Source organism: Phyllostomus discolor, chromosome 11 (assembly GCF_004126475.2).
Source record: "Phyllostomus discolor isolate MPI-MPIP mPhyDis1 chromosome 11, mPhyDis1.pri.v3, whole genome shotgun sequence".
NCBI classification, from domain to species: domain Eukaryota; kingdom Metazoa; phylum Chordata; class Mammalia; order Chiroptera; family Phyllostomidae; genus Phyllostomus; species Phyllostomus discolor.
Window position 1 is genome coordinate 76,049,522 of NC_040913.2, and position 143,450 is coordinate 76,192,971.

The 143,450-nt window shown below is 43.8% G+C and overlaps 3 protein-coding genes and 1 non-coding gene across 7 annotated transcripts; 2 read left to right on the plus strand and 2 right to left on the minus strand.

Moving 5' to 3' along the window:
• Window positions 1–8,034: 8,034 nt before the first annotated feature.
• On the minus strand, window positions 8,035–8,138 carry LOC114509021. The gene has a single exon (XR_003685589.1). It is a non-coding gene; the product is annotated as a small nucleolar RNA U13 (small nucleolar RNA).
• Window positions 8,139–8,454: 316 nt separating this feature from the next.
• On the plus strand, window positions 8,455–16,468 carry TTI2 (TELO2 interacting protein 2). 3 transcript variants are annotated; one of them, XM_028526911.2, is made up of 7 exons: window positions 8,458–9,490; window positions 11,060–11,246; window positions 11,803–11,895; window positions 13,264–13,451; window positions 13,549–13,692; window positions 15,123–15,285; window positions 16,181–16,468. In XM_028526911.2, the coding sequence occupies exons 1-7, from the start codon at window positions 8,844–8,846 to the stop codon at window positions 16,283–16,285; spliced, it is 1,527 nt and encodes a 508-aa protein (XP_028382712.1). In that variant the 5' UTR covers window positions 8,458–8,843; the 3' UTR covers window positions 16,286–16,468. The 3 variants fall into 3 exon arrangements, with proteins under 3 accessions (XP_035867515.1, XP_028382712.1, XP_035867514.1); XM_036011621.1 differs by lacking the exon at window positions 16,181–16,468 and adding an exon at window positions 15,952–16,147 and having other exon boundaries at window positions 8,460–9,490; XM_036011622.1 differs by lacking the exon at window positions 16,181–16,468 and having other exon boundaries at window positions 8,455–9,490; window positions 13,549–13,717; window positions 15,123–15,263.
• Window positions 16,469–16,766: 298 nt separating this feature from the next.
• MAK16 (MAK16 homolog) lies at window positions 16,767–26,199 on the minus strand. The gene is made up of 10 exons (XM_028526910.2): window positions 26,109–26,199; window positions 23,825–23,874; window positions 23,625–23,734; window positions 23,459–23,523; window positions 23,124–23,275; window positions 22,367–22,421; window positions 18,838–18,912; window positions 18,045–18,158; window positions 17,337–17,402; window positions 16,767–17,197 (listed from the first exon to the last, which is right to left on the minus strand). The coding sequence occupies exons 1-10, from the start codon at window positions 26,121–26,123 to the stop codon at window positions 17,006–17,008; spliced, it is 894 nt and encodes a 297-aa protein (XP_028382711.1). The 5' UTR covers window positions 26,124–26,199; the 3' UTR covers window positions 16,767–17,005.
• Window positions 26,200–31,835: 5,636 nt separating this feature from the next.
• FUT10 (fucosyltransferase 10) lies at window positions 31,836–95,162 on the plus strand. Of its 2 annotated transcripts, none has more exons than XM_028526558.2 (5): window positions 31,836–32,065; window positions 38,289–38,640; window positions 41,784–42,078; window positions 82,997–83,832; window positions 94,616–95,162. In XM_028526558.2, exons 2-5 carry the CDS (start codon window positions 38,560–38,562, stop codon window positions 94,838–94,840), a joined length of 1,437 nt encoding a protein of 478 aa, XP_028382359.1. In that variant the 5' UTR covers window positions 31,836–32,065; window positions 38,289–38,559; the 3' UTR covers window positions 94,841–95,162. The 2 variants fall into 2 exon arrangements, with proteins under 2 accessions (XP_028382359.1, XP_035867516.1); XM_036011623.1 differs by lacking the exon at window positions 31,836–32,065 and adding an exon at window positions 37,637–38,187.
• The last annotated feature ends 48,288 nt before the right edge of the window (window positions 95,163–143,450 follow it).

Below are 143,450 nucleotides of genomic sequence, written 5' to 3' on the forward strand. Positions count from 1 at the left end.
AAAATGCTGATGGATAGTGCACGTTTGGGAGAATCTTTTGTTTGTAGCTCTTTACATTGTGTCGAATGCTTTTGGCTCATGAAGGACCACGTGGTGCTTCTTCTACACATCTTATAAACGTGTGACCCTTCACAATAATTCGTAGTCTCTTTAGCCCAAGCCAGTCTTCATAATAAATGTTTAAAATGGTGTTGTTTTGTCTGTAAGTGAATGTAGTGGTGGCCTCATTCTCCACAGGCATTCCAGGGTTGTAAATATTGTACTATTATTTTTCCATTTGGCCCATAGTCAGAAAAGTAGCTCTGTTGCAAGCACTAATTATCTCACAGAGTGTTTCAAAATCCTGTTATTAACCGCATTTAGACCATATGAACCTTGAAAGACTAGTTGGCAAACTGTCATGCTGTAATCACACCAGTTGTTACTCTCATTAGGGGGAAGGACAGCAAACACTTCTTTATGACTTCCCCTCACTTTCGCTTTTCCTTGTGAGGAGGTTCTTAACCCCATTTGTTAATCCCATGGTCTTTGGAAAACTGAGAGCCATGGCTAAATGCTTAGCCACAAAATCTCTGGAATTTATTGCATTCTTCCATTTCTCCTAAAGGAAATGCTTTACAGTTTAATCTCATTATGCATAACCACACTCATACATGATTTTACGTAGGTACATATATATGGTCATATATATGTTTTGTAAAAAGGCGTGACCATTTTTTTCTTTCCATTCTTTTTGTTTTTCTTGGCTCCTCCATCTTCCTCTCTTTCTTTTCCCCACATCAGCACCCGGGGTCATTCTCATAAGAACTTGGGACAACCTCCCATATTCTCCCCTTACTTAAGTATTTTGAGACCTACACATATGTATGTATTTACATATATAGGCATTCGTTTTTTAAAACATTGTCTTATAAACAGGGCATTGTAGCATCGCTTGTATCTCACATTCATAGGGAACAGCACCTTGTGGAAACCCCTCCTGTCCTCCGATTTAGCTCCACTTCCTTTAGTAAATGGCTGGAGCATCCTCCAGTGTGGATGTGCCATCAATGAGCTCTCAGTTTGTTTAGGTTTTTGCCGAATGAACAGTCACACAGCAAACCTCCTTGTTTATCCTGGTGGTCTTGAACCCATACCTTTACATGTGGTTATTCATATTTGATAAATTCCTCAGGAGTAGAGCCGCCACTAAATTCATTTACTCTGCTGATAGATGTCAGGGTGCTTTCCCAAAACTGGAGGAAGATGCCCTGTTGGGGTGGCTCAGCTGGCTGGAGTGTTATCCTGTACACCAAGAGGTTGCGGGTTTGATTCCCAGTCAGGGCACATACCTAGGTTGAGGGTTCAATCCCCTGTCAGGGCATGTAGGGGAGGCAACAGATCAATGTTTCTCTCCCCCTCTCCCTTCTTGTCTATTTAAAATCAATACACATATCCTTGAATAAGGATTAAAAAAACAATCTAGAGGAGGACAAAGTCAAGAAGAGAAAGATGAACGTGAATAAAAGGCTTCCTCCCTGAATTCAAAGTGTGTGGGTTGAATGAGGGGACAGTGTAGTATAAAGACCAACCCCACTGACATTATTATGAGTTCTTCTCCTAAAGACTCCCTGGGTCAGTGCCCAGGCCACTATGGAGCGGGGCATTCATGAGGTAAACACTGAATGACATTACAGGACTGTGCACCTGGCCAGATTAGAAAGGAAGGGTAAGGCTGTGAAGAGCACCAGTTTTGAGAGTCAAAGGGACCTAGCATTACCACTTTCTGCTGTGACACCTTAGGCAGGTTACTCAACTTTCCACAACCCAGTTTCCTCATCTGCAGTATGGAGATAAGGACGCCAGCCTGCGAGAGTGGTTGTGAGCAGAGCGCCAGGCACTCGCTTAGAAGGGACAGATAGTTTCTCAGATGCCTGCATTAGAACTCTTTCCCACATCTGCCTGTCACCGTGTCCCCCCAGCAGATGCAAACCTGTTGAGGGCGAGAACTGTATCAAATCCATCTTTGCATCATTAGATACCAAACTCTAATATGGTTTCACCTCCTGCCTTCTCAGGGTCTTTTGCTCAGTTACACCAACACTGATTAAACATAAGAGCAATAACAAGAATTTGTTATTATGGAAAGTTTCGGGCTTAAACAAAAATACAGGAATACCACAGAGAACAACCATGGTCCACTATTGAGATTCACCATGGTCAAGAGTGGATCATCTTTTTCACCCATTTCACAATCACTCCTTTGTACCACCCCTCCCATGGAGTATTTTACAGTGAATCCCAGATATTATTAATATTCATGCATTTCTTTAAAAAATATTTTATTTACTTTGAGACAGAGGGGAAGGGAGGGAGGAGAGGTAGAGAAATATTGATGCACAGGAGAAATATCAATTGGTTACCTCTTGCATGCCCCTAACCAGGGACCTGGCCCACAACCCAGACATGTGCTCTGACTAGGAATCGAACCAGTGACCCTTTGGTTCACAGGCTGGCACTCCGTCCACTGAGCTACCCGAGCCAGGGCAATATTTGTGTATTTCTAGTAGCAGCTCGCAAAGTGTGAGCTGGAGATTCCTGACAGCTTCCAAGACTCTACCAGGAGGTCTGCCAAGTCAAAACTATTTTTATAATAATAGTAATATGTTGCTTGTCTTTTTCACTCTCATTCTCTTATGAATGCACAGAGCAGTTTTTCAACACAGACTGAAAGGCTACAGCAGATTCAAGAGTCCAGCTGTCTCCTACGAAAGCAGATATGAAAGAGGGTTGCAAATTTTTACAAGTCTGTTTACAAAAGTGTAAAACAATGCCACTCTTCTGGGGTTTTTTTGTTTGAATATAGTTACTTTTTCTAAAAATAAGTGCTTAACATATAATCGGTTTATTGTTCCTATTTTAAAAATAATTAAATGGATATTTTTAAAGTTTTTCAGTTTTAATTTCTAATGTAGGAAAAAATCTCTCACAGGAAGCAGAGCTCTTTGAGGCCCTCAATACTTTCTTAAGCTAGTTTTTAAGTTGAGATTTCATTCACATATCATAGGATGCGTTATTTGAAAGCATATAATTCAGCAGGTTTTAGTATATTTATGAGGCTGGGTAACCATCACCACCAGCTAACACCAGAACATCCTCATCACCCCAAGTGGAAAGCCCAGATCTGCTAGCTGCCATTTCCAATCCTCCTTCGCCCCATTCCTGGGTGACAACCCACCTACTTTCCGACTCTCATTGGTCTATTTTGGACATTTCATATAAACGGGATCTTTTGTGTCTGGCTTATTTCATTTACCATAATGCCTTTCAAGTTCATCCATCTTATAACATGTAGGAGAACCGCATTCCTTTTCATGGATAAATAGTAGTCCATTGCAGCCAGATACCCCATTCTGTTTATCCATTCATCCGCTGGTAGACTTTTCCGTTATTCCCACTTTGGGCTATTATGAATAATGATGCCGTGAACCTTTGTGTCCAAGTTTTTGTATGAATGAATATGTGCTTTTAATTTTCTTGGCCATATCCCTAGGAGCAGAATTGCTGGTTCATATGTTTAACTCTATGTTCCTCTATGTTTAACTTTCAGACAAACTGTCACACTCTTCCACAGCAGCTGCACCCTTTTACATTTGAGTTGCCGATGTATAAGCACTCCAATTTCTCCACATCCCTGCCCAAATTTGTTTTCAGTGTTCTTGATTCTAGCCATCTTTGTGAAATGTGATTCGGTAATTTTGAAGAGTGTAAAAGATTCTGAGACTAAAATGATTGAGAGTTGTTTTTCTAACCAACAGCTTTAAAAACATTTGTCAAAAAAATCCAAGTTCATAGATACAGAGGACAGATTGGTGGCTGCCAGAGGTGGGGGGTGGGGAGGCGGGTAAAATAGGTGAAGGCAATGAAAAGGAACAAATGCCCAGTTATAAAACAAATATGTTAGGGGGATATAATGCACAGCATGGTATATAGCTAATAACACTGTATTGTATATTTAAAAGTTGCCTAAAGAGTAGATCTTAAAAGGTTATATCATAAGAGAAAAATTGTAACCGTGGGTGGTAGATATCAACTAGACTTATTGTGATGATCATTTCGCGGTGTATACATGTATTGTATCATTATGTTGTACACTTGAAACTAATATAATATAAAAAGCCATAAACATAATAACATTCACAGTAATTCCACAAAGTTGTATAATACCAGGTAATCAAGTTTATCTGGGACAGACCCAATTGACACCTCTGTACCGGCGTAACTATTCATAACATGTCCTTTAACTCTCAACACGTCCTGTGTAGATAGCAAATTATATAAACACCCCAGTTATGAATCTATATTCAAATTTCCCCAATTGAATTATATACTTTTACAATTTATTGAAAATAAGATCCAACATTGCATTTGAGGTGTCTTAAAATACTTTTACTTGATATCAGTTCTTCTCTCTCTACTCCATTTCTTTCGTACTAGTTATTTATTGAAGAAACTTGGTAATTTGTGGAATTTCCCACATTCTTAGCTTGGTTGATTACACTGTTTTGGAATCATTTAATCTGTATCCTTTTTCTCCATTTCTTCCCATTTGGTAATTAGATTTAGACATTTGATTAGATTTAGGTTCTAATTTTGTGTGAGAATATTTCACAGATGGTGTGTACTTCCCATTGCACTCCATCAGGAGGCACATGGTACCTGGCCGTCTCGCTTCTAGTGATGTTAAGGTAATCAGTGTATTCCATTTTGTTAGGTCAATACAGCCAGTGTGAAGTTTTCCATCAACATCCTATCCCACAATTTTAACAGAGCCATAGATGATTGTTGCCTAATCTCAGTGCTTAATTAGGAATTGTGAATGCTGACTTTCAAATTCCACCAGTTCTGTGGCGTTTATCCTTACAGATTATCTGGGCACCCCAAAATATATAGCAGAATAAATACTTGATTTTTCCTTCTAATTTACCAATTTTGTAAATAAAGAGTTGGTTACTTAACTAAATGATGAGGGATTTTAAAAAAATATTACTGTGAATTCATGGATTTGTATATATTTGATATATTTCTACCCACTAGTCATTATTCTTTTTTTTAAACCCAAATTGTTCCATCTTTGGCCAAATGGTGCCCCTTCGTCTTTGATCTTGGGTCTTTTTGAAATAACCTCAGTAGTATTTGATAGCTACCTTGCTTTCTGGCATAATAGCATTACATGCAGACAGCCCAGTTCTAGAATCAGTCATCTCCTAAAGAAGCCCCAGCTCCTCTTAGTGGTTAATGGCATTCAGGTCATGAATTTGAACCCACAACCATTGGATTGCCAGTGCTTCTTGTCACTTAAAATTTCCTACTACAGAAGTTATACCTAACTTCACTGATTTCACACTTCTATCTCTTTTGTCTTTTACTGAAGACCTTGGTTTCTAACAATATTAAGATACTTATTTTCCTGGCTGGTATGGCTCAGTGGATTGAGCACTGGCCTGCGAACCAAAGGGTCACAGGTTTGATTCCCAGTCAGGACACATGCCTGGGTTTCAGGCTAGGTCCCCAGGAGAAGACTGGGGCCCTGCATGAGAGGCAACCACACATTGATGTTTCTCTCCTCTTTCTCCCTCCCTTCCCCTCTCTAAAAATAAATAAAACCTTTAAAAAATAAAAAAGATACTTATTTGCTATTTTATATCCATATATGTAAAACATATATATATATATATAAATAAATATATATACACAATCACATTTAAATAGCAATACCAGCATTATTGCTAACAAATACTATACCTACATGCAGATTGGTCTCTTTGCCATTTCTTTTTGTCCTTAGGATGTGTCACAGTAAGAATGCAGAGTGAGAATAACAAGTTAAAGTCAGATTCTTACTATTCCATGGGATATAGGAGTAACTCCACATATACTTCAATGGCTTTTTTTTTTCTTATAGAAAATGCTTTGTTATTTTCTTTTAAAATGATGTAAAACATGCACAGGATTCCAAAGATAAACAATAAAACACAGTATATGAAGCCAACCATTTTTACTAACTTGTAATTTATGCTTCCATTGCTTCTTTAAAATGTAAGCAAATGCATAGGTCTTTCTAAAAAGAAAGGCAACATATCCACGGTCTCCACCCTGCTTTTTATTACTTAATACGTACCAGAGTTCCATGGCCTTCCACAGAGATGGTCTTCATTCCTTTGTGCAGCTGCACAGAACTGCATTGTGTGGATGCACCCTGGTTTATTCAACCAATCCTCTGTGTATGGACATGTGGGGTTCAGCGAACATTCATTGCGTGACTTAAATTGTGCCAGGCACTGAGGATAAGTACATGGTCTCAGGCCCCAGGAAACTGTGCGTAGCGGGGGAGACCTCTGCAAGACAAGTAAGTACTTTGCTCATGAGGGAATGAGAGCCTCTGGAACAGGGAAGACAGGCTCCCACATGGCAGGAATACAATAACTCTCTGTGGATTGGCGTCCTGCTGGGCACACGGACCTTAGCATGGGAGAATCCACTTGGGAGAAAATGATTTGTAATCTGTCTGAAATTGCTTAGAAAATCATGAGTGCCTCCCATTGGTCAGAAAAGGCAAGGCCAAATGAGAGAGGAAGAGTCCAAACCACAAAAATCCCCCCAAAAGAGGAAAAGTAAGTTAAAAATACAGAAGCGGTGGTTTAACAAGCGCTAACACTCTTATAGACCTCACCACTGCACAGAGTGCTCTAAGCTACTTACATATATTTTTAACTTCTTTATTTGTCATAACAAATCTAAGAAGTAGGAACTATTACTACCCACATTTTACAACTAGAGAAATTAGGGCACGGAGAGGTCACACAGTGAGGGAGAAGGGGAGCAAGGAAATAATCACAGGTAGGAAACTTGCAGGCCGTGTCCTCTCCAGGGCGGACCTGGAGTCCGGTGTCTCGGAACTGCAACCACTCCTTGGGGAGAACCTACTCCTGACACTTCCCTCCCTACACATCCCGCACTCCACAGCCCGCGGGGCTTTCTCTGGATTCTTGGGGGCTCAGAGATTGCACAGAACTACGTTGTGTGGATGTACCGTGATTTATTCAGCCAATCCTCTGTGAATATTTATTGCATGACTTAACTTGTGCCAGGCACTGAGGATAAATACATGGTCTCGGGCCCCAGGAAACTCTGAGCGCAGCGGGGGAGACCTCTGCAAGACAAGTACTTTGCTCATGGGTGGAATCGCAAAGCCAGGAGGCGACCCGCTCAGAGCGTGGCGTTGGCTAAGCCTGCCCGCCCACCCACCAGCGAATCTAAGCGGCCGCTGACTTTTCAAACCCTACTCTCAACTCCCCGCGGCTACCAAGCCGGCTCCCCGACCCCGCCCGGTGTCCGACGCCTAACTCTCAGTGCTCCTGCCCACGCCTAGACTCCTTTGCTACCCCAGGAAATAGGAAGCTATGTAAAATCACGGACGAACTTCCAAGGTTGACCAGGAACTGTGACCGGCCCTTGGGTCAATTGGATACAATTTTATCCTCAGAAAACCCACAGCAGGGGTTTGCCAACTCAGTACGAGACCCACTGGGGCAAAGGAGTCGCACTCCATAGCTCCCTCCCCTATTCAAAACGAACCGAAGGCTTGCTTTGGGGCAAAGCTGCTCTCCGGCTCTCTAGCTGGCTCCAAGCGCCGCCTGCCGTCCAGACAGAGCACGACGCGCAGCTGCCCGCCAGCACGTGGCAACCACCCCCCGCGGAGCCGCGGGGAGACAGACTTCCCAACCCTGGCCGCCAGCCCCGATTCCCGGAGGGCCGCGCGGGGGTCAGATCGTGGTACTCGCCCTCCCTAAGCCAAGAGCCTTTCACTCTAAAAAAACCTAATCGCACAGAACAGAGATAACTTTCCGTAGGACTAGGCGTCCTCACGGGAGATATCCCAGCTCAAAGCTGATTCATAGAGTAGACAGCTTAGAGTAGCATTCAGACAGCTTTGTTAAGGAAAACTGCAAAAATGCCCCTAAAATTGAAGTTTAAATGGATCCTCAGAGTTCACGTCAGACGGGTAATGTGCCGATGTCGTAACAAGGTTTGTGGGAGGCACATGTCACACAAGAGCGTGAACACCCAATCATCACGCTTATGAACTACAAAAGGATCGGAAACAAGAAAAAGTTAAGGATTCTCGAATATGATGCACTAACTTCAAAGAAAGGGTGACATAGTCCGTATGTATCAGTATTGACACGCAAAATCCTGTATGTTTTTAAACACCACCGACAGGTTTGAATTTTTCTCTTGCTTCTGCTAGGTAAGTGAAAACAGAAACAAAATTAGTGAGCGGATTATTCTCTATGCAAATTTTTCCCAGGGTTCCACCCTTTAATAAAACCTGAATCTTGATTGCTTTACGACAGTAGGTCGTGAAATGGCGAAGAGTTGACGCTGTATTGGCGGAAGCTAGCCTTCTGCTTTGCGGCAACGACGTTAGCTAGGTGCGACTCCTGATAGGCTCGGAGTGTGCAGGAAGGGCTGCAGGTACCTGGAGTCGTGTTAGTACCTTGTTTTAGGGTTCGTTCCTGAAACTTTTTGTTTTGCTTTGAGTCTTCAGATAGGCGGGAGTAATTTCTATGCACTCTTGGGAGGTTGTGTTACTACTCCCGAAGAGATCCCTTTCCCTTTTCTGCATCTTTTCCTTTGTGCACACTTGACTCTTATGCTGGTTAGACTCGCCCTCCTTTCGCCTGGATGTGTCGCCGTTCGATTTGGCTTTAGCTCTGTTCTTCGGGAGAAGCCCAGCTTCCGGTGATCCTTCCTGCCCCCTTTAGCGGATCCCCTCCCGCCGTGACCTGCAGCAGTCAGGAATGGAGCCTGACAGCTCTCGGGAATCCCCACCGCGGGAGGGCTCTTCCTTGCCCGGAGAGTGCCCTTCTTCCGCCCTCGGACAGTCCTTCTCCCAGATTTTGCACCATCTTACCGGCCAGGAGCCCCGACGGAGCAAGACCAGAAATGCAGCTCTTCAAGACCTCGATGCTCTCCTAGAAGCCACAGAGTGTGATAAGTTATTTGAGGGGAGCGGGACATCGCCCGGTGGAATGCCTGAGATGCTGGGGAAGGTGGCCAGAGCCCTGGAGAAGTATGCAGCCCCAACCCAGGAGCAGGAAGGTAGAGAGGATGGTTTCTCAGCAGTGGCCGAGAGAGCGTCGGCCGTTGGGTTACTGTTTATCAAGCTCTTGAGGAAAGTTGAGTCTGCCAAGAATTCCTTGGTTTGCCCCGCACGGAAGACGGTCCTGCGTCACTTAGCAGGACCCATCTATGTTTATGCCGTCACACACAGCCTGGAGCAACCGTGGACCAGGCCGACGTCTCAGGACGTTGCTGGAGAGGTGCTCGCCTTGTTGCTTCAAGTTACTGAGTGTGGTTCTGTGGCAGGATTCCTCCACGGAGAAAATGAAGACGAGAAAGGGAGATTTACTTTGGTACTGGGGCTTCTCAAGCCCAACTTGAATAAGTGAGTAACCCTGCAGAAAGGGCCGGCGAATTGAGCTTCAGCCTGTCTCCGAGTGCCGGAGCTCAAAGGGGCCTTGGGTTCTTCAGCAGTAAGATGAAAGCGTTGTAGTAGCAGATCTCCTAAGGCCCAGAAAGGTTGTGATTTGCTATAAACGACTTAACTAGATACCGGTGAAGCTGACAGTAGCACCCAGGTCTAACGACTCCGTTTCCTTGTGATTTTTCCGGTCTCCAGGTCCTGGAAATTGGAAGTGCTATCTTATTTATTTAGACTTAAATTCTTGAGTTAGGTGGGCGTGGGAGTTTGGAGAGGATTTAAATCTACGGTTTGAACTTAAATTCAGGGATCTTGAAACTCATCGCTAGTAGATATGGATAGTTATTAGATATGGAAGCAGCGTTTGGGATGAAAATAAAAGCTTTAGACTGTTATTAGATAAAGTATTTGAGTTTCCACTTGCTTCTTTGTATGTTAGTATTTGTGTTTGGGGACTTTTGTTGTCCAAAACTACCATGGGGTCATTTGATTCATTCAGCCAAAACGTCCTTGAAATCTGGTCCTGTCCAAAACCCCCACAAAGACATTTGGTTGTGCTAACCCATCCACCCAACCCCATGTGCCATGACCAAGCGAGACCATCCAGTGGAGAAGGGTTATTATTGGCAGTACAGTCACAGCATAATTATTATACCAATAAAGTGCAATAGTATTTTATGTGTTAATCCTGTAAACCGGCAGTATAAATAAATGTTATGGGCTCTATGAACCAGGGCCATTCCGAGGCGTGGACGTTGTTGACAAGATCCAACGTCAAGGACCATTTGTTGGGATCAAGTACGCTTATGGATGTGTTGGACGGGACCACATTTCAGGGACCTTTTGGTGCGGACGGATTGTCTCCATGGGTGTTTTCTGGCAGGACCAAATGCCCTGCAAGGGTCTCTGTAACACTAGTAATACAAAAAAACGTGCACATAATTGTCGTTTTACTAGGGACTTGGAGCTAAAAGGCTTAGTTGTGAGGCGGATGGTGCCTCCTTTTGTTGATTCTGAGTAGGACCGGGTTAGATCCTCTCTCTGAACCTCAATGTTATACTTTGTAATATAAGGATAGTACTACGTATTACAGTTATTTTGAAGATTAGTTGAGTAATACGTGTAAACTCATAAACCACAAATACCGTTCAAATATTGATTCATTTGTTCCTTTATAGCAATGGTAATCTGAAGACATTTCTATTACTCATCTGTCCCTTCTTGACATGCCTTCACTGTAACCACCTCCACCATCGCCACAGATGCTTTGCATGGCTGCGGTTGTGGATGACTGCTGCTCACTGGATGAGCTTGAGAGCCAGAGCTCTGGGGGAATGTTAAATGCATTTAGTGTCAGTTCTGTCAGTTATTTTGGTCAGATCTTAAAATGTATGTTATAGCATCAGGAGTTACCTGACAGGGGATGTTTTTGTTTTTGTTTCCCAAAGACAAGGAACATTGTATTTAGCTTAATTTTCCTTGCTAGCTACTACCATGTCACTTTACTGAATTTGGCTTCACATTCCGGTTTAGGGAATCCTGGAAGAAGAACCCTGCCACCAAACACGTTTTCTCGTGGACTCTGCAGCAGGTCACTCGGCCCTGGCTGAACCAGCACCTAGAGAGGATCCTCCCCCCGTCACTGCTCATCTCAGATGACTACCAAACGGAGAACAAAGTCCTGGGTGTGCGCTGCCTCCACCACATTGTGCTCAACGTGGTAAGCGGCCCCTGCCCTGTCATCTGTGGTGATGGGAGAGGCGGAGTCACACGGCTGTACCCCGTTGTCGATGTCACTGCTGTACTGCTGCCTGTGTTTATATATGTTTTATTGGCTGGCTTTCTACTGATGCTGTTAGGTGACTGAATTCACATATTGTATTTTTTCTCTTTATAGTCATTCCATCTGCCAACCTAGTAGAAGGTATATTTGATAGGTTATATGTATATATAAATATGTAACATGGACTATTATTATGCACATAAAACATAGGCCATTGTCAAACTGAATAGCCAGACTTTGAGTAATTAACAGTTGACTTCCAAGGAGCAAAAAAATCAAACTGAGAGGAATAATACCAAAATGTGCAATCTATTACTCAAGGAAGTTTGCTTGTTTCTTTCTTAACTATGTATCATGGAACTTTAAAAATATACAGAGAGGTAGAGAGGGGTATAATGGATCTCATACACCCATAATTCAGTTTTTAAAATTACCGACATTTTGCCAGCATTGGCTGACTTTCCTTTTCATTGGGTGGTTTGTCTGGTTGCAGCCCGCTGCCGATTTGCTGCAGTACAACAGGGCCCAGGTCCTGTACCACGCCCTTGTCAGCCACCTGTACACGCCGGAGCACCTCCTCGTTCAGGTAACTGCGAGGTTTGCAGGTGACTGTGAGCCTCCGTCTTCAGATCTGAGTGGAAGGTGGCGTCACGGGAATAAGAATAGTTGAGACACTGTCTCCTCTTGGAAGGTGAGGGTGGTGACTAAGAGGCACTGCCAAGCTGAAATGGGGGCAGTGGTGACCAGTGAGAACGTCTCGGCGCCAGGCGAGCACCTGCGTTCTCGGGGCCACAGAGAGCCGGTGCTTGTCTTTGTTTGCGTCAGTTATGTGTCGCCTGGGGACAGATTTATGTCGGAAAAAAGTTCTACCTTTACTAATTTAAGTGCCCTTCCTTCTGTGTTGCTTCATTATCAACACACATTAAGGCCTCGTGGGTTGGGTTTGTTAGTGACATTTATTCTTTCATCCAGTAGACACAGTACCTACTGTGTGCCAGTAACTACTGTCGGTTCCAAGTTCCAAGAGTGAATGAATCAGACAAGGTTTCTGGCTTTAAGAAACCCTTTGGGAGATATTTATGTAAATATATAGGTGTTTATACATAGGTCCACAATACACAGTGATACATTTGTTAAAAGAGGTTTCTGTACAGTGCAGTGGGTGTCCAGCAGGGTGGCCAGGCAACCAACCAGGTTTGGTGGTCTTGGGTGGTTTTAGGGGGAATCCAGAGTAGGCGGCATTTACTTACGAAGGATAAATAGGAGTTTGTTAGGAGGGGGAACAGTATTCTCAAGACGGAAGAAACAAGGTATATAAAGTTAGAGGTAGAAATAACCAGGTTTCTTATTTTATGCCTACCCATCCTTAACCCTTCACCTTGTTACCTTTTTTAAAGTATTATTTTAGGCATTGAGAATCCAGGTGCTAACAGTCAGAGGGGTTAGGACTCTTCAGATGGTGTTTAAGAATTAAAATAAACCCTCCCCCAAAACCTGAGGAAACCAAAGAGCCTAGGAGAGCTAGAAGGGATCGCCGGGACACACTGGAAGTTCAGGTAGGGCGGTGCAGCTGGACACAGGTTCTCCTTAGATTCTCTCTAGGAGCAGTTCTACTGTAAGTGCACGTACGTGTTGCTTGGATTTAGTGATTTCATTACAGCAGACTCCGACTCCTAAAATTTGGGTTCAAGTCCCAGCTCTGTCTTTCTTCCCACTTTGCAGCTTAGCACAGCACAGTGAGGAGAAGATATTAACTTATTTGAGACTTTCAGATGGAGATAATGTAAAAAGAAAAAAAAAAGTTAGGAAAAACAAAGTAATATACACTCACTTACTAGTGTGTTGTAGAATTCCGTGACATGGACCCCAAGAATAGAGGCATGAAGTTGCTCAGAAACCTCAGTGCACATGGCGAGTGCAGTCGGATGACCAGTTCTTTCCATTCGTTCTCCAGGCCGTGCTGCTGTGTCTGCTGGACTTATTTCCGGTCCTAGAGAAAGCCCTGCACTGGAAGGGAGGCGCCGCTCGCCCCACCACACACTGTGACGAGGTGCTGCAGCTGATCCTGACCCACATGGAGCCGGAGCACCGCATCCTCTTACGCAGGACCTATGCGAGAAACCTGCCAGCTTTTGTGCAGAGGCGAGTGCCTGGGCTGCTGGGCTGCTGGGCTGTTGGGCTGCTGGCCCGCCGACTCCGGCTTCAGGTTTTTGGTGTCACGTTGCTCTTTCGTTTGAAGGTTGGGGATCCTAAGTGTCCGGCACATGAGGAGGCTGGAGCGAGTCATCCTCGGTTATCTGGAGGTTTATGATGGACCAGAGGAGGAGGCGAGACTGAAGATGCTGGAAACCCTGAAACTTCTCATGCAGTGCATTTGGCCAAGGTATAACAGCCCGCAGAGAAGTGTGGTAAGCAGGGTGGAACCCAGACTTTCCCTTCAGAACCTGTGCAGGTGTACATGCTGCACTCAGTATTAAGGCCATGCCATGTATTTGAATGTTCCCAGTTTTACACACCTGTTGAAGTTTGCACTGAGAAAATAGCCTTTGAAAGATAAAAGACACCCATTGTTGTTTCAGGTGTCTATCTCTTTAGATTAATAGTGCACATTAAAGTTTAAAAGGCCATTTAGAAGTGCTGTATGTAATAAAGACATGCCTAACTTTGTTCCTCCTAGTTTTTTAAATCCAGTTGAGACCAAAACACTTCATACCATGTGCCTGAACAGTGATTAGGAGAATACTAATTCAGGATATGATAGCTTAGAAAGCATTCCAACTCTGAAGAGTGTACTAAAATAGAATGAATGGATGCATAAATGAAGCTGAATCAAATTAATATGCCAGGCCTTTAAAGAGCAGAGACCAAGATTCCAGGAAGAGACCGGCAAGCAGATGTCAGGGTCAGAAGGGTAGAAACCGACTGTGACTCGCCGTGGAGGGTGGGGCTTGGGGGACAGCGGGCTGAATACTGGCTGATGACACGTGGGAGGCTAAGCAGTAGGGTGTAGGAAAGCACTTAATGTTTTTCAGGTCAAGGTAGCGGATGCAAACTTTCCCCAGTTATATTTCTGTCCAGAAATATGATTCATTTTGCATATTTTCACACTACAAGTTAAAATTACTCTCCAGCTTCCATTACTTTAGTACTTCCAGCTTCCATGGCTTTAGTTTTTATTGTGATAAAAAAAATTTACTATTTTAAAATAAACAGGTCAGTGGCATTAAGTACATTCCAGATTTTGTGCAACCATCACCACTGTCCATTTTCAGAACTTCTTTTCTTGTATCAAGAATCTTTTAGAAGGGCTAGTAATAGATTGGGCTGAACTGTTGGTAAGCTGGGATCTGGAGTTAAGTGACTGAAAATGCAAATTGACACTTAAGTCCCAGAAGCCAAGCGAATGTCCCTCATCTTGTTTGGACTTCTGGCCTGAGATTGCTTCAAAGGTAAAGGACTGTGGGCCGGCTCCTGTGCTCTGGCCACAGGTACAGGGGGAATCCCAGGCTGCCCCGTTCGGTAGGGGCTCCTTCCTTCCAGAGTGGAGCCAGGCTTCTGGGGGAAACTCGTTTTCCGTGGGCCAGCCAGTGTGTGTGTGTGTACAGGGGCAGGATGCTGGAGAAAAATAATTGGGCTTGAAGTTCAGACATCTGGAGCCTGGTCTCTAGTTCTGCTTCCGGCTCTGTGGTCTAACACATTTGACTTCAGTTCCTTCACTTAGAAGTGAGGGCTTTATATCCTAGATGGTCTTCAAAGTCTCCAGTCTAACACCCAGGTGTAGAGTATGAACATGGTTTTTCCTCTGGATTCCAGGGTTCCCTGTAGACTCGTGGTCTTGCTGAAGGCTCTCTTGAAACTGGTGTGCGATGTGGCGAGGGACCGCAGCCTTACACCCGAGCCTGTGAAGAGTGCCCTGTTGGAGGAGGCCACGGCCTGCCTGGTTCTCCTGGACCACTGCTCTCAGGGGCGAGTGAAGGTAAGGGGTGGCCTGCAGCTGGCTCTCAGTTGGGCCTCCCTGTCCTTGAGTGGTTCCCACAGTTGGTTGTAACGCGTTCCTCACGGGCCTGTCCAAGCCTGTACGTGAACGTGGCGGCGGCAGGTCTCCATCTCTGGAACCTGCTGGCCTTCGACAGAGTGGGAACAAAGGTATTTAGAACTGTTCAGTCCAAAAGGCAGGAGGATTAGAAACTATCTCTGGGGCTAAGACAAAGAACGGGCAAAAGGACCGTGATCAAGAGTTTGTAAAATTTAAGCTCTGTTCCTGTCATTGAATTGGAAAAAAAATATAAAAGGTGAAGTAATGGGCTGTAAGCCACCCAGAAATAGTAATATAGGTAGAGAAGTTCGGATCCCAGAAATGCTCCCCACTTTTCAGGGCAGCTGTGCTTTTCCGCATTCTTGTTTATCCACGTGGGAATTCTTGCATATGCCACAAAAGCTAACTTCTCAAAGCCATAGCATGTAATAGCTATGTGCGTATTTATATATTTAATAAACTATTGCCTCACTTCTTATCCCATTTAGAATCTTGAATTGAAATGATGTAGGCAGCATGAAAGATTCATCCCCTGACAATATTTAGAAGTAGTCTAGTTTTATTAGTCTATTCAGACTGAACTTCACCTTGGCTCTTTGACCTCAGGCAGTTGTCAGGCCCTAGATCCAGTCTAGTTTGCTCTGGCTGGCGTTCAGCTGCTGCTTCGTGAGCCAGCAGGACATTTCCAAGTGTGCTTACAGCTACACGTGTTCTGCGAACTGCCCCCTAGTGTCACCCGTCCTTTCCTCCTCCTTTGAGCCTGGTGCCCAGAAAGAGGAGCCCAGGTGAGAGGGAAGAAGTAACAAACCAAAGTCTGTTCGGTTTCACGTTTCAGGGTCTCCTGGCCACCAGTCTCCGAAGCTGCAAGGACAGCCAGGTGGCGAGCTGCCTCCGGAGAGTGCAGCAGGGCTCCGGAGGCGCCCCCCTCAGCGGGACTTAGGGTTTGTCTCGTTTCTCTGAAGAGGAGAGGGCTTTCTCTTTGTGTAAATGCAGTTACTTACAGAAAAAGGTATTTTTATACTAGACATTGTAATTTATGTCATCCTTTTCTTTCCTTTTACTCCAATGGAAGTATGGGAAGAATAAGAAAAACTGAAGTCTGGACATTTCTCTCTTTCTTTTTTAAAGGTGTTATTTATTTTTAGGGAGAGGGGAAGGGAAAGAGAGAGAGAGAGAAACAAGGATGCGTGAAAGGTACATCAATCCGTTGCCTCTTGCACGCCCCCAACTGGGGAGCTGGCCCACAAACCAGGCGTGTGCCCTGACTGGGAATTCAAACTGGTGACCTGTAGGTTTACAGGGGGCACTTAATCCACTGAGCCACACCAGCGAGGGCAGGAGTCTGGACATTTCTGAATTAAAGTTGGGGACAGTAACCAAGGGTGGGCATTTAAAATTTAGAAATATTTACAGCCACAAACTCATCTGTTAGGCTTCTTGAACACAAAGTGTTACTTCAACACATGCCAAAGCTATAAAAATACTCTGTTTACAACTTTTCCACCAGTCCCCCCCACACTTCTTGCCCCACTGAAGTGGCATAAATATCAAAAACACAAATATTGTGTTGAATACAACATCAGGAGTAAAAGCTGGAGGTGCGACGTGAAGAGGAGAAAGTTCACCATGCTCAGTCCTGTTACAGATGTCCGGGTGGAGGTCACGTGGCTTTGGCCTTGGCCACCGGCTCTGTCTCCTGCTCGTACTCTATTTCCACGTACGCGCGTTTCCTCCGCCAGGGGCCTTTCAGGGGTGTTTTGCCTTTGTGTTGGGCATCAAAGGCCTTTTCTTCCTCCTCACTGGAGGACTTCTCCTGCTCTTCATCACTGCTGGCATCCAGTTTATCCATTTCCTAACACGGGGAGGGAAAAGGTAAGAGAAGACGCTGGATTTAGTCCCCAGACTCTGTTGTCGTCTCAACTTAGAACCAACTGGAGAGCTGGTCTACCCGTGTGTGGTTGGAAAGCCTTTCTCTTACTCACAAGTCTCACCTCAAAGTCACTTATGTCACTCTCATCCACCTCATCATCTTCCACAAATTCTCTTTTTCCCACATCCTAAAAATAAAGCATAACTGTCAGGTTCAAAATACATCAGGAAAATTTAACTTAGACACCTAGTTTATTTTTTGGTAAATGCATGCATAAAATAACAATCACAATCTACTTAACTAGGCAACTAAAATCTACCTATATCCAAGTTTAATATTTCTGAAATCAGTATGTAATATTTACAAACAATTCTTTCTATATTCAACTAAATTAATTTCAAATAATCAAACAGTAGTTTTAGGACAAGTATGCCTCTGTACCTACGGAAGTATACTGTGTGGCTAAACACCTACTTGCTAAGTGTGCCCTTTTCCTAAAAATACTACCACTTAAGTACCTCTCCTAGGTTAATAGTAAGATTAAATCCTTGTAAAAATTTCTGTAGGTTCCTGACGAGGCTTCTTCATTTGCCATCTTGCAGGAAAAAGTGTTAGCGTGCTCGTCAGTAAGGCTGCAACTGTCAGGGCAGAGACCCTGGAGACCGCCACAGCCACCGCTGAACCCGGGTTAGTCTCGTGACGGAAAATGGGATCAAGGGTTACTTTTGGTTAGGGGCCTGAAGAGGGCATCCTGTCTCTTAATTACATTAAAGTAAATGTAGTCCTACAGATTACTGCCTGACAGAGCGAAAATACAAACACGGCTTACTTCCTCATCATCGTCATCTTCCTTTTCCTCCGCATCAGAAGAGTCGCTCTCCGCCTCCTGCTGCTCCAGGGCCTTGTCGAAGGCGTGGATGGGGAAGTTGTAGATGTCGCCGTACTGCGGAACACGAACGGATCGGCTTTAACTGTATTTGCATCTCACACCTCAAGTCCACTGTCTGACAAACTGGTTATTTCGTCCCTCAGTGAAAGGAGAACACTCAATTCGAGGAGTAATATTTCTCTATTATTTTCAAGGCTAGAGCTGGCAGTGTCTTTAAAAAGCCCATTTTAACATAAAAATCATCCAACTGGTCAATTCAATGAAGGATGGAAGCAGACCACTGCAAACTCAGCGGTCTACAAAACCCATGTTTAGAACAAGTGTGCCTTTCATGATAAAGGGGGAAATAACAAGGAAAAAAATTTTATTCATGTTTCTATGACATTTTAAGAAGAGAATAAAAGCTAACCTTGAAGAACCTGAAAAGAGGATAACAGGCAGGAGGATCAAAACTGTGTGGCTTTTCTACGGAGCCCTGGGGCTGCGGTCTGGGACCAGGAGCTGGGAGTGGTGGTGAGAGGGAAAGGGCCCTCGTGCTAAAGGGAGTACCAAGGACAACCAACGCATTTGTGTGCTTGCGTCAGTGAACTCCAGTGGAGAAGCCAGCATCTGTATCAGTCCAGGAATAAAATCAAGGTGAACATCTAGCATGTTCAAAAATAAAACCCATTTTCCACATTTTCTAGTCCCACCTAAAACATGAAATTTGTACCCTGAGTTCTAGCCTACTCACCGTGTCTTGTTTAAGTCTCTCCAGCAATTCCTTCTCGATGGCGTTGTCCAGCTGAGCAGCTATCAATGCCTTTTCCTGTGAGAGAAGGAGCAAACCCCATTTACTTCGTTAGTACTCATTTTTCAGCCTGTGGAAGAAACTAGGAAACTTTTGTCACAAAGATGTAATCACTTCTCCCACTTGTTATTATAGGGCTCCTTTTAAAAAAAAAGATTTTATTTATTTTTAGAAAGAGGGGCAGGGAGGGACAAAGAGAAGGAGAAACATTGACTGGTTGCCTCTAGCATGCCTCCAATCGGGTATGCGGCCCACAACCCAGGCATGTGCCCTGACCGGGAATCTAACCTGCGACCTTCTGGCTCAGGGCACCCAACCCACTGAGCCGCACCAGTCAGGGCGTTAATGGGGGCTTCTGCCTCTCCAACCAGACATATTTCTTCTTTACCTCTCAAATCTTGGGAACCTTTCAATTACAAAAATTTCTAGAGTTTTTATAAATAATACTCAAATTCTAACAAAGCTTTTGATAGATATGAAAAGCATGTAGGTCCACATACATTTAAGTGTCTTAGAAAATTAGCAACCTGAGGCAGACTTCAAGAAGTGTTGCAGGTTCGATTCCCAGTCAGGGTACATGCCTGGGTTGCAGGCCATGACCCATAGCAACCGCACATTGATGTCTCTCTCTCTCTCTCCCTCCCTTCCCTCTCTAAAAATAAATAAATAAAATCTTAAAAAAAAAAAAAAGGGAATGGAGAGCCTCACTCCCAGTTCCTAAAACCATGTTAGATCCCACATGATGGAAAAACAAATTTTAAAAACTCTCTTCCTTCAGTGATCCGTCATAGGAAATAATATGTGGCATCAACCTGTACCACCCACAATCAAAACAAATATTAACCTCAATCTACCTTTCTAGCCTAAGACTGTATTAATTTGACAGTACAGTCACAGAAGATTTCAAAGCATTATATACCAAAGCTGTGTTAGAATGATAAACAGTGTGTGATAAATCACAATGCAGGGAGACTGGGCACAGGGATCAGTTAAGACTATTGTGATGTCCTACTTGACTCTCGAGAGAGGGTGCTTACACCTCAAGAGTGAGTCACTGAGATGTAGGGAGAAAATATTCAAAACATGTTACTTTTTATGTGCACTGACATTGGTACATCGAACTCTGTCCATAAAAAAAATAGCTGTGTGTCAAATACAGTGAACGAGACATTCCAAGGGGAGAATACTGCACAGAGTTTGAAAGTGGTGGCCTCACTCCTTTATTCTGATTGGGTAAGTGGATTTGTAGATGAATTGTTCGTAGTAAGATAGGGAGCAGTTTTAAGGGTACGCTGATTATTTAATGGTTTGGTCCCTAAAAATAGTTGTAGAGCCCTAGCCAGGTAGCACTGTCCTGATACACAAGGTTACAGGTTCAATCCCTGGTTAGGGCACATACATGAATCAACCAACGAATGCATAAAGCAGTGGAAGAACAAATTGATGTTTCTCTCATAAGTTGTAGAACTTAAAGATGGGTGTCAGTAATATGTAATGTAGCAGGAGTTTTAAAAAGTAAATAAACTACTAAAATAAATTTAAAAAATAGATAAATATACTCATCTGTTTTTAAAACAGAAAGGGAATATTTTACCAGTGATTTGAAAAGAAAAAAAAAAGTCTGCAAATGGAACATCTTAAAAAGAAAAGGATTATATCTATGTGTGACAGTGCTAAGATGTCTTCTCTAAATATTTTAATCACACATTTAAAAAATTTGAAGATACAACCCTGTCTGGTGTGGCTCAGAAGACTGAACGCCCAGCTGCAAACCAAAGGGTTGTAGGTTCGATTCCCAGTCAGGGCACATGCCTGGGTTTCGGGGCCAGGTCCCCAGTAGGGGGCGTATGAGAGGCAACCACACATTAATGTCTCTCCCTCTCTCTAAATAAATCTAAAAAAAATTTTAAAGATGTAATTTTCCAAACTATTTAATTATCTTCTAAATCCACATTTTCCAGAGGGCTTTAAAATTATTTGGCAGAAATAGAAAAGTTTAACTTTTTAACCTGTTTAACAACTGGTGGTGGAGAATGAAAAATAAAGAGCAAGTACTTAACACAAACAATCCACCATGCACTTCTCTAAGTACTGCTGACATATCTATGAAGGGCTTACAAGAGCCCTTAAAGACAAAGTTATACTCAGCTAAGAACTGAACTCATCCGTTCTTATGAGAGAAAGGTAGTATTTTACCAGTGATTTGAAAAGAAAAAAAAATGTTCTGTGGATAGAACAATTGTTTGTGGACAGCACAAACAATTACTTATACCTGCTGTACATAACATTTGTAAGTGATATACTGGGGAGCATATGTTCTGAATTTTATTGATGGGGTGAGTGATCAAAAACTTTGAAGACCAGTGATAAAACAGATTTGAGATATAGAAGATATCTATACCAGTGATAAAACAGATTTGAGATATATGAGATTAATGGAAGCAAATGCATCATGATTACCATATTTTGCTGTGTATAATGGATACTTCTTTTGCCCAAATCTTTGAGGGAGAAATAAGGATGCACATTATATACATGGGCATAATGAGCACATACCATGCGTATAGTAATCCCATGTATAATGTGCCCAAAAACGTGGGTGCACATTATACATGACAAAATACAGCACTGAAGTTTTTCTTGACGGTATCACAAATGATCAGGTAAATGTCTACTGCTAGAAGGGAGGTAAGCAGACCAAATACCTAGAATGAATGAATGTTTGCATTTGCCAGGAAAAGCTAATTCCTGGGTCTTGAAAACCATGAGAAAATTCGGCTTGAGCGACGTATCAGTGAGATGGAGAGGCAGGCTGCTCTCTGCAACTGAGGCTGGAGTTTCTGGACTAGATTTTCCATGAATTGCAGACCATTAACATTGCTATTCATTACTCTGGTCATAAAGTTGCTTAGTTTACTTCAAAGAAACAAATAATCCCAATCAATTCCTACTAACACTTTCAAAACAAAACAAACCCCCCACCTCAATTTCGTGGCCTAAGATGACCCGAACTAATGTGAGTCTACTTAAAAAAAGATTTAAAAAATTCAATCTAGTGTGAATGAACATTCTTATATTTCACTGCAAAACTACTAGTGTATTTGATTAGAATGCTCAAACCCTGCTGAGGGTAAGATATAAGATGAGCAATATACCAAAATTCTGACTTCTGAAACATTTGACCTCAAGAATTTCAGACAAGGAATTGTGGATCTCTATTTAAGGTTTTCTATTTGTTCCCCGTTAATACACCCTTAAAGCACTCCCACTTCACCTTGCCCTGAAAATCACGATCTCAAAATGTGGAATATCAGCTATCTTATGCACCTAACATGTCACACATCAGTGAACCATTCTCCAGGGCCTGAACAGTTCGTGGACAATGGTGACTCAATCTTTTTCGTAGGCCCACCTCCACAGCCCTACCCTCAGTGAAAATAAAGATGCTATGAATATCAGAGCAGTAAGTTACCTCTCTTCTTTTTTCCCTCCGCTCCACTTTTTTGCTCAAAGGAACAAGCTTCTTCCTAGGGGAAACAAAGCATATAATCAGAAAGCCCAAGTACATGTGCTAAAAAAAAAAATGAAAAGGAAAAAAAGACTGGTATTCATTTGCAGGGTTCACCTCAGCTCAGCAAATTTTCTAGATAAATGTAATGCAATAAAAAAATCGGACATTTTTACATATATTTTAATGTGGCTGCTTTTGTTTGCTTTAGGCATTCTGAGACTTCTGAGGACTGAGGATGTTCTCTACACTAACAATGCTTCAGTGAACTAAGAAAAGGGAATTTTCTGTAGAAGACTGACATCTTTTGTATCTTATGCAAGTCACAACTCAATTAAGTGTGGATTTCATATTCCTTTTAAAAATTAGTTTTCATTGAACACAGAGTAAAGTCCTTACATTTCTGTTTATTCACAGTTTTTAGGTCATTTTTAAGTCCTTAATTTTAAGATTCCCTCAGGGAGTTGTAAACGATATTTTCTGAAGCTGCCTTTCAGACAGGGAGGGAATAATCAAGTTGTACTGTACTATTTTTAAAATCCTGCAAAACCAAAGGGCCCGCCTTTAATCTGAGATAAAGTCTCTTTTTAGCATATCACAAAAGGGTACCGAAAGCTGAATTTTATAGAAAGCATTACTAGGGATTTCATCATCTCTCAGTTTCATTACACGATTCATGAGAAAATAGATTCAGAAATAAACAAACGACCTGAATACTCACTGTCGCTTTAGTGTAAGTTTTCGAATTCTAATTAGGTACTGGGTGATCTTGGTGAATCTCTGCTTACACTTGTGTCGAATGAAACGAGGCCAGTAAATGAGATTTTCATCAATTTGTTCCAGGGCCTTCTCATAGTTTTTATGAAGACGGACCTATCACACAGAAAAAGGTTGAAGGGCAAGGGTACACGATTAGGTCTCTCCTGGTAACACCACCCACAGGAACTAATGGGGACAGCTCGAAAGGTTTAACCTAGATACGGTCAAGGAAGAGGGGAAAACTTGGCGTTTTGCTCTAGATCAATGGGTATTGTAATTTTGTGTTCCAAGTCTTACCCGTTCCCAGAGACGTCTAGGAAAGGCTGCTCTCTCTATAACCTTCATGTACAAGTAGCACTGTCCTGCAGGATAAAGGGAATGCCTTCATATTATTCAGAGGGACCCAAAGGCATGCTTTGAGAGCTGTTGAGTAGTTCCCACGGAATCTGAAACTGGGGGTTACCTTTCTCTTCTTTGATCGTGGCATACTGACTGTTGGCCAGGGGACAAGACGACCGGTTACACAGTCCAGTCAGGCTGTATTCGTTTCTGCAGAAGCCCTGTGTCTTCGTTCTAGAATGGGAGGAATGGCAAGCATTTTAAGATCGGTTACCAAAAGCGCAACTAAAGGAATCTTTGCCCAAGTTGTGAATCTCGACTCACCTTATTTTGAAGGAACAAAATTGCCTGTTTCCCAGTGTGTCCCAGATAACCTGCGGGAGAAAGTATAAACGTGTTTCAGTTGCTCAGACCCAGGAGATGGCACATGAATCCCAGAAACAACGCCCTGGGGCGTGCCCCGCTTTCCTGAGGAAAGGGGTCTTTAACAAATGGGAGGAGGAGAGAGTGCTTTGTAAAACATTCTGACCTTTCATTACACAAATGACATTTCCTATAGAAAAAGTAAGTACAAACTAGCAATAGCCATAACCTCATTACCCAGAAATACAATTTCATTAGTATTTGTAAATATTTTCAGGTTTTACTATATGTGTATACATGTCAAGAACTAGTATGCCTACATCTATGTTTTCAACAAAATTAGATTATATTATGTACTTTGTAACCTTCCTTTTCTACTTAAAATGTTCACTGTCCCTGGTAAAAAGATGCACAGTACTGGGCATTTGGACATATGCACCATAATTTTATCTCATTGTGGGCGAGGGAAATCATCTACGCCATCCTGCACTAATGTGTCCTTTCCTTGTTCACCTTCATCGCACACTTAGGTAAGGCACTGGCACACAGAAGGCACTCCAGTTCCTGTCAGTGTGGGAAGGCGGAGTCCTCAGAGTGTTCTCCATCCAGGCGGGGGAACAGACAGACACCCAGCATCACAAAGCAGCTGTCTAAGGACAAAGAGGTGTGTGCGAGTATGACAGCTTCTGGGTGTGCTGCCTGGGGGAACTGGGAAAGGCTTAAGACAGTTAAAGGGAAAGCATAAATGTAAAAGAATGGAACAACATTTTTGCAATTTTATAGGCTGTGTCTGGCAGGGGATGTTAGGAAACAGGTCAGAGGAAATGAAACTGGAAAAGGAGCTCCATCTGGCTGCTGGATTTATATATCACCTCTACTTGCTGACTCCTACATTGTTATTTTACCCAATAACAATTTAGTTCACTCAGGTGGTCACACTTCTCACCTGAGCACCAGACTTGTGTATACAACCCAGCTGCCTACGGGCACTTCCACGTGGCTGTCTAAAGGCATCACAGACACCAACATGTCCAAATGGAGCTCTCGATCCCACACCTCTCAAAGGAGCACCGTGCTCCTTCTCCAGTCCCCCATCTCCAGAATACAACCACTGACCTAGTTGTTCAAATCCCCAAACCCTCCATCTGTCCCTTTATTTACCAAGTCATCAATAAAACTGATAAATCATCTCAAATTTATCCATTTCCTTTCACATCCACCGTAACTACTTTAGTTGAAGTTACTTTCATTATATTCTAGTCTCCTTGCTTTCACTCCTTCAAAAACATTTCACACTAGAGAATTTTTCACACACGGAAATCGTGTCATTTCCCACCGAAACGACTAAAACCCTTACAGGACTTCACAGGACCTCGGTGTCCTAGAATTTATTCCTCCTCTCTAACCTCCAGATCTTTGTACCTTCCTGTTCCTGCTGCCTGGATGGACTGCTTTCCCCTCCTCTCCTCGGTGGCGGTTCTTTCTCATCCTTTAGATCTCAGCTCAATTGTCTCCCATTCAGAGAAACCTTTCCTGACCAGGCCCCTCTGAAGTGGTCTCCCCTAATTACTCTCTACTCCATCACCTCTGGTCTGTTTTTCTAGTACTGTTACTCAGTGCCACTGTTCACTTCCTCACTATCTGTCTCTCCCACCAGTGTTCAGGAAAGCAGAGGTCTTCTGTCTGGCTTATTAACCACCAAATCTCCAGTAACTGCCGCAGTATGCCCGGTACGCAGTAAACACTTAAATGTTTCCCCTACAGATTACTAATGCAGGAATGTGGGATGCTTCCAAAATCATGACTTGGACACTTAGTGGGACAAATACAAAGAAAAACCTAAACACTGGAACAGCTGATTGAAAGTAACGTGCACATGGATGAAAAGGACCCTTAAAGTTGTCTAAATTCGGCCGTATCGTCCCCACTCCCCCAGGCCCCCTGCCCAGCTCTAAGTCCCCCAGGACCACACGCAGAGTCCGTCAGGGTTTGTCACCAGGGTCTAGAGAAGCCGACCCTCTAGAACGACGAGGTGGGTTTCAGGCTCCTTAATCCCGGTGGGGCAGCAGGCTGGAGGCCCAGGGTAGACACGTGACAGCCCACGCACGAAAGCCGGGGCTGTGAAAGCCTCTTTCCCGGAGCCACGTGAGGCAAGTGAGCCGGCTGAGTGTGTCGCTCGGAGTCGCCCGAGAAGGTAAGAGAACCTGCGTAAACCCTGGGTGGCAGAGCAACGGGGAAGACTCACATCATCGGACTGCATGGTGTCGGCAATCCAGCGTGGGAACCCAGACCCCGGAAGCAGCCATGCCGCTTCCGACAGATCACTTCCGGAACGCTTGGTCTCACCTACCGCGAGAGCTCTGATCTCTCAGACTCGCGCGCAGCGCCGCCTGGCGGTCTAACTCGCGCACGCCTTGAATCCCGCGCGGCTCGCTCGCGTTGTGTAGTGTAGGTCCCGCCCCTGGCTCACCGAGAAACTGTAGACGCGAGCTAGCGGGGCTCAGTGCAATGCCCCGCGGCAGTCGGCAGTCTCCGTGGAGCGCAGGTGGAGAGCGTCCGACTCTCCCTCGTCCAGCGCGCAGTGTATGACCTCGACCAGCAGCCCACCAGGCTTTCCGTCTGCCGAACACTGCGCTCGGCAAAGGCGCGGGCCGCCGTGGTGCTCGCGGTCAGGCTTGCATTGTTTTTACTTCTTGATCTAACACGAGGATCTCAAACCCCGTCTGTTTAAACTAGAGACCCTCGCTCGCGCGTGCACCCCTTTCTCCCTCACCCCGCGGGCACTCTTGATTGGGGCGACTTCGGGTCCTGACTTAGCAGTTCATGGATCAGATGATATTTCGATTTTTTTTTAAGGAATAAATTTCAGCTTTTTATTTTGGCAGGGGAAAAGAAACTCTTTACGAGCTCATACCGTTTTTCAAAAGAAAGGCCGTTTAATTCCAAGAGTAAGAAAGGCACAATCTTAAAATAAGAAGGAGCCCTTACTTTGCAAACCACCTAAAATAAGTCATTGTATCATATAAATAATGTAATTTTGCTGCATGCAGGAGAAAACTGAATTAGAACCACCCTAATCAAAATACTGTTTTATCACTGGTTTTTGGAGCCAAACATATTTAAAAACACAACAACCAATTGCCATTTGCTAAATATCTTTGGGCGTGTCACTTAACCTTTATCAAAATTTTTCACTCGATTAATGGGGGTATGTGAGGGCTAGCGGTATGCTAAATGCATAGCTTACATTGCTTCATAAAAAATCGTGATCATTCTCACTAGCCCAGGGCCGTAGACAAGGCTGGTTCGGAGACCTAAAGTCATGCACCCTCAAGCCTTCTATGTTAGAAAAACCAAATTTGAAACAATGTGGGAGAAAGAGAAAGCTGGACAAATGCACCACCTGCGCTACACCACGTTCCCTGAATAGTTTCAAGGAGGGGAAGTGGTGTCGTGTTTCAGTCTGATGTGGGATAATACCTCTTTCCCTGCTCACCACCAACAGGTGAGTCCTGTGAGCAATCTCTTTTTTTAATTTTTGAGGCATAACTGACATACAGCAGGGGTGTCCAAACCACTGCATAGTCCAGGGTGGCCATGAATGTGGCCCAACACAAATTCATAAATTAAAACATTATGAGATTTTTCTGTGATTATGTGTCACAATGCATTTAATGTGTGGCCCAGAGACGCCAAAAGGTTGAACGTACAACTTTATATTAGATTCAGGTATACAGCATGAGTCAACATTTGTGTTATCACAAAGGGTTTACCACAATAAGTCTAGCTAACTATGTACATTGCTGTAGACAGTTATTTATAATTTTCTTGTGATGAGAACTTTTAAGATTTACTCTTAGCAACTTTGAAATATGCAATACAATATTAACTATAGTCCCCATGCTGTATATTATATGTCCATGATTTATTTTTCTATAACTAGAAATTTGTACCTTTCAACCCCTTCATCCATTTTGTGCTTGCTCCCTCCCCCCAAATCTCTTCTCTGTATCTTGGGTCATTGTTTTTTGTTGTTATTGTTTGTTTTTTAGGTTCCACATGTAACTGAGATCATATGGTATTTGTCTCTCTCTGTCTTATGCTGTGCAACTTACTTCACTTAGCATAATGCCCCCAAGCTCCATCCATGTTGTTACAGATGGCAAGATGTCATTATTTTTTTATGGCTGAGTGATACTCCATTTGCTTTCTTCATTCATTCAAAGAAGCCTGGGGCTAAGAAGCATTTTTGCAATTAGAACAATTTTAGTTCTCTCTAGTTTAAGTGGGGAGGACTTTCAACATGTACAATTTTAAAACCTTTGTGATCTATGTGGAATCTAAATTCACTCCATTGGACAAACATATATATATATATATATATATATATATATATATATATTTTTTTTTTTTTTTTTTTTTTTTTTTCCAGAAAAACCTCTCTTCAGCCTCGATTGTGGCTACTTTGGGTGTATCGTGCTGCTTGCTGTGGAAAGACATTTTTATGATTACTCCTGGCTCTTTCCTCTGGCTGAAAAGATTTACTAGGTCACATCTTAACTCTTTTAGAGGTCTTAACCTAAAGATCATCCAGCCTCACCTTGAGGATGTTTTGCTGGTTGGGGAGACTAGAGGTGAGAGCCAGTTTTGTTTTCCAGTCTGGGAAATTTGGACTCCTTTATATTCCCCCTAATTCCTGCCTAAGAAGTGGTCTTTTCCCCCCTTTTAACTGACTTCTTTCTCGCAGTACCTTTTAATATGAGCTTAAAGACGCAAACTGACACTTTCGGCTTTCTGCCTAGAAATTATTTTATCCAGATACACGAATTAATGAGTTATGTTTTACATCCTATGACCATAGGTGACACTTTAATGAAATATTTGACTACATAAAATGTGTCATCTTTTTTTCTAGTTTGCTGTAGTGGCTCTCATTGCTTTTTCAGTCTTTGCTCACCACCTGGTCACAAGGCCAATGTCATGTGTTTCAGGTTTTTTGTTTTTTTTTTTACAGCAGCAGCCCAGTTCCAGATATTAATTTCTGTGTCAGTTAGCTATTGCTGTGTAACACACCTCTGTGAGACTCACTGGTTAAAAAGCAAGCATCTATAATTGTTCATGTGTCTACAAGTCAGATGGGCAGTTCTGCTGACCCGGACTAGACTAGGCTGATATGACCCGGGCTTGCTCACCTGTCTGCCATCGGCTGGTGGATTGGCTTGTGGCTGACTTTTCTAGAGTGGCTTTACATATTTTACAATTGAGTGGCTATTAGCTGGAGCAATAGGAGTGTCTGTTCAGGTGTTTAGCTCATTATCTGTCTTGAGATTGCTCTGTTGTTGCCTGGCAGGATTCCAATAAAAGTTGTGGAAGCTCACAAGGCGGAGAGACGCAGGCTCAGGACTCCCCCACCCCTGTCTCTCTGGCCACACTCTGCGGCCAGAGCAAGCCACAAAGCCAGCCTGGATTCAGGGGGAGGCAAACAAACTCCACTTCTTAATGGGAGCTTCAAAGACACATTGCCAAGGGAGTGGATACAGAGGCGGATGGAAAATTAGCACCATTTCTATAATCAATGTATATAATTCGAGCAACCAATTGTGTGTTTAACTAAGTCCCTTTGTTGAATCATAGATGATCAGTTGGAGGGCACTTAGGAATGTGCAGCCCTGTCTGACCTTGTGCATTAAGGATTTTTGCAACATCCACAATAAGTAGCCATTCAGCTTCTGATAAAAAAAATCTAGTGTCAAAGAAACTGTTATTCTTGCTTTCTGTTTTCACTCACACGTGTAATCAGCCAAATATACATCTACTCATGGAGCGATTCCCTGTGAGAGAAGCCCAGAAAGTGTCAAATGCCTTCCAGAGTGCTGTACAGTTTGCGTTGCCACCCGCAGTGACTGGGAGCCTCCGTCACCCCACATCCTCATCAGCTCTTGGGGTTGTCTTGTTCCGCGTTTTGGCCCCTCTGGTAGGTGTGTGGCGGCGTCTCAGGGTTGTTTTATTATTTTTTTTTCAGGCTGTTTTAATTTGCATCTTTTCATGTTGTTTATTTGCCATCTTTATATCTTTGGTGAAGTGTCTGTTGAGGTCTTTTGCTCGTTTTTTAAAATTGGGTCGTTTGCTTTCTTATTGTTGAGTTTTGAGAGTTCTTTGTATATTTTGGATAATAGGCCTTTATCCCATGTTTCTTTTGCAAGTATTTTGTGCCTGTCTGTGGCTTGTAGTCTCATTTCTTTGACCTTTATTATTCTTTTAATGTCCAGGGATCAGTAGTGATCCCCCCTCTTTCATTTCTGATGTTAGTAATTTATGTCTTCTCACTTTTTATTGATTAGCCTAGGTAAGGGTTTATCAATTTTATTAATTTTTTCAAAGAACCAGCTTTTGGTTTAATTGATTTTCTATAATTGCCTGCTTTCAATTTTATTGATTGCCGCTCTAATTTTTATTATTTCTTCTCTTCTGTTTGCTTTTGATTTAATTTGGTCCTTTTTCTCTAGTTTCCTACAGTGGAAGCTTAGATTACTGATTTTTAGATCTGTCTTGTTTTCTAACATTCAGTGCTCTAATTTTCCCTCTAAGCTCTGTTTTACTGCATCCCACGAATCTTGATAGGTTGTGTTTTCATTTTATTTCATTTAAAATATATTTTTATTTCTTTTGAGCATTCCTCTCTGACCTATGTGCTATTTAGAGGTGTGCTGTTTAATCTCCAAATATTTTGGAATATTCTAAAATATCCTCAAATATTTTGGGATAGTTCTGTTATTGATTGACTTAGTTTAATTCCATTGTGGTCTGAGCATATTTTGGATGATGTCTGTTCTTTTAAGTTTGTTAAGGTGTGTATCATGGTCTAGTATACCTGCCTTATGATGTACATATGCATGTGTGCTCATTAGGCACACACCCAGGAGTGGGATTTGTGGGTCATTAAGCGTGCATCTATTCAGCTCTATGAGGTACTGATTGACAGCTGGGCAAAGTGGCTTGTAGCAATTACGCTCCCACCAACAGCAGGAGTTCGTATTGTAAATTTTAAAGTTTGTAGCCATTTTGATGGGTGCTTAGTAGCATATTGTTGTCTTGTTAATTTGCATTTCCCTGGTGACTAAAGAAATTAAGCATCTTTTCACATACTCATTGGCTCTTCAGATTCCTTCTTGGTGAAATACTATGTAAGTCTTTGGCCCCTTCCTTCCTGCTTTTTCTTGGATTCTTTCGTTACTGCATTGTAGAACTTATTGAGATATTCTAGATACGAATTCTTTGTTAGAGAAATCAATTGCAAATATCTTCTGTTACTTGGTGGACTGCTTTTCATTCCCTTAAATCATGCTTTTGAGGAACAGAATGCACTTTTAACGATATCCAATTTATCAGTGTTTTCCTTTGTATGTAGGGTTTTCTAGAAGTTGTTACCATTTTCATCAGCCCATTTTTACAGAGAGGATAGTTGAGGTCCTGGGAAGTGGAGCTCTGCAGGTTGGGCTAGAGCGAGGCAGGCCTAGGCAGCAGCCACGCTCAGGTCTGCAGGTGCGCCCAGCACTTGCATGACTCTTGGAGTCAGGGCCTCCTTAGATGTTGAGCCCTAGACGCTCCACTTGCCCTGGGTCTAGTCCCTGCCCTCCCAGGGTCTTGAATTCTTCCCTAGTTTTATCACCTCCTGTCTAGACTAGTGCAAAATAATTTTAAGCAGGTCACCTGCATATGGAACTCAGTTTGAAGTCGTTAGTTTAACTTCACCAGTAAATAAAACCCAAAGATCATCATGCTCAGTCCACCAAACACTGGTAGCAGGTGAAAGGCACCCAGGCCTCTGCTTGGCTTGGGAGGTTCCCAATTCTCCTCAGCAGGTGACTGACTGAACATGCCCAGTCGGACTTGAGTTTAAGAAACAGAAAGTGCCCTGTGACTTCCTTTAGAATAGGGTCTCAGGAGCCTCCCAGGAACTTTCAAGGAGGTTTGTGCTGAGTGGCAGGCCAGGGAGTCCCTGGAACCAAGGTCCCACTTGCTTTGAAATAAGTGGCATCAGTGAAAACCCGGACCCAGGATTACTGGGCCTGGATGCACCGAGAGTTATCCTGCCTTTCCCAAATCTCCTTTCCGAGTCTTCGCCCGAGCTGCGGGGTTGCGAACTGAAAGTGGAAAACCGGGGCTGCAGTGGGCTGAGTGGGCCTCCTCTCCCGTGAAGAGGTGAGTGTGTGTGCCCCACTGGGTCGTGCTGGAGTGCTGGCTTGGTGGGGGCAGGGTCTTGGTGCCGAGAAGCAGAGAGACTTTTCCGGTGCCCGTGGAAGGAGGGACGCTGCCCGCGGGACTCGCAGCAGAAGGAAACCTCGTTGTGCCCAGAGGGATTGTGTGGAAGAGAAAGGCGGAGTTGGGTGCTGAAAAACAAACCAAGTCTGTTTTGGGAAACCTTGGGCAGCACTTCCCAGAGACCCTGCCTGAGGCTTAAACCTTTTTGGCTGCTGAAAAAGCCCGGTGGGAGGCAGGTGAGGAGCAGGAACCCCCGCTGGAGGCCAGGGGGGCCCAGTTCCGACTCCTGGGAGGGAAGGTTTTCTGGTACCTCCAGTGTGCACGCACGATCTTCCCAGCCACATCATCATGCACTGTGAATTGCTTCCCGCTTCCCCTCACATCTTCACTGAGAATCACTTGTTGCTAGAATTGTGTGAAGGAGTGATTCTGACTGTCCAGGTGTGCAGAGCACTGTGCATTTAATGGAGAAAATGCGCAGGGAGAGCCCCCAGAACAGCAGGCTCTGGTTATCTGTATGCGAGTCATTTCCTGGGTATTTTGTGTGCAGTTAGTGCCTCAGGGTAGACCTCATTTTGTGAAAGTCACATTGGCGTGATTTTAAGACACTTTCTGGGGATCTTTTAATGATTCTTTGATATGCAGCAAATATCACGCAAAATGACTTTGTCTTAACAACACAGCTTCAACAGCCTGCTCCCTACTCCCTGCCACGGCTCTCTGAAGCAGAGTGGGACTCCTCTCCTCTAGGTAGTGTGTGATGTAAGTCGTGACTTGCACTGTGAATTTCGTTTGTGGAATGCATTAAATACACCTTGGCTGGGCTCAGTTTCAAATGTGACACGTTGGTCTTTAGGACCTCATTCCCCTTATACCTCCTTCCTTCTTTCAAGGTGAGACACCCTGAAGCTCATGACCCATCCTGGGCTTGCTAGTGATGTCTCACTACATAGGATGAGGGCATTGTTCCTCCAAGGCACTCTGTGGTTTCTCAGACAAGGGCTCTCACCTGGGGCCCAGCCCTCCACACTGAATAAGCCGCCCAGGTATTTGCACACTGAAGTGGCAGAGCCACCCACCTGGACAGCACCCTAGCCTCAGCTCCAGAACTTTCCCCCTCTGTCTGCAAGCCGGAGGCCATAGCATCAGAGCATCATCGAGGTCTGGTTCTTTTAAAATCGCTGTAGTCACTCTTCATTTGCTGCTTCCTGCTGGACGGTGGCGTCTGATAGTGAATTAAATGCACAGTCTCAGCTGTTATTCTTATGGCTCGTCTTTTATTCGTCAATTTAAAGCAAGTAATACATTTTCAAGTTTTGTCTTACTAACAGCATGTTTGAAAAAAATTCAAATTACGGTTAAATTTAGAAAATAACAAAAACAGTTCGGACAAACACAATAATGTTTTGATATATGTGTAAGCATTGTTCACTACACAGACATTTTCAACACATATTTCAGTGCTTTCTAAATTTGAAATGTAAGGGGTGGATTTCAGTGAGAAATGTGATACCTAATTTGATTACCAACATTGTAAAATAAACACCAGGTAACTTCCTGAACATGGGTTTTTAAAAATTTAAAAAACCTAGCTTTTTATTTGCAATGTGTTTCAGATATTTATTTCTTTGAGAATAAAATTTGAGTTTTCAAGAGTGAATGTTGAATTATTAAAAAAAGGAGAATAAACATCAAGTAATCCTAAACTTGCTATATAGAAATATTGTTTTATATTTCCAGATTTATGTTGACATGAGTCATTTTGATTAGTGTCTCTTTACTTGCTCAGTCTTCCTTCTGGGGAGAGTTTGCTCCTGGACACTGTTTGTGGGATCAGGGAGCTTGAATTCGGGGTGAAGCCTCAGAAGACCCTCTGGTCCAGCCCATTGTCTCTAGGCATGTCAGGTGTCAGCCACCTTTGTCAGCGATATTTCACCATTCATGATCCTCCTTCATGATCACATAAATGATCAAAGCAGACGAGAGATTTTAATTTAGATCTGTCAGGTAGGAAACTTGGTGCAGGGTAACCAATAAGCCTGCATTGGAGAGAGAACAGTCATTAAGAGACCCTACGAGGAAAGAGGTGAGAAAGTACTGTTCCTGAGGAGCTGGCTCGGGTTTTCTGGTGATACAGAATCTTCTGTCTCGTGCCCTCACCTCATCCAAAAAACCTATTCCTTTTAAATACTTCTGTTTGGGGCTTTATGTCATCTCCTTTCTTTGTATGGGTGTATATTTTTATTTAGTTTCTATATTAAATAGATCCACTAAATGTGATTGTATTAGTAATGCATAACTTGAGTGTTTTGCTCCGTGTCTAGAGTTGAAGAATGGCGTCACGTTCTTCCATTCTGTGATAGAAATGTGAAGGTGTTTGGGCTGCACCTTCTGTTCCCCCATTAATCCCCTGTCCACCAGTATTCTTTTCTCTCTCATCGGTCTCTATTTGTCTTGCCTGAAATGTGTACCTGCCGGAATAGGACCACCTTCCCAGACAGAAATCTGCAATCCAGAGTACTCTTTATATAAAAATAAATGCTCAGCAAAATGTGAAGTCCATTAAAAAAGTGTGAGGAACACATGCACACAACTAAATGTGAATCAAGAAAATTGGGTGAACGTGGAAATTTTGGAATCATCACACATGTCAGGTACCCAAGGGACAGTTCCTTGTAGCACCAAGGAAGTTGGCAAATGAACAGAATGGGTCAGTTTCCGGATGTTCAACATTGTTTTATATGCACCCAATCAAGCAGCTTTAGAAAGTGTCCTGAGATCCCCCAGCTGCCGCTCTGTCTGCTGCTGTAATGGAAACAGGCACACAGCGATCCGGATCTCCTGGACTGGCACTGGGGAGGAGGAAGGCCGCCGGAAGAGGGCAGCCTTGAAAGTCTTGGGGCTCGGGTAGGAGAGTGAGAGAAGTGTGGGTGTTGTAGGCAGGGACCAGAGCCCAGAAACCGGAAGCTACATTCTGAGAATAGCAGGAATATCTCTCTCTCTGGTGGAGAAAGAGATAAGAAAGCTGGAGATGGAGGGTTGGTTCAGGTAGTGTTGTTTTTAAGCCAGTGAGATTTGTCTGTTTCTTGAAATCTTGGGGAAACCTTTGAAGGACTTTAATCAGAGGAGAGCTAGCCAATCTGCGTTCCGGAAACAACTCCACAGCTAAGTGGAGAGTGCAAGGGCTCAGACTGGTGGGAACCTAAGTGATCAGCCTTTCGGAGCGGGAGCGACCGCCGTAGGAACAAATGAGGAGTGTGGGTGAGGGCAGGGAGGACTGAAGGGCGGGAGTTAACGAGTGCCCGGAGAGTTGTCCAAAGACCTTGCCATAGAGCCCAGCACATCATCTGTCTTCCCGACAGCCGCCATTTGAATGGTGTTCTGAGGATTTATACTTGGTAACATGAAAACATATTTGGGGGATCAAACCTACTTAAGAAATTAAATTATTCAGACTTTAGTTTGAATAATTTAAGTTTAGTAGTCAGATACATTTCTTTTAAAGACTCCCTGGGAGAACCTTAAGCTCAGTTAAGACAGTAGCTTATTAACCCAATCGACTCAGCAGTTACTAGAGGAGAGAGATCAAAGGAGTCTTCTCTGAGCTCCGTGCCTCCTGCCCACCTCTTTGACCCACAGACTGTCACAGTAGGAGACCCCTCACATTAGCTAGGGTTGGTTTCTCATTTTACACTAGACGTGCAGGGCAGGAATCATCTCTTAGTCCCGTTCTGGGACCCTCCACCCACACCTTGGACTGGTCCCACGTGGCTGCCATTTGAAGCTGGCTGTCCTCAGGCTGCTCTTTTGCTTTAAAATATTCCGTCTCTTCTGTCCATTTGACTTCAAAATAAAGTGGAGAGATCTGAGGTTATTTTCGGGTGAAAGTGTTGCTGGTTTGGAAGAAATAGCACTTGTAGGAGTGTGAGGTGGTCACGCTCAGCTCCAGGTCCCTGTCTGGGCAGCAGATGGCCCGCCCCGGGCCTGGCACACCAGCTGCACAACGCATGTTAGGAGATCGGCTTGAGGGTCAAGAGGGTTGGTTCGTGAGAATCCATTTCACATGCCCTCTACATGGTTGAACACACACGCACTGCTCCATCCTGGGAAGGAGTGTTCTGGGGCAGCCTCTTGGAGGACTCGGAGATTCACCCCACAGGCAGTGATGAAACAGAAGGGAGCTTTCCTCTGGGCGTCCCGTTGCATTGGTGCTTGTTTTGGCCCTCACGGTGTTCTCTGCAAACCCATCTGTCCCACCAGTTGGGGGGCCGCTGACTTGATGACAAGCTCCTGGGTAACTCATAAGCGTATATTAGATTGAGATGCCCCAAGGCCTGGGTCATGGCTGCACGCTGTCAGTCGTAACACCATCTACACTAGCTGGCTCGATAGTAGTGGGTATTGAACCACAGGTTGTCCCCTGAGACCCTAGGCTTCGGGAATATGACCTCAGCTGAGATTCTTTGGATGGAAGGGAATTTCTAACTTGACATTCTTCTGTCGTAGTTTGTACAGCCATGTAAAGACTTTAAAAGCGCCTAGGATAGGCGTGAGCTATGTGGTAACGGTAAAAATACCCCAACCTTTGTCCTGACAGTTGCTCTCCACCTTTTGTTTTCCTGTATTCCTGACTCTTGTACAGCCCTAACAAGCTGACGGTGTTTTTCCTGCTTCTTTCTTCTCCACTGATCTTGCAGTCAGATGAGCTGATTTCTGCTCAAATCACTCAAACTTGCTGAGGCCTGGTTTCCTCGTTTGTGGGAACTGAGAATAATACCTACCTCGCCTGCTTCGCGATGTGACTATCAGTAAACTTGAGGGGAGTGACATACCTAAAAATCTGTTAAAATCATATAGTTTTATACCCACTTAAGGTGGTAAAAGTATCTCATTACCTAATCTGGGTTACATTAATTGTAGCTATAATAAATTGCTTTTGGATATAAAATGATAACTTGATCTTTCTGTTTTGTTTTTTTTTAAAGACAGGTTTTTTAAAAGATTTTATTTATTTATTTTTAGAGAGGGAAGGGAGGGAGAGAGAGAGAGAGAGAAACATCAATGTGTGGTTACTGGGGGTCATGGCCTGCAACCCAGGCATGTGCCCCGACAGGGAATCGAACCTGCGACACCCTGGTTCACAGCCCGCACTCAATCCACTGAGCTACGCCAGCCAGGGTTCTTTCTGGGTTTTTAAAAAAGTTTTATTTATTTATTTTTAGAGACAGGGGAAGGGAGGTAGAACGAGAGGGAGAGAAACATCCGTGTGTGGTTACCTCTCACACGGCCCCTACTGGGGACCTGGCCCAAAACCCAGGTGTGTGCCCTGACTGGGAATTGAACCGGTGACCATTTGGTCCACAGCCCATGCTCAGTCCACTGAGCTACACCAGCCAGGGCTGATCTTTCTGTTATGCAAAAGAAATAATGCTACTTAGAGGCCATGCTAATCTCTATATTTGTTCACTTTTAGAATATATGCTGCCAAAGTGAGCACAAAGTAATGATTGTCAACATTTATTGTTTGCTACGAAGAAATAGGGGCTTAGGAAGACATGATAAATTGTCCAGATTTATGCTTCGTAAAACCACAAAGCCAGGACTGGAGCCCCAAGAACTATCTCCACATTTTATGCAGTTAATAGCTCCTGGGGCTTACTGAATAGGAGAGGTGCTTTTTAGTTTTTACAGATTTTTATTACTTTTTTCCCTGGTATACCAGCTGACAGAACTACTCTAAACCATCTTTGATCAAAGTCTTTTATTTGTTTATTTTTTCCTAGTTGTTACAGGAGTAGGTGGATAGTCCTTAGTCCCGGTAACTCCTACTCCACTTCTCCATTCCTTTGAGAGCTAGACAGAAGAAATGACTACATGTACATGACTCCTGGAATTCAGTCTTCTGGGGGCAGAGAAAACTGAGGGGAAACAGAATTTTAGACTCCGGGCCTGATTGTGGGCCTGCCACTCTGCTCCAGTGGGCTGTGTGACCTTGGGCAGGTCACTTTGCCTTTCTGGACTTGGCTTCCCTATCTGTGAGTAAGGATAACATGATCTCCAAGGTTCCTTTCAGTTTTAAAGTTTTGAATTGGTACATGAAAAGTCTGGAAGACTACATTTATTAAATCTGCACTATGGCTAAAAGATTTCTTATTTACTACAGAGTTTTTCGATGCCTTCTGGTCCGAAGAGTCTCCAGCTGCCCCGATGACAGCCTGAGAAGACTGCGTGCTGCTTCCTCTCCATGCCGGGCCAGGCCCGCTCGGTCCCTCGCAGCTCCGTCCTTCATGGAGACCGGGTCTCAGCAGGGATGGCAGGGGAGGAAATTGGCATCCAGATGGTTCCTCCCCGTGAAATTGTCTCGGGCGATGGGCCGCCTCGACAACACCTGGTAGCCAGGCTCGCCCTCTGTCCGCCACCCAGGGGAGGGCAGCATGGTGCGGATTCAGAGGCGGAGGCTTTTGGCATCTTGCCTGTGCGTCACAGCCACCGTCTTCCTGCTTGGCACACTCCAGGTACCGAGAATTTGGGCAGCGCGTTTCGATTCCCGGGCCTTCGCATCATTCCTGTCCCACCCTGTGCTCTTCAAGTACTTTCATTTTTGCTTTATCTCTCAGAATCAGGGATTTCCTAAGGCACCGGAAATTCTTTTTTTAACAGAATGCAAGTGGGGTTTGTCAAGTAGAAACAAAATCAGTGACTAGGGGGTCAGTTTGTGACTCTCTGGAGGGTCTTGGTTTGAGAGGAAAGGAGAGCTCAGTCTGCCTTATGGGGCAGAACTGGGTGGCTTGCTCCAAGTCCCCTGTTGTGGCCCGTCTGCAAGATGGCGTTCTGGAGAAGCAGTGGCTGTTTTGGGAACAAGGTAGTCTGTGCTGCAGAACACGGGCATCTGCCTCGATGAGTTTGTCATTCCTGACATATGCCACTAGCCCAGCGATTTCCAACCTTTTCATCTCATGGCACACATAAACTAATTACTAAAGTTACCTGGCACACCAAAAAATAGATATATTTTGCTGATTGGACAAAAAATAGGTATAATTCTGATTGATTTACGAAAATATAATAATAGTAATTACCTACTCTTTTTGCTTCCAAGTGTCTTTTTTAAAAAATCAGGTGCCTTCAATACCATATGATCTCACCTTTAACAGGAACCTAATCAACAAAACAAAGAAACAAGCAAAATATAATCAAAGACACTGAAATAGAGGACAGGCTGACAGTGACCAGAGGGGAGAGAAGAGGGAATTTCAGGGGAAAAGGGGAAGGGTTTACAGGAACAAATATGAAGGACACATGGACAAAAACTAAGGGGAGCATAGAAATGGGAGGGACGTGGGGAGGGCTGGGTGGGTGGGCTGGAATGGGAGTAAAAGGGAGAAAACTGTACTTGAACAGTGATTAAAATAAAATAAAAAATAATCAGGTGTCTATACTTGTATATAAGGATTTCTGGTACCAGGTATTAGCCAATCAGATGCAACTCTATTTATGGTTCAAGACAGGACATTCACATCTATGGCTAGTGTTGGTTGTTTTTTTTTTTAAGTTTTTATTTATTTACTTTTAGAGAGAGGGGAAAAAAGGGAGAGAAGGAGAGAAACATCGATGTTCAAGAGGTACATTGATTGTTTGCCTCTCGCACGTCCCTAACCAGGGACCCAGCCACAACCCAGGCATGTGCCCTGACTGGGAACTGAACCAGCAACTCTTTGGTTCTCAGGCCAGCATTCAATCCATGGAGCCACACCAGCCAGGGCTGTAATATTTTTTTCTGTTTGACAATCTAAGGGAAAAGATTTAGTGCCCCTGACTAAACCGTGAGGTATTGCACGTTTTAAAAATTCTTGCAGCACACTGGTTGAAAATTGCTGTATTAGGCCAAGGACTCTATCAAGGAAGACGATCTAAAAGATTTCTTTAGTCTTCCCATTTATTTCTTTTAGCTATATACCTTGATCTTTGTTTGCTGCTTTCAATTCAAAGTAAAAATTGCACAATGTATTAAAAGTATAGATATGGAGGCATACATATTTAGCACCCAATCACGTGCATTTCCTAATCTAATGGAGTTTTAAAGATTGTTTGTGGATGTGAGTAGTTCGGGTGTGGGGCTGATGGAAACGAAGTTACTCTCTGGGCTTCCTCACTGGGCTTTTTAGCGGGTCTGCCTCCCTTCTTGATTGGGACTCAATGGGAGGATGCTCGTAAGAGACAGTCTGACTCTTTGCTTCTGCCTCCTGCTGCTGCTGGATCTGGGTTCTGGTCCGAGCAAACACTCGACTCCCTTCTCGTCTCTCCTGGAGGGACGAGGTAGGGCCTGCTTGAGCGGAAGGGGCTGGAGTTTTCTGCTCTTTTCTACGGGAAGTTATGAAAGAGCTTTATCTTATCAGACACTAACTTCAGTACTTTTTGAAGTTATAAGGAATGCCTGTGTCTAAGCTGAGAGCTTTCCTTTTGATGTTGGAATAAATTGACATGTATTTTCATATCATTGCATATGCTATGAATATCATTTCTTATGCATATTGTTGGTATGCATATCATGTCTAAGCTTCTGGAATATGAGAGCAGGTGTGGTTACTAGATCTAAACCTTCATCTGGATCTTGGTTTCAGTTTGTCACCGACAGGATGGTTTGGGCTGTTTCTCAGTCTGCACTGATACACTGACCATGTCAGTGTGCAGAGATGCAGGAATACTATTTTTTTTTAAACACTGAAAATGAAAACGTATGATCGTGTGAGTTCTTTATATATTTTAGAGATTAAACCCTTGTCTGAGGTATCATTGGCAAATATGTTTTCCCATACTGTTGGTTCTCTTTTTATTTTAAGACTGTTTTCTTTAGCCGTGCAGAAGCTTTTTATTTTGATGAGGTCCTATTAGTTTATTCTTTCCTTTATGTCCCTTGCTCTAGGGGACATATCAGTGAAAATACTGCTGTGTGGAATGTCTGAGATTTTCCTGCCTGTGTTCTTCTCTAGGACCTTAATGGTGTCACAGTTTATATTTAAATCTTTTATCCACCTTGAACTTACTTTTGTGTATGGTGTAAGCTTGTGATCAAGACCAGAGGGGAGAGGGGAGGAATTTCAGGAGGAAAAGGTGAAGGGTTTGCAGAAACCGTTATAAAGGACACACGGACAAGAACAGGGGGTGGTGGAAATGGGAGGGAGGTGGAGAGGGCTGGGGTGTTGGGCTAGAGTGGAGGGAAAAGGCAAAAAACTATACTTGAATAACAATTTAAAAAAAAAGAAAATATATGATCAAGGTCTGTCCAGAAAAAGTTCAGCCATTGTTAATATAACGAGAACAGTTTGCGTGACATTGATGCGACCTGGCAGCCAAGGATAGTGGACTGGAATGTGTACGTGTGAACAATGGTGGCTTCACTGTACTAGTCAGGAGGCGGTAGATGCCATTGAGTGAGCATGTGTACTGTGTGGCTGTCACATTCAAAATGACTGAGCGAGTAGACTGAGCTCCAGAACTATGGGATAATTCATGTGTATTGTTTTAAATTGCTAAGTTCGTGGTAATATGTTACAGCAGCAACAGAAGCCTAGTAAGAGACCTGAAACCCATCAAGATGAATGGGAGGTGTGCGAAAGGAAATTAAACTAACTCTGGTAATAATTGTCTTCTCTTTCAGGTAGTGGTTGAGCTGGGAAAATTTGAAAGGAAGAAGTTTAAAAATTCCAATTTGCGAGATGGGCACGCAAAAATGGGGGAAGAGCCCACACACCTGTACTCATTCCCTAAGAAGGAAGCTCTGACCTTGACCAGGAAAGAAAAACTGGAAACCGACAGCTACCCCATCATGCTCTGGTGGTCCCCGCTGACTGGGGAAACAGGAAGGCTGGGCCAGTGTGGAGCAGACGCTTGTTTCTTCACCATCAACCGGACCTACCTGCACCATCCCATGACCAGAGCCTTCCTCTTCTATGGTAGGTGGGGCTTCTGCCTTTCTCCCTGCGTTTGCTGGCATCCTTCTCTAAAGCTGCATTACTGCTTACTTACCGAGGAGGAGATGGTGGACTCCCCACAGAAACACGTCAGCATACCTGATTTCCTTGGCATTCACTCTGCGGAAGGCCTGAGCATTTCGCAAATATGAAAAATAAATAACCTTTACCAGCATAGAGGTAGTTGGCTGGGCCACTGGTATTTATCAAGGAGAAGAGATGTTTCTTCTCACCTTTTCACAGTTGGGTTCTGTGCTTACAGAATTTAGTATTCAGGGAATTAGGTTGCTGATGTTGCTGATACTAATTCAGAATGCCATGTGATAATTGCCAGGAGATTTTGATTACCATAACAGATGGTTAATTGGAGATAAACTAAACACAATTTAAAAAAATGTCATTAGTCAGATTAATCAGAAATAAAAACAAAAAGATTGCCCAGCATTAGCTTTCAAGAGTAACTTGGTATTCATCCCTTCTTGAGGCTGATGATGTGTCATGCTGGGATCCAAGGGCCCCCAAGCCCAGCTAGGTGGAGTTACTAAAATTCCAGCAGCTGTTAGAAATACAGAGCTCTACCCTGGCTGGTGTGGCTCAGTGGATTGAGCACCAGCCTGTGAACCAAAGGGTCGCTGGTTAGATTCCAAGTCAGGGCACATGACTGGGTTGCGGGTCAGGTCCCCAGTAGGGGGTGCTTGAGAGGCAACCACACATTGATGTTTATCTCCCTCTCTTTCTTCCTCCCTTCCCCTCTCTCTAAAAATAAATAAGTAAAATCTTAAAAAAATAAAAATACAGAGCTCCTTGGTGATGCGTGGTAGGCAGAAGGGGGATGAATGCACATTAGCGGACTCGAGCAAGTGCAGGCAAGCTTCATCAGTTACGTCAGGAAGTCATTGGAAGGAAATCTGCTCTATACTGTTGTGTGTGTGTAAGTGTGTGTGTATTATGTGTGTAAGTGTGTAAGTGTTGGCCTTGGAGAGGCAGGACTGAGACCGGGATGTAGAGCTGACTCATTCTTGGTGTTCTACTTAACAACCACTTAAATAAGGCAGAAAACGGGTTCAGTAGGAGCCAGAAATAAGGTGGGATATAGGAGTATGCCCTGCAGTTGGTCAGGGTTACAGAGCAAGGGGCAGCAGTGCCCTGGGGTGTAGGTAAGGAGCCAGGGAAATTCCAGGTACTTACAAATGCAGACGTAATGGGCTACAGGTCCTCCTGAAGGTCAGCTAATGTCCTGTCCACTTCCTCTCCACCTCTACCCTTAAAAGGGAATCAGCATAGTTTGGAGGAGTTGAGGGCTATTTACAGAGGGCCAGGCTGATGGCTAATTTGTCCCGAGGGTAGGACAACTACCTGTGTCAAATGCTTTATTTTGAACATCATTTGATTACAGGTCCCATGAAAGGTGTAATGTGTAATGTAATATATGGAATTGTATCATGATACCTTTCTAAAACCTAAGGAATTCTGAATTCTGAAACATAAAGCTATGAGAATTTGCATAAGGGATTATGGTTCTCTAGCTGTGTTTTGAGAGGAAGCCAGATTAAATGTATGACTTGAGTTTCTCAAACTTTAGCAGAAGCCCCTAGAGGCATTTTAGTTACACACAAAACAGTGTAGATAATATAATGGGTGCTTATGTACCCTATGACATAGCTTAAGAAATAAAATAGTACAAGTAGAATTGAAACGCTCTATGAGCCCCTTGCTGACCCCATCCCATTTCCTCCCCCTACCCCAGAGGGAATCACGATCCTGAAGTCGGTGTGTGTGCGCATGTGTGTAGACATACACAATCAAATGAACTACGTATAATTTTTCTAAAAATATGTAAGTGTTGGGTTGGTCAAAAAGTTTGTTTAGTTTTTTTCTGTAAAATAAAAGATACATTTCTCATTTTCACCAACAACTTTATTGACTTGGATATTTTGAGTATGTCGGCTTTCTCCCTCGTGGTATACCATTGATTGTTCTCAGTTAATGTCTCAATTTGATCAGTGCCAACTTCAACTGGTCTGCCGACCGTGGAGTCCAGCGAGAAATCTCCAGCATGAAACTTTATAAACCATTTTTGACACATTTGATCAGTCACAGCACCTTCTCCATACACAGCAGAAATCTTTTTGTGTGTGTGTTCCAGTTTCAACTTTACCTTTCTTGAAATAATAAAGCATAACATGCTAAAACATTTTATATTTTCTTCCATCTTTAATATTAAAATAGCTGTACAAAAATTCACCAATTTTGATAGGTTTTAAAAAAATGCACACTGATGTGACAGCTGTCACAATACAATCTAACAAAATTATTTCAAATGAAGTTCAAGAGAACTCAGCACTACTAGAGTCATCTTATGGGAAAAAACCAAATGAACTTCTTGGCCAACCCAACGGTATAATATGTTGACTTTCTGTCACTTTTTTTTCCTCTTACATGGTTTTTAAGATTTATTGGTGTTGATTGCTTACAATTCCAGTGCATCCATTTCACTGCTGTATAGTGTCCATTGTATTCATATATCACATTCCATTAAATCATTTCCTTGTTGGACACGGGCTATTTTACAAGCCTCGAGTATGACAAACCACGCTGCAATAAACAATCCACGTACGTGTGTGGATTTTGTGAGTTTTGTACCCAGCAGTGGAATTTATGTTTATTAGCTATTGCCAAATGAATATCCAGAGTGGTTATATCACTGTCACTATCTTTTAAACATTTAAAACTTTTTAAACATGCACATAAAGCCCCTATATTAACAAATAATGTACATAGGTTGTTACTTCTTGATTTTTCAGTTTTAGACATTATATACTGATTCTAACTTTCTACATGGGTGTTTATGTTTCCTTCCTCACCCTGCTCCCCAACTCATGCTCAGTTTCTCATCTCCATATCCTTTCCAAAAAGTCATACATTTTAGATGGATCACTATTCGCGTTTTCATCATGATGTCGTCACAGTGAACCAGACGACCCGTAGTGTACTCAGATTGCCGTTCCTGCACAAGTCGTTTGCCTGGGAGTAGCACAAGATATTCCTAAAGAAATGCCTCCCCAAGCCCCCTGGCCTGGTCCAGGCTAGAGCCCTGGCCCTTCTCGTCGGGTGCACGGCTGCTGCCTGGCTGCCCGTCGTCCTGGGTTTCCCTGCGCCTCCCTCTTGTGTTGGCTTGTCTGTTGCTTTGATGCCTTGTCTTCCTCTTTCTCGGTGTATGTCTTCATTTCTGTGTGCTGTGAGAAAGGTTCAGGGAAGGTAAGTTTTTGGAGGCTTTGTACTTGTGACAAAGTGTTCATTTTACTATTACTTTCTTTGATGGTTTGGCTCAGCATAGAATTCTAGGTTGGAAGTTCTTTTCTAACTTTTAAAGATATTTTCCCACTGTCTTCTAGCTTTCAGTGTTAGTGCTGAGGAATCCGGAGCTGTTTTGATTTCCCATCCTTTGTGTGGTGTGCTTTTTTGTTCCCCGCTTTCTCTGGAAACATACAGAATTTGCTCTTTTTCACCAGTGTGGAAATTTAGTAATGATGGCTTTGCTGTGTGTCTGTTTCCCTTTATTAAGGTAAGCACTTGAGTATCTGGTTGCCAGGAAGTCTACAAAGCAGTATTTAGCTTAGTGGCTTTTCCAGGGCTCACAGATCTACAGGTTTACGCACTTAATTTTATTAGCACAGTAAGATTCAGTCCTCTGAGGGAGGGACTAGCCTCCAACCAAATCCTCAGAAGACTAATGTGTTAACCAGATTGCTTCTGGTTCTACTTTCATAGCTCGGCTTGTGTTACTCTCTGCTCCTTCACCACTGACAACTCTCCCTGGGAACTGAACATGTGCCATTTTTATTGCGCTGGCTGTCAAGGCCATGTGCAGTCTGACTCAGCCACCTCCTTGACTGAGTCCCGTTAATTCTGTCCACTAAAACCTGTGTTCAAAAGTCACAGTGGAATAGTCACCAAGTTAGGCGTCAGCCACAAGTGTTCCTGCCTTAGCACCACTGCCCATTCCATTTCTGTGTCCTCTTTAGATTTGTCCCGTCAAAATAATCTATTAATAAATACCCACCACACATTTGCCAATGTGGATGAATAATCCAGCGTCTGATGTCACAGGTTAGTATCTTGAGACAAAGATATTATCCAACCGTAATGCAGGGCTAAGTGGCACGAGTGCCACGAGAGAGATGCCAGCAGATCTTGTGGGGTTTCAAAGAAGGGAGAGAGCCCATGTGGTTGCAGGGGTCTGGAACGGCTTCCGGAGACCTCCTTCACGAGAAAGGAGGAATTTGCAGTGGGCCTTGAGGGATCATGGAATTGGATCATGCTGGGACTGGAGAAGATTTTAGTATGAAGAACAGCATAAATGGGGCCTTGGAGGTAGACATTTATGTGTGTTACCTGAGGTCTGGTAAGGCTAGAGCACAGTTTTGTGTAAGGGAGAGACAAAGATTGAAGGATGCACTGGGACCACAGCATGGAGAGCGCTGAACTCTGATGAATGGTTGGCTTAAGATTTTGTATCAAGTTAGGGGATGGTATCAGGGAGCTGCTGAAAGTTGAATGGACTTTTAAAAGCCTAGTCATAAACAAGAAGAAAATTTTACCCTTGGTGACAGCATAGATGTGGACCTGGAGAGCATTATACTAAGTGAAATGAGCTAGTCAGAGACAGACAGATACCATAGGATTTCACTCATATGTGGAATCTAATAAACAAACCAAACTAACAAGCAAAACAGAGACAGACTCATAGAGAGCAGAATGACAGCTCTGCAGTGGGTGGAGGGGTTGGGGAGTGGAGGGATCAAACAAAAAGAAAAGGAACTCATGGTCACAGACAACAGTACGGTGACTGTGAAGGAGGTGGGTGGAGGTTGAAGAGAGTATAGGGGAGGGGTGTCAAACTCATTTTCACCAGGGGCCACATCAGCCTCGAGGTTGCCTTTAAGGTCCGACTGTGATTTTAGGACTGATACATGTAACTACTCCTTAGCAGTTAAGCGAGAGCTCGGAGCTGCCACTGGGTAGAAACAGGTTTCCAGGCCGGATAAAACAAGGTGGAGGGCCGGATTCAGCCCTCGGGCCTTGTGTTTGCCACCTGTGGTATAGGGGGATAAATGAGAATGGAAAAACAATAAAAAATGAACCACTTAAAAAAATAAATGAATTTCATGAAAATAAATAAGTAAATAAATACCCAACTCAGATATACCTATGACCCATCCCTGATCCCCTCCATTAGGTGCAGCCCCTCTTCTCTAAATGGCCATAGAGCATTTTATCTCTTTTTATATCACTAAATTGAGCATCTACTTCCAGGCACAACAGCAGTCACAAATAAGGAAACGGTGGCATTTGGTTTTCCCCTGTATGGTCTTCTCTTCCCCGGTCGTGTATAAGGTTCTTAGTGATGGGGCAGCATCAACTCACCTTAGTACCTCCCTGCTTCCCGCGTCTAACGTAGTGCCTTGTACACGCTAGGTACCCAGGAAGTATCATAGAGACTTCGAGCCGTGGAGGACCTGCGAGAGGGTCTAAACCCCTCCTTGTAAAGGTGAGAACACCAAGGCTCAGGAAGGTTAGCAATGTGTCAGGGCCACAAGGGAGTGGGCAGCAGTGCTGGACAAAGAACCAAGCTCCCGGACACCTGATCCAGTACTCTACCTACACCACAGTTGAATGTACCCTCATGAGTATAATTAAGCCTGGACATTTGGGTTCTGAAATTGCTTAAGGTGTGTGGATTTTTTTTTAACAGACTGAATTAGGAATTTAGTTCATTAATAAGGTCTGTTGAACAAAGGAGAATGAAGACAACACACTTTTCTGTCTGAGGGCTCCAAATTCTAATTAAGTAGGTCACTTAATACTGCACATGGGATTTTGGCGCCGTAGGATTGAAAAGGAAAAGGCAGGGAAAATGATCCAAGTGTCAGAAGCTGACCTAATTAAGGAAAATGGAAACTCAAAGTGATGCAGACACCGGCGTGCAGTGCCCGAGTCATTATGGATGAAATGAGAGACATTCACACGGACTACCAAGTCTGGTGGAGGAAAAGGGGCAGCATGGCTTTTCTCTGAAGCGGAGCAAAAGCCTTGGCCCTTGCCGTGACCGGCCTTTATTGGGTTTCTCCGCCCATTACATGATGGTCCTCAGTTACTATGCACAGGTTTGCTTTAGGTGTTACCTTTTCCAGAAAACAAAGGAGCCAATGCTGCTAACCACATCACAGAAGAGGGATATTTGCAAATGAAAAGGCAAAGGTTGTTGAACTGTTACACTCATCCTAGGAAGGTTTAGCATGGATTTTAGGAAGTTACTTTGCAGTAAATGTCCTCAATTCAGGGTGAGGGAGTTTTTTAGCAAGAGCAAGACTCAAAGTGGCTTAGGCACATTGCAGGCCTGATTCCCCACGGGAGAACCTATCCGTGGGCGTGGGTCCTGTGCATCTCCCAGTGGGAGCTGGGCCCACGCCACGCAGAATGGGTTCCTATACAAAGGGTTATGTGACCTCGAAGCTTTTGTAAACCAGAGTTTTTTTAGTTTGTTTGTTTTCTTTGTAGCCTACTTTATTTTTCTTCTTCTTAGAGATAATTCATTTACTTAATAGGAATACATCTGGAGGTAATAAAGTCTCTCACCAGTGAAGTGCAATGAATGCTGAGTTTCATTTGAGCCATTTGCGAAATGCAAGGCTTTAGCTACATTAACAGTTCTCTCAAAAATGAAGCAGGCACAAATGAATAAGTTAATTTTTTAACCCAAAAGTCCATAGAACTACTGAAGTTAGTGTTGGACACTGTCACTGTTGTAATTTCAAAATGCAACTCTGTGTTTTTAAACAGTTCTCTTGAAACATTCCCATCACAAAGGAGAACCCCTCCTTCATGGAGTACCCATGATGAGAATGGCCGCTTAGGGTAGGGAACTGCTTGTGTTTTAGGTGAGCTTCTAAGTAGAAATGTTATCACATACAGACTCGTGGAGAGAGAGAAAATAGCCACTGAAATACTTTACTTCCCCAGGAACACGGATGTTGGCATAGCATCATGAGGCCTGGAGGTTATGAAGAAGATCATCACTGGTCTTTTTCAAGAGACAACCACAAAACAGCTCTGTAGGACTGAATCCCACGTGACTGGCGGGAGTCCCAGTGCCGCCAGCCCTAGGAGCAGCCTCCTTGGTCCCCCTCCCCATGGTTTTCCAAGCACTTTCTTGAATGCGAACTCATTTACTTTTCAAATCAGCTATATAGGCACACATGATGTCTATTCTGATGAAGAGGAAACTAAAGCACAGAGTTAAAGGGCTTGTCATAGGTCACACTTATTTGGGTGGTAGGAACCAGAAGTTTCTCCTAATGGAAAAAGTGTGAGATAATACACCCCAAATTGTATTTCCAACCTTGGAGAAGACTTAGAGTAAAGGAATCAGCAGTGGGTAGTATCATTCTGGAAGACTTCTTGGAGGCCATGAGTGATGGGGGAGGTTTTTAGAAAAGAGGTTGTGGATGTAAGAGGAGAGCGTGGACACAGAAGCATCATGAGCAAAGCAACAGAAATCAGTGTTACGGTAAACTCTGGGGCCCGGCATGTTCATGAACAAGGTGTTCTGGTTTTCCAGAGGTCTCCCTCTGGAAACAAGGGAGAGACAAGGAGACACAGTTCTCAGAGATTTGCAATGAAATACACTTAGAACAAGTGATAGCAAATGCTGAAGACACTTGCTTTGTTTCAGAGGACACTGGGGTTTCTCAGGGCCTTCGGGTGATCCCATGTAACTGAAAAGAGAGGGACGTTGGGGTGGGAGCCTGGCTGTTCGGTCAGGGCCTCTCAGGCCTCAGTCCTCAGGTGGAATCCTCATCCTTCACTGTCCAGTCAGTTTTTCCGGCTCACCAAGCGTTGGTCAGGCTAGGGAACTGAACGGTGTCTATCTAAATAGGAGATTTGTGCTTATTCCAAAAAGCTGATTTATTTAGAGTATCTTCATAGTAACAGGAGCACTACTGTTCATTATTCAGGGTGCCTCCATCCAAACACCAAGTTGGCTAAAAAAATGGAGCGAGAATCATAAGTTTGCTTAGTGAGCTTAGAAGTACAGTAAACACTCTGATGGTCTTGAGGGCTGGGAGAGATGGCCTGATTACCTCCCTCTGTCACTAAGAGACGGTAGTAACGATCACTGTCATTATCAGTACCTACTCTGTGCCAGGCACCAACGCGACACTCTCCATGTATTCTCTTACTTAAAATGGTTACAATACTGTGTGTTACCCTAGGTGTTTTAGAAATGAGGAAACAGGCCCAGAGCATGTAAGTGATTTTCCCAAGGTCACATAGATGGTGAGTGCCTGAGCATGCACCCAAGCCTGAACATCTGTTACTAATGTTTTCCCTCACCGTCTGCACCCCAAGCTGTACACACGTGTGCTAGACGAGCATCTTCCTCCTTTGGAAATGCTAGATACACGGGGAATCCCGTTACCATTCATCTCTCCCTCCTCCAGGTTGCATTCCGGCACGTGCTCTTCTGTTCACTCATTCCGGGTTAGACTCATTCCATTTGTCTATCCAGTCGTGCATTCATTTGTCTGCTCACTTGTTCATGGCCTGCGTGATGAACAAACAGGATGTGTGGAGTGAAGTAAACAAACAGAGATTTGAAAACAAAACAAAACAACCAGAAAAAAAAGTACCTATAAGGCACTGGTTTGGTGCAGCAGGAAATAGTAATTATACTTGTAATAATGAGAGCCCTGGTTATACACGTGATCAGAAATGAGGAGGGAGAAGACAGGCGTGGGTGGGGAAAGGCTGACAGAGGAGAGTTAAATCTGCATCTTCCAAGCAGCAAGACGATAGCAATGATCTAACACTGGAGAGTCAGAACATAGCACGTTAGGCTTGTTTAGGTATATCTGAAGTGTATATACAGGAGAAACGCCTGAAGGGATTGGAGCAGTGACTTCTGGCACGTGCAGGTAGGGAATGGGGTGGGCGGGGCACTGCCTTCCTGTGCTGTTGGCCCAATAAAACGATTTCCGTTTTCCAGCTCTAGGCAGCATTAATATGATGTAAATGAAGACTTAATGAGCAAACACATTTTGTCTGAAGAGATAGTTAAGTACAAAGACAGTAAGCACAGTTATTAACACTTTATCCAATTTCCAGACCTCTTTGCTTTACCAAGATCCCTTCTGGGGAGAGTGTTAATTATATAGAGACGTTCATATTTCTTGTAGCTAAGGTGCTCATTTCCTTCTAGGAGAAAATTGCGTATTAGTATCACTTGATTTTAAGTCTTTCCAGTTGAAAAAATAAATGGGCTAAACTGTGCTAGGTTTAGTTAGGTTTAAGGACAAAGGCTTTAGTGATCTTCACAATGTTTAGTTTCAAGGACTGTCCAGTCAGGGCTGGCAATCCTCTCAGCCTTGTGTCTGCCTCAGCCGCTCCCATCCTTTTCAAGACTTTCTGTTCTTCAATAGCATCTGATCATAAAAAGATGAAACAGAGAGCAGAAGTGGCTGGAAACCTGGAAGCACTTCTCAGGTTAACCTAAAACATATGAAAGGAAGCCCAGAAGTGACTAGTGCCGAATGTCAGGCACTCTCCTTCCGGCTGGCATCGGGAGGCAGGGACAGATTTCATCACTGTAGTTTCAGCGCTTGGGACCAATGGAGACGCTGGCCCTGGCCCAGTCCTAGGCAGATCCTCCGACACCCAGGAATCCTCTGAGACAAGCTGGCCGCTCCATTATTTAGCGAAGGCAACTGCATCTCTTAGGCATTCAGAATAAAACTATGCAGCTTTAATTGATATGTTCCTTTTTGTTCTTAAAAATTAAAACAAAATAAAATAAAACCAACTTAAACTGGAGAGTAAGCATAGCAGACTCATTGTTTTTACAGATTTTACATTCATCTCATCTAGATAGTTCCCGGGGCACAGATTGGAGTCTCCTGGTCCTTGAGAGACGGGCCTGCTAAGGGGGTCATGCACCTGCTGGGAAAGAACAAGCAGCGTCCCTCTCTCCGCTGTCTTTGTGGTATATAGACTTGTCGCGTGTGCTGGAAATCTCTTGAAATATTAATCATTTTGTTTATTAGTGAAAAAGACCTGTCTGAAGGACGTAAACTACTAGTGACGACCAGGAAATGAAGACAAAGGGACGTGCTTTAGGAAACAATGGTTACTAGGCAGACGATGGCTATTCGAGTAAAGAGCAGCATCTCAGATGACCTTACGGTCTGGATCTGTGTGACCCAGTCCACCCGGCTCCAGGTGTGGAAGGGAACCCTGTGCTGCAGCACTGGTGATCTGAGAGCATCTGAGCCCAGGATGTGTCCCCGACTGCTGTCGGGGTCTGCTCTTCACTCATTCATTCAGGCGTCTGTGTAGCCACGTGCTAGTTGCCAGGGCTATAGTGGTAAACACAAGAATGGGCTCTGCCCTCATGAAGGCTATGAAATATGTCAACGGGGTGCTACCAGATAGGGAAAAGCATTTCAGCTTTAGACAGCATAACCAGGATGGCCTCTCTGAGAACAGAACATTTGAGGTTGAGACCGGAACAGTGGGAGGAGTCAGCCCTGTGAAGGTAGAGGGAATTAATTCCCGGTATAAGGACCAGCGGATACGAATAAGAGTGGGATGGAGTTTGATGTGCAGGAGGGTCAGGAGGAAGGTGCCTGTGGCAGGACACCTTGGGCAGGAAGGAAGGCAGTCTGCGATGAGATTTGCATGGGGGACCGAGCCTGGTGGTGAGGGGCTGCGTGGGACCGGGCAAGAGGTTTGGGTGGATTCCAAGTGCCGTGGGAAACCATCAGGGGGTTTTAAGCAGGGGTGCTACGATCTGGCGTATGTTTCGTTCTGTTCTAATTTATGTTTTAAAAAGATCCCTCTAGCTTCTCCCTCAAGAATGAATTTGAATGTGAAAGTGGAAGCAAGACACAAGTTCTATTAGATAAGCAGAAATGACACCCTGGTTTAGGAGCGAAACAGTGGAGAAACGAAGAAACGGGTAGATCTGAGATGTGATTTAAAGGTAGAATTGACGTCTTGATGTCTGCGCAGTATCTATTTTCACGGATGCAGCTGTCCAGAGAGAAACATTAACTGTGCGTATTCATTTAATGCCTTGGCCTCTCAGACACTTTGTTCAACCTCCTGTTACCAACTCCCCACAACTGTGATGCATAAAGGACGTAAATGCAGCTATTCATTTCCTTCCTGATGGGTGAAGAAAATATGTCAGTAGATTATTGATTACTAAATATTTCGCTTCCATGGGAATATAAATATTTAATCCTTCAGGTTATTGACATCCGAATATTTTACTTTCCTGAGTACAGACGTCTAAATTTGATGTCCAAATCACCGGTAACTCTGTATTGTTCATTTGTATGTGAGGAACAGTGGTTAACATCTTATTGTGCGGATGGTAGTCACGTAATTCACTGCCAAAGAGGTTAATGGCTAAAAATGTAAACACAGATTTCCCTAGACTCGTTTGTTTACTGATGAAGCCACGGACATTTAAGCAGAAAATCCAGGAGAAAAAATATCCAGTGTCATTTATATTAGTCACCCCCCATCGCCCCCGCCCCAAGAGTCTTTTGAAAGCAGGAGATCCTCTTTTTTTTTTTTTTAAATCGAAGCTCCTTACTTTGTGGTGTAATGTCGCTGATAGTTCAGTTCACTCTCTGTCTGAGCTGGGGCTCCCTAGGGCTAGAGCTAGAGCTTCTTAGGGGTACAGTCCCGGGTCAACACGGGTGAGGGGAAAGGGCAGTGACGCCAGGGCGGCACAGTTTCCCAGGAAACGCCGCTGTGAGACACCCCTGGAGGCGCCAGGGGAAACCGGTCTTAGAACTGGCAGGAAGGAGGGAGAGAAGGTTATTTACCGGCTCCTGCCTGTCCCCTTCCTGTCTTTTACTGGTAGTGGTACTCCAATCTAAATGTACATCGGAGTCACCTGGAAAAGTTAAAGGAAAAATACTGCATTTTGTTTCCCACCCCATGACAAATGGACATTTCTGGAAATGAGGTTTGGGGCTCCTTACCAAGCTTCCCAGGAAATAAGGAATTGGTCAGTGTCTGTGTGTGGGTGTCAGGTGTGGGGAATGGTTAATGGGGACAGCTCCTACGACCTAGATGGTCTCTTAGGTGGCTTCCACCACTAACATTTTATGGCTCAATACGAAGCCTCTAAGTTCCATCATGGAAATTTGTAGAGGTATCTCTGGTTTCATGTCCTGTTGTTTCTCATGTATGCCCATGAGTTATGAGGTGCTTGGTCTTTGATCACAGAATATCCCATTATAACATTATGCCTTCAGGAAAATAGAATCCTCTTTACGACATCTGCCTTGTGACAGTTTCTGAGAATGTTTTATGTTAAAATTGGGAAACTGTGATTGAAACGTGTGAATTTTGATGATTTGTTCACAGGAATTATGCAATTAGAGTGTTCTTTTAGCCACCCAGGCACGAGTTAGTCTTCCAGGAGCACTTGGTTATTGGACGAGTACAGCATCTGGTGATGTCTGGAAGTGTCGGAGCCAGGGACCTCTGCTTAGAGGATTCTCATGGCTCCGCTGATGCTGAGACAAGCCTGGGTCCCGGAGGACAGAAATTCTCCTCTGCTGCCTCCAGCCAGCACTGCACAGACCCAGAACGCACGTTTTCTGGGGGAGTCGCATGCATTGCCACAAAAGTGTAAACCTATGGCGTCTGAAGGGGGATTCAGGGTCCTTTGAGTTAGCTGCCGGTGCGTGCACACCTCCCCAGATCCCTTTAAAACAGCCCTTTTCAATCCTCCTTTGATCAGTGACTCTAAAGCTCCTAGTTTCAGAGACTCATTGGCTTGAGTGGCCCATACTCTCTTTATTCTTAAGGCAACTAAATTCTAGTTTTAATGATCATACTGACAGTGAGCAGTTTGCAGGCTCCCTAGTTAAGTTGTCCCATAGTTTTAAATGAACACAGATACTCACACTCTAATTAACCATGTTTCCTACTTTAGCTCTAAATCCAATTTTCCAAACACTCTTAGGTTGGGTCATCACTATATGGAGAAGACTAGAAGGCATAAAGATGAAAAGAGCACTTCATTTTTCATGGCAACCAAGCTGCTTCTGCGTTTGCTCATCCTAGAACTTTGGCCCCCTGGATCAGCACTCTCTCTCCAAGGGTAATGTTGGCGTTGGTGCCAGGACACTGTTAGGCTCCTGTAAGCAGTTGGCTCTTTCAGTCATACTCATTATGTGCAGTGGTGGCTGGTAATGGTGTTGGTGGTGTAGGGGGTGGTGAGTTTTGGCACATGGGAAAAATCTGCTAGGCTTAAATAGGAATTGTATTATTTCTTTTTCATTAAGATCAAGTGTCTCTTCTTGTTGCCCATACTCATGCCTCCTCTGACTTACTTACTGGTCAGCATCTCCTCCTCCTCCTCAATTGCTTCATGAGTGTCTGTCTTCAATTATAGAAAGAACATATCTTCTTGTAACACCCCATCACACTCTACATTATACTTTGCAGAGGTGAAGATGGTATGTTTTGGTGGGGAGAGGGTGGGGTGATCTATGCCGTAACCAACCTGTGTACCCCGGCTTACTTGGGAAACTCTGTGGCGTGATGGGAAGACTTGGGGTTTGAGAGTCGGTAGGAGAAAGGCTGAACTCATCCCCACCACTCACTACCTCTGTGATACCCTTCACTGAACCTCTGTAAGCTTCTTTCTCATTTGTCACATGAAGGTGATAATTCCATTTTATGTAAGGTTTTTGTGATGTTCAAAGAGAATTGGTGTAAAGTGTACAACATATTGCCTGCAGCATGGTAGATAGTCAATAAATAATGACAGAATTAACAAAATATTTTTATGTTGATAGTATTTCTTTATTATCATTTTGATGTCCGTGAGATCAATAGTGAGGTCCCCTCTTTCATTTCTGATATCAATAATTTGTGTCCTGTCTCTTTTTTTCTTAACCTCACTAGAGGCTTATTGATTTTGTTGGTACTTTCTGAGAACCAACTTTTGGGTTCATTGATTTTTCTCATTGATTTTCTATTTTCAGTGTCATTGACTTCTGCTCTAATTCTTATTATTTTGTTTCTTTTGCTTACTTTGGACTTAATTTGCTCTTCTTTTTCTAGTTTCCTGGGGTGGAGACTTGGGTTATTGATTTTAGATCTTCCTTCTTTTCTAATATAGGCATTCAGTGCTATAAGTACACCTCTAAGAATGGCTTTCTCTCTATATCACAAAGTTTGACAAGTTGGGTTTTCATTTTCATTTAGTTCAAAGTATTTTGAAATTGACTTTGAGGTTTCTTCTTTGTCTCATGTTATTTTGAAGTGTGATGTTTAATCTCCACAAATTTTGGGATGTTCCCGTCACTCCTCTTTTCTTGATTTCTAGTTTAAGTCCATTGTGGTATAAGAGCAAATACTGTATGACTTCTATTCTTTTATATTTGTTAGGGTGTGTTTTATGACCAGAATGTGGTCTGTCTTGATGAATGTTTCATGTGAGCTTGAAAAGAATGTCCATTGTATTGTAGTTGGATGAAGTAGGGTGTAGATGTCAATTATGTCCAGTGGATTGATGGTGCCGTTGATTTCAACCATGTTCTCACTGATTTTCTGCCTGATGGGTCCATCCATTTCCGACAGAGGAGGGCTGAAGTCTCCAGCTGTAACAATGGATTCATCTATTCCTCTTTGCAACCTATCAGTTTTGTAGTTTGACCGTCTCTTGATGTTAGGGTGGTTGTCGTTGTTATTTTCAGATGAGCTAGTATGAAGTTAAAAGCACAACAGTAATAAGGTTATAACAGATTTAAAAACTAAACTAACAGATTTTTTGCGGGGGAGTGAAAAGGGTTTTTTCCTTGCTGGTTGAGGGTACCCTTCTATTTTGGAGGACTGTTACAGAAGAAAAGTTTGACATTCATACTCAACTTTGACATTCACAATAAGATATTTTCTGTAAGATAAAGATAGCCTTCTAGAGTCAGACTGTTCTCGAAAGGGTATGTTCTGGATTTCTCTGGCTTCAACTTTAACGTAACAAAAACTAAGGTGAGTACCCAGCTCAAGGATTTCTCCTGCTGAGAAGATACTGCTTGCAGCTGTGACAGCGTGGTCACCAGCCTGCTGCTCCGTGGTAGAAGGAAGGGGAGAAAGCCTTACGCTCTCTTGTCCTAGGCGCTGGTGGAAACATAATTAAGAGAGAAGAGGAGGCGGGTGAAGACCAGTGTTTTATAGCTTCCCTTGTCAACCCCAAGTTTTGGCGGTGACATCCCTGCCGCCAAATCCTCCAGACGGCTCAGTGAGATGAAGGCATTTTCTCATCCTCGGTCCACGTGATGTCTCAGGAACAGTCGCCGTTGTGAACTGTTATTCTTTCCCTAAATAGTCTCTTTCCTGTGCTCTTCCCACCGAGCATTTCTGGGTTTTCTCCTTCTTCGTCTCTCTGGGCTAGTGGTTCATACTTCTGTCAGCCTAAATGCCCCCTTCTTGGAGCAATAGGTAAATAAAAAAACACATAATGCCCTATCTGTCATGTAAGAGAAAATAATTTGTAGTTAATAGGTGTTTTCATGTGTGTGTGCTTGGCCACACAGAGAGCAGGATGAAGCAGCTGAATGCTGTGCCTCCATGTGGACCATCGATGATGGGGGAGGTGGGTGTTCCCTGGGCAGAGCCTGCGCTGTGAACTGGTGGGCACGTGGTCTGCAGGCACTCAGTTCCCTGCCCAGGAGCTCTGGGTAAATACTAAACAACAGTTTGCTTTTCCCTTAATTTATGTGTCTAGAAAATTCAATGTAAATTGAAACTAAGTGAGAAATACAAGCCTTGGAGTTTCCGTGGAAGATAAAGTCAGATTCCAGGCCCAGAGCTTGGGCCATTTCTCCTCTGGGAACTGTGCTGCACGGAGTGCTGCCTTGTGAGGCGTGCAGCACCCCGGGTCTCCTCCCAGGGAATGGGAGTGCGATCCCGATCACTGTAAGATGCCTGCCCTCACTTCACCACCTCTGCCAAATCCCCAGGACGCCCCCCCCCCCACCCTGGGGTCCTACTCAGTAGGTAACAACTACTGTGCTAGGGCATTTCCTCCTGGTGGGGGCCCATCCCATGTGCAGACAGCAAACACACTTCTAGCTTCACTCCAGACCTCTGTCCTGAGCTCCCTATTTGAATAACCTATTGTCTGCGTGGTGTCCAGTTTGTGGGTCCCTGAAGTCACCTCCAAACTCTGATAATGGCCGCAGTGTCCACAGGTTCAGGCAGGTGGGGGGCCGGGTGCCATCCTTGGAGCCCTTCCGCCCCTTTCTCTCTGTGGATGTCCAATCCACTGTAAAATGCTTTTGATTATATTTCCTAGATACTGAAAATGCTTTCTAAATGTTTTTTTTAAATCTCTTCACTTTTCCAGACTCTACCTTAACATTTTCACTCTAAACGTCTTAACCTCTTTCTACGACCACCGGCGTGGCCTCCAGCTCACCCAGCTGCGCCCACTCAGCCTCCTCCCAGCCTTTGGGTCTTTCCTCCTCTGGCTGCCTTTGTTTTCCTGCGGTCCTTTGTGGTTGCCATGCTTGGTAACACACGCTACCCCCACGCCCCCGGGAATGTTTCCCTTCCCTCTTTATTCTGTTTATTTCACTCATCCTTCAATCTTAGTCTGTGTCACCACTTCCAGGAAGCCTTCCTCGACCTCTCTGATGAGCTCAAATCCCTTGTTATAGGCTGTCATTGCATTGCACAACATTACATGTACTTATATGATGAATTGCTTAATGCCTGCCTTTCCCCCTGTGCGATGAACTCCATCAGAGTTGGAGACTTTTCTGATTTTACTCACAGTTGTATCTCCCATACCTAGCACAGTGCCTGGTACACAGTAGGCCCTCAATAGCTGCTAAGAATTCCTGAAACCTGAGATGCGATTTTTGTGGACACAGCAAGAACCTGTTCCATTTTATGACAAGAGGGGGCAGCAGAGAGCTGCCAGAGTAGCGGCCGGGCCTCTAGTTTGTTTTTTAAGTTAGAAAAATCCAGTTTGTCAGGCTCTTGAAACAAGAGCGGGGAAAGGGTGAGAGAAACGTCCAAGTGGAAACCGAGAAGCAAAAGAACAGATAATCCGGAAGGAACAGGGAGCCAGAATGAGTCACCGGAGTTAGGTAGCGGAGACTGGAAAGGGATCTCCATGTGACTTGGGCCCGGTATCGCTTCTCACGAGGCCTCTTCAGTGTTGGCCGGGGCCCCGCCGCAACATGCGGGAAAGCCCCAAGTGTGCAGGTGGGGTAGTGAAGGAAGGAGAGAAGCCGGCTTCTTCGCGTTGGCCGCAGCTCTTTTGGAAGCTCATGGCATGGCTAGCAGTGGTAGTTCAAGCCTTTGATGGGGTTGGGACTCACAGGTGGGGCAGGGCACCCTGGGAAGAAGAAGAGAAGGAAACTCGCAATCCTAAGCACCCGCTGTGTTACAGGCACGCCCAGTCCCATAAGGTCCATACTTACCTCCTTCAGAAGGTGAGGGCGCTGCGGCTCGGAGTTACAATAATCTGCAAGTCACGTGGATAAGCTGAGGTTTTCAGCCCTGACTCCCTTGGCTGAAAAGCCCATTGCTTTTTCTCAGATACTCTGGTGACTTCTTAAAGATTTCTGTAATGGCTCTTTTTACTTGCTGTGACTGAAGAGAGTATACCCATTTCAGTTATGTGCCTTATTTGTAGATTCAGAATTTGTACTAGCAACAACTGCCCCTGTTTATGGGCTTGTTGGCTCCTGGGAAACTGTGTCATAAACGTAACAGATTGCATGTTAACTGACAGTTCATAGTCTCTGATCTCCAGCAGTCTCAGAATTTGAAGTGTCCCAGTTCTACGTGGCATGTTTGTGAGGGCAAAAATTGCAAGAACTGTTATCCTGATTCTGTACGGAAGGATGCAAGCTAATCATGAGGTTTCCTTGGTGTTAATCAAGGGAATGCTAACGTAGGAACCAGGGTGTCTGCTAACAGATCCCGAACCAAAGTCAGAATGAACTTAAACTTAGTTAAGGAATTCTGACCAGAGAAGGAAAATTCTTGTGCAACCCTTTGAGAGAGGAGAAACCCTCAGTAGAACACAATCCACGCTGTTTTATGTATTGGCTCCAGCTTGACTCGAACCCCCTAGTCCATGGGCCATCTCTTTGTGATTAGCAAAGCCAGGGTGGGGTGGTGGCACCGGGTCTCCAGTGTGAGATGGGATGGGGGTACCAGGTCTCCAGTGTGAGACGGGGGTCGGGGGGCACTGGACCTCCGGGTCCAGGAGAAATGGAAACCGGTGATGTCAGGGAAAGCACAGGGCACTCTCCCTGTTACCTAACAGCAGAGGAAAAACATCTTGGAGCTGAACATTACAAAAGTTTTGGCAGGGAGAAATGTGTGATTTTATCAAATAGTAAATAATGCTTAGGAAAAAAATACATTCTTCTCATTGCAAAGAAAAGAGTGTGTTGAAAAGTAGATGTCAGGTATTTGGGGTTTTTTTCCCTGTCAGAAGGGGAGAAAGAAAGCATCAGGGTGGACTTTTAATTATTTAATCTCTTTAAGCCATTAGCCATTTAATTGTTTCATTTTCTCCTGCAACAGTGATTTACATCACATCACCTGTGTTGCCTTGTCCATATTTGGTGAATATTTGATTTAAGCAGTTAGTCATGACAACAGTTATCACTTTCCCATGTGACACATCATCACTCAGGGGAGTGCTTTAGATGGCCCACAAATGCCAGAATGAGTTCTGAAATCGGGCGCTTGCAGACTCACGGTGGTTTTGAGCATCTGTCTACCTGTCGATCTTCTGTTCAGCACCGTATTGGATTCTGTGGGCATATCTGCCCTCAATGCATGGAGGACATGGCAACCAGATGGGTCCTTTGCCCGGAGGATAAACAATTGTTTAGGACTCAGAGCACTGGAATCATCACCAAGTTCCAAGGTGCTCCCATCAAAACCTATTGAATGCATAATGAAACCATAGTAAAAACAAATAGATCAACCCTGAATTCTGGGTCATAGAAATAAGAGACGGAAGCTGGAGAGGATAGAAGAGCCAAGATGAAGAAAGAAATGTGATGTTTGAAGATTTAAGTAAATTTCTAGCTTATAAAAGTTAGGATGCTTTTCCATAAAGTGACACTAGAGGGCAGTATGTGCGGCCAATCAAACCTCCTGGAACTGGCTGTGGAATTCTTACCGTTTCCAGTTACACTTTTTATTCAGGTTCAAATATCACCTCTTAATTCTTTTTATTACGTTAAACAAATAAAGGGGAAAAGATTTTTAAATTATACACCACTATGACAAAAATATCTTAAAGAGTTGAAGATTGTTAATTTTTATCAAAGTAATAAATTTAACTTAAAAATAATATAGTATTAAAAGATTTTTTGATTAAAAAAGAAGTTCTCTTCCCCTCTGTCCTATCTTTCCTGTAGCTTCTTATGGAATTTTTGTTCATATTTCTAAATATGTGTATAGTTATATTTCTTGAGACAAGTGGTTATTTTGTATTTATTTATTTGTTTATTTTTTATCCTCACCCAAGGACATGCTTGTTGAGTTTAGAGAGAGGGGAAGGGAGGGAGGAAGAGAGGGAGAGAAACACTGATGTGAGAGAGAAACATCAATTGGTTGCCTCCCGTATGTGCCCCAACTGGGGACCGAACCTGTGACTCAAGCCTGTGCCCTGACTGGGAATTGAATGGGCGATCCTTCGGTTTACGGGACAGTGCTCCAGCCAACTAAGCCACACCTGCGAGGGCTGTGTGGTTTAATTTTAATGAATTTCCCCAGACATACATATTTATACCTCCCCCAAATATACCTAATATAGTCAAATTTTATTTGGCTATATGACTTATAATTTTAAACTTTCTTTACAGCACTTTCCCCCCAGCTTCAACGGCTATCTGTCTTTTCTTGTCTGTGTTTGTCTCCGCATTCCTCTTCCCCCTCCTAGTCATTCAAAGCAATTTCATGACTGAAATCTTGCTCGACAGAGAGCAAGTTACGTTTCCTTTCTTGATATTTTATTTACCTAGAGCTCATACTTGTGCTTGAAAGTCCACTTAGTTTTACTTACTTTTCATGAATTTATTTAAACAGTGTTCCATCAGATATATCAAATGCCTGTGCATGTGTGGAGCATTTTTATGTATATAAATAACTTTCAGGTTCATAAATACAAAATTTAAATGAGTGGTCAGATAATCTACCCGTATTATTTCTTCTCAGGGAGCATTTTCCTGCAGCCCCATCTCCAGCTTTAAACTGGACTTGTTCTCTAACCTCGATGAACAGTCCTACCCTGCAATTTCATGCATCCTAAGAGGTTTTTTTTCCCCCCCTGCTTTATGATAGATTTCCCATCTCTTAGGTCTGATTTCTACTTTCTTGATTTACTCCCTTGAGTGGCTGCAGCCCATTTTCTAACTGTTTCCTAAGAAGAACAGAAGGAAGTTTGGGATTTAGGCTGGGCGACATCCTCCTACAGAATTTTGAAGGGTTTGCTCCCTTGTCTTCTAGAGTTCTGATGTCAGTCCGATTCCTTTTCCTCTGTAAGTGAACTTGATGAGCAGTCAGTCCCACAGGCCAACTTAATGATGGGACATCGGCTTGCAGGTTTTGCTTAGTGACTCCAGGTCTTTATGTCTTTGAAGGAGAGATACCATCAATACTAGCTCCAGAGTACGGGCATCTGGAATTCAGTTCATCTTTAGATCAGGTGATCACTCTTTGTATCTGGTAGTATTTTGCTTCCTGTTTCTTTACAGATAACCAGTGTTCTAAAATTTCATTGTCTGATGGTAGAACAAAGATATAGTGGCCACCGGAAGGGAGGTATCTTGAGACAGAAAAACAAAGCAGGCAACTCCATAGAATAAAATAGAATTTATTGTAGAGCAAGTGACTTACGGGGACAGGGTCAGAGCTGAAGATGATTCAGAGGTCTAGGCTGTAGAGATAAACTTCGCTACCAAACAGTTGTTACAATAGATTTTATATAGTGTAGCTAAGGCACTAGTGATTGACAAGACAAAGGGGCAGAGCATGTGGTATGTGCCAGGAACCATACATCCTGGTGGTCTCATGCGGGAGATCGCTTAGAATTGATGCTAACACCCTGATGATGTTCATCTTAGTTGTCGTGCCATTCTGGCTGTTTCTGGCAAGAATCTTTAGGATTACACTGTGTAAGCTTACGGAACACGGATGATCATTAACTGTAAGGCTTGTGTATGCTGGTTAAGAATAGTTAGAGTTAGTCCGAGTTCACAACATTTGAAAAACTTTATCAAAAAGGAATCAGCGGCAAAAGATGGAGTCAGTCTTGTTCACATCAACGCCTGCACACTCGTGATTCAGGACGTGGCTCGATGGGCGCCTTTCTCTTCAGTGGGACGAGCTGTTCAGTTTGGAGGCTGGTCGCTGAGCTCTGAAAACGTGTCTCGTACTATTGATTAATCATGTCATCTTTTCTGATCTCTATTTTAAAATTGTTAAGTGGATGTTGGATCTCTTAGGTTAATTTTGTACATTTAAAATATTTTCTCTTTTACTGTTTTGTGCTTGGAATAATGTAACATCTCTTTGGTTAAATAAATAATAATGCTTTAAGATTATTTCCTGTATTTCCCTTTTTTAGGTTTCACTTTTATTTAAATCTAAGTTATGTTAGAGGTTTCTCATACATTGTCTGAAGACCTTTTGATTGCTTTTATTTTGGAACCAAGCATGAAAGAGCTGATTGGAAACTTTGGAAGATGCTTGTAAGACGTGATGGTTTTGAGGGAGGCTGATGGAACCTACTTGTCCCCTTTGGGGGGATCACTAAATGTGAGGACAGTAAGTGGGGGTCAGTTTTCAGGAGCTGCTCAGTTTCTGCAGGGAAGTGTTTGAGGGGTCAGTGTTCTGGGAGCTGGTGGGGGTAGGTCCTGGGCATCTATTCTCCCTGCCTCCCTCTAATTCTCCTGTTTCCAGCTCTGACAGCCACCCTGCCCTCAGTGCAACCAAGGGTGGGCACTCATTTGAAAGTACTGAGAGAACACACCTCCAGTGTTCTGGCTGGGCATGCATCTGCCACAGGCTACATGTAAGAGGAGGGGGACCTGGGGTTTCACTGCTTCGTAATTAGGTTTTTCATCAACCCTGATGTTTTCATCCCTCAGGCCTGCCTTCCGCAGCCCCTGTCACTTCCTAGTCCTGTGTTGCAAGCCCCCTGGGCTCAGTCAGCGCCGCCTCCCTCGGCCAGAGCACCTTCCTGCACTGAGTCCGCCAGCTCCACGTCTTCCAGAAAGGCCTTTGCATCCCTCATGTGACTCAGCCTTTTTGCAGTTCTTTGTCCTTATCGGTTTCATCATTTTTTAAAAATGACCTTGTAGGCTTCATTTTTTTAAATGCGTGTTTTCTTTAGTGGGGTTCAAAGAAGACAGGGGCGGCGGGGGGAGATGAGCTTGTGTTTGACCAGGAGGTTAGGGGGCTTACTCACCACAGCGAGCCAGGCACTGAGCTCTGAGCTTTACTTAGCCGGTCTGGGAGGTTGAGTATTCCTGAAAAATCCAAGATTGTTCCTGACACTTGCTACGGACAGTAAGGGAGACTCCACTCGAGGGGAGCCTGCTGAGATAGATACAGAGATGGTGGTGGTGGGGCCTTGCCGAGCCGGGAGAGACGGAGGGACAGCCGGGCCAGCGGGACTTCAGAGCAGAGGAACAGAGTGGGGGTGGGGATGGGGAGTCACTAACAGGAAACACCAGAGGCCGTGGGGGGGCGACTCTGGCTAAACCTACCTAAAAGGGCTCTTGCTGAAGGCAGGCCAAGGTGCTCCGGCCTCACCTGGGGGGTGGAGTGGACGATGAGGAGCCCAAGCAGATCATAAGGGTCATAGGTACGGAGGATGAAGGGTTCTGGCTAAACTGACTCAGGGTTTTTTCTAACACTGGACAACGTGAAACAAACATGGAAAATCAGGGGCCAGGGCCTAGTTTCAAAAAGAGTTTCAGAGAAGCCCGACGAGAGTTTGGTCAAGGAAAGAATCTTTGTCAGCGTCCAAGTCAACTTTTGGGGAGTAAAAAACAGATAGAGAAGGAAATAACTTGATGCATCATTTGGGAACAAAAAAAGTCAGTATACAGCTAAATTAAGGGAGATTTGTTTTAGCGTAATAACTATAGAGCTTTTGCCCTTTGAAGGAACGATGCCTGCAAATAGGTCAGGTTATTCTGTTTAGCTCATTTTAGAGGGTGCACTCTGCCTGGGTGATCACTGCATGGAACCTGCTTTGTTCTGATGGGCTCTTCCGGCAGAGGTGCCAGTGCCTTTGCACGGTATCACTGTGACACTGTTCACTCAAATTCTCTCTGACTTGTTTGACACACTTAGTACATTTGCCAGAGTTGGCCAGAGAAGGATAGAGATGGAGGAGGAGAGACACAATTTGATTGTTTTCCAATATATGAGTACCAGCACTTAAAAATATATAAATGAGTCCTGGCCGGGTAGCTCATAGGTTAGAGCATTGTCCCCAAATGCCAATGTTGCAGGTTTGATCCCTGGTCAGAGCATATACAAGAATCAACCAGTGAATGCGTCAATAAATGGAACAACGAGTCAATGTTTTTCTCTTTCTTCCTCTCTCTCTAAAATAAATAACAAGAAATTTATTGGGTGACGCCCCCCCAAAACCCAGAATTATCTTCTAGAGAACTAGCCCCACTAGGTGAGTGCTCTAGGAACCCATCTGTGTCAGTGCACCAGCTGGAGTCATTGCGAGAGGCTGGGTTCAGCTTCAGTGAATTTTTTTTGAAGACCCTTTCAATGCGTTTGTCCATTTCATGATGGATCATTTACAAGCACAGCTGCCCACACTGCTCTGAGTGTTCAGTAGTCTTTGATCAAAAACCGCGTGACCCCAGTGCCCCACCCTCGCTATTCACCCGATCTTACCCTGAGAGATGCTTTGTGTCTCCCCTGATGAAAAAGGTCCTCATAGGGAAGTGTTTTGCCAGTGTGGGAGAGAATGGGGTGGGGAAAGCGGAAGCACTAAAAGGTGTCAAAAAATCGACGAGTTCAAAAACTGTTTTGAGCAGTGGAAAAAAGTCTTAATAGGTGTATTGCTTCAAATGGAAAGTACTTTGAAGGTGACTAAAGTTTAAACATGTAAGAATAGATATTGTTTATAACTAAATTTTGTTTTTTGGGTGCCCCCTCATATATCAATGAGTAAACAAACGAATAAATAGAATAGACCGGACGGCCATGGTCTTACATCCCGGGGAGGTGAACCGTTGTTGGTTCTGTGCTTTTCTGTCCCCTGAGCACGGACCCCTCGCTCCAGGCCGTGGCGCCCGGTGTCTCCCAGGAGATGTGATGGGTGATACGAGAGAAGGTTCTTTCTTGAGCAGGTCAGCTCGATGGCCTTCAGGCTAGTGGACCCACTGAGGCCGGAGCAAAGGTAGTGGCCGGGCTGAAGCTGCTCCCTGTGCTGTGCTCTGCCGCGAGGCTGGAGCCTGGGAATGAATGGCAGTCCCCGTGTTTTCAGAGTCTGTCTGCTCTGGGCTCTGTCCTTGAGGAGCGAACTGACTGGGCCCATCCAACCGCGGTTCCAGTTGTGCAGTTACTGCCCAAGGTCAGTTATCGAGGCCTTTTTAGCCTTTTGCCCAGGCTTACAATGTATTCCCAGGGCTTAACTCCTGTTGTCCTTGGCCCTGTATGTAATGCCTCTGAAAACATTTTGAGGCTTTATTTGAAAAAGTATTTTGGTAATGATTTCAAAGGCTGTGAGCTTCCCTCCTGTTGAGGGTTTTACTCTCCCAGGTTTTTGGACCAAAGACGGTAATGAGTTTTAAGTACAAAGCACTGCTGATGTGTCGACTCTGTTGAATGGTTTGTGTTGCCCGCGTGATGCGCGTGCGCAGACGTGACTCTTCCAGTGCGTGCGGCAAATGGACTTCCCTCCCGGGCCTGCTCTGAGCTGCAGACGCCCAGCGCCTTGGCCAGCACAGCGCGGGGTGTTGGAGTTCCCGAGCTCTGGCCGGGGCCCAGGGGTGCTCTCATGCGCTTTGTTTACAGCGGGTCCTGCAAGGGTGTTCTGGGTTCCTCCCTCTCTGTTTGGCCTATTGTTTCAAATCCCAAACGGAGATTTTTCGAATTAACTCATGGTACTGCGAAGTTTTTCGTTTTGAGGTAGAGCCGCGCAGCAAGGTTGAAGCCAGCACATCCTCTTCGGTGTATCTGCTAGTGAACAGATCAACAGAAAACAAAAATACTGCTCTCCGGCTCACCGTGGCCACGTGCCAGCCGTGCTGGAGATTAAAGCCACTCCAGCATTTCCCTGTCCTGCTCCCTCCATCCTGATTCGGCAGTGTCGTGTCTTAATTTTCTTATGTACCTTGGATCAGGGGACGTGCTGTTTTTCTCATAACGTCATTCACCAGTTCTAATCCTCTAATTCCTTTCATGCAAGCCCTAAGATCTCTGAGGTGCCATTATTTTTCCTGAGCACTAGCTCCAAGTTACTGGGGGAGGATTTATTTTCAGGGCTTGGCATCTGAATGACCTGGACCATAACGCCCAACAGCTATCCCCTGCTCATTATTAGACACCGGGGACTTGACAAGTAGGTAGGAAACCGATGGGAAATGGCTGTCAGGCTGTCGTCAGTGACAGGCGGCTTGCCGGAAGGATCTGGGGTGGGTGGACAGTGCCGCGCGGGGGACCCTGCATGCCAGCTCAGCTCTTGGGTTGCAAAGGATGGAGCTGGCTCTGATGTTTCACTGGGCCCGGATCTCAGCTGTGTGCTAGACTTCATTACATACCATCAGCTGGGAGAGTCAACCCCATAACTTTCTATTTCCCAACTGGGAAGCAATTCTACGACGATGTTTGGCTCTACTGGTGCAGTGCAAGGCGCCCCTTCCCTGGCCGACAGGAAGCAGCACACCCTTGGCACACGGAGATGTGCAGGTGTACACACACCCAGAGGCTCGTGAGTCCTAGACCTCGCCAGGTCTGCATCAAGCGGGAGACTGGCTTTTCACTTGAGAAATTTCCAGTGCAAGTTCATGGATGCTTCCCTACAGGCCTTTCAAAGATTGGACTGCGTTCTCCTCCCCCAGTCACCACCAGCAGGTGGCGCCTCCCTCCTGTGGGTACTGGGTACTGCGCGCCCCTATCTCAGGGCTGTTTAGCAATGAAACAGATTCCCTCCATTCCAGCCTCAGGTACGGACTCTTTACAGGGCGTACCAGTCCTGAGCAGTGTCAGAATCACAGAAGAAGCATGGAACTGCAAAGGGATGGTTTCCTTGGATCAGGGCAAGAAAACAGGTCAAAATCAAATACTCAAGGACTATTTCTCTGCGGAAGGATCACCTACTGGTGCATCGAAGGTCATCTGTTTGCGTTCTCGGGTCCCCTTCCAGGCACTTCCATCTTGGGAGCCCGTGCCTCTGCTCCCTAGAGTCTAGGCAGCTCTCAGATGTTACTTTCCTTGAAGTGAGTGAATAAGGCACCAAGGTCAGAACGGAGACCACCTCCTGAACCAAAGCCACTGTACGCGTTTTTATTAGATTAGGGTCCGCAGCTCATGTTATCTCTGTACTAGAAGCTGTTTATGTCGGGCTGCTCTATTGCATTATTTATCGGCACTGAAATCCCCACCACCTTCCTTTGTGTTGTGCCTCTGATCTTCTAGCCTTTTGAGGAATTCATAGTTATAACAACAAAATAGTGTACAATGGGAGAACATTAGCTAGGCTTTTCTTCCTTCATTTCCGGAGAAGGACTCTGTACAATTTCCTGTGATGACGGACTACACAAGTGGTGAGTGATTCTTGAGTTGATGGTACTTAGGGGGTTGAGGTGGCGTGCTGCGCCCCTGGAGTCCCGTTTAGTGGTAGGTAGAGTTGGAAGTGACCAGTGCTGTCCGATCTGCCCAAGCCTCCCTAACTTTCAGGGATGCTTCAATAGCATCCGGAAAAGATAGTGTCCCAGCCTATACTGAATCTTTAGGGTGATGGAAGACCTCACTTTTTAAAATTTCTCTAAAAAAAAACTCTTGAAAGGTGAGGTTCATGTGTAACAGATGCACACATTTGCAGTCAGTAGTTGGTGACAACTTACCAGTGAAGATATAGAGCATTTTTGCTGGAGCAGAAGGACCCTGTGGCCCTCTGTAGGTCGGTCAGCCTTCCCCACCTCCCCACCCCACACTGAGTCACCCCCACCCTCCAGCCACACCCCAGGAAACCACGCATCTGATTTCTTTCTCAATAGGCTAGTCTTGCTAGTTTAGAGACTTCATATAAATTGAATTGTGTGCTGTGTACTCTTTTTTGGGGGGGGTCTGGCTTTTGTTGCACAGTATGTTTTTGAGTTTCCTTTATTCTCTGAACAAGAGATGAAACTCGGATTTTTTAGCTCACGCTGTAAACTGACATGACCAGGAAGAAGACTAGATGGAACATAATTCACGCCTCTTCTGCCTGCGCTGAGGCTGTTGAGGGTTGGGTCATGTTTGGATTTGATGAGAGTGTGGTCTGGGAAGGGACCAGCTGTCCTGAGGTGCCCAGGACTCAGGGAGTTCCTGGGATACAGGGTTTTGTCACTGGTCGGTGGTAACACTGGACAAGTCTCAGGCAAATTGGGATGCTTTAGTCACCCTAGCCCCCCTACAGGTGTCATAAGGAACATTAGGGCGTGAGGAGTGTGAGCTTCTCAACTATAGAGGACAGGCAAGAAAAAGGGCATTGATGTGTCTTCACCTGGAGGCTCTCAGCAGCAGGGACCTGCTTCTGGGTCCCTGGGTCCCTGGGTCCCTGGGTCCTTGGGTCCTCGGGTCCTCGGGTCCTCTGGTCCTCTGGGTGCGCTCTCCAGCTGGGCTCGCAAGGTATCGCTTTCCTGATTTCAGCTGAGGTTGTCAAAAACGTTTTGTATGGTTCGGTTTCCTATTTTATTAAGGATATATTATGTTTTACTACTTTTCTGTTTTCCAGAATACTATTTTAGGAGCTCTGACATTGCCAACGTTTAATACTTTGAAATGTAATCAGGATCGTGAAGGACATATTTGAAAGCGCTTTGATTAACACATTAGATTAGTCATTATTATTCTTTCGGGTGTTTGGTTTGATGGGCTCCAGCTTGATTATTGTGATGTGTTTAATTTTTAAAAATCCAACCAAGTTTTTCAACCGAGTTAGAAGTCAGTGTTCTAACACAGCTTCTCTGAGGATGCGTGCTAATCTCTCATATTTATCTGAAATTATTCATTAACTGGCTGTTAGCACAACACATTTACCTGTGGTGGTTCATGCAATCTATAACCTGTCAGGTTTCTTTTGGGCCATATGAAGTCCCCGGAAGTGAACGGTGCCATACGATTTTCCACATAAATTCTGAAATGCGCTATTGTAAGCATGCGGCATCCCAAAGGTAGTGTCTCCTAAGCAGCACCGGGGATGATACGGTCATTTTGGAGCCTGTCTGTGAGCCTTCACATACTATACAGTCTGTGAGAGTTTTTGATGCTTTTCTTCAGAGAAGTGTTTCTTTTCTCCTTTAATTTTTTTGATTTTCAAAAATTATGTAGATGATGTATGAATATATTATTAAGGCAAAATTTAAACAATAAAGAAGTCTAACAAGCAAAAGTAATGAAATTTCATCTTTTCTTTCTCAATCCTTGTTCCAGGCAGATTAATGCCTATTTTCTCAGAAGTTTTATGTACAATTGAATTCAGCCTACAGTTTTGCCTGTTTTTTTTTCTTAAACTGACATACTATAGAAATACAATTTTTTCATTTAAACGTGTAATTTGAAGATTTTTCAGATTAGACTATATAAATTTACTTCATTATTTTTAAAGCTATGGTGATTCAGTGGTAGGAAGGTACCTACATTTGTTTAGACATTCCTGCCAATGATTATTTAGGCTATTGCTGTTTTTTTGTTGTGAATATGCTTATATGTTTCTGCTTACATGTGCTATTATTTCTCTAGATATCTGAGAGTGGCGTCACTGTGTCAGTGGAGAAATTAAATAAAACTTTTGGTACATCACTGCCAAATTGGCCTTGAAGAGAATGTACTGACTTTCCTTCAAGTTTTGAATTCTTATTAACATGTGAAAAATTTAAAACAGAATAAAAATGGATAATTAAATTTTGCAAGCTCAGACAGCAAGTTCATAATTTTCTCTGCTTTTAGTAAATCTTTTTTATTGCTTACTTATACACTTGATTTGTATCAAACTTCTCAGAAAACTTTAAGATGCTTGGCTTATTGATTTGTTTCCTAGTTATAATTTTTTGGACTTCACATGAGCTCAGGATTAGCATAATTTTAATTTTCTTTTTCCTGACTGCTAAGAAACACTAATGAAAATGAGGTCAGCATGGAATAGTTAAGAAATCACCTACACCTAAAAATCTTCCATACCAAAGCTCAGGTTAAGAGTCCAATTCTTTAGCATTTTTTTAATAATCTATTTTTAAGTTTTATGAGTCACTAATTCCTTCTCAAATCGTTGACTCTGTCAAAGAAATTTTTTTAGCAAATAATTAATTAACTGGAACAATAAGTGCCATAGTGTTGCTAAGACTTCATTATTTGTTGTGAGGTTGTAGTATGACCTACTAGTCTACCATGAAGTGTTATCGTAAGTACTTAAAATAAAATTACTTGCTAGAGTAAATGAGGATGGAGAAAGTGTGTAAGATGAGGTAGTGATGTTCTCAGCAATGCACTTCACCTATTGCTTCCTGACTTCACACATCCTGTTATGTCCACAGAAACCTATTAGCCTCAGTGGGTGGAGACTCGCGTCCTGAAATGAACATTTAGCGATTCGACCTGAAATCCCTGTTCGCTTTGATGGGACTGTTGTAATTTGCAGATGACAGTTGTATAAAGGGCCTTCAATACTTTGTCTCAATTTTAAGATGTTTTTAGAATGCCCAGTGATTCCACCTTTGAGCTCTGTCCCCTTGACAGGTACTTGGTGTTGGCACCCAATTTCTGCTTTCACTTCTTGTCATCTACCTCTTACTGTCAAAATAAACTAAGGCCTGACTTCTGCACAATAAAAGCTAAAAATGCATTTATTTATTCTCCAAATATCTTTGAGTACCTCCTATGTTCCAGGCTCTAGGTCTGGTTCTACAGGCAAAGATGAACAAACCATGGGCCCTGGAGGGGGGGCCAGGCGGGTCCACGGGGGTCCACACATAATTGCAGTTGAGTGTGATAAATGCTGTAGTTAGGTCACTACCAAGAGTCACAAGATCACTGAATAGGAAACAACCAAAATGAGGAGTCGGGCAACCTGGAAAGCTCTTCCTGCAAAAGCATTCACCTTCTAAAGATTCAGAGTCAATAGCAATTTAGCCCAGCTTGGAAAAAGAGCAGGAAAGGCCTCACCTACAGCCCAGCTTTGCAATGCAGCCACCTGCAGACTCCCCAGACATTAGGCCCCAGACCAATGCCGTCATCCTTCAGATGCGTTAGGGCTGCAGGTGTGAACACCAGACCCGAAGTGGCTGAGCAGTCCAGGCACTTATTTACTGACTCAGCCAGAAGTCTGGGTGGGCAGACCTGTTTTGCTCAGCAGTTCAGCAGGTCACTGCAGACGTCCTCTGACTCGGCCGTTTCTCCACACGGTCCTCCGAGGGCTGAGATGGCTGAAAGCTCTGTGACTCACCTACCTGACCACACCCAGCAGCTCCCAGACTTTGTGCGATGGTATCTCTCTCTGAGCACCCTCGTTTTCTCACTCTCTTCTTGTGCTTTTGCCCCTGTGCGCCTGCTCCCTTGCGGGCTGTCTGCTTGCACGGGCTGCAGCTTTGGAGGGCAGGAATACAGTGAACCTCAAGCTGTCTGCCTTGCCCAGTAGGCCTCCCTTGTCAGAGTGTGTGAGGCATTTTCATTTCCAGTCTTGGGGCTCATTCTGTTCTTGCTTTGACCCATTGTCTCTGCTTGATGAGGTGTTTTGGGACAAGTGTCATCTGTCTTTGAGTATGAACAATATAGCATAAACTAATATCACTATAAATGCCTTTTTTAAGGATGTCAGCAGTGAGTGTGCTGAAGAGTTGTCCCGTGCTGTCATTTGACCCTCACACACATACACTCTCCCACACTGACGCACTGACATACTCCTGATGTTCACATTGCTTCTTTGGGAATATGGACGATGTTTCTCCTCCTGTTCCTTCTGTCCTCTGGCTTCTTCTCCCTCTTATGTTTTTTAGTGCAATAGAAGTTTTTGTATTGAGTATGCATCATCCTAGACATTTGATAAAAATTAAGCAAAATAAAAACGGATAAAAAATTGTTTATGTCCTTTGCTTTACCTGTTACTGTCTCACTCTTTTTGACTGCCAGAGGAGAGGTGGATGGATCGTATTTTTTTTATAATATCACGCTTGGGCCTATAACATACAACTTATACATTGTACTACTAAGGATTCTTAATGTGGACCTACAACCCTTGGCCAAATTTGCTGTTGTTTTGTTACTTCTGTGATGAGACACATGTGCATTAGGAAGTCAGTCTGGAGTATCCTAGACATGGTTAGCTTTGGGGGGCAGTGCTTTATTCTTCATCGTTTCTCTCTTGGGTAGAGAGATTCTAAGATGATTCCATGGAGTAGGACACTGGAGGTTTTTGAGAACAAGAGTTTATTTTCCAAGGTCATAGCTCCCAACTAAGGCCAAATGTGGCCCAGAGGCTAATTGGGATATAATGAATGATTTGGCAGTTCTGTATCTACCTGGTGGGTAGACTCGCTTTGCAAATAGCACTCATTTGGTGTATTGATCATTCAGAGGATATAATTAACTTGGAGATGGACTGCTGTACTCAGGATTAGCGTCTGTGAAGCATCCCTCCAGCCAAGAGTCTGAGACAGGCCCCTGGGTAGTACACGCTGAAGTTCTGCTTGTTACCGAAGATGCCAGCTGTATTGAGTGCCTCCGGATACAAGGGTCTTTCCTGAGCCACTTTTCAGAGTGTAGATTTGTCCCACAAAGTGGAAAAACTGGGAGGATGTTGACGTGACCGGGTGCACTGGATGGAATAACCACGTGATCATTAGAAAGAAGAGGGCGGGGCCGTGCAGGTTGATGATGTGGACATCTCCCTCCACCGACATGTCCCTTCATGGAGAAGGCCAGGTTCGCAACAGCGTGTGTCCTGTGTTTTCATTGCTGTGAAAACACTTCTTCAATTCTGAAAAGCATTTTTCTTTTTCCAATGTTAACAGCTCTGACGTCGGCACGTGTGGTGCGGTTGATAGCCTCGCTCAGTCACCGCCAGCCCGGCAGCAGCAGCGGGCCGTGGCGGTCCTTCCATCTGGCACGGTGGGGCACTGCAGCCCTTTGACGTGGCCGCCAGCAAACCATTTAAGGGCCACCTGAGGGAAGGATATGAGTCCAGTTGATGTCCGGAAGCTCTCTTTGACTCCTGGCAGTGCCAGGAGAGCACGGGCATCGAAGCTGGGAGACGGGTGTGAGAGGTTCGGAGGGAAATCTCGGAGATGAGAGCGGAGCAGTCTTCTAAGCAAGGCCGTGTGGCTAACAGTCTTAAGGGCACAGAGCTAAATATTGTATTAAAACCACTGACATCAAAGATTCGAAAGTGATTCAGAACCGTTGGACTCTGAATGTGAAGACACTTTAGAAACTTTAACAATTTAACATACTTTTCTAAGCATTCAGGGGAGTGACAAATAATAAAAATCTATAGGCAAATCTAAAAAAGTTCTTTCAATAAGTGTAAGTAGGAATTCTAAGTATAAGAAAGCATTATATCATACTTCAGTTGGAAATACTTTTCTTAGTGACATGAAAAATAATGGGGCATCTTATAGTTTATTTTTCCTAGGTTTAATTAAATAGGGTTTCCTTCCTTTCTTCCCTTCTTCCTTCCATCCATTTTTTTTTAAATGCAGAACATATAAGAGACAGCTAACAGAAGGGAGGGACCTGGATTTCTGATGCATGGGGACGCTATTCCCATATGACCTTTTGCTTACTTTATTTTTATTTTTATGAGAACTATAGATATTCTAAGTTTAAATAGCAAAGTTACCCCCCAAGGTTACCACTTGCAGGCCCTTTATTGACCTCTCTGGTCTCTATCACCAGATCTCTAGGTAACATGGTGGTATTTCATGGGTTTTCATTGTTAGGTGTTATCTGTTGACTCAATCTTGGTAGATGAGCGTTTACTCCCTTACCCTGTCCTTGGCCACACACACTCACCCTCCTGTATCTCCACCTTGCACTTGTATTTACCATACTTGATAGATCAATATTTACTCTACATTATTATAACTATGCAAATGACATTCACAGGTGAAACAGATAGTACACTGATTACTTTTCTTGTTTCCCCAGAGTTAATAATTGGGTCATATTTATTTTCTTTAATTACTTGGTTTTTCTATGTACTCATCGGAAATTCAGCTCCAAACTCTTTGACCAGTCAGAAACAATGATTCCTTTTTCTCTCCTGCCACAGCTAATTGTGTTCGTGTTATTCCACTTTGAGCTTCGGCTAATGGTTTAACATTGACATTTGCAATCATAAGATCTCTGGGGCTTATTTTGTTCATGTTTAAAGCCCCAGAGTTCCCAGCTTCATGCCCCCCGGCAGTAGGACCAGTACAAACTTGCTTTGTGGCAGTGGCTGTGCTTCTCGGCATTAGTGGCCGTGTCTCCTGGTTCCTGGTGTGTTAGCTGCAACAAGAGAGAATCGGAACATGAGATGGGAAACACCCTAATGGGGCCTTTCAAAACAAAGAATAAAGTCTTCACATGCCTTGAGAGAGATCACAAACCCTAACCCAGGGTTATGGAGCTTGGCCTTGAAAGTTTTATGCCAGAGTTCAGCAGAGTGGTCTAGGGCTCTGACGTGTGGCTTTGCAAGGCCCAAGGCCCTTCCCCAATGCCCTTGGCGGCATCAGCTCCCCGGCCCTTGGGGGAGGGGAGTGCCTTAGGCTGCACTGCTAACTGTTGCTCCTGCTCCTTTCTTCTTGGTCTCCACAACACCTAATCCTCACTTTCTCTAATTATTTCTGGCGAAGCCATTGAATTTCCTTTTGGTTTAGATTTAGACACTGTCAGAGAACTTGAATACACTGTTACGCTTATAGCAGGGAGGTAGCAGTTGTAATAGTTATCTTGAATACTGAAAGTTCTTTGAGCTTTATGAAACAAATGATTTAATCCAAGACAGGAAATTAAAACAAACTCAGGGAGGTCACTACGAGTTTAGCTCCGGCTGAGGTGATTAACAGTGGATGTGATTCATGAGCTACAGCTGCCCCCTACAACGGTGTTTTGCCCGTTGTTTCCTAAGCTTGAGCATCTTTTGGTCTTAGAGGTTTTCATTTCCAATGGGTAAAAGGCTCTGTAGTGAATCGTTGAGCAACAAGAAAGTCTTTATCTCTTTTTACATTAAATGTCAAGAAACACGGTGGAGAGGATTTGTAATTTGTGGTAGAACTTCAAATGAGGTCAAATATAGTTTTTCTGAAGACCTTCACCTCTACCTCATTGTTCTTTGTAGCAGCCTGGGTCATCCGTGTTCTGTATATTTTAATTAGCAGCTCGGAGAAGGAATTGATAACATAGTACCTGAATGAGGAACGTGCTATTGGTTTCAAGTAATTTGATGGCTCCTTTCTTAAAGGGAGTCTCATTTTCCAGTCTTATATTTTCCCCTCTTAAATGGAAGACTTGCATTATTTCTGCTTCCACATTCTCAGCAGATGGACTAGGAGAAATTAAACAGAAGGGCCATTTTCTGAGGGGAAGATAGGAACCTAAGATGATGGTAACAAGGGGGAAAACTGTGTTGAAACAGTATTTTTAGAAAAATCAAGGACCAAAGGAGCAAGAGAAAACTTGTCACACAACTTGGAATAGTAAGTTGCAAACAGATGGAAGTCCCAAGGTTTGGAAATGGGCTTCTGTATTTATCAGTCTCATAGGAAAACAAATTATTCTAGGTATTTCAAATAGTGGAAATTCATCATGGGAATGGATTACCAAGGGGTTGAAGGGCTAGTCGGAGCAGAAAGGGGAGGTGGAAGGTTATGCAAAATGAATAACAGGAAACGTCTCAGGGAAATCACTTTACTCGAAGTGCAGGATGGCTGGTCTCCAAGGCTCCCCTGGTGGAGGTGAGCAGCAACCCATGAGCCAGCCCTCCTGGTCACTGCCTGTGCCGCGGTGGCTGTCAGCACTGTCCACATGACCCGGGTCTCCACTACATGATCACGGTCTCCAGAGCTGCGGCTCTCCCTGCAACATGAGAAGGCTTTAGGAGGATGTTCCTTTTCCCCTCCAACCTTCCAGTCTCCCTGCGGTGCTCCCATCGGCGGGGCCTAATTGCAAGACAGTTGGCAAGGGATCCTGAGAAATGCTGTTTACAGGGTCTTAGCCTTGGGGAATACAGAACATAACATACAAAAAAACCAGCTGAATTGGTGCGCTTTGTTTAAGGAATCTCGAAAGGTACATCAGGCCCTTATTTAGTGGAGAGCGTGAATTCTGGTCACCAGCCATGCTTGGGGAGGGTGAGTGGCAACTTGAATTAGAACAATGGAGCCCTCAGACTTGGCCAAGAGGGGTCTGTCTACTTTGGCCTTCCTCCAGCTGCGAGGAGTTTATGGGCCATGGTCATATGGCCACTCGTGGCCACAGGGCCTGTGCCCTCCACATCCGAATTTATCATGGGAACCCCAGAATTCCCTGCCCCAGAGGCCAGCTTGGAGCCCACTCCAGAGAACCAGTGCATCCCTGGTTTATCTTCCCAAGAACAGATGGGTTTAAAGGTTGTCCAGGGGTGACCGCAAAGATGCGAATAGTAAATGAAAAGTATTGCACGGAAACGTGTTAAAAACAGCTGGGTTTTATTTGAGCTACTGCAGCAGAGGACAGAAGCTTCAGTATAGAACTGAGCTCAACACCTACCCTCATCCCAAGAGGAGAAGAAAATGGGTGTTTCACCTGCAGCGGCCCTGAGTGATTGGAAGGGGAGGTTTGAGGGACTGAGGGTGGGTGGGCAAGTGAAGGAGAGTCCTCTATCTTCTCCCCTTTTCACCCCATACCAGGTCCCCCCAACAATTATGAATTGTGGCACAAAATGGCGTTAGTCTTGATTATATATTATCTCTATTTGATGTGAACCATTTGCACTTTTAAATAAAATCATGATGCATATATGTTAAGGTGGAAAGATAAAACATTTAACAGCTTGTTAAATTGATTTATAGCTCGTTAGATTGATTTATAGCTTTTCCATGTTTAGGCTCAGGGTGTGTGGGGCTCTATTTGTACCCCCGCCTCAGGCCCTGCGTGGTAGGGGGCTGCAGAGGTATTGACGGGCCTGTAGCACAGGCTCAGTCAGGGGGCTGGAGAAATTTCCAGGCCCAGGGCTAGGACAGACATATGCCTAATTGAACATGCATAATTGATAGAGGACTATAACATGTATAATTGAGAGAGGCCCATGGGACATAGGATTGATTAAGGGGGAGATGAAAGGACTCGTGAAGAGAGAGGAGGGCAGGGAGGGAAGAGCAGGGGTCTGGACGTAGGTAGGAGAGTGCTCTGCGTGGGGTGGCCTGCCAGAGTCTCTGTGCGCCGGTCAGAGGCAGGCGGTCCCTCCCGGGCATGCTCGTGGCACGAACCTCTAGTGCCCTTGGCTGGAGTTTAGCCCGAGGGAGCAGGAGCCTTTCCCAGTGACCGACACCATTCTTTCACATTTTTAGTTAACCCTCAGGACTCAGAGAAAATAAATGATCTGATGGCGCTGTGAGGGAAAGCTGAGAAAATTCACGTGAAATGGCTTTAAAAATAGCAATGAACTATGGAAATGCTACATGATAACATCGGAGACAGACGCTTGCCTTAAACTGTTTTTTCACCCCCAAAGTTTTAGTTCCCTCTACTGGGAGTTGTTAGGTGGCACCACATTTTATGGGCCACAGTTTTATCATAGAGATTCTTTTAAAAACAGAAATTACCTTTGAAGGCCATTTTGTGGGAGCACTTTTTGCCCCCAGTTAAGGCATGCTGCCTTCCCAAGGGACTGGGTTTACGCTGGGTGTTATTTTTGTGGGTGTTCTTGGGAGTGCCAAGGGTAAGTTGTTCAATAGACTGAGCGTTGTAGCAGGTCCTTTACCACTAGTCAGTCTGAAAGTTCTGGTCCCCACCAGGGGCTCTTGGCTCCAGATAAATGACTCAGACCTCAGTGGCCCAGTGGGGTGAGTAGCATGCATTGCTCTCTGTCTTTACTGGCCTGTCTTGAAATCACAGAAGAAGAGTATAGAATCCCGCAGAAGAGACGGAGCGCAGAACCACGTGTCATCAGGTATTAGCGCTCTTCTGCTCATCTGCCGTTTCAGGTGCAGTCTCCACAGTCAGCAGTCTGGCATCCTCCGCCAGCATGAATTTTACTCCAGTTGCATGCCATGGCAGTTTCCTTTACAGTGCACTTTAGTGCTTAAGATCTATTTGTCAGCTGGTATTTAGAGGAAGGAATAAATTTGTCAGTAGTCAATAAACACAAATGACCCGGAGAAAAGAAAGTCTGAATCTGAATTTGTTAAAGGTAAGATCCGGTGAAGATGACTAGTAAAACAATCAGATGCAAGTTAGTCACGTTTTTTTTGGATTTATCTTAAGTTAGTTGATTTTCATTTCTTTAAAGACCCGAGTTCCAATCCTTACTATAGTGGGCACTTCCCTGGAGTCAGAGAGAGCTAACTATTGTTTCCTGAGCTACATCCCGTACCTGTTAGGAGTTTCTCCATATTCATCCCCATACCCCAGGCCGTGATGTCTTCGGCGAAGTATTCTCGGTCTGTTGTGGGCCTAATATCAGCATTCTTGAGTGTTTGCCACCCGAAACTCTAAGCTTAGGGGAGGAATTCACTGGGCAAAATGCCTTTAAAAAAATCCTTCCCCAGAGAATTTTAATTTGTAAGAATACAGAAAGCTTGTTTCAATGTGTATATGTGTGTGTGTGTGTGTGTGTGTGTGTTGTGTAACTAGGAAGTTTTTTTTTCAGATAGCAAATACGGGACATGTTTCTGGAAAGTCAGTTCCTTTTAACTTTCCTCTCTATTAAAGAGGCATTCCCCCACTCTCAAAGATATAAAGCACCACTCCTACAGATTAAACAAAATTCAGATGGATGTACGAGAACCGCACACTCACATAGATAAGCTGTGTTGCTTTAGTACGTGAATACCAATCAGTGTTTCTTGCTTAGATTCTGCGGGCTTTTTTGCTACCACAGATTGCAAATGGGAGGGACTCAACGCTCTTCTCCCGTCCTTCCATCATCAAGGTTTCGTTAGCAGCTTGGTTAAAGGTATAATGAGCTTGTACGCCTTCATCTCCTAGTTGTAATGAATGAGGCTCATTATAACTGGCGGCTGTTTCGGGTTTGATTCCCACTACCCTCACAGCCCGAGTGGATCTAGAGGGTGGCCCTGACAAGGTCCAGACAGAGCCGTTTGTAGCTTCTCCTGTGCTTTACTGATGCAGACAAGCGGGGATGATATTTGAGCCCTCTCCCTTACCTGAAGCATCGGAGGCAGGCTTTTTGTCTGTTTCCCAGCTCTGCCCCTTGGATCTTTCCTGTGGCACACCCAGGTGCCACATGACTGTTAGTAACAGACAGCCACTGGGGTATGAGTCAGTCACTCAGGACGTCTGTATCAGATTCCCCGGGTAATTCTCAAACCAGCCTCCTGTCCATCACATCCCCTCTAGTGTCTGACCTTACAGTTGGAGCCTCACCTCTGACCTGCAGGGACTGGGTTGTAGTTCTTGCTCTCCTAGGCAGATGGCCTTGATTCTGACTTGTGCCGTCGGTGGAAACTTCATGTTCTAACTCAGGTTTCATGGGTCCAAGTTCCCATCATTGGCTACTTGACCAACCTAGAATCTTTTTAAGCATTTTTTTGTCATTGCCTGAGGACATGCTCATTGATTTCAGAGAGAAGGGGATGGAGGGAGACAGAGCGGGAAACATCAATGTGACAAAGAAACATCGGTTGCATCTTGCATGCGTTGTGACTGGGGACCAAACTCGCAACCCAGTCCTATGCCCTGACCAGGAATCGAACCCATGACCTGTCGGTTTAAGAGATGTTGCTCCAGCCCTGGCTGGCGTAGCTCAGTGGATTGAGCGCGGGCTGCAAACCGAAGTGTCCCAGGTTCGATTCCCAGCCAGGGTACATTCCTGGGTTGCAGGCCATAACCCCCAGCAACCGCACATTGATGTCTCTCTCTCTCTCTGTTTCTCTCTCTCTCTCTCTCCCCCCCTCCTTCCCTCCCTAAAAATAAATAAATAAAATCTTTAAAAAAAAAAAAAAAAGAGAGATGTTGCTCCAACCAACTGAGCCATACTGGCCAGGACCAGCCTAGAACCTTTTTGAGCAGTAACCACTTCAATGTAATAAATTGCCTAAAATTCTCTTCTTTTTCATGTCCTCATGTTTCTCTCTTAACCTTTGCTGACCATCCAACCCCATGTGCCATTAAATCTCAGTTTTGAGGATGAGTAGTCTTTTTGATGATAAAGGTCAAATATAGCAAACGCCAAGTAAACAAAAAACCATTTTTAGATATTAATCTTTTATTCTTGATGATTGAGAAAAAAAGCCTGTTATCGAGACAGTAGTACTTTCTTCAGCAATTTCTTTATGCTCAGTATATGTCTTCTAGCACAATCTTATTTGATCTTTAACTGTTTAAATCCTTTCCTGAGTAATTGATTTCTCACTGATGTACTGTTGGAAGCAGAGTATACATTTATTTGACAGTGTGCACTGGTGTCAAATAATTTTTATGAACTCTACTGGATAATAAGTTTTATTTCACTAGAAGCATTTATTTGGTGCTTTTCTTCCCAGTGAGCCCTGGAAGATGGCTTTTCTACCCTTCCCTTACATTTCAAAAGCATAAAGCAGGGGCCACAAAATCATCCATGTCAGGAACACTTTAGAAATTCTGTATTCTGTATTGTGATATTGTCTTAATTTTTCTTTCTCAGTTATGGAAATACATTCTCCCCGATTGGGTCTCCACCCACACAGGCAGGAAACAACTGCTCACCACATCCATCACTCCGGTCCCCACGTTATCACGTTCCAGGGGCTTCCCAATTAATCCCGTGGACGCTAGAGTCACTCGTAATTATAATCCTTTCATGCCTTCTTTATTTCTTGATATGCTTGTTAATTCATGTCCATCCTGCAGTGGTCTGTAACGCAGTGCTATTATCAGCGCTTCGTCTTTAAAAGCCTCTTGTCTACCACTTTGACTAAGATTGATTAACTGCACTTTGTTGAAATCGATCATTCGGATTAAAAAATCTATCCTGTATATTTATTCTGGCTACTTTTGCATGATTTCACCTTTTTTCAGTTAATCAATCTGCCAAGCTGACTGCTTTTCCCTTTTTGGCTCCCTTTCTCTTCTCTTTTTAACGAACGGCCTATTTCTTGTGTCCGTTCCTAGACAACACCCTCAGGAGGACAAACCGCTTGCAGGAGGCCATGGGGTCAATTCTCCCTTCAGATCCTGGCTGGACATCGCTCCCATTTCCCTTTTCATTACATGAGAACGCAGACCCTGTCCTTGGTGGTTCTCCCCTGGAGCAGTTTCCGGGGCGAAAGCTTCGTGACTGACTGCGGACTCTTTGCAGAGACTGTACCATGCTTTTTACTTACAGTCTCAAGCTCTGAGTTCTAGTCTGACCAGGTGGACTCAAACTTAACCACAATTCTTTGGGGCACACTAAACGTTTCTTTTCTTCTCCTAGGTACTGACTTTAACATAGACAGCTTACCTCTGCCCCGGAAAGCCCATCATGACTGGGCCCTTTTTCACGAAGAATCTCCGAAAAACAATTATAAGCTCTTTCATCAGCCCATCATCACTTTGTTCAACTACACTGCCACGTTCAGCCGGCATTCCCACTTGCCACTGACCACCCAGTACTTGGAGGGCATAGAAGTCCTGAAGTCACACCGATACCTGGTCCCTCTGCAGTCCAAAAACAACCTTCGAAAGAGGCTCGCTCCGCTGGTGTATGTGCAGTCAGACTGTGACCCCCCATCAGACAGGGACAGCTACGTTCGAGAGCTGATGACTTACATTGAGGTCGACTCCTATGGGGAGTGTTTGCACAACAAAGATCTCCCTCAGCAGCTGAAAAACCCAGCCTCCATGGAGGCCGATGGCTTTTATAGGATCATTGCGCAGTACAAGTTCATCCTTGCTTTTGAGAACGCAGTGTGCGATGACTACATCACGGAGAAGTTGTGGAGGCCCCTGAAACTGGGGGTGGTCCCTGTGTACTATGGATCCCCCAGCATCACGGACTGGCTGCCTAGCAACAGAAGTGCTATTCTTGTATCGGAGTTTTCCCACCCCAGAGAGCTGGCAGGTTACATCAGACGGCTGGACCGTGACGACAGACTGTACGAGGCCTACACGGAGTGGAAGCTGAAGAGGGAGATCTCTAACCAGCGGCTTGTCACGGCTCTCAGGGAGCGGAAGTGGGGAGTGCAAGACATCACTCAAGACAACTTCGTCGATGCCTTTGAGTGTATGGTGTGCAACAAGGTGTGGGATAATATTAGGCTGCAGGAAAAGGTAAGCGAATCAAGGTGCTAGGGTGGTCGTCTTGATGGCATCTGCCTTTTTGCATCCTTTGAGGTTGCCAGGAAGTTCACTGCCATGTCCTTCCTGAAGGCCTTAAACTCTCCTGTATTTCTCTGCGGGAGGACACCATGCTGCAGGTGCTGGGCAGCGAGTGAGTCAGGGGGTGGGTGCAGGAGAGGGAAGAAGGCCAAAACTTTTTTTTAAAAATTCGAAGTTTTGAATCTCATCCTTTAACCATTAACCTTTCTCTCAGTGCTATGGTTTCTGCCAGAGACCTCACACTCATGCCCCATAGGCTGCTGTTTTGGAACTTTTCAGCTCACATATACAACCAGTTAATTTCTCTTTTTCTTTGATTCTCGCTCTTTCTCATCGTGTTTTTTAATGTGTAGAGAATGTTCAAATAATGATTGGAAAAATCCTTAAAAGATTTCTTTTTCTTAAATTATTATACAGTTCTTAGTAATGTCTTCAAAGTTCTAGATGCTTTTAACATTTATTTACTTTATTCACTTGTACCATGAATGGTTCTACTTTATATATAACTGAATTTTTTATAAAATGATTTATTGAAAAAAAAGGAATGGTCGGTTTTGATTATCACTGAAATTTTTTATTATTGTTATTTTTTCAAATTATATTTTATTGATTATGCTATTAAAGTTGTCCTGATTTTTCCCCCTTCCCCCCTTCCACCCAGCACCCTCTTCTCCCTCAGGCAATCCTCACACCTTTGTTCATGTCCATGGTTCATACATGTAAGTTCTTTGGCTACTCCATTTCCTATACTCTACTCTACATCCCTATGGCTTCTCTGTAACTACCTATTTATACTTCTTAATTCCTTCACCTCTTTGCCTATTCTCCCAACCCCACTCCCATCTGGCAACCATCAAAACACTCTCTGTATCATGATTCTGTCTCTGTTTTCTTGTTTGCTTAGTTTGTTTTTTAGATTCAGTTGTTAATAGATATGCATTTTTTGGCATTTTTATTTTCCATAGTTTTGATCTTTTTCTTGAATAAGTCCCTTTAACATTTCATATAATAATGGTTTGGTGATGATGAACTCCTTTCATTTTTTTCTTGTCTGGGAAGCTCTTTATCTGCTCTTTGATTCTAAATGATATTGTTGCTGGATAGAGCAGTATTGGCTGTAGGTCCCTGCTTTTCATCATCTTGAATATTTCTGGCCAATACCTTCTTGCCTGCAAAGTTTCTTTTGAGAAATCAGCTGACAGTCTTATGGAACCTCCCCTGTAAGTAACTAACTGCTTTTGTCTTGCTGCTTTTAAGATTCTCTCCTTGTCTTTAACCTTTGATGTTTTATTTATTACGTGTCTTGGAGTGGGCCTCTTTGCATCCGTTTTGTTTGGGATTCTCTGTGCTTCCTGGACTTGAATGTCTATTTCCTTCACTAAATTAGGGAAGTTTTCTTTCATTATTTTTTCAAATAGATTCCCAATTTCTTGCTCTTTTTCTTTTTCTTTCTGGTACCTCTATGATGCTAATGTTGAAATGCTTGAAGTTGTCCAAGAGGCTGCTTATGATGTCTTCATTTTTTTGGATTCTTTTTCCTTGTTGTTCTGATTGGTTGTTTTTTTCTGCCTTATGTTACAAATCATTGATTTGATTCTTGGCTTCATCCACTCTACTGTCGATTCTCTGTAAATTATTATTTCAATTAGTGTGTGTTTCATTTCTGACTGGGTATTTTTTATGCTGTTGAGGTCCTCACTATGTTCCATGATCATCCTTATAGCCATCCTTATAACCACCAACCTTATAATTATTTTGAACTCTGCATCTGATAGATTGTGTAGCTCTATTTTGTTTAGTTCTTTTTCTGGATTTTGACCTGTTCTTTCATTTGGACCATGTTTCTTTGTCTCCTCATTTTGGCAGCACCCCTGGTATTTGTTCCTATGTATTAGGTAGAGCTGCTAAGACTCCCTATCTTGGTATCATGGCTTAAAGTAGTACATGTCCTGTAGGGTCCAGTGGCACAGCCTCCCCTATTACCCAAGCTAGGTACTCGAGATGCACTCTCTGTGTGGGCTGAGTATACCTTTCTCTAGTAGTTGAGCCTTGATTGCTGTTGGTAGGTCAATGAGGGAGATTTACTCAGGCCAGTCACTACAAGGACTGGCTTTGACCACTTGACCACCAACCTCCACTCTCTGTGGAGGATAAGCTCTGCAGGAGCCCACTTCACAGAACAGAACTGACTTCAGCAGGGTTCTAGAGCCTTCTGGTGTTTCCCAGGTGATACAGGTCAATGTCATCTACTGCTTGTGCTCTGTCTGGGGCCACTTGGCATAACCTATAAAGTGATCTACAGATGGCTGCTACTCGTGCTGAGTTAGGGGCACCCAAGTAAGGCTAGGCTGTGAACCAATGCCAGCTGCTGCTAGTGCTGGTCCTAGAGCCACTTAGTAAGAGGTACAGGGGGATGGAGACTTGCTGGAGCCAGCTGTTGCTTGTTTGAGAGAATTTAGGAAGGTTTGAAACATGAGCCAAAGTAAGCCATTCATGTGGAAAAACCACTGTCTTGGGTGGCCCGTATGTTGGGTAGGGCAGAGCCTCAGGGAATCACTAGGACAGGACAATCAGTGTGAGCCAAGTTGATGGAGTCTCAGATATGGCACCCATCTTCCAGCTCTGTGGATCTGGGTAGGGGGGAGGGTTCAGAAAAGGAACAATGGCCTCTATCTACAGTTCTGTCTGGGAGAGCATTGTCCCCCAGTTCTTGCCCTGATGTAGACACTTTCTTTCCTCCCCATATGCCACTAGTGCCTTTCAAGTTGCCATCCTGGAGCTGACACTCCAAAGGAGTGAGTCTGAATAAATCGGTGTGTGAGCCCTTTAAGAGGAACTGCTTGGGAATCAAGCAATTCTTCTGCCAACTCAATCCCTGCTGGTTTTTGCAGCTATACGTTATAGGGACTTACTTTCCTGGCACTGGAATCCTGGGCTGGGGAGCCTGGGTTGGGGCTGGGATCCTTTGCTCCCAGGATATTCCTCCTAATTTTCATCCATCATACGTGGATGTGGGACCGGCCCATTCTCCATCTCCGCATCTCCACATCTCCACGTCTCCACGTCTCCACATCTCTAGTCTCCACTTCTCTGCCCTTCCTACTAGTTTGGATGGTTGTGGTTTCTTTAATTCCATACTTGTCAGACTTCCATTCAACTTGGTTTCTGATGGTTCTGAGTAATGGTTGTTCTGTCGTTTAGTTGTAATTTTGATGTGGTTATGTGAGGAGGTAAGCTGTGTTTACCTATGCCGCCATATTGACTGGAAGTCTACAGCTCTTTTTGAAAATGAGTGGCCCCCACATAGCATTTGGCTATCACCCACTAGTCCCTTGCCTGACTACCATATATGCATAATGTTTTATATAAATTCTCCAAAGGCAAACCATTTTATTAAATATTTAAGTATTTATTTTGACAAGCATATTAATTTCAGATCAAACATAAATCAAAACAGTGTGTGGAATTATTTTTATGTATTGTAGTATATACTATATAAGGTTTTTATATACTAAATATGTATATGTTTAGGCAAATTAAAAATTAGGAAATATTATTTTCCTAATTTTAATTATTATGAAATTTAAATTATTTTATCTGATTTTATAAAACAAATTTTTACGCATAAAATCATTTAAGCTGAGTGGCTTGTTCAGCAACTGGAACGCTTTATATTATTACATCATTCTTTTCAGAGAATGCATCCTGATTTCCAATGACTTCCTTTATGACCTTATTTATAGGGCCACATAACAGCAGAAACCAAAATACACATACTACTGCAAAAGCACATGAGGAAGTAGAGACCATATTAATTGCCCATGCTGTACGAATTATTTATTTTCAAAATATGTCAAGGCAGCAACAACTTCTGAGGGTGATGACTTGCCAGCTCTATATTTCCAGTCCTTTCCAGGTTTGGAAACTATATTTACAGAAAACAGAGAACCACACACACCCTGGCTATTGCAGCCCCTCACAGGAGCCCTTTCGGAATGATTACTGGGGACTGGAAAAGACGGTATAACAACATTGGTAAATAGCTTTTTAAAAGATATGGAGTATATACATTCTTGCCTTTCCAACAGAAACAGCTAACTGTGATTTCCAGAGTGCTTGAGGCGGGTGTGATTGAACGTCCTTCTCTCCCGAGCCTTTGAAGAAACACTCAGCACAGGCCCTCCTCCACTGGGCTCTCTGCTCCTCCCTGCGTGGTGGTCAGGGAAGCCCATTACAAGGCTTTGCTCGCATTTCAATGAACTCGTGCACAGCTCTCTAATGCTAATGTGCTCATTGTTGACAAGCAAAACAAAACTCACCATGAAAGTAAATGAAAGGGTATTAGGCCAGTTGCTTTCATTCGCATTTATTTTACAAGACTTGTTACAGCTTTTATAAGACATGCCTTAAAGGAAGCTACTTAAATATATATTTCTTCACGTTTCTCTTTCAGCCAAAAGAAAGCTGAAGGGAATCATTTGATTTCCTCTGTGATTCTTTTTTATCTTCCAGTTGATAATAGTTTAAATCTTTGTACTTGGATGTAGAAAACCTTAGGAGAATATCAGGTGCATTTTGTCTTTGTCTATTTTGCTTTTTCCCTCCCCTACCTCGCACACACCTGCAAACCCAGTGTGTCACCTGTTCTTTGTGAACAATAGTCCCACAAACGTAGTGGCTTGAAACAACACGAACTGGTTGTGTCACGGTTTCTGTGGGTCAGGGTGCTGGCCATGGCTTCGCTGGATGCCCTGGAAGGCTGCAGTCAGTGTCGGACAGGCTCAGCTGGGGACAGATCTGCTTCTGAACACACACGCCTGTTGGCAGATTCAGTTTCTGGAGGTTGTAGGATTGGGGGCTTCAGTTTCCAGCTAGTTGTGGGCTCCAGGCTGCCCTCAGCTGATAGAGGCCACCCACAGTTTCTTGTCACGTGGGCTCGCCCAGCATGGCTGCTTACAACAAAGCCAGGCAGGGACTGAGAGTCCAGGGAACCCAGCCCTGCAGTCTTAAATATGTAGTGACATACCCATAATTACACACACCCTCTCACCTTTGCCCTATTCCGTCCGTTAGAAGCAAGTAACAAGTGACACCTACACTGAAGGGGAGGGGATGACACAGGGTATGGCGACCAGGAGGCAGCGACAGGCTTATTCTTGGTGTTGTTTGCTTTATGTATGCAGGAGAAAGTCTTCCACGAGTCACTTTTAGCTAGATAAGGAATATTCATTGATAAACGATCCTGTCCACTCAGAGGGTAAAATAGGAGAGACAGCAAGCAATCATGAAAAATGTTAAGTGTATGGAATTAGAGTAAACTTAAAAAGATTGCTTTGTTGAGGTGTAATTGATGTGCAACCAACTGCATATATTTAAAGGGTGCAATTTTTATTAGCTATGACATATGCATACACCTGTGACATTATCACCACAATTGCGATGACGAAGAACCATTTCTGTCATCTTTCAAAAGTTTCTTTGTGTCTCTCTCTACCCCTTTCCTCAGGCACCCATCTGCTTTTGGTCACTTTTGACAAAAAAGCTCAGGCAGTTTTCTAGAAGTTTATATAAATGGAATCATGTAACGTGTGCTCTTTCGTGTCTGGCTTCTCTCATTCTGCGTGGCAATGTTGACATTCATCCACAACGCTGACACACACCTTCGTAATCCATTTCTCTTTACTCCGAAGTTTGGAAATCCCAAAATTTGCTTAGCCATTCACCTGTTGATGGATGTCTGGGTTATGTCCAGTTTTTGGTTATTGCAAATAAAGCTGCTGTGAACATTTATGTGTAAGTCTCTGTAAGGATGTGTGCTTTCATTTCTCCCCTGCAGATACCTAGGAGTGGAAGGGCGAGATCATGGGGCAGATGTATGTTTAATATTTTGAGAAGCTACTACACTGTTTTCCAAAGTAGTTCTATCTTTGGATAGAACTTAATTTCTGCCATTCTGATGGGTGTATAGTGGTATCTCACGGTGGTTTAATGAACATTTCTGTGGTAACTAATGATGTTGAGTGTCATTTAATGGTTTATTTGTTATCAATATCTTCTTTGGTGAAATGTCTCTTTAAATCTTTTGCTCATTTTTTGAAACCTGAGTTGTTTTGATAATCTTGAGTTGTAAGAATTCTTTACATATTTTGAATACGAGTCATTTGTCAATTTTGTAATTGACAAAAGTTTTCCTCCAGACTGTGGATATTATTTTTAAATTTTATTTTAAAATTACAGTTTACATTCAGTATTATCTTTTTTATTAACAGTGTCTTTTGAAGTGTAAAATTTTTATCTTGATGGGTCCAGTTTGTCATTGTTTTCTTTTATAGTTTATGCTTTTTTATGACCTGTTTAAAATCTTTTTTTAACCCAAGGTCACTAAGATTTGCTTCCCTTTTCTTCCTGAAATTTTGTAGTTTTAATTTTTCATTTAAGTCTATAATCTACTTGGAGTTAATTCTTATCCTGTTTTATGGTGTAAGAGTTGAGCTTTGTTTACTTGGATATCCGATTACATCCACACCGTTTGTTGGAGAGATCGTTCTTCTCTGACTGGATGACCTTGGCTTCTTTTTCAAATATCAATTGTCCAGTATATATATATATATATATATATATATATATATATATATATGGATCATTTCTGAAGTGGTCAATACATCTGCATTTGAGTACTGTAGCTTCATAATAAGCCTTGAAATGAGGTAGTGTCAGTCTTCCAACTCTGTTTTTTTCAAAGGACAGGATGATTACTAGACTAGTGTGATCACATTGTAAAGCATATGAATGTTGAATTGTTATACCGTACACCTGAAATCAATATAACATTATATACAACTATAGTTAAATAATAAAAAACCCCATAAGTGTAGTCTTTTACTTTCTACTTTTTCCCCTCCCTGGAAGCACTCACCTCCATAGTTAGCTAGTTATTTTGGTACTTACTCAATGTTTCTAAATAACATGTTCATGCACTATTTTGTAATATTCAGTGTATATGTGATTATGAGTTTTATTCAGAGATGCACCTTGTTTTATATTATCATTTGTTTCCCTTGTCTGTACAGCTTTTTGTTTTCCTCTAGTTAATAATCGTCTTCTTGTCTGATTATTTTTCTATGGACTTATCACTAGTTTAATTCTAGTTGATTGTTTACAGCTCCCTTGAAGATGTTGAATTGTGCCAGTCACCAGTTCCAGTTGCTGCAGCAGTCTCTCGCGCGGAGCGTGCTGACCTGCTCGCAGGTGTACCGGCCCCCGTCTGCATGTAGCGTCGGGCATCAGCCTGAGGTCTCCCACCCCCGGCTCCTTGGGGATTGCCTTTCTTGTCTTTTCCCCCTGTGTTGACACCCGTGTTTCTTGCTTTTCTCCCTCTTTCTTGGTTTGCTGTCTCGTTTTGGTTGACCATACCTCCACAGAGCTTCCTGAAGAAGGGCACATCGGGGGATCTAAATGCCTTCATTCTACTCTAACATTTAAGCAGTAGTTTAGCTGAGTGTAAATGACAAAAATGGACATCAGTTTTTCTAAGGAATTTTGAAGGCATTTTTTATTACCTTTAAAATCTTTTAATTTTGAAGTGATTTTAGGTTGACAGAAATGTTACATGCATTGTGCAGGGTTTCTGTATCCCCTTCACCCAGCTTCCCCTAATGCACACATGTGCAGAATCATGGCACCTTTGTTAATGCTAGGGACTTAATATCAGTGCACTACTATTAACCGAACTACAGGTTTCAGACCACAGACCAGCTTTCCCACTGATGTCCTCCGCATGTTCCAGCATCGATTCCAGGATACCAGGTTGTACTTAGTCATCTCGTCTCCTTAATCTCCTCCAATCTGCTCGTTCTTTCCTTATTCTTAATAATGTCGACACTTTCGAAGAGTACTGGCCCCTGCAAAGAGTACTGGTTTGTCTGATGTTGTCTTGTGTGAAGACTTGGGTTTTGGACTTGGGGAAATAATACCACAGAGGAGAAAGGGTCCTTCCTTTCCCATTGTATCAGGAGACGCATGATATCAGCATGTCTTTGCTGGTGATGCTAACTTCCATCTCTTGGTTAAGGTGGTATCAGATGGGTTTTTCCGCTGTGAGGTTACTTACTAATTTCCCTTCCTACTGAGCAAGTCACGGATTCCAGCTCACACCGAAAGGGGGAAGGAGGGAACTAAGCTTCACCTCCTTGAAGGGGGAATATCAAATAATTTGGGAACATATCTTAAAACTACCACAACAATTAATGAGTATTTGGGGGGAGGTACTTTGAGGCTGTGGAAATATTCTTCTCCTTAAAGTTTTACCCACTAATGCTAACCTTCCTCACTGAGTCTCACCCTTGCTTTTCCTCTTCGAGTGTTGCTGTTGAGAAATCCAACACTATCCTAAGAATTGGACTTTTCCTCTCAGAGGGTCTGTGGAATCTCTTCCTTCTTGCTTCTGTTCTGGAATTTCGTAAAAACGTACCACACTTTGGCAGGAGACTGCTTGTATCATCCTGAGGTCTCAGTGGGCCTTAAGTTTCTATCTGCAACTTAGGTACTTCAGTTTGGGAGAAATTCATAACTTCAAAAGCTATTTTCTTTGTTTTTTTTCTTTCCCCTCTCTTTTTTGGAACTCTTAATATTTGTCTATTGGTCCTCTGAGACTGGTCCTCTAATGTTAAATAACCAATCAGGTGGTCCAATATTCAAATGCTTTTTCCTTTCCTTTATCTTTTTCTTCTGATTTGTCAAATGTATCTCAACTTTGTCTTTCAACCCTTCTGTTAATTCTTTCACTCTGCTATCATATGTCTAATTTCTAAGGTTTAGTTTCATTGGTTCTCTTAATATTTCCTTTGCTGGTACTGATTCTTTTTTTCATTGATCTTCTTTTATCTCTCTCTCTCTCTTTTAAAGGTTTCTAAAATTTTCTTTGTGCCTTATCTCTGGTTTCATTTTGGTAACTTTCCTTGGATGATTTGTAATCTTGGGGATGATTTGCAACCTGCCCATATTAGTGTGGTTTGATCGGCAGTTCTGAGTACTAGGGGGGCATAGTGGCTGTGAGCTTCATTATAGGGTGATTTGGCTACGTGGTTCCTCACAGAGTATCTGAGTTACATCCTTCCGGACATGTCATGTTCCCCAGGGAGGAGCTGTTCACGTTCCTGCCTGATTGTGAGGCCCGGCTACCAGCCTTGTGGAGACCCCCAATATCTGATACTCAGACGCTCACTGAATCCTTCTGTTTAGAGCATCACCCCAGTGCCCTCAACTCTGCCTGGCATTCTCCAGGTCAGAGGTCTTGTGTTTTATTTCCCTGGGGGATCCACCTGGAGTCTTTCGTCAGATCAGGGAGAGGGAGCACCTGGTCATGAGGAGAGGTGGAAGGAATCTGAGTACCCAACTGCTTCGTAAGCAGGCTTGCTATGAACTCTTCTTACGTTACTGCCCCCGCCCTGCTCCGCTTGCAGGAGTGTCAGTGCCTCCGGAGCCTTTAGGGCTTTGCAGTGTGAGATAGGCCAGTTCCAGCTCATCCCACCGCTGCCGTGTGTTTCACTTTTTAAATACGTTAAGTGACTTACTATTTTCCCATCTGCCTTCTATTCTCTAACATCTTGTTATTCTTCTGCCTTCTTCCATTCTCCTAGTTCCTACAGGTTAGTATTTTCTTAGAATAATTCTTTTACTCTCCTTTTAATGGTGTCTCAGGAGGGAATGAAATTAGATGGGTATGTTCAGTCTGCTGGGGTTTATCTGTCTTCCTCTCTCTCTTGCTTTCTCTCATTTCTTTCCTTTCTCCCTTCCTTCTTCCCTCTCTTAGAAAGTCATCAGAGGGCCAGATCCCAAAAGGGTCTTGTAGGCCATTGTAAGGACTTTGACTTTATCTTGTAGTGCAAATAGCTGCTGAGTTTAGCCTGCACTGGATCAAAGGCGGAGTCAGGAAGACCAGCCAGGAGACCATGGAAATAACTAAGAACTTGGACCGAGCTCATTGTGCTACAGGTCTTTGTAAAAGCATTTGGAAGGCTGGGAGGTCTTGTGCAAATGTCAAGTGTTGTTTTGTGCAAACATCTTGGTGTGGGAGACAGTTGAGTGCAGTGGGGATACATTAGAAACAAGGGGTTAGATGTACACGTGGCAACGTGAAAACATGTGGAAACAACACTGGGTGAGAAAGTAGCAAACAGAATGAGACATAGGATAACATATAAGTAAATTACAAATAAATGCCCAGAGAATGAAACGACATTTAAAAAAACGTTGAAATACAAAGAACTGTATTAAACACATTAAAATGTTTGGGGAGGATGGTAGTGGCAGGAAGTATACGGGAAAAGGAAATAAATCACCAAACAAATAACAAGGGGGAGGGGACAGCTTTAGAATCCGGAGAGGACTGCGTTCAATCTTAGGTATAAAGTTCTGTAACTTTTTGGAGCCTTAGCTCTCACCTCTGTGAAATAGGGTAGTTGTGTCTAGTGAATTTGTTTGCCATGAGAATTATACGAGACAATCTGTGTAACGTGCTTAGGAAAGCATCTGGTGCACAGAATATTCTCAATAAATGTTAGGTATTTCCTCTCTCCTTCAACTACTTGACTGTATAACTACCGAGACTCTACGGAGTGAAATGCTTGATTGCGGGAAAGCACGGGCTGAGTTCCGGTACTGCGAGGCGGGAATGTGGGCCCTGGCCTTCTTAGCATGTGCTCTCAATTCTTCCTTCCCTCTCCTCCCAATGCAGGGCTTACCACCCAAACGCTGGACGGCAGAAGCTACCCACCTGAGCTGCCCGGAGCCTGCCACGTTTGCCTTCTCCCCTGCGGCTCCTCGTTGGAGCTCCTTGCGGGAGATGTGGATCTCCAGCTTCGAACAGTCCAAGAAGGAGGCCCAGGCACTGAGGTGGCTGGTGGATAGGAATCAGAACTTTTCGGCTCAAGACTTTTGGGGCCTAGTATTCAAGGACTAATTTCCAAGAGTTTCAGAATGATATAGACTACAGAGTTCTTGAAGTTTATTTTCTAGGTTGCCTTAATATTTGGATATAACAGCTACTCTGTGGACTATCCTTTAGGATAAGCGTTGCCGCAGCACTCATTATGAGCCCTGTGAAATAATAGATGTGAATGACCCATAGGGGTCACCTCTCTATTTTTTTTGTATGGGAAGGTAAATACAGTAGTTCTGTCTTATCTGTAGTTTCGCTTTCCATGGTTTAAATTACCCGCGATCAGTGCAGTCCAAAAATATTAACTGGAAAACCCAGAAATAAACAAGTTGTGAGTTTTAAATTGCACACTGTGTTGAATAGCATGATGAAATCTCGCGAGTACCGCATCCCACTGGGGACGTGCATCACCCCTTTCCTCAGCATCTCTGCACCTGTAGGTTCTCTCTGCTTGGTTAGTCACCCCTCACGTACTAGCTGAGGCTGTTCAGTGATCAAATGGACTGTTGGGGTGTCACAGTGATTGCATTCAAGTCACCCTTCTTGTAGCTACTAATGTCTCCAGAGCACAGGAGTGGCCCAAAGAGACGCCGTGAAGTGCTACCTTGCAGTGAAAAGCTGGAAGTGGTCAACTTACGCCCTTTTATCATCTCACATCCCAAGAAGGGCAAGTAAGTACAGCACAATAAGATATCTGAGGGAGAGAAACCACACTCACGGAGCTTTTATTACAGTATATTGCTACGATCATCCTATTTTATTACTAGCTATTATTATTAGTCTCTTATAGTGCCTAATTTATAAATTAAACTCTATCATATGTATGTCTAGGGAAAAACAGTGTATGTAAGGTTTGGTACTATCCAGGGTTTCAGGCATCCACAGGGGGCCTTGGAATGTATCCCCCGTAGATAAGGGGTGACGACTGTGTTTCTCATGGTAACTGGTTACCTTCATTTTACGTGGCTGGACCTACATACCTGCTGCCTCTTGTGGAAGTTTACCTAATGCAGAATGAGCACTTTCCTCGCTGGAGGGAGACAGGATGCAGTATTGGATTCTAAATACTCAGCTCACTATGTGCAGTTTATTGGTATTTGGCAAACCCCGTGTCTTGATTAGCATGAGCGTTAAATGCATGAGAACTTGGCAATGAGAGATCCCATCTGCTGGTTTACGGGGATGTGAGTAGTACAAGCTGTGTGAAGTTTATCCACCTGCTCTCCAAGTCGAAGGGGCATAGGTATGTCTATATGTTCCATGCTGTCAGTCACCTCTGCAACCTTGCTTATTTGCGTTTTGTCCTGCGCCCTCCCTGCATGCTCCCCAGCTCCCCCACGGTAGAATGCCTTGAGAAAACATTTCTTCCTCTTGAGTGTTTTGGTCAGTGAGATGTTCCCCACTGCCCCTTCTACTGCTGAGCAGAATAATCATTGTATGATTCTGGCTGATCAGCCTGTACATGTTGATCACCATGAGAGTGGGAGCGAATGCCCCCAGGAGCTCCAGATGTGCTGAAGCTGATTTGTCTTTTCTTAGGATGCTATGCAGCCTGCAGTGGTGGGCAGCCTCATGGTTTGTGAACATTCCCTGTTGTTTCTGACCTGTCACAGGCAAAGTTCAGCTGCTTTGTCTAGCAGAGCTTCTGCTGGAGCTCACAGTTTCCTAGGCGATGCTGAAGCCCCTGCCACCCCATGAGCCATGGCTTTGGTATTTATTATTGTGGAAAGATGTGAGCTCAGAGGACAGGAAGTGCCGCTGAGACTCATGTCCATGATGTGGCATACGGGGGAAATTTAGGGGAGCTCTTGCACGCCACTCCCCTTTTATTACAGGCCGGTGGCTTTCTGTGCCTGCTGCCAAGGGCAACCTTTTTCTTAGGGAGCTCTCGCTCTGGCTGAGCCAGGGGAATGCGCGCTGGAACCGGTACACACATTGAGAAGCGAAAAGCGTCACGTTGTTGCTGCCCTATGTCTGGGCTCTTTCTCAGCCTCAGCCCTGCTATTCATTAATAAGACTTTGTCCACATCTCTCAACCTCTTGGACCTAACAAGAAGTGATTGGGCAGGTCTCTGAAGTTCTCTGTGTAGCATTCTTTGTTTATCAAAATTTAGAAATTTAATTTTGTAGGTGTTTTTATGGAGACAGTAACAAATCCTTTCAGAGCCACTGTGTTTTCCAAGGGAAGCACACTCCTCTTTGGAGGAAGAAGCACACTTATGGAGTAGTATTGGGGATGGAAAAGAAATTGATCTCTCTGCCATTAAGGCGCAAGGATTGGCAAGGGGGGTTGTTTGTTAAAGACCAGAGTATTAACTATATTCAACGAGGTATTTTTTTTGTTGTACTCTCAAAAGAGAGCCCAAGATATGACTCACACCTCCGGTGAGCCCGGCACTGGGGGCTGTCTTGTACGATGGCACTGAGTTGTCACAGTAGCTATTTGAGGTAGGTAGGTTTTCCCCCTGGCCTTTATGGTACAAAACAGAACTCCATCGAACCACGGTGGAGTGGCATGTTAAACTTTTTTTTTTTTTAATTGAGAGAAATTTTGCTAGTAGCTGCTGCTTCTGGTGGCTGAGGTCGCCAGGTCTCCTGGGTGGAGATGACCTGCTCTGGAAACACAGTCTCAGTCAGTCCCCTTCCAGATGGTGACGCAACACAGGCGGCTGCCCTTGCTCGGGAGGGAGGGATTTTTTTGTGTTTGGAAAGGGTAGCATCTTCATCAGACACCTTCTTTATAGAAAAGTCCAGGCCCTGGCTGGCGTAGCTCAGTAGATTGAGCGCGGGCAGCGAACCAAAGTGTCGCAGGTTCCATTCCCAGTCAGGGCACATGCCTGGGTTGCAGGCCACGGCCCCCAGCAACCACACATTGATGTTTCTCTCTCTCTCTTTCTCTCTCCTTTCCCTCTCTAAAAAATAAATAAATAAAATCTTTAAAAAAAATCAGGAAGCCTGTTTAAAAAAAAAGAAAAAAAAGAAAAGCCCAAACCTATTATGGGAAGAAGTATTAATTTGATAAAACAAGAGCACTTGTCTCTCTTGGGAGCAAAATTATTGAGATTTAGAGACCTTTCCTCCTGATTGTACAAAACCTGTTTTCCTATACATCTTATTTTTTAACTTAATCTTTATTGTATTTTTCATTACCATTTAGTCCCCTTTTACTCCCCTCCTCCTCAGCAATCACCACAATGCTGATGAGTCCTTTTTTCTTTTTGCTCAATCTCTCCAGTGACCTCCCCCCACAGCTGTCATCCTGCTCTCCATCTGCGAGTCTGCCCCATTTTCCTTGTTAGTTCAGTTTGTTCATTAGATTCCACATGTGAGTGAAATTGTGTGAGATTCGCCTTTCTCTGACTGGTTTATTTCATTTAGCTTAATGTTCTCCAGGTCCATCCATTCTGTCACCAAGGGTAAGATTTTCTTCTTTTTTATGGCTGAGTAGTATTCCATTGCATAAATATCCCATAGTTGTTTTATCCACTCATCTACTGATGGATACTTGGGTTGCTTCAAAATTTTGGCTACTGTAAATAATGCTGCAATGAACATAGGGGTGCTTATATTCATTCCAATTAGTGTTTTGGGTTGCTTTGGATATATTCCCAGAAGTGGGATACTTGGGTCAAAAGGCAGATCCATTTTTAATTTTTTGAGGCATCTCCATACTGCTTTTCACAGTGGCTGCACCAGCCTGCATTCCCACCAACAGTGCAAAAGGGTTCCTCTTTCTCCACATCCTGGCCAGCACTTGTTGTTTGTTAATTTATTGATGGTAGCCATTCTGACAGGTGTGAGATGATATCTTATTGTGTTTTTAATTAGCATTTCTCTGATGACTAGTGACATTGACCACCTTTTCATAGGTCTACTGGCCATTTGTATGTCCTCCTTGGAGAAGTGTCTATTCAGGTCATTTGCCCATTTTTTAATTGGGTTGTTTAGTTTTTTTGGTGTTGAGCTTTTAAGTTCTTTTTAAGTTTTGAATATTAGCCCCTTATCAGGTGTATCAGCAAATATGTTCTCCTATTCTGTGGGTTGTCTTTTTATTTTTAAAAAAGTTCTAGAATTGCAAAAAAGTTGTAAGACTAATATAATTAACAATTAAGTGTTCTTCAATTAAAGTCACCAATACACAACATTTTGCCACATTTGCTTTATCTCTTATTCTTTTAATTGTTTTTTTTGCCATATTGAAAAAAAGTTGCAGATATTGAGAAACTTCTCCCCTTTATCTTCTGTGAAGGGTTGTCTTCTCAATAACCACAATTCCATGGTCACATCCATGAGATCAAATGATGATATAATAATACATATAGTCCATATTCATAGTTTCCTGGGTTCACCAATGATAAGTTATTATAGCTGTCTTTTTCTTTTCCAATCCCAGATCCAACTGAGGATCACATTGCATTCATTCTTTATATATCTTTAATATCTTTTAATTTAGAAGAGTTCTCTTGTTTTACCTTGTTTTGTCTCTTCTTTGTTTTTGGTCTTCTGTGGCACTGATGTGTTTGAAGAGTCAAGGCCATTTGTCTTATGCAATATTCCATAGTCTGGCTTTATCTGATTGCCTCCCCATATTAGATCCATGGACCCCCTTTGAGGTTTAATGTTATTAGAATGTCTCTGGTGGGCTGCAGAGACCCTAACTGAGCACCTATCAGAGAAGATGCCAGCAGCCCTGAGTAATGGGACTCGCTCTTCAAGGAAGGAGAGTCTGGGTGGTGATCCAGGCTTGACACTGGATCCAGAGGGTGGTTAGTTTTAGGTAGTGAGGGGTGCATGTGTGTGACATGAATGTCTGAGACTGTGAGAATGAGGAGGAGGAGGAGGCAGAGGAAGGGAAGAAAAGAAAGCTAAAGAGGTTTGATAAGGGGAAATATACATGGCTTGAGAGCAGTAGTGGTAGTAGAGAATGGGGCCTTCCAGTGCCCAAATTACTTTTTTCATTTTTCTCTCCAAGGCATTTATCGCAAGGAACAACTTGAACTAATGGGCCCCTGGAGTTCTTAGATGTATTAGGATAATTAGAAATGGAGATTAAAATCTTTTTGAGATAAGAAAGATGGAAGCTTGTATTTAAAAAAACTGTGATATTATTACATGAGATAGCAAAGCCGCACACGACAGTGGCTTGCACAGCTCGCCCAGTGCTATGTAAATAATGAAGGACAGATCCCAGTTTCAAACCCAGGGATGTTTTGTTTGTTCACGTCCTTTCTCCCGTGACAAGAGATGGAGGTTGCTGTAGTTCTTTGCAGTGCCCCTGGAGAGAAAAATGCCCCCTTTCTACATTGATACAGAAAGCCCCTCAGTTCTATCCTTAACAGCTTTTAAAATAAATATTAATATTTTTATCAGTGGAAGGGAGCTGGGAAGTTAATTTCTTTTTTTTAAGATTTTATTTATTTATTTTTGGACAGAGGGGAAAGGAAGGAGAAAGAGAGGGAATGAAACATCAATGTGTGGTTGCCTCTCACATGCACCCGAATGGGGACCTGGCCCGCAACCCAGGCATGTGCCCTGACTGGGAATCAAACCGGCGACACTTTGGTTCGCAGGCCCGCACTCAGTTCACTGAACTACACCAGCCAGGGTGGAAGTCAATTCCTTTATCAGAAACTTTCTGTGATATTGGAGTTATAAATAATTTGGTTTGACTGTGCTAAACACAAGAAAGCCCATATGCTGGCCCAAGAAGATCCTCTCATCTTTGGGAAGGCCTGGATTTGGGGCCGTCTACCTGCTTTGTTTGCAAGGTGCTCACGTAATTCTGTATAAACAAGTGCTTCACTCCCCCAGTGAGCAAGCCGGCACAGCAGAGCTCACGAAGCACCATGAAGTAATGATGATCTGTTAGTGTGAACAACAAAAACTCAGAAAAAAATAATATTGGGACCTTGGAAATGACACTGTAGTAAACCATAATCACAGCTGTGGAAAACCAGCTTTCAAGATCAAAGAAAATAGCATGTGATGTCATTTCCTATGCCACAGTCATTATGCCCATCCCCCTCGTACAAGTCCCAGGCCTAAGAAACCCAGATGCAATTAATCAAGTCTGTGATTCTTTCCACTTTGATGCTTATCTGAACTTTCTCTCCGTTTCACAATTTTAGGGGACAACATGGCTCCCTAAAATTCATGTTGTACCCCATCTTTTGAAAAAGCGACACCTCCAGATAAACTTGATAATAAGAGGCCTTCACATTTTCAGAAAGTCAGGGGGAATGACAGTGACGAGGAACAGAGGGATGCGGACACTAAAATAAAAGGATGAAAAATGCACTTGGTGAGGAAATACAACAACAGCGTTAGGCTGGTGAGGTGAGTCGTAGGGCGAAGCTGGTGCATGTAGTCCAGAGAAGCCTTTCTCCAGGCTTCTCCCAGAGGCCGACATCTCACTTTCAGTTTCAGGAAATCCCCAAACAGGAAACAAGATGTTGCAAGCTTTGGGCTCTGGGACAGACTTGAGATAAATGTCAAAAACCTAAAAATTACTTGGTGACTTCTTGGCTTCTGAGGGCAAGCAGCCGAGCCAAGGTGCGGCCGCCCTTCCTCCGTCTGTCTCCGCAGACAGCTCCAGCGAGCGCTGGGTCTTCCCGGCCATCGGCCCAGGGCCAGTGTTTCGGAAACGCAGCCCCATTCCTCACCCCCGAGCAGGACCTGTGCTCACGTTGCTCAGCCCTTCAGCAATCTGCAGGGTCACTCATGGAGGGCAGGGGAAACAAGGAGAAACAGCCCCTAATCTGGTGTGGAAGAGGAAGAATCTGTTTTGGCCGGGGGTGGTAGAACTCAGGGTTTGAACAGTCTGATCTCAGCGCTGGCAGCCTCTGCGATGACCTTGGAAAAGACCTTGTGTCTCCTTGATTGGAACCTCCAGACAAAACATGCGAGTTTAGCCAAACACTTGAATGTTTCCCACATTTGCCTGTTTAACATCATATGGGGACGGTCTTCATTGTGCTGGGCTTCAGCGTGGCTCTCGAGAAAGCTGTCGTGAAGGCCCCCCGCCCCCATTCCCTCCTTTTCAACACACCCACTAACAAATTATGGGGCAACACTGGACAAAGCAAATACATCGAGCTCCCGGGTGATTCACTTATTCCTCAGAATACAGTGGAGTTGGATTTAGATTAATGTGGAGATGACTGGAAAGTGACTCTGGAGGCTGGAAACCTCAATGCGTCCCCCAGGATTTACAAATCTTTTAAAACGTTGTTTTCCTCATCTGTGTTTGCTGCTTCCCAATGAAATGGAGAACGTGGTCGCAGGCTGTGCACAGCCTCTTATGTTTCCACACGCCACATATTTCTGCAGGGCACTGCCCACTGGGATAATTGATTAGTCTGAGGCGGTCATTAATTGTTTGATGTCTGTTCTATAGGAGGGTAGGATGAGCCCAGGGTAAACGTAATTTGAGAATAGCCGGGGGTGAGTGACAGCATCACTGTTCTCTCATCTCCCACTGACTCCAGACATCCAAAGTGAGCTTGGCAATTATCTAACTAAGGAAGAAAGGAGCAACATGTGGTTTTTCCCAATGGGGGGTTTTATTGCCCATTTGGGTCGCTTTGTTTATTGCATCTGAAGGAAACCATGGCAACCATATTCGTCTCTATTTCCTCTCCCCTAGATGCTTCTGGTTCCATCTGTTCAATATTTACTAGTGAAGTCAACTTTTTCTTTTCTCATTGTTAGTGGAAGTATACTTATGTGAGTTCTTTTTTTTAAAAATAAAAACATGAAGAAAAATTCAAAGGTGGTGCTTGGCTTGATAAACTGTTAAGTGCCTTCTATATACTTTTTCTTAATTTTCACGGACACTTGACACGTCCATTGCTTTGACTGGTGAGAAAGTGCCTGTGCAACGTGCAGAGATGTGTCACGCCGGGGCACAGACGGAGCGACCCTGCTTTGTAAGCGTGTGTTTGCGTGATGAAAACCCCTTCTCCTCTCTGCCATCCGAGTGGCCATCTAGATGTGAACGTATCCCTTTCTACTTCCAGAATCTCAGGTAGTGGCAGCTGGGCACCTCTCCCCTTCCTCCCCAGGCGGTTCTGTCTATTTCGAAGGCTTTTTACAAGCTTGTTAGGCCCTGTGGCTCTTTGATGAGCCCCGCACACAGAAAGCAGTAATTCAGGGAAAGAAACATGTGGAGCGACTCCAATGGGATGCTGCTGGTGTTTCTTTTTGTGCTCTAGGGTGCCTTTTTATCAATAGACCATCCTGGCTTGTATCTGGTTTTGCCTGTGCTGTGAACTGCTTTTCTGACCTTGAGCAAAGCATTTTAGGTCAACATGAACCCCAGTTCCTTCATATGTAAAATGACATAGAACAGGAGGACATAAAGCCCCAAAGACCTTTTACAGCGCTGCTCTTCTGTTTCATGCCAAAGCACTCAACACTGGCGAATGCTTTGCGTGTTTTCCTCTCCTACCTCTTATGCACAGTTGTAGCCTTGTTCATCTCCTTAGCTCACTCTGTATCCTTTCTCGTCTACCTCGTCCACTTTACATGGTCAGCTGTTGTTCATATACTTATGAAATTTACTGCACTGTAATTACATAAAATACCGAACAACTACGTCACGTTCAGTGAGCTTTTCCGGTGTAGACAGCTAGAACATTTCTATCACCCCGGTAAGTTCCCTCATTCCCCTTTGTATTCACTGCTTGTCATTGCTGGCCCTGGACAATTATCACTAATCTGCTTTTTGACACCAAGCAGTTTTTCTCCACAAAGCCATGCTTCTGGTCACGATAAACTACCCACAGGCAAATGGCACAGATGTGTCACAGGCCCCTTGGCCTGAAATAGAAATCAAGATCTTTCCCCATACCTGGCTGGCGTAGCTCAGTGGATTGAGCGCGGGCTGCGAACCAAAGTGTCTCAGGTTCGATTCCCACTCAGGGCACATGTCTGGGTCGCAGGCCACGGCCTCCAGCAACTGCACATTGATGTATCTCTTTCTCCCTCTTTTTCCTCTCTAAAAATAAATAAATAAAATATTAAAAAATTAAAAAAAAGATCTTTCCCCATAAATCTGCCAAATCACCAAAAGTTTACACCTGAGATTCATCTATATTCCTTCCTCACCGCCTCTTTTCATAGTAATCCATCCCGCTTAGTAATCTACTCCCTTAATGTATTCACATCTGTCCCTTTCTTCTGCCACTGTTTGAGTGGAGGGCTTCACAGTCTGGTCCCACCAGGTTCAGGAGCTCCATGATCTCTTCCAAGGTCATACGCCATATCCTTTCACCTCCCAGCTCAGGTGACCTCTGCATAGCCTTTCCCAACATGTTTGTGTGATGTGAACTATATCTCCTGCGCACCGCTTCCTAAAACTCAGGTGACCTCTGCATAGCCTTTTCCCAACAGGTTTGTGTGGTGTGAGCTATATCTCCTGCGCACCACTTCCTAAAACATTTCTCTGGTAAGTTAAACACTTCCTACTTGAATAGCACTAAATATCCACTCATCCCCTTTGGAGGATCGTAGGTCCTGATAGAACCCTCACCTGGTTTTCCAGGCTCACCTCTTCCTTCTCCATCATTAGTATGCCCCTGTGCTATGCTATACTCAAATCCTTACATGTTGCCTGCACACCCCATGCTTTCTACCTACCTCTGCGTCTTTGCATACACTTTTATTTCCTCTGGCTGGAATAGCAACTTGATGAATCTCTATTATGCTTCAAGACTCAGCTGAAGTTATTTCCTCAGTGGAGCCTTCCCCCATACTCTGAAAGGCTATTACCGTCTTCTTTTCCTTCAGTACACATTGGGTATTTCTTCTCTGCCCTCACACAGATTACGCTCCAATGTGGAAAGGGAGGAAGCAGTGTGAACAACCTGTTCCCCCAATGGTCTTGACAGTTGATAGATTGAGCTTATGTGTACATTCTTGCATGTGTGTACGTGGAGGAAGAGCATGTTTAACAGTCTTTGAATTCCGGGACAAGTTCTACATTCGGGCTCACGTAAGAGTTTTAATGAGTTGGAGCTCTGAGAGTGAGACTTCTGCCACATTTCACGAGGTTCTCCTTCTCCAGCTTCTTTCAGTGGCCTGGGACTTAGTGTGTTCATTGTCCTTTGTTCCCCACTCAGGGTCCTGCTTTTTCTCTGCAGGGGTGTGTCCTTGAACCCTGTCAAAGCCTCTATGGGATGCCACCCGAGGTGGAAGGAGAGAGGCCTCCTGAATGTTCTGGGCTGTGTAGCACCTGCAATCTCACGTGCGTGTTCTGTAGATTATCTTGATAAGGCATCATCTGTTTCCTGCCTCCCTGTCTTATCTGTGTCTGGAATGCTCTTGACATCAGGAGGAGAAAAGCAAGATGAGAAAAATCTGTCTGGCAATATTTATAAAATGACTTGTTATACTGTAATTTTTATGATCTGTTTACATGTTTGATTTCCACTGGTGGAGTTTTTTGAAGGCTGGATTGTGTTGTTTTTTTTTTTTCAGTGTATCCCTAGTGCCCAGCACTGTGCCTGCAAAACTCCGTCAATGAATGAATCTCATTTATGGATTTGAATCCTGGCCGTACTTCTATTACCAAAGTTAATGATTTAAGTAGCATGTTCCGCCTGCATTAAAAACCTGCTCATAAGTAAACCAAAATGTATTTGAATATCTACAAATGTCTTTGAATTTAAAATTAGCTCCAAGCACAGACAATATTTTCCTGATGCCTGTAATTCAATGCATTATTCTTTAAAATAGAAATTTGTATAATTAACTTACCAAGTTTTATTGCTGGTGGTAGAAACAATGTACAGGGACAATCCTACATTTGGAGAATGTAGGATACATTAAAAGAGAAGAAAATAAACAAAAGAGAAGAAAATAAACAATCGGAAAATGCAACCAAACAGTGTACACATTTTTCTTTGGCCCATTCGAAGAAGAAGCCAAGTGTCCGTTCAGAGAGCTGACTGCAGAAAGCAAGGCAGGGACGCTTGTTTTCCCCAGGGAGCGGAGGAGCCTGGATGGGCCCTTTTGTTTCTGTGCCGACAGGCCCCGGAGAAGGACCACCTGGAAATCAGCTGGCTTTTGATAAATGTTTGTTGAAGAATAGATTGTATTGTTAAGTGTCACAAGGTTAGGTAGTGCATTCAAGAAGTTCTTTGGAAATATACATGCTTTAGGAATGCCAACAGTGTACTGTAATGTCAGGCATTATGGAGAGATCGTATCGCCTAGTCAGGGGCTATAATCTCTTAGAAGTTAGCCCTCACCCTTTGCTGGCTTTGCGTAACCGTGACATTCATGTGGGCTGCCTAAATCCCCTGTTTCCATGTCTATACGATGCCTTAGGATAGTACCAAACTGTGTCTCACACACTAGATTATGTTGTCCTGGGATTCATGCCTGTGCATTCTCTATAGCTCGGTATATAGCTACCACGTTTTTACGCATGGTTGTGACATGATTTAAGTCTCAAAGCAACTTTGTAAAGTAAAGGTAGTATCATTCTGGTTTTTGTAAATGGGAAAACAAATACAGAGTGCTAAGTAAATTAACTGAATTTATAGGGTAAGTCCGGCTTTAGATCAAAGGTCATGATATTTTGTCCTACAATACACTTTTTAAAGAGACAGAATTATTCCAAAGGTTGTGCTCATGTTCTGGTAGCTGACAGAAGAACACGGGCAGCAGCATTTTGTTGTCATGGAATTGGTCTCTTCATATATATACATATATAATATATAAATATAGATAGAAATACACATAGAAATACATACATAAAATATATAGTATATATATTTAATGCTATATTTTCTATGTCATCTGAATATCATGTCTATTCCATGTTGGTCCTCCATGGAGTGTATAATCCAAGGTTCAGCTTTAAAAAATTCTTTTATACTTTATTTTTCAATTACAGTTTACATGCATTATTATTTTGTGTTAGTTTCAGGGGCACAGCATTGTGGTTAGACAGTCACGTACTTTACAGAGTGCTCCCCCGGGATGTCCAGTGCCCACCTGGCACCACACACAGTTACTCCAGGATTGTTGACTGTGCCCCCTGTGCTGGACTTTACGTCCTGTGACTATTTTGTGACTGCCAATTTGCAGTTCTTCACCCCTTCATCTTTTCCAACTAGTCCCCCCCCCCCCACCCCTCTGGCAGTCATCAGCTCCCAGGTTCTGCTTCTAATGGTGCTTAATAGAGATGGGTTTGCTTCCTGCCGGTGTGAGCCAGGCCCTCAGATTACAGACGGTGGGCGTCCACTTATCTCATTACCCCAAACAGTGAAGGTATGTACTGCAGAAGGGAATTTAGCTCTCAGTTAGGATACTTGTGTGTCTCTCGCAGAGTTTTTTTTTCTTTCCTTTGCACTGAGTAGTAGGCTTTTATTTTATTTTATTTTATTTATTTTTTAAAGCTAGTCATTTTTAAAAATATTTTATTTATTTTTAGAGAGAGGGGAAGGGAAGGAAAAGAGAGGGAGAGAAACATCAATGTGTAGTTGCCTCTCGTGTGCCTCCTAGTGGGGACCTGGCCTGCAACCCATGCATGTGCCCTGACTGGGAATCGAACTGGCAACACTATGGTTTGCAGGCCCGCACTCAATCCACTGAGCCATGTCAGCCAGGGCTATTATTTTAAAATGTAGTAAACACCAAGTTCTATAATTGCTTCATTATTATCATCTTTCTTCTTCCTATGCCCCGCTGTTCCCTCTGCCATCATGGGCTCACAAATTTCATCCCTCAGAAATTGAATATAAAAACATTAGAATGTACTGCACATGACAGTTAATTGTCGAAGACCACCCAGCATCTCGATCTCAGACCTGCCTTTTAAATGAGGTGAATCCAATTTATCTCTCCCTCAAGCTTCTTTGAATTTTAGTGTCTCAATCACCCTGTGGTAACATTGCTCTTTTCTTCAGGGTAATTTAATACAACGATGAAATTACTTCATGTACATTTTTAATTGCTTCTCTTTAACAAAAATAGGTTGATGTCAAAGAGCTTTCTTTCCTGAGTCAACTGCAAACGTGTTTTTAATACGACTGTCTCAGTCCCTAAGAAATCTCCTGGATCAACAGAATATGAAAAATGTGCCCTATTGACTAAATCATGAGTCCTAATTGCTTTAGACACTCTCACATTAAATCTCTATTTTGATGCCTCTTATTATTCAGCTGTATTTATCCCTGGGACCCATGTAGAGTGTCACAGTTATAAAAACAATGTCAAACCAGGCCAGAAATGAAGTTCTCTTTAGGTACAAAGTAACTTACTCATGTACTGAGGTAAGTTGTACTGCTAACTCTTACTGAGCAGGGGATTTGCAGATTGTCTCCGGGGAAATTTGGTAACTGCTATCTTGGGTTGTTTTCTGTCCTTTTGATGCGTGTCTCTAGTCTCTGAAGGCACCTCAGATTTTAGCTGGAACATACACTCCTGTGGCTCCAAAGCAAAAGCAAATTTGCTTTTCTATGTCGCCACATTCATCTGTGTTTTTGTTTTGCTCCAGCGAGTGAAGGAAAAAGATCAGGGCATCCATCTCTCACTCCATTAGAAGGATGCATTTCTGTTTTCACCCAATTAGCTGCCGTAATTTGAAGCTTTTGGTGTCTGCTGATAAGGCAGGGGGCTGGCGGCAGCAAGGGAGCAAGGGCCGTGGAAGCCAGCCGTGGAAAGCTTTCAGTAGGTGCACTGTGGGCTGTTATCAGGAGTTCCACTCAAAAGATAGAGCATCAGGCTTGCTCACACCAGCCTCATCAGCAAACCCTTAGGTGTTCATTAACCATCGATGGGTTACTGAGGGAGGGCACAAGGAGGCTTCAGACAGAGGCTCTGCAAGGTCTCAAGGCGCGGGGAACCGAAGCAGGCAGCAAAGAGTTCAAATCTCCCAGCACCGCCTCTTCTCCTGTGCAAAGGGTTTAAGCAGTTGCCTTCTTTCCCTCTTAAAAGAGTGTCAAAAACCTACAAACTTTCATTTGACTCCATTTATTCATATTTAATGGTCTTTTTTTTTATAGTAATAGGACGGAGCTAACAGGAAAAATGTGAAATTCTGTGTTGAGAAAGATTGTAAGCCCTTGGAATTCCAAGGTCAGCAGAAAGTTTCCCGATTAATTGGAGGTGTCTGCCATGAGTAAACCAGCAAGAATCTGATCTGCTGGTGTGCAATTCCCACAGTGCTCTCTTATGCCCTTACTGCTGGAAGCCTGAAAAGACTCCTGAAGATCCCAGCATGGTGGGAATTTCTACCTCTTCCCACAGTATGAGTGAAGAGCATATATGTCTTAAAATAAGGCCTGCCATGCTCTGAAAACCAGCCTGAATATGAAAGTTGGCTCTGCTTCAAATTTTGGAGTTGGAAATTTTCTTTTGTAGAATGATCTCCCATTTTTCCTAGGACCCCAGCATCAAGAGAAATAACTGCACAAATAAAATACCTTCTACACAAAGAAGAAACTCAAGGACTTGAACTCTCTGGTCAATCACTTATGAGAGCAAGGATGGACTTGGTCAAATGGGGAAGTCGGTAATAATCTTGGGGTCTGGCTCTCTCATGTTTCGCTGCTTTGTTTTCCTCATCAGTCCAGTGAAAGGGTTGTATACTTGTTAACTGCTAATACCTCTTTTGGTTTTAATATTCCATGATTGGTGAGGCAGCATGTTTCAATTTAGGATTGGAAAACATGAAGCTTGTGTATTACCATTCTTGCTGGTTTATTCACGGCAGACGCCGCTAATTAATGGGGAAACTTTCTGCTGACCTTGGAATTCTGAGGCCTCAGAATGTTTCTCAACAGAGAATTTCAAGCAGTCACGTATCCGTCAGATGAAGACAAAACTTAGATGCCGTTTCAGACCGGATGGACAGAGAGATGCAGTGACAAGGCAGAGGGCTGGACGGTGATCTCCTGAGTCTGCTTTTACACTTCTGTGTAACCTTTGAGAAGTCAGTGAATATTTTAAAATTAAATTTGTTACGGGTTTTTGTGTGGCAATGAGTTTTCATTTATCTGGGATCAATGCCCAGAAGTACAATTGCTGGGTTGTATGGTGCTTGCATATTTAGTTTTTAAAGAAATTGGCAAACATTTTCAGAGTGACTCGAACATTCCCACCAAATATGTATGAGTGATCCAGTTTTTCTGCATCTTCACCAGCATTTAGCGTTCTCACTATTTTTCATTTTAACCATCCTGATAGGTGTGCAGTGAAATTGCACGGCAGTTTTAATTTGCATTTCCCTAGTGGCATCAATGTTGAACATCTTTTCATGGGATTTTTTTTTTTTTTGCTTTCTGTGTATCTTCTTCTAGGAAATGTTTCTTCATGTCTTTAGCCCGGATTCTAGTTGGATTGTTTCCTTTTTTACGGTTGAGTTTTGGGAGTTCTTTATGTAGTCTAGATACTAGTCCTTTGTTGGATAAAGAGTTTTCAAACATTTCCTCTCATCCTGTAGCTTGCCTTTTCAGCATTTTAATAGGGTCTTTTGCAAAGCAAGGTTCTTGATTTTGAATTTATCATTTTGTGACCTTATTTTAATCATACATTATTTAATGTCTTTCTATTTATTTGTGTCTCTACTTTCTTTCGGTAGTGTTTTGTCGTTTTCAGTGTATAAATCTTTTGCATCATTGGTTAGGTTTTTTACTAAATATTTCATTGGTTTTGATATTTTTATAGTTGGAATTATTTTCTTAGTTTCTTTTTTAGATTGTTCATTTTGTTGTATGTAAGTGCAACTAATTTTTGGGTAATGAGTTTTTATGTTGCAGCTTTACTGAATTTGTTCATTACTAAATTCTAATAGTTTCTATATTTATGATATATTTAGGGTTTTCTACATATAAAATCATGTCATCTTTGAACACAGATCATTTTATTTCTTCCTCTTTCATTTTTGCACCACTTATTTCTTCTTATTGCCAAATTGCTCTAAAAATCAGACTAGGATTTTCAATATTATGTGGAATGGAGGTGGTAAAAGTGGGCATTTTTGTCTTGTTCCTGATCTCGCAGGAGAAGCTTTCTTTCAGTCCTTCACCATTGCTCTGTTTTTTTTTTAAATAAATGTGCTTTATTATGTTAAGGTGATTGTCCTTCTGTTCCTAGTTTTTGGGGTGACCTTTATCATGAAAGGGTATTGAATTTTGTCAAATGCCTTTTCTCTATCAATTGGGATTCCCTCCCCCATATTCCTGTTAATGTATTCTGTTACTTTAATTGATAGTCATATGTTGAACCATCTTTGCCTTCCAGGAATAAATTACCCTTGGTCATGAAATATAATCCTTTCAATGTGTTCTTGAATTCTGTTTGCTAGTCTTTGCTAGTGTGCTATTGGGGATTTTTTTTCAGTATTCGCCAGGGATATTGGCCTTTAGTTTTGTTTTCTTGTTATGTTTTTCTCTGGCTTGGTATCAGAGTAAGGCTAACCTTATGGAGTGAATTGGAGTGTTTCCCTCTCTTCAATTTTTGAAAGAGTTTAAGAAATATTCACATCAACTTAAAAAATATTTAATAGAATTCACCAGTAAAGCCATCTCTATGGTCTAGGGCTTTACTTTTCTCTTCGGGCGGTTTTCATCAATCCATTCATTTGTTAGTGGCCTAAGTCTTATGTTGAGACCGGTAACCCCAATACCTGAGAATGTGACTATATTTGGGGGTAGGACCCTTAAAGTAGTAATTAAGTTAAAAGTGGGTATTGGGGGGCCCTAGTCCAGTATGACTGTTGTCTGTAAAGGAAGCGATCAGGAGATACACAGAGACACCGCATGTGTGCATACACAAAGAAAAGACCACGTGAGGACACAGCAAGTAGGTGGCTGTCCGCAAGCCAAGAAAAGAAGCTTCAGAAATAAATAAAACCTCCTGACATCTTGACCTTGGACGAGTAGCCTCTGGACCTGTGAGAAAATAAATTTCTGTTGGTTAAGCCACCCAGTCTATGGCATTTGTTATGGCAGCCCTAGCAAAGTATCACATAGGTCTACTCAGATTTTATGTTTCTTTATGACTCAATGTTGGTAGGTTGTGTATTTCTGAGACTTTGTTTATTTCATCTAGTTATTCGATTGGTTGGTATACAGTTTCCTAGTGCTCTCTTATACTCCTTTATATTTTCATAAAATCGGCAGTAATTTCTCCTCTTTCATTTCTGATTTCAGTGTCTGTGGTAGTTGACTAGAGTGGAAGGGCGATTGCCCAACAGCTTTCTGCCTCTCAAGGCTGTGCTTTTCCTGGAACTTGGGTATTTTCCGGTCGCTGCTGCTGCCGCTCCAAGTCTGGTCGGCACTGGAAGAACAGGAACCCCAGGGAGGCCTCCACTGTGTCAGTCCTTGGGTGCCAGGTTTCCTAGCAGGTCTACCTTCTTTCAGGGTCTTTTACATATGTTTTATATATAGTGTGAAGGGTTTTCAGTCGTGCCTTTCAGAAAGAAAATGGAAAAGTACTTCTAGTCCATCTTCTTGGGCGTAGAAGTCTCCATTGATTTTTATAGTTGTGTGAAATGTGGGGACTGGACTTGTTTATCTCTAAAATCTCTCCCTGGAGAGTTCTTTGGACAGATTTTCTGATTTTAAGATGACAAAATCCTAAGTAAGCAAATGTAGCCACTCTTTCTTCTGGGTAAGGAGCAAACAGATGACTCCGCGCTCACATCAAACCAAAGGCAGAGGCTCCAATGGTCCCACTCTGCCTTTAGCGGTAGAGGGCGCAGGTTTCTCCGAAGCTTTACACGGTCAGGGGTGGCGTTCAGGGCTTGTTCATCTCCTTCCTGTTTCTGTTTCTCACTGCTGGTGAACATCCTCTGCGGGCTGGATATCTTCACTGACCCTTTCCCACATTCTGGTTCGAGTGGCCTGACTGCTGGCATCAGGGGTCTGGAGCGAGCGCCTGCACTGGGACTCTCTCCTTCCCCCTCCTTCCACCTTTTGCAGGCTCCCTGACTCCCTTTCTATGCCTGTTATTCCCAAACCTCCCAGTTGCACAGACCCGGTGCTGTGCTGCAGCCATCTCTCACTGGCTCATGTCAGCCAAATGATACATTGTTTTAGGAATATTGTGAGCTGGTTGTTAAAAAGCAGCCACTATTACACATTTAATTATACAAATTTAAAAACAAAGATAAAGCCCTGGCTGGCGTAGCTCAGTGGATTGAGCGCGGCCTGCGAACCAGTGTCGCAGATTCGATTCCCAGTCAAGGCACATGCCTGGGTTGCAGGTCATAACCCCCAGGAACCGCACATTGATGTTCTCTCTCTCTCTCTCCTTCCCTTCCCTCTCTAAAAATAAATATAAATAAAATCTTTAAAAAACACAAAAAAACAAAGATAAAAACAAAGATAAAAGCATTCACAGTGTATCACATCCTCATCATTTCGCTCCAGTTCTCTATTACCCATGCTCTGGGGTGACCTCCTACTGTGTCTGTGTGTCTGTGTGGTGGAACTACAGGGCACTGTGCTGTCGCACGTGTCTCCAACCTCACCGCCAGTGACGGCCCGTGGGTAGCTCAACACCCGTCCTTGTCATGGGTGGACGTTGGAAAATGCCACCAACGAGGGCTGGATTTATTGTCTTGTTGACTATCTAGACTTAAGAAAATGATGGGAAAATAGGAAAGTAGATTAAACTTAAAATTGTGTCATGTCTGTAGCTGTTACATTATGCATAGTCCCCAAGGTGAAGAGTCTCCCACTGTTCAAAACAACGATCCAGTTCCACAGAGAATTCATTCCCAAGTGACTCAGCGAACACGAGTGTGTTGTTTTGCTGTGGTCTCCTTCATTAATGTAAGCAAATACATCAGCGGACAATTATGGCAGGACGGCATTGGCGCCATCACTAACGGGAATGGCTTTTTGCTAAATTGCCTTCTAATCAAGCATTTATTCATAGGCTGTTTTTGTCAAAACATGGTTGAATTGCATTTATGGGTTAGCGGCGGACACAAGAGTTTGGCAAAAATAAGCGAGAGGATTCTGTGAGAATCAATTTCTGTATACAATTTACAACAAAACATGTTGCACACTTTATTATTTATAAGGCATCTGCTGCACATCCTTTATATCAGCAAAACTTATTATATATATATATATATATATATCTATATATATCTACTAACGTATTTTTTTCTTAGCAAGCTGGTTGTTAAACATTTATCAGCATACCTCTGCTTGGACCCTAATCCTTACCAAGGTGTTTCAGACACCTGACTTTAAAAGCTTCCTTTGTCAACCAGATGTACTTAAGGCGGAGTTACAACTGAAAAAGTTTGTTCACTTTATTTTTCTCAGAACCTCCTTACACAAATGTGCCTAAAATGTAATCCACCAACTTACCAGCAGGTGTCACTGTGGTGTAGGGCCACAGTCAGAAGAACTCCAGATTTGAGCTTCCTCTAAAATTGTTGGAATTGAATTGCTTTCAGTAAAGTTAAACACTAAACATCTCCTGAAGTGTCTCTATGGAAAGACATGTCACATCCAGGTTCCCTGAGAATGGGCAGCACAATAACAGGCATAATCCGCTGGTTCTGTTTGTTTGCTTGTTTCATATTTTTAACTCCTTATATGTATTCAGAAAGCCTGAAATACCTTCCCTTTAGCTCTAGAAGTGGATATAGCTTTGCTCTTCAGAGGGTGGTTCATAGGCCAGCATCACAGGCATTACCAGGGAGCATGTTGGAGATGCAGAACCTCAGGCCCTGCCCCAGGCCTACTGAATAAGAATTTGCATATTCATCAGGTGAGCAGGAGATCTTTATGCACATTCAAGTGTGAGAAGCGCTACTATAAATGGCCTATTTGTTGGCAGTTACCATGAAGCTAAAACAAGATGGAAAATAACTTTCAGCCTCACTGGTCAAGAGAATGAATTTAGTGGGAAAGAAAGGGACACTTCTTGAGATGTCTGATATTTTCCTTAGTGCATGTTAGATTGCCTATCCTTTTGCTTTCCTTTATTTTTTCCTTGAAAGAAGCTTTCTAGGTCTTCTCTTGCATAGCCAGATCCCAGCTAACTTCTCCAGTTATCTCTGGCCACTTTCCTTCCACACTGCATTCAGCCATACTAAATCACTGACTAAAGTGGTCTTCTTCATTCCGATCTGATGATATCACCCCACTGCTTAGAGTGGCTTTTCTTGCTCTTAGGACATGGACCAAAATCTCTACCATGTTTAACAAGGGCTGCTAAGATCCAGCCCTCTCTCACTTTGTGGTCTCCCTTCTCAGCACCTCTCTCCTCTTTAGACTCAATGCTCAACTCCACTGGGCTTTTTGTCTCCAATGTACTCTATTCCCTCTTGATTCTGGGCTCCTTCCCAGAATGCTCTACCCCCAGACAGATGCTTTCTTTAAAGAACTTGGGAAACCTTTTCTAAACCCCTTAGATACTCTTAAGTCCTTCATCATATGATTCTTTAATATTTGTATTTTATTTCATCATGCTTATCATGTTTGTGATAACTTTGTTTTAGATATCGCTTTTCCCTGGCAGGCTGTTTCTCTATGAAAGAAGGGAGTATGTCTGTCTTGTTCATTCAGAGACTCTACTATGGCCTTCAACATCCTAGATTGTCTGAATCCAGTCCCTTATTGACTTGATCTCTCTGCTTTCATCATCTCTTTGTCTCTTTCCCTCGCCTTGTTCCTCTCGCTGTCCCCTAAACATACCAAGTTCCTCTTGCCTCAGGTATTTGCTCTACTTGATCTTTCTGCATGGGCCCCTTCTTCACTCTTTTCAGACTAAAAGTCTTCTGGCCCAACACTAGCCATACCTCTAGAGCCAGACCTAATGGGAGGGTTGGTGATTTGACTTAGTTTAGGTCTTACACTGCATCTGCCTTTTAGTGGATAACTCTACTGCTCACTGATAAGTAGAAAATAGCTGATCCTCTTGTACACATTTTATAAAGATGTGACTTTGGGCAAAAATTCCTTCCTTTTTTTTCTGTTCTGCTTGTTCATTTATTTTGTTTTTTTAGATTCGTTTGTTAATAGACATGTATGTATTTCCATTTTATTGTTTATACTTTTAATCTTTCTTTTTCTTCTTCTTAAAGAAGGCCCTTTAACATTTCATGCAATACTCTTTGGTGGTGATGAAGTCCTTTAGTTTTATCTTGCCTGGGAAGCTCTTTATTAGTCTTTTGATTTTAAATGATAGCTTTGCTGGGTAGAGTAATCTTGGTTATAGGTCCTTGCTTTTCATCACTTTGAATATTTCTTACCATTCTCTTCTGGCTTGCAAAATTTCTGTTGAGAAATCAGCTGACAGTCTTATGGGAGCTCCATTGTAGGTAACTAATTGCTTTTCTCTTGCTGCTTTTAAGATTCCCTTTGTCTCCAACATTTGGTATATTAATTATGTTTCTTGGTGTGGGCCTCTATGGGTTCATCTTGTTTGAGACTCTGTACTTACTGGACTTGTATGTCTATATTCTTCCCAGGTCAGGGAAGGTTTCTCTCTTTCTCTTTTTTTTCAAATAAGTTTTCAATTTCTTGCTCTCTTCTCCTTCTGGCACCCCCATGATACAAATGTTGTTATGCTTAAAGTTGTCCTAGAGTGTCCATATGCTATCTTAATTTTTTTGGATTCTTTTATCTTTTTTTGCCGTTTTCATGTTTTTTGCTTCCTTATATTCCAAATTACTGATTTAATTCTCAGCTTCATCTACTCTATTGTGGATTCCTTGTAAATTATTCTTCATTTCAGTTAGTATATTCTTTATTTCTGTTTCTTTTTAATGGTTTACATGTCATTTTTTTATGTTGTTGAAGTTCTCCTTAAGTTCATTGAGCTTCCTTTCCTTATAACCAATGTTTTGTTAGAACTCTGCATCTACTAGATTGCTTGTCTCCATTTTGTTTAGTTTTTTCTTTCTGGAGTTCTGTTATTTTTATCCGGGACCTGTTTCTTTGTCTCCTTATTTTGGCAGCCTCCCTGTGTTTGTTTCTATGTATTAGGTAGAGCTGCTACATTTCCCCGTCTTGGTAGAGTGGCCTTACACAGTAGGTGTTCTGTAGGATCCAGTGGCACAGCATCCCTGATCATCTAATCTGGGCATTCCAGGTGTGCTTCTCCCACACCCTGTAGGCCGTATACACCTTTCTGTTGTAGTTGAACCTTGATTTCTGTTGGCACATCACTGGGAGGGATGTACCCAGGCCTATTGACTGCAAGGGCTGGCTGTGACTGCAAACCAGCTGTGGAGGATCAGCTATGCAGAAGCCTACCTCACAGAGCAAAACTTACTTCATTGGGGCTCTGGTGCTTGCTAAGTTTGCCACTTGAGTGTGTCACTTGTGGAGGTGGTTGGATGGTGCTTCAATGTGCTTTGCAGCTGTTCACCAGGTGTACCGGCTCTGGAGCCTCCTAAGAGGTACACACCAAGGTATTAGCCACTGTCTGTGTTCTGCTTGGGGCCACCTGGCATGAGCTGCAAAGTGCTCTGCAGATGGCTGCTACCTGTGCTGGGCTTGAAGGTGCCGATGTGAAGTCAAGCTGCAAACCAAGGCTGACTGCTGCCAGTGCCATGCCTGGGGCCACTTAGCAAGAGGTACAGGATATGCAGAGGCTAGATGCCGCTTGTTTGAGAGACTTTAGGGAAGTCTGAAGCATGAGCCAAGGCATGCCATTTATATGGAAAAGTCACTGGAAATGGCTTGGGAGGGCTAGCAGGAGGGATGGGGTGGGGTCTCAGGAAATCACTAAAGTGGGGGGAACATTGTGAACCAGGTTAACGGAGACTCATATATGGCAGCCACCAGCCAACTTTGTGGGAGTGCGGGGGGTAGGGGGAGTCTGGGAGAAAGCTGCCCCTCCAGCTCCTGCCCTGGTGCCAGACAATTCAGTTCCTCTCTGTATGTACCTATTTCCTTCTAAACTTCTGCCCCAGCGTGGGAGCTCAGAGGGAGTGAGTCAGAGTAAGTCCATGTGCAGACCCTTTAAGAGGAATGCGTGGGGCTCCAGAAGCCCTTTGTCTAACTCAGCCACAACCCCCGCTGGTTTTTATAGGCAGAAGTTATGGGGACTTCTCTTCTTGGCACTGGAACCCTGGGCTGGGAGACCTGGTGTGAGGCTGGGACCCCTCGCTCCTCAGGGGGGACTTTTGCAGCTGAGACATCGCTCCTGATTTTTATCTGTCACATGTGAGCGGGGGACCAGCCTGTTACATGCCTCCACTCCTTTTTCCAGTCTTGATGTGGGTTCTTCTTTACTTCCCTGGTTGTAGGACTTACATTTATCTAGATTTCAGGTGGTTCTGAATGATGGTTGTTCTGTATTTTAGTTGTCAGAAGACTTTTCTTTCAGTCAGTGTATGAGGTTGCTAAGGTTTGCTTCTGCACAAGCTCAGACTTGAAGATGAAGTAGAATAAAATGGAGAAGAAATTTCTGTTGTCTATGTTAGAAATAATGAGCTGGGGCCAAAGAGACTAAGAAAATAGAGGAATTTAGTGGTAGTGAGAGTTGTTTGTTATTTTTTAGCTTATCTAGTAAAGCCTAAGAAATGGCTAAGGCCCTTTCCTTCCTTAGGGCCCATGAATTTACAAAAATAATATTATTGATGCAAGGGAGAGGCTAACATGCAGCAAATGATCGAAGTTGTATTTTTTTTCTTAACAACATGAAAAAAAAGTTGTTGCTTGGGAGCAAAGGTTTGTCTTCATTCTTTTTTTTTGTTCAGTTCCCTGCTGATAGAACACCTACACTATGCAATGTCCTGTGTTTTCATAAGCTAACTACAACACTTAAACAGACCAAACTTTGGTCCCCTGATGAATTTATTCTCCAAAGCTTGCGACTGAAACAGCCTGCTCCTGTGGGGAATCTCCCATGATTTATTTCCTATGAAGAATTCCTCACTCTTTCCCTACTTTGATGTGTAGAGTGTATTCACACTCTTTAGCTTAACACATAGCTAATTCAATTGAACAAATAAGTGTTAAGTGTCTACCCTGTTCCAGGCAATGTGCTGCGTGATTGAATTATAAATGTGAAAAACCACACTGCTTTCCCCAAAGGGCTCATAACTGGTTTTGGAAGTCCACTCTGGATGGACAAGCTAGAACGAAAATCACAGACTTGAAGTATTATAATGTGTCTGGGAAGCAGCCCTGGGTTTGGTCTGACTGGAGTGTAGGGTTTAAGGAAGAGAGGGAGAAGGAGCACGATGGGAGATGAAGGGAGAGGCAGGCAACAACAACAACAATAGTAATATTAACCACTGTTACATTTATTTGCCAGGCATTGAGCAAATACTACAAAGTAGTTCATAATTGTAACCTGTGCAACACCACACACAGCTTGTTAATGGCAGAGCTAGAATTTGGCTCAGGTGTGGTGTGGTGCGAGAATCTGAATTTTATTATCAGTAAATCATCAGGCCAACAAGCCTTTTAATAGACACCTTCTATGCGTGAGACACTCCCAGTTAGTGTGCATGCCTGTTCTTTTTTTTTTTTTTAGATTTTACTTATTTATTTCTAGAGAGAGGAGAAGAGAAGGAGAAAGAGAGGGAGAGAAACATCAATGTGTGGTTGCACTCCCTTCTGGGGACCTGGCCATAACCCAGGCATGTGCCCTGACTGGGAATCAAACCTGCAACACTTTGGTTTCCAGGCCCACACTCAGTCCACTGAGCTACACCGGCCAGGGCTGCATGTCTGGAAGGATGTCCATCCTTCTTTTGAAGGATGGAAATCTTTTTATGCTCATTTGTGTCAGTTCCATACCTAGGAAAGTGCTTGGGAAGAAGTAACTGCTTAAGGAATTGTAATTGTTTTTGCCTTTTCCCACCCTTGTCTCCCTTAAAGCAGTGCCCCTCTATTTAAGGATCAGAGCTCCCTCTAATTGCTAAACCCTAACATCTTCCTCTCATCTCCTCCCGTTAGAGTTAAGTATTGGCTGGTGAGGTGATTTAGAAAGTAAAAAGGATTGTTACTCTTTTAGTCTCCCTTCATGCTTTGCTTAAGTGAATCTTTGGACAGAAAACAACCAAAATGTTCTTTGAAGAGGAAAGACCCATTTATAAGAAATACCAAAAGGCTAATGTTGTATTGATGGAAGATAGAAACATATTAAATCTTACAAGAACACCTCATTATGATCACTCATAATTCTTGGCTGGCCTCATTTACTTATGAGTGAAATGGAAATGAGGGGGGTGGGTCAGCTCCCCCCCCCCCTACCCCCCCGTCATGTAACAGCTTTTCTGTTACATTGCTGGCAGCACTGGGGACTCCAAGTCACATCATGTGAGGGAGGGGATAGTCAGCTCCTTTGCAGGAGCAAGAATTTGTGTCATAGAAGTAATGATTATTGGTCCAGCAGCAGAATGAGAATAAGGAGTATTAAGGAAAAGGAGACTCCCAGCTTTCTAGCTCCTACACAAAGGTAACAGCCTCTCTTTTAATAGACATTCTGAGACTAGATTCAATCTAATTCTGCTGTTGCTTTGCTTTCTGAAAACATACTTAAATATAATAATCTACTCTTAGACCCTCTAAATGTCCTGTATTTCAAATTTCCCGTAGATAAGCATGACTCATTGATAGTATTACTCATTCCCTATCTTTTTCATTCTGAAATTTTTATTTCTAAAAACTTTTCATGCGACTCCTAGAGATGGGAAAGAAAAGGAATTGGGAAACACAAGACACCTGACACAGAAATTTGACACGTGGTACCACATTGGAGAAGCAGAGAAGGCAGCTGGTGTGTGTGATTCCTGGGTGTCATATACACAGCCTGTCTTTGGGGAAAGTATAAAATCTCTAATATTATATCCAGTAGATTCTCTAAGGCCAGGGGCCCCCAACCCCTGGGCAGAGCACCGGTACCGGGCTGCGAGTGATGCTCACCTAACTCCTCCTGCTGCCCCCAGCCCACCCCCCATCTTCCACATAACTGGTCACTGATGCCAAAAAGGTTGGGGACCGCTGCTCTAGCCATTACATAAAATACTTAAACGTTAGGTGAAATATCAAAATTCTCTTAGGTAATACATCAGTGAGTGAGTTTAGGACTACAAATAAACAAGAGTGTAGGGGTCTCTATTGATATATAGATGTCTGCCCTGCACCCCTTCCTCAGGGAAATGCCTTCTCCCTTGCTCCCCAAGTCTCAAGTGTCCCTCCGCCACTCACTGAGTTCTCCTTCATTTCACAGACTTGGCTGTGGCCACACGACACAGGGCAGCCAGCAGGCGCTCCAGGCCTCCCTGGCCACGGTAATGGGTTGGTGGTCAGGCAGAGGACTCACAGGGGACATAAGGTTGTGGCTTCTGTTTCTCTGCCAGGGAAGGTTTTGGACAGGGGGTAGGTCGATTTTTAGGCCAAGCCTCACCCAAAGCATGAAGGTGAACAAGACAGACAGGCACCCGCGCCAAGGGGCCGCTCACTCATGAACTGCCCCTTACGGAGAATCTGTGCCCAGAACCCACTCTCCATCACACATCCTGCAGCGTCCCCCTGTGGGGCCACCCACGTGGGGAAGAGCGGCCGCAGCTGCAGGCTCTGCTCTGTGTCTCTCGCCCCTGCCCTGAGATTTCTGAATGAGTGAGCGGCTTTTTTTGTGCTTACGGATGACGCAGAAGTCGTACAACTGAGCCACATAATATCTCAGGGTCCAAGCACCCCGTGTGTTCGTGGATGGACCTACATGTGGACGCGGCGGGGTCAGAGGAAATCTTGTCTGGACTCTGACTCTGTGGGCGTTCATCAGATGGCGGGGGTGTGGGTGGAGGCGCTGCTCCTCCTCTGGCAGCGGGCCCTGGAAATCTTGGTTCCCCCCAAAAAACATTTCAGCTGTCTTGAATGAGTTTATCAGCTTTGGATCCTTGAGCGAGATAAGAGAATGAACCACTGCTTTTCCGGGAAAAGAATAAAAGGCTAACTGAGAAGAGTTATTTATACTTCTGGCTGTCACCTTGAGCGGGCAGTTAAGATTGCCCTATTGAGTGGCCTCTGCTTATTAATAGAAGAAGTGAAGAAAGAAAAATGGAGTTAATGTTGCAATGAAGATATGACAGAGCCTCTGGTTTCCAGGATCAGCCTGAAATGAATTAAGGCCAAATTATACCAACAAATCTGTCATGCTGCCCTGAACACAGGAAGTCTGGGCCGGGCCAACAGGAATTAGTCACGGCACATACTGGCAAACCCTACCAGACCCGGGAAAGAAAAATGTGCTTCATCTGCAAAAATTAACTTTTGGAATTTGTGCAGTGTTTTCCATTACCCACTTTCTTTTCTCCAAAGGCCAGTCATCAAATATACTTGGCTTCCTTCTGCTTCTGCTGCACCATTAAGTGTACGAATTTGTATGGGAAATGGAACCTGAACTCGCTGTGTGCCCTTGGACAAGTGACCTCATCTTTCTGGACCACTTTCTGAAAAATGAGGCTGGCATGGCATGGTCCTGGGACTGCGTGTATATGGGGATTATGGAATAATATATCAGGCATTTATTGTATACCCGCAAAGTGCTCAGCACTGTGCTGAGAAACGGCGAAACAAAATGAAGACGATGAAGTCTTTTTAAAGAGTTATCAGTGTCTGCAGGGAGACGTACATTTAGAAAAATATATTAGAGAAAGAGGGATAAGGCCAGCAGCGGTGTGCATACAGATTAGGCGTTTAATGACGGGTTTTTACTTGCCCCAGAATGGTAGCCGAGGCCCAAAGCAGAGGACATTCCAAAGAAACTCTTGAGCAAGTGAGGCCAGCACTACACCCCCAGGGCTTACTGGGAGGGGCCAGGGCCATGCTGGCGCTATGTCTGCCTACCCCATCAGGAGATGGGGACAGGAAAGTTGAGGAGTCTTGGCTGAGTGAGCAGTGCAGGCTCCAGGTTGCCTCACATCCCTAAAGCCAACTGAGGAGAGGTCTAAGAGAACGTCTTGTAAGGCTGGAAGTAACTTCCACACGTGGAGACGGCATGTCATTCTCTGACTGGGCGTGTGCCCAGCGGTCAACCTTCCAGAAGCGCCGTGATGCTCCTGGGCACGTGAACGCTCTGCAGGTTATCGGAGGAGTGTTGCAATCCCAAGGCAGGGCTTACCATTCACCTTTCAGTCCCGGAATCTCACAAAGTTTGGGGATATACTTGAACAACAGAGTTTAAGTCTAGAAATTTCTGGGGATGAAAGGCCATGTTTAACAAGCTTGAAAGGATTGCAGTGTCAAGTGTTTGGGGAAAAGATGGGACAAGTTGCATCGTATCCCAGGTCTCCCTAGGCCTTAGAGCATGTGGGAGAGGGCCCTAGCAGTCCAGGCGGCTCTGCACGAAGAGGACCAGGTTTAACTGAGAAGCAGTAGCTATGGGCTTGCCTAGTGAGTGTCTGCAGCAAACAGCACACATTGCTGTTCCTGGAGATGCAGCTGCAGTGTGTGGGGATGGTGGCATCCTTGTGGGCGAGGTCCTCAGTTCCAGAGGGTGCGGGGTTAAAGCCAGACTCTTTCCAGTACCATTCACACCACTTTCCTGGAAGCCACCAGCATTGGCTGGAACTAAGCTGAATCTGGGTGAATCCAGGGAGAGACCCTTAACAAGAAAGGAGACTTTCCCTCCACTGTCCCTCCTGTCTCCTCGACACTAGAAGAACGTAAAGCTAGGAAAAGAAGAAGGAGCCAGTGTCTTAGATTCAGATCCCAGAACTTTTTGGTATCTAACAGGTCCTGGACATTTATTGAATCTGCTCCATGTTGTTAGGGGGCTACTGCCCCAGGGGGGAGAGGGCATTGGCATGGCTCAGGTGAAGGTAGTTATTGGAGTAAAAATCAAAAGTTTCGTATTTATACCCCAGTACGCTGAGACACTTTGAATACTATGTCAAAGTTTCATGATGGTGAGACTGTCTGTGCCTGGGAACACTCAGGGACTCAGAATCCCATCGAGGGGACAGGCTCCATTTGCCTTAGGACAAAGCATGATTGATATGTGATACAGATATGAATAAAATGCCAGGGGAAAGTGGCGGAAGGCCTGATTAATTAGAGGAAGACAGCTGTTCTGAAGTGATGTTTGAGTTCGGGATTAGAAATATGGGAGAAAGGCAAAGGGTGGTCTTTCTAGATACAAGGACCAGAATCAATGAGATGGAGAGGGCAGAGGGCTGTGCTTGGAACAGAGAGAGGGAGGTGTAGTGGGAACTAGCGTAGATTTCCAGACCTTTCCATTTTGGCTTGATCCACCTTTTCAGGACTGTGGACTTGATCCTGGCTGTCAACAAGCAGCCCTTGAAATGTTTGCAAACATATTTTAGAATATTTGAAAGATACTATTCTCATTATATTATGGAGGGAGAGTTAGAGGAAGAAGAGACAACAGAAAGGGTGAGGCGCCGCAGGGCTTTGCAGCAGCTCCGTTGAGAAGTGGTGAGTGTCTGAGACAGAGCATGACAAGGAGAACGGAGAGCAGGCCCCCCTCTGAGAGGTATCTGAGGGTGCCTGGGTGATGGCAAGGGCTGAGTAAGCAGGACTCGATTCTGACTTCCTGTTTGGTGTATTAAGTAGGCGGCTGTGTTATCAAACCTGAGAAGGAAAACAGATGCATGGGAGAAGAATGGAAGAGGGAAAATAATAATAACCAATATTTATTAGGCATCTACTATGTACCAGCATTTTTCTGAGTAGCTTACACATATTAAGTAATTCAATCCTTACCACAACCTCATGAATAGATACCATAAGAATCTCCAGTTTACAGATGAGCATAGGTAATAAATTTGTCTTCATGTGTGTCAGATCTAAGAGGCTCATCTGATAATCAGATAGATGTTCAATAGGCTTTTGGAAATCTCCATCTGGAATTAGGAGGTGAGTTTTGGCTGGACACTTGAGACCATCCCGTAGATAGCAACTCTTGCACCCTACAAGTGTCTTATAACACTGAGACAGACCCTGTGAAGCTGGGAACCCCACTGCTAAGAGAGCAGGGAGGAGAGGAGCATGGCAGGATGGCTAATCACCCACCATAATCTGTGTTGTCTTCATCCTGGGTGCCCAGGTAGGTGACATCTCCCAGGCTCCCTGGCACCTAACGTGGCTGGCCGATTTCTAGCTCCACTTGTGTGAGCAGAAGTGATGTGGCCGTAGTCTCTACAATGTTTCACGTGGACTTTCCAGGCTCCTTACCCTTCTAGCTGGCTGCAATGGAGACCTCCAAGGAGACTATCACATGTTGTTGACAAAGCTTCCATCAGCCTTGGTATCTGAGTAGCTGTGTAGGGCCGAGCATGCTTCCCATCAACACCAGTCAATGCTGATGACTTCCAATTGCCCTGGGCTGTTAGGTGAGCAAGAAACACATGTCTGTTGTACTTGAATCATTATATATTCTTGAGTCTACTTGTTATCTACCTTTACGAAAGCAGAGAGACCTACAAAAGACAATAAGAAGGATTAAAGGACGAGAATTTATCTATGTAGTTGCATCTTATGCAGAACTCATATTTCCTTCACGAGGGAACATAGGCTTAGGTTAGATTTGTGGAATACGTCAATGAAGTGACTTCATTTGTAACATTTCTTATGAAACAGGCAAAGATCTAAATTTTGGGATGACTTTTTTAAAACCATTTCTCCAGCATCCCTTCTCAAACTTCCAATTTGGTCCGCTGTAACTTGAATGAGGAGCAAGCCTAGAGTGAAACTCCTATCGCATGCTGAAGTAAGCTCGTTGCTCACTTCAAGGCATCTTACTTGCACATGTTCTGCTCTGTGCAATACATCAGGGTCCCTTTCTTTGCAGGCACAGCACAAAGTGAAGGTCAATCAGCACATAATTGTGGGAACATTGCTGTGTTGAAAGCTGGCTTCATTACCCTTTGTGAGTGCTACTTGATATTGACTGAGGCATCATCAGGAGAAAAAAGCGTAATGCATCCTGCATATTTTGCAGTGCAATGTGCTGTGATTACTGTAGAGGATGTATTAGAACTTTGGTTGAAAATAATGTACCTTTTCAATAGCATTTTGCACAGGAAGATTGTAATGGTATTTGCAGACACAAAGCACACTGTCCAAAACACTAGGGCACACATTTCAGACGTTTTCTAGGGCCAGCTGCTAAGTCATGATGCAGACACATGCCTTGCTGCAAATTCCAGCTCAGACCACTGGCAACTTTTAACTCTGTGTGTGCATGCATGTGCATGCACGTGCCACGTGCATGCACACTCCCCTGTGAGCAGGAGACTCACAGAGTTGCACAGGGAAATGAAATGCCCAAAGAGACCTCTAAATATGCCTCACCCACCTGTAAAATGTCCATCCTCAGTATTAAGATGAGCTTGGGTGGCAAAATGATTAATTGTCATTTAAACAAAACAAAGCCCCACATGTCTGAGGTCCCACCTTGGAAACAAGATCTAATTCACTGAGGTCCAAAGGAGAAATGAAGGAATTCAGTGCACCCCTCTCATCAAACATATCTGAGAGACAGCCAGCCTCGTAAATTTCACATCAACTCAGTTTGGCCTCTAAACCAAATCTGCCTTAATGCTATTTGTAGATATAGATTGCTGTCTTTTTCATTACCGTTATCAAATGATGCATTTGCGGCTCAGCTCTGAGCTCCTTGACCCATTAAGTGGATTAGATCGCCTGTTGCCTTTGTCCTTTTGGCTTTTGCTTGATCCTCACATATTCTACCCTTCTGTGCTGCGCGTATACTATACATGCATTATTATGTATGGCACGCACATACATGCCTGCAATCCTAATTAGCCCAGTGACCCCGGCCCTTCTGGTTTTTAAGAGGACTGTGTTCAAATCTCTTATCGGAGTCATCAATCCTTCCCAGTAGCAGCAGCAGCAGCAGCAGCTGAAATCCTCTGAGATATGGCATGTCGCAAGCCCAGCTCAGGGCTCCTCGTAGAGCTACACTCAGCAAATTGAAGATCATGCTCCCTATTAAGCTCCTGCCCGGTGCATCATGGTAGATTCATTTTCAGGAGCAGCTTATGTCCCCACCCCATCTCCGTCTTGTGCTTGATAATTGCTACTCCAGCCCACAGGAGCTGCTGCTAAAAAAAAATGGCTCAGGACAGGTCTTGATGGTGTTATTAACCTGAAAATATGCTTATATATGTTTGGGAAAAAGTTGAAGGGGAAAAGTAAAAGAGGAAAACAAAGATTGAAGGTTCAGCCTGACTCTTGAAGCCAAAAGATAGTTGCATCAAGATTTACTGAAGACACAGTCAGCCTCTATGGTTGGCTAGTATTTACTGAGGCTTCGTCGTATGTGCTGTACTGTGCTGGGTATTTGGGATGCAGTTGTGAGCAAGACAGGTGCTCTCGGCAGCAGCTGCTGAAGGAAACATAGTTAAACAAGTATTCTTAGTAAAATGTAGCAGCACCTGATACTGTATGTGCAGTTTTTATAGGAACATTCAGAAGGAGCTCCTAATGTATTCCAGGGTAAAGGGAGCTCTGAACCCAATTCCAATGTGTGTATGTGGTGGCAGCAGGGGGGAGGTTCCCATACATCACTGAGCAATTCTCAGACACCAGCTGGGTGTCCTACAATTCAACTCAGTTCTGACCCTATCTATTCAGACGCAGTTCCTGAAAGTTAAGGGCTCAGTTCCTGAAAGTTAAGGGCTCAGTTCCACAAGACTGTCCCCCACTCCCTTCAGTTGCCAGTTACTAGTGAGGTTGTCCCCTCTGCTTCTAGTGGGTCAGCTCTTCAGGGATTCTAATATCCCCTCCTTAGGATCAATTAATTTGGTTGAGATGCTCATGGGACTCAGAGAACGTTTTACTTACTAGATCATCAGTTTATTATAAAGGGACATAGCTCAGGAATGGCCAGATGAAAGAGACACTTAGGACAAGGTATGAGGACAGAGCACAGGGCTTCTCTGCTCTCTTTGGACACCGTTACCATCCCTGAGTCTCCACGTGTTCACCAACCTGGAAGCTCTCTGAACCCGGTCCTTTCGGGTTTTTTATGGCGGCTTCACCACAAAGGCGTGACTGATAAAATCCATTGGCTATTAGCAATTCATTCGATCTCAGCCACTCTCCTCTCCCTGGAAGTCAGGGGGATGGGAGTGAAAATTCCAACCCCCCAATCACCCACCTGGCAGGCTGTTTGGGCACCAGTCCTCATTCTTCTATGTGTTCAGGAAATCACTTCATTAACATAATAAAAGGCACCTTGACCTCTTTCATCTGGAAATTCCAAGGGCTTTAGGAGCTCTGTGGCAGAAAGAGTATAAAAACCAAGTGTGTATTTCTTATTATAAATAACAATATCACATGGGGGAATCCAGGAAAGCCACTTCGAGGAAGCGACATTTAGGCTGAGATGTGGCAGAGCAGCGGGAGAGCTCCAGGAGAGCTCTTGGTTTTTGGAAGGTGGTAAGAACACTAGCAGCTTGTCTCCAGGTGGCACCATCAATTCCTTCCCTCATTCACAGGCTTGGCTTGATCATGTAATACGGCAGAAGTGATGTTCTGGAACTTTCAGGAACATCTTTGGGAAAATCCAGTAACCAACAAAGAAGTCCCACTATGCTGAGACCACCCTGCTGTGAGAAGCCAAAGTCAGGTGAAGATATGCCGTGGAGAGAGAGAGAGAGAGAGAGAGAGAGAGCGCACAGCGGCGGTGGGGGAGACACCAGGTAGTATTATGGCCCTAGATGTGTGGTCTTGGACCTGATCCACCAGCCCCAGCTGCTTCAGCCGATGCCAAATATACAAGAGCATCTTGTTCCTGTCTTTGTATAGCCCCCCTCCCCTTGAATCTAGACTGGTGCTTTGACTCATTTTTGGCCAATAAAAAGTAGCAGAAGTAATACTGGGCAATTTCTGAACCTAGAAACCTTGGACTTTTGCCTGGGCCCCTTAGAATGCTTACTTGTTTGACTCTCCCTCTTGAAATCCAGCTGCCATGCTATAGGAAGCCCAAACCCTGTGGGGGCCACTGGTTTGAAGTCCCAGGCTCAGCCTGCAACCAGCATCAGCTGCCAGCCACATGCCTGAGCATGCTGTTCTTCAGCCTAGTCAAGCTTCAGACGGCTACTCGCCTATCACACATGAGAGCTCCTGACTAAGAATCACCTAGCTTGGCCCAATTAACCCCAGAGCCGTGAAAGATAATAGTGGTTGTTTTAAGCTATTAAGTTTTGCAGTGGTGTATTGGGCAGCAGCGGACGCCTGGAAGAGAAACCATCCCAGCTACTGTTGAATTTGGAAGAATTCATGATAAAACCTAGTGTTTTAGAAGAATTGAGACTAGGTCAACCCAAAAACACTTGAAAAATTTAAATGTAGTATGTCAAGTACTAAAAGGCAAATAAATGACTTTAGGCCTGTAGGAAATCATTTGCAAATCATCTCATAGTCATTGATCATGATCTTATTTTGATATGTCTCTTTTTGGGTTATACTTTCCCCTTAAGCCATTCTGAGAGCTGAGGATGTTGAATTGAGTGGAAGGAGGGGTGTAATTCTACCTCTAGAATTAGATACAAAAGTGACTATCACATGCCTCTTTTCCATATGCATTAGCAAGCAAAGAATTGGTCAGTTACCATTAAAAGTTTAATGATCCTTTATATATGGCAAATATAGTCCATTTTCTTAGGTACCCTAAGCATTTCCTAACACAGTCTCTCTAGTCAGCGGGTGGGAAAACACAAAGCTCTGTGCAGTTCATCACAGTGTTTAGGACACGACAGATCCGTAGCAATTGTTGAATGAATCACGTGGGAATTCAGAACCAACTGTTGGGTACCAACTCAAGCCCAGGTGCCACTGTACTTTCTGCAGCTGTTAAAAAATGATGTATGCTGTGAGGGCCCGCCTGCTGGGCTGAAGGCTCTTCAATCAGTGTCAGCATCAGGGAGGCCAGAACGGAGATTGTTTGAGATATATGTACATACATACATATATGTTTGTATACATACATGTGTATATATAAGTATAAAATCTTCCGTCTCACACTCCTTTCCATTTTTGCAAGGTAATATGTTAGACATTGTAGGGCTTATATATAACTGTCTGTTCCTAGCCTGAGTGCTCAAGATTCTGAATTACTCAATCCTCCTTTTTTGAAAGATTGAGAGACATAGCATGTTGTATAGTAGTTAAAACTTCAGAAGGCAAGATCCTCAATGAAAACAAAATAGCATGCAACAAAATAAACCTGAGCACTTTACTGTCCCACAGAATTCTTATCTAGAACCTCAGACATGGTGGCATAGGAGCTGCTCCAAAGCACCGTGAACAGGTTATCTACACCTATAGCCTCAAAGACCTACCTCCTCAGCTCATCTCATGCTTTGCCTGGAACTCCACCATTAAAGGCATTTCTTTGGGACTGGCATTCTGTTCATAAGACATTTGTTTGCAAACATATTGCACAAAAGGAGTAACTTAGCCACAGGATAATCAACAGACAAGATTGTGAATACACGGGAGGCCACTGAAGTGGGGCTCATGGATGGAGAGGAGAGTCTGGAAGCGCCTGGGGCCCCGCCAGAGGAACTGAAGGTGGGCTGGGGACTCACATCTGGGGCTCTGGGTGCCGAGGGCGATGTGTTGGGAAGAGGAGGAAGACATCGAACAACTACACACGTTAGCTCAAAAGCTGCCTTCACCTGGAGAATCAGACAGAATAATTATAATGAATCTCTCAAGCAAGGCAAATCGGACAGCGAGGAGGGAATGGTGGAAAAATGGGGAGAAAGGGAGGGACCCATTGCTATTCTCTAACGTGTGTCAGTTTTTCTCATATTCACAAACATGCCTCATTTTTGCTTTAATTAAATAGTTTTCAAGACCCACCAGGTCTTTTAAGATCGTTTTCACTTACTGACCCTTGCCGCCACCTCGGGGAGGAGATGCTTCCCTTTCGTAGCCGTGATTGCCCTGTGCTTACCAAGGCAAAGTAGAGAAGGTGGCAACTGGTCATGCAGAGGGAACCTTAGAAAACTCCCCTGACCTCGCGCTTGCCACCAGCTGCACAGGAGTTGGCAGAGCAACTTCTCAAGCTCAGGGCAAAGGGTTATCCATTCACACAGAACCTCTCTGATCCCTGTAATGACTCAGGTCACACACAAAAAATAGTAGGTTGGTGACAGGAGACAGAGGATGAAGAAACCTGCACTCCTTACACCCCCCTGCCCATCAGCGCTGGCTGTGCTTCCGTGTAGACGTGGGTGTTCTCGGCATGGGGCAGCAAAGATGACCCACTTCCACACAACTAGGCAGTATCAGGAAAAACCAAGGTTGCAGGAAAACAAATAGTCTCATGTCTGTCTAACTATAACACATGTGTTACTGTAAAGATGTCCCCAGACTTAAATGATCCACCCTAAAGGCAATGCCAAAGGGAAGAAAGAAACACATTTGTTAGGATTTTTTGTTTGCAGTGACAGGTTCCTAATTAGCTTAACAAAAAAAGGAAACTTATTCTTCAAATGCTAGGGGGTCTCAGGAATCCCAGATCAGGGTTGCAGACTCCAGGAACAACTGGGACAAGGAATAAAGCTCATCACAACCATCTCTGTCTCCCTTTTTCATTTTGTTTTTCTCAATTTCTCTCTCATTTTGTCTTCACATTGACTGCCTCCTTTTCTCCTAAAAGCAAGGCAGGAAACATAGTCACACAGCGCTCTGACCTTCAGCGCATGTCTTTTAGGCAATGGAAAGATACTGGCTTTAAGCTCTGGCCTCAAGTGCAAAAATTGTGTGAAGGGGCTCTGATTGGCTCACGTCAGATCAGGGCTCAAAAATGGACCAATCAGCCTGGGGCTAGAGTCACACAGTGTGGACAGGCTGCTCCGGAGGGAACTACATGAGTGATGACGGTGGGAGTAGAAGTGAGGGAATGGCAGGGGAGTGTAGAGCTTCCACAAAAACCAAACAGCCAGGCATGCAAACGATGTAGCCAGTTGAGAAGGCCAGACCTAAATGCCGATGTGGGTACAACATGATGGCTAAGAGACCATTTCTGCAAAAACTGTGCCCACAAATCCTGTTTAAATACCCCTCCATTTAAAGATTCCCAACAGATACCCTCATTGAATCAAGACAGACTTCACTGAAATGTTTCCCCCCACACCTTCCTCTCTTACGTGCCTGTACCTCATGGTGTCACCTGCTGCTATCTCAGAACGACCTCTGAGGAGGGGACGAGAAGGCTGTCCCCACATCCTCAGGCCTCCTCTTAGTGACCATCACTGTTCTCTTGACTTGTCCACCAGCCTTCCCTGGGACCGGGGTGAGAAGTGTGGGAATAGCACACAAAGAACTACTTTTGCTAGTTAGCAAATGCTGCGGATTTGCTCGGATGTTTAATCACCCGTGGAAACCATTTGTTTCAGCAATTAAGAATTTGGATGTGGGGCATTTCTAGGGATTAATGACCAGGTGGTTGAAACTGGCTGCTTACAGCCTTGTCAAGGGCTGTTTATCAGCAGGAAATAACCTGTTCCAAGGTGACTGATGGTATTTACTTGGAAAATTAGATGAACAAGGGCATGCCTTCATTGTGAGCGATTCGAGGAAGACAGTAGAGAAAAAGCATTTCTTGGGCAAGACTAGTTTCTGGATTAGTTGCTGGAAGCATTTTCCCCAAAGTAATTCTTTTCTTTCCATGTACCATAAAGGGCTGAAATTAGGAAACCAGCAAAATATCTGCATCACCGTTGCACAGATACCAAACCCTAGGGATCAGCGGAGATATGAAGTTGTGTGACGTAGTAGAATGATGAAGAGACCCTTACCTTTGGGACATGTATTTGGGACATGGTCCCTGCATTTCCAAGTTTATTCATGTACAAAGTGAGGCATGTGGAAGGATGCTAGCCTGCCGTTTTACAAGTGTAGCTGCAGACTGCTGTCCTCAAGGTGTCAGGAGAAAATGTGACGCAGTCCGAAATATGGTGTTGTACTTGAGTGATGCTACTTTTTCTAAGGCAGGAAAGAATTCTGCATGCACTAGCTACATGGGCTACTTGGCAACGTGCATTCATGACCGAGTGAGTCGCCTGTGGAACATCGCCCTTCCCACCCTTGTTAACCTGTCTCAGTGCTGCGTGTGCCCACTACTGTGATGCTCTTCACCTGGTCCTGTCCATACAATGCCCTTTCTGTGAACAAATCAGGAGTAACCCATAAGCCTGTAGTCATTGGGAACGTTTTACTTCATGGTTGCCGGATTTGGAAGAGGGTTTCTGAGCAGCGGATGGACGGTTGGTGAAAGGAGTCAGTGTGGGTGAGGACATCACAGGATGGAGCTCCGGGGAGCTCACAGGGCTGGAAGGGAAAGATAACCTGTGTCTGGGGAAACTGGGACAGCCAGGACAAGAGAAACGGCCCCTTGTTAGAAAAGGCAAGTCAGGAGCCAAGGTCTCTTTGTAGCATTGGGATGACGAAATTCTCTTCTCCAAGAAATCATCCTTCTCCGAGGATGCTCATGGCATGTTGTGCAGCCAAAGCCATGCATTCAGTAGGCAGTTTATGGGGCATGATGAGCACAACTCACTTGGATACCACAACAGCCCTGTGAAGAAGGTGTTATTATTTTCGTTAGGCAGATGAGAAAGCGGAGGCTTCCCTAGAATAAATAACATGCCCAAGGTCATGCAGTTGAGCTCAGATACTATTCCTTGTCTGTCTGACTCCAGAATCTGTTATGTCACACTGTTTCTCCTGGGGAAAACGTGGGGCAGATAACCTGCCTCCAAATAATTGGGAATGAACTACGAACTTATGTATTGAATTTTAACCCCCAATGGTAGGTAACACACGGTGTTCACTATGTGCCAGTGGTGGTCCCAAGTGCTTCCCACATGGAACTCGTTTAAGGATTATAATGTGCCTCAGACGTGGCTACTGTGATGAACCCTGTTTTATGGGGGGGAAGGGGAGTCACAGAGCAGCTGAGTAACTTGTCCAGATCCCACAGCCAGTGACCGGTGGACTTCAACCCTCATGACAACAATAACAAACTGTGTCTTAGTGCCTTTTTTGATGATTTGTCCCTGTTTATTTTGGAAAGTAGAGAATAAAAAAGAATGCCTTGGGATTGGGTGTAAGAGCATATTAACCTCCATACCACATAGTTTAATTTTCATGAGGGGAACAAGTGCTGTGAGAAGAGAGTATGAATTTTCTTGGTGATCCCCCCCCCCCCCCCATCAGCTGGAGAGGCCACAGGGCAGGAACACAGCTCTCTCTCTCTCGGAAATAGTGGGATTCACCTCTGGCAAGGAAAGCAAAGGACAGAAACATAAGCTGCCATCAATTGATTTCTTTTTAAACAGTAGAAAGAAAAAATAGGCAGATGATAACTCAGCACTTTAAAGCTTTGCAGATTGGGATGGTGTTAATCAAATCTCTAGGATAAAGTAGGCAGAGGTAGAGGGAGCAGAAGAGGATACCTAGAGGTCGTTGCGTGCTGTGTGTCCTGGCTGCCTCAGCTACTGTACTCACTGGTTTAATTTTCCCCAAGGCTGGGAATCAAGAGGGAAGTGACTATATAAAGTGGAATGAGCCTGGGGCTGAGGAGTTGGGAGACATAATTTCTTAGCAGTCTTACTGACTCTAGGTTCTATGTGAGTCAACGGTGCAATACGGTTACAAAAAAGAGCAGGCACAATTGTGTTTGCACCATCATCTATAAAATATGCAGAATAAAGAATGTCAGAGGTGATGGTCCCATTTTATTCTGTGCTGGTCAGAGTCCCCCTGGAACAGTGTGTCTGTTCTGGGAACCATATTCAGAAAGAGGACACCAGGATGCTTGCAACCATTAGACCCAAAGAGAAGGAAGGGTTATGAATGAAGAGAGGCTAAGACTGGAAAAGAAGCTATTTCAAGGAGGGGAAGGAAAAAGAGTGGATCTTGGGCACTGGGGAATGAGACTTCCTAGAAAATCTAAAGGAAAGGCCTACTGCCATTCAGAACAGCAAAGAGAGTTTGTGCAACCAAGTACTCTTGGTAGTTGCATTTTGCTAGAGTAACCAAAAGTTGGTGCTCCCCAACTACCCTTTTAGAATCGCACTCCCACCTGACCCTTTGCTTTACCTCATCTCCCTACTGAATTTTCCTCTGTAGTCTTTATTGACTGACACCTTATGTGCTTTTTTCATTTACTTATTTATGATCTTCACCTACTAGAAATTATACTCTCAGGAGTATTCATTGTACCTTTTCCTCCTGCTGTATTTCCAGTGCCTAGAATTGTACCTGACACAGAGTAGTTAGCTGAATGGATGGATGAGTGAATGAATAAATGAATGAGACAGCATTAGAAGTAGTGAGATGCTGAGGAGACAAGGAAATATGTTTGCTTCGCTGTCGAAAAGCTCAGATGACTCTGACCATAGGAGACTGTGAATGTTCTTATCAGGTGGGGGCTGAGTTGGATGATCATTTCTAACCTAGTAATTTTATGAACCTTCAGGGAGATGGAGGGAAAGGATGGAAATAGCTTTCTGAGAATTTGATATAAGGGCTGGCTCTGAACAGAATGAATTCTAAATGATACTTGAAGGTTTTCAATTATGGAGGAGCTAACAACCTGAATGGAAAAGCAGCTCTCTAGACTATTGTAAATGTTCTTAGTTTTGGCAGTCTTTGGTGCCAGGAGAGATTTCGAGAAACTTTATTTGGAATATAAAGACTCACGCAGCCGTTAGTAGAACCAACCCATCATGGCTGAAGGCTAGAGATAGGCAAAGGCAGGTGGTGTGAACTAGGATGCGGCTCATGCTCTCTCTGACGGCTCTTGGGGAGAATCCTTCTTTGCATCTTCCTGGCTTCTGGTGGTTGCCGGCAAACCTTGGCGTTTTTTGGCTGGTGGACACATGACTCCGATCTCTGCTTCTGTGTCACATGGTGTTCTCCTGGGTGACATGCCTTCTGCCTTTGTGTCCATATTTCTCATTTGTTAGAAGGTTACTTGATAAAGATAGATTTACAAAAAACAAAACAAAACAAAACAAAACGGACACCTATCATTGCATCAGGGCCCAGCCTAACCCAGTATGATCTCATCTTAACTTGATTATATCTACAAAGACCCTATTTTGAAATAAGTTCATATTCACAGATTCTGGGAGTTAGGGCATATACACATCTTTTCTTCATGGGGAAGCACAATTCTAGTCACTATAAAACTATACCAAAAACACAAGATTGGCATCTGGGGCCTGAATGAACCACTTTCTTCCCCTGGGAAATCCAACCTGCCTCCCGTCCTGACTCTCCCCCAAGGGTGCCTCCCACCTCAGGGGACTGTGTGTGTATCAGGAGTATGGGTGTTCCTGCTTGCTCTCTTCTGTGTTTAGAAATTGCAGGAGAGTACTCTTCCAGACCTTTTTCAAACTTTATTTTTCACTTACAGTTTACATTCAGTATTATTTTGTATTAGTTTCAGGTGTACAGCATTGTGGTTGGACAATCATTTACTTTCCAAAGTGATCCCCCTGATATTACCAGTACCCAGCGGGCACCATGCATAGTTATTACAGTAGCATTGCCCATGTTTCCTATGCTGTGCTTTACCTCCCCACGACTGTTTTGTAACTACCAACACATCCTCCCAGACTTTGACCTTGTAAGAAAAGGAAGCAAATGAAAATAAAAACAACTTAATTTTGAAGTTGTTGCTTGGGTCTTTGCACAGCTAAAGTAAAGGCTCTCGCGGGGCAGATTCCTCTGTAGTGGGACTGCTGTTAATGGTTTCCCTTTGGATGAGGAGCTAATGATGGTGCTTCCCTCCTTTACCGGTGATTGGTTCTGGTTCAAGCCAAATCGAACCTGTATCATTTATTTATTCGTCATTCCTTCCTTCCACAAATATCTATTGAGTCTCTCTTACATGTCAGGTACCTCTAAACTGTGGCTGAAAATGCTCGATGCAAAAGATTGTGACCTCTGTTATTGACTTTTAAAGGTTATCAGTGATTTTTTTAAAATAGACATCTAAAAGAACATGCAGAAAAATGGAGGTCTGTCCAGAAAATGGGAATATGCAGGTTACTTTCAGCTCTCACACCGAAGGTCTTCGTGGCTACTCTGAGGGTGCTGAGGATAAAGTAGCAAAGGCAGGCAGTCGTGGTGTTTGAAATTTCTGCAGAAGAAAGAGGGCAAGAACTCGAGTCTCTGATGACATTGCCGAGTAACTGAACTTACCAAACCTTATATTAGGACATTCTGCTCAATGAGAATGTAAGTCTTGAAAATAAATACTGAAGTGAGTTTGGACCAAGTTTCAGTTTCTGGCTTGCTAAAGCATATATACTTGATGCAGATACTATTTCTTGGCCTCCCTTGAGTCCTGCACTGTCTGAAAGCCATGGGAGAAGAAAAGGGTATGGCCCCACAGTAGTTGACAAGGCTCTGCCTTTGCTGTGGGTTGTTGATGGAGATTTAAGCGTTGTGTTTTGGAAAAAGGAGACATTTGGTTAGGGAAGAGCACATCCAGCAGCAGGGAAGCAACTGTAGGGACTGAGTTGTGTCTTCGAGGGGAGCACATTTCAAACTTTTACCTTTTTCTTGAGCTTTTTCTGTAATGCACACATTTTAAAAACATCTCCCTTCTTTTATAGTCACCCTTTTCAGTTACCTTCCAGGTACTAATCTCTCAGCAGCCTGAGTCACAGGGTGGACTGCCGGGGAGTAGGGAGAGGAGGGTGCAGGAAGTATGGCCTGCTCCCAGTCGCCACTGGCTGCTGCGCACGAGGAGACACCACATCAGCAAGGCCAGAGGTCCAGGAGTTCACACCAGGGACCAGGGGCTGACGGTCAATAGAAGTAAACGGCCATCGGCCATTCAGTCGTGGAGATCCATGAGGGGGCAGAGGATCGCAGAGAAGCAGCTGCAGCATAGAACTAGCTTAGAAGAAGAAAGGGAATAAACCCATCTTTCCCCAAATACCTTAGAGAATATTCATTCTGGGGAAGGTTAGAGAAACACTGGCATATGCATTATACTCACCAACAATTTAAGTAAGAAAATTAATTATATTTCACACACCTTAAACTGTTAAAATAAGGACATCCCGACTAATGTGCCTGTGCATCTATCAATCATCCTTTGTTCTCTGGACATTTTTTCAGGATCTTTCTTTCTGGCAGTGTGCTCAGAGTGCATGCATGCAGATAACGGGTTGCCCTGTAAGCGGCAGCTCTGCAATTACTTGAGTGTGAGTATACGGCCCTCCTTTAGCCGCTTTTATCTTGAGAAATTGACTTCTGCCTCCTTTCCTGCCCTCTATCTGCCCCCTTTAAATTGATCTCAGCCCCTTCCCCCTGAGAGTTATCATCAGCATGTGCTTCCAGGTCTGGGATATGCTTCCTCGTATCTTCTTTGTTTTGTTAATTTTTAGTTGTAAATGTTTTCACTTCTCTGCCATCTGCTTTGCCTCCCCTCTTTTTCATCAGCCTCTCCTCATCCCTAGCTTTCCTCTTTATCCTGAGAAGATTGACATATATTTTCAGTAATGCACTTAAACTGGCACTGGCATTTTTTTGCCATTGCCAAAAGGTACACAGAAGCGAATTCCCACACATTTCCTATTAGGAGAATCTGTTGTTGCAAAGGGGTTGTTGTAACATCAACAAAAAGTAATGGAGGGCCTGCTTTTTAAAATTAGTTAATATATTCTTTTTTAGATCTTTCTCTTTTTTTGTCTTCTCATGATTTCTTGCTTCTTGTTTGTTTGTTTGTTGTTGTTGTTCAGATTTTGTTGTTGTTCTTCCAGCTTCTATCCTACGTCTCTTATTACCAAAGTGCTTTTGCACACATGTGGGTACTGCCTTAGTTGCTGTGACTGCTGTCGCCAAACACCACAGGGCTAGCTAGACAGCCAACTATTCTTTAAAGAAATTAATTAGTAAGAGAAAAAGACTTACATATTTACCCATTCCCTGTGCTCTTAATTCTTTGCATACATCCAGATTTCCATCCGGTGCTGTTTTCCATTGGTTATCCATTTTTTCTCATCTTTCATAGGTCTGAAAAAGTCATTTCATCTTTACTTTGGAAGGATTTTTAGCTGGAGATAAAATCCTAGGCTGACAAACTTCGGCCTCTCAGGTGTGTCTCTTTAATTCAGGGAGTCTGCTGGGCTCCCCCTGGGTCCTCCTCCCGGAGCTGCAGCCTGGAAACCTTCTCAAGGCAGCGAGTGGGATGATCGCAGAGCTCATCCTTCATACTTGATGTCCAGTGTCTTAAGAACCGTTGTTTTATATTATTTGTCTCGTTCCCACTCCCCCCCCCCCCTCCGCCCCGCGCCCCGTGGTTGTTTCAGGCAGGAGGGCAAATCTGGTTCCTGTTACTTCATCTTGGCTGAGTGCAGAAGGCTAGGGCAGCAGAAATGCCATCTCAGTGAATCTGGAGGATTTTCTACCGCTGTAGGATTTTGTCAAGGGTCAGGCGTCTCAACCAGCACTGACGTGTGGACTGGGAGGGGCCCGTCAGGTCCTCAACCATGGTCTGTGCAGGTGATTGCCGGGACGTTCTTCGTCCCCACGACCCTTCAACAGGGGTGGCTCTCGTGCTGCTCCTGGCCTACGCCGGATGTCCAGGAATCGCGGTGAGTCAGTTTAGCCCCGTTTCCCCTAGACCCAGCCCCGTGTAACCGTTCTCTGTCTTTTTGTGATCTGTCATCTCCCCCGCCCTTTGGTGGAGAGGATGTACCCTTTCCCTTCCCAGGAACACAGTGATTTCTTGAGTGTCTCTCTCTCGCTTTGTCCCTCCCTCCCTTCACCCTGCTTAGCCTTGGAGAAACTGTTTCTTTGTCTCAGATGGGAATGGATACTGGGGCTTTGTCTACAGGTGAATCCTTTGAATCCCCGCAAGGGCTCTTGGGAAAACAGAACACAGAGTCTCTCAGGTCATTTGTGCTTTCTGCCTGTCACATCCTCCCCCTCAGGCAACGTGGGGGAAGCTGATTATCTGCCTGAAAAGTGCGGGTAGAAGAGGGAGAAATGCCCTGATAAAAAAAAAAGACATTTTCCAAAGCAGTGATGCCACAGTAATAAGTAGTATTCTTCATTCTGCTGAAAAATTTACCTTTTAAATGTATTCCATTTATAGTTACTTACAATTTAACAAAGTATTTTTTTAGGGAGAGTGTGCTGAACAGAGGTGTAGCTTTTTAAAATTTTATTTTAGCAATTCTGTATTCGTGTGTTAAGTGTGAGCTGGACTCGGGATATACGATTGCTTGGCTGCATTCAACAGTCGTGTTCAAGGTAGCACACCAAGCTGTTATTTTTAGCATCCCGAAAGAAGATGTTTTCCCTTCTCAGACTCCAGTCTCTCCTGCTACATCCGCTCAAACGAACCTTAATACATTATTGATGTGTATCCTCCATACTGTTTCCCCACAGAATTTTTAACCAATAAAATTTAAAAAAAGACTTCAAGATGCATAGCTGCATAATTGTGGAGCTCGGATGTATTCAGCGTGGCCTGGCTTTCAGACCTGAAATCCTTTTCGACAGCTATAGCCAAAGGACCCTTAAACGGCCCTGTTTTGGCCTCTGCAACCAATTTTAACCTTTAAACAGAACGAATTTATGTTCCTTATGCCGGCACTACGAGATGAATTTCCAAGTGGCTCCTAGGTCACCCCTAACCCTTGTGCTCCCAGTCCACAGACTGAGCTTTTGCTCTGCTTCTGAGACACTGACCTACTGTGCGTCCCAGTTGTGGCAGGCAGGCCCCTCTCTCAACAACAGATCTGGTATCACTGTTCTCCCAGGATCCGGCCCCTGCCTTCTGGCAGGGGGGATGGGCCCTCCACCTTCAGACAGTCTTCTCCAGGGTTAGTCATACGCTCCCACTCCTGGATTTCTCTGCGTCTCCTATTCTCAGGTCCCCCCGGTTACAGCTCTGCCTATGAGTTGGACATCGTGGTAGTCAGAGGCCTCTTCTAGCACCCTTTTCCCTATCATGTGAATGATTTAAAATGATTTTTTTCTCCTTAGGAACTTGTGCTGTGGTTGTACACCATATCCTTTGTGTTAGCAAGTGGGCCTATGTAAGCAGCACCCAATACCAACTATGTCAGCTGTCTGAGATACGTGCCCTCCCAGCATTCCCTGGAGGCAGTGTGGCCCTGTGTCTGGGTCACAATCTAACCAAGGGTTAGATGTATACATACGTGTATCACATACACACATGTGCATAGGGTGCCTCACTGTGGTCTGTATGTAATATCTTAGTTCTGTGAATTCCAGGGTTACTCTAGCAAAAGTCAACTCCTAACTTTAAGCCTCATGATTTCACCCTTCTCCTCTTGACCCTGTCCCAGATTTATTCAATAACCAGGTCCACCACCATCTCCCTGCGAACAGTTGGCATAGCGACCACCATTTATGTCCGAGAAGACAATGAAGGGCTGGTAAAGGAAAGTTTGAGTCACTTTCGCTTGCTCATTCATTCAGTCTTCCCACAAGTATCTATCGAGCACACGCTATGTGCTTGGTACCCTCTAGGTGTTCTCCACGTAGAAATGAACAACATAAGCAAAGCTCCTTTCTTCATGGGGTTTGTGTTCTGGTGGAGGGAGCAGACAAAAGCCAAACAAACAGAAGTTTGGGATGTCAGACTCAGAATGATACGATAAAAGGCAAGCGAAGCAGGATAAAGTGTTCGAAGAGAACGGTGTGTGCGTATATTAGATACAATATTAGGTACAGAGGTCAAGGAGAGCCTGTCTATTAAGATTCATTTAAAGAGTGACCTGCCCCGTGAATGTCTGGTGGAAGAGCACTCTTGTTGAATTTTGTCAAGATGCTCATGTGATTTTTATTGGTGTCAGCTCACGGTCAGAGAGCATCAGTCTTCCTCCATGAGAAGACGGCGCCATTGTCTGAGGGGCTCTGCGTCACAGGTACGAAGGGAGCCCGAGGTCAGCTGCGGCAAAAAGCAGCTCTCTGACGTCATGCGCTGTCCGCCTTTAGCACCCCCGCTGGTCTAGGCCTCTGGGGAGGCTCTGCTTTGGGAAGGCATGCTTGCGTCTCTCACTTGCTAAGGGACACGAGGAAGATCTGGAATGACCACAGCAAACCCTTTGTTGGGACTTCTTAGCATTGAATTGTTGGAAAGAGCATAAGCTTTAGAGCTATCACATTCCGGATTTAATCCTGTGTATTCTTCACAGAGCACCATTCTCAGCTTCTCAGCTTCTCAGCCTCAGATTTCCCATCTCTATGAGGACGTCTGTTGATTGAGATAATGTTTATGGTTTTAAGAAGCCCTGTTCCATTTCCAGGCATGTGTGAGATCCCTCAGCAATGTCCCCACCATCCTCTGCCCTTTAGACAAATTGGTTTGGAGTGTTTATCACTCTCTTACTTTTCAGAAAACAAGTTACTTTATACTTACAAAATCACTTAGAGGGGTCGCCATCACAATAAGAGAACAAAAGGAAACAGAGCCAATTTGAAAATGTGTTTGGTTCAGGTGCATCTTTCTGCCTTTTCAGTCAGCGATGGTTTCTATAAATAATGCTTTAGTTCCAAATAGACATGAACCAGAAAACTAGGAATATATATTCGTATTTATTTGTAATAACAGACAAATTCTATTAAAATATGTTAAAAACTAATAAAGGTAGTTTTCTCTAGTGGGAATAGGTAGGTGAGGTCAGGAGTTGAAATGAGACTTCTCAATCTTTGCCTTTTATACAATTTTGAACTTAGAGATGCGAAGATGCGGAAATAAAAGTTGATCTCTGCTGTAGCTCTGTTGGGCCTGCGCTGTTCAGGGCAAACCCGGGTATGTGGACGTGGAGTTTCTCCACCTCTCTGCTGTGTGGGGACCCTCTCTGGAGGACCGCGTCTGCTCCTGAGGGCGCTGTTCCTCAGCCGAGAAAAGGAGAATTCTAGCTGCCCTGTCATGGGTGTAGTGGGCAGGACGGGGAGTTACAAAGAGAATCTTCTTCAATCTGTTAACATGGTTGCTTCTGAAAAGTGGGATCGTGTGTGTCTGTGGGGAGATCACGTTCAGTGTTACTCTTCTGTTTTATTTAATTATGTACAATGAGAAAATTACTTTTATCGTCATCATTACCATCATCCTCATCATTATACAAAGTAGAGAAAAAGAAGGTTAAAGAATAATTTAGGCCAGAGCCAGAATCTCTTGCTTTTTGTTGTTGTATTTTAAAGATTTTATTTATTTATTTTTAAAGAGAGAGGAAGGGAGGGAGAAAAAGAGGGAGAGAAATATGAATGAATGAATGAAACATCAACTGGCTGCCTTGTGCATGCCCCCACCTGGCTGCAACCTAGGCTTGTGCCCTGACCGGGAATCGAACTGGCAACATTTCTGTTTGTGGAAGATGCCCAACCCACTGAGCCACACCAATCAAGGCTTGCTTCCATGTGTTGGCAATTTTAGGGCTGTGTGATGTTCTATTGTGGAACTGATTTCTGATGCTTTAGTAACATCTCAGCTATCCAGTACGCCTTCTGTAGAGGTGCCACTTGGCTGGGAAAGAGGGACAGTGAACAGAACGAGGGCATTCTGAAAAGGGCTGCAGAGCCTGCGCAGGGGAACGTGGGTCAGAACTGCTGGATTGAGATCTGCCTGAAACAACAGCGCAGACATTTTGTTCGGAGGTCTCTCTTCGGCTGTGCTTCTGTAG

Coding starts and splice junctions, on each gene's coding strand:
- TTI2 (XM_028526911.2), top strand. CDS start 8,844: ATGGAGCCTGACAGCTCTCGGGAATCCCCACCGCGGGAGGGCTCTTCC. Junction 11,896..13,263: donor CGGAGCACCTCCTCGTTCAG/GTAACTGCGAGG, acceptor TTCGTTCTCCAG/GCCGTGCTGCTGTGTCTGCT. Junction 13,452..13,548: donor CTGCCAGCTTTTGTGCAGAG/GCGAGTGCCTGG, acceptor TTTCGTTTGAAG/GTTGGGGATCCTAAGTGTCC.
- MAK16 (XM_028526910.2), bottom strand. Junction 23,524..23,624: donor CACGATCAAAGAAGAGAAAG/GTAACCCCCAGT, acceptor TTTATCCTGCAG/GACAGTGCTACTTGTACATG. Junction 18,913..22,366: donor GGAGGGAAAAAAGAAGAGAG/GTAACTTACTGC, acceptor CTTCTCTCACAG/GAAAAGGCATTGATAGCTGC.
- FUT10 (XM_028526558.2), top strand. CDS start 38,560: ATGGTGCGGATTCAGAGGCGGAGGCTTTTGGCATCTTGCCTGTGCGTC. Junction 42,079..82,996: donor CAGAGCCTTCCTCTTCTATG/GTAGGTGGGGCT, acceptor TTCTTCTCCTAG/GTACTGACTTTAACATAGAC. Junction 83,833..94,615: donor ATATTAGGCTGCAGGAAAAG/GTAAGCGAATCA, acceptor CTCCCAATGCAG/GGCTTACCACCCAAACGCTG.